The 135,252-nt window shown below is 47.0% G+C and overlaps 2 protein-coding genes across 2 annotated transcripts; both read right to left on the bottom strand.

The window, feature by feature from the left end:
• Window positions 1–10,753: 10,753 nt before the first annotated feature.
• Window positions 10,754–19,185, bottom strand: LOC308631639 (large neutral amino acids transporter small subunit 1-like; the record flags this gene model as incomplete). Its single annotated transcript, XM_081263021.1, has 9 exons — window positions 10,754–12,360; window positions 13,375–13,552; window positions 14,864–15,013; window positions 16,094–16,190; window positions 16,533–16,636; window positions 17,328–17,451; window positions 17,994–18,038; window positions 18,542–18,647; window positions 19,167–19,185. 9 exons carry the CDS (start codon window positions 19,183–19,185, stop codon window positions 12,305–12,307), a joined length of 879 nt encoding a protein of 292 aa, XP_081119147.1. The 3' UTR covers window positions 10,754–12,304.
• Window positions 19,186–25,824: 6,639 nt separating this feature from the next.
• On the bottom strand, window positions 25,825–71,560 carry LOC308631638 (junctophilin-3-like; the record flags this gene model as incomplete). Its single annotated transcript, XM_081263020.1, is given in 5 exon segments — window positions 25,825–25,970; window positions 56,766–57,521; window positions 57,524–57,736; window positions 61,491–61,615; window positions 71,469–71,560. Coding segments are annotated over 5 exon segments (1,332 nt in total).
• Window positions 71,561–135,252: the final 63,692 nt, after the last annotated feature.

Below are 135,252 nucleotides of genomic sequence, written 5' to 3'. Positions count from 1 at the left end.
AGGCCCAGGCCCCAGTCTGAGGCGCCAAGCCAGGCCCCGGCCCTGACCTTGACCCTGACGCGCCAGAGCGAGGCCCAGGCCCCAGCCCCAGCCCCAGCCCCAGCCCCAGCCCCGACTCTGAGGCGCCAAGCCAGGCCCTGGCCCCGGCCCTAACCCTAACCCTGACCCTGACCCTGACGCGCCGAGAGAGGCCCCGGCCTCAGCCCCGACGCCGCCGAGCCGAGCCAGGCCCCAGTCCCGGCCCCAACGCATCCCGAGCGAGGCCCTGGCCCCGACCCTGAGGCATAGAGCGAGGCCCCGACTCCGCCCTCGCCGAGCCGAGCCAGGCCCGGGTCGACCCTGACCCTAAAGCGCCGAGCGAGGTCCCCCGTCCTCAGCCCCGACGCCGCCCAGCCGAGCCGAGCCAGGTCCCGGCCCCGACCCTGAGGCACCGAGTGAGGCCCCGACCCGGCCCCGACCCTGCCCCGCCGAGCGAGGCCCGGAACTCCGGCCGCGGCACACGCCCAGAACGACGCTGCCCCTGCGAACCCAACACCACGCGGGGACAGAGCCGGTACCCAGGCGGCAGGGGAAGCCGCAGCAGCCGCCACGCGCTACCCGCTCGGGGCGGCCCAGCTCAACCTGAGGCGCCCGCTTCCCAGCGAGGAGCCTCGCCCTTAGCACCGCCTGCGCGAGGGACGCGCCCAGGGTCCTCGCTTCTGTCCCGAGGGAGCCCAGGACCAGCGGCGGGAGGGCGCCCCAGCGTCTGGGGCCCCCACTGCCTCCCGGCCACCACCTACCGTGGCTCCTCCCGGCCTGTCGTCTGGCTGCGGGCCCAGGGCCGGAACAGGACCTCGGAGCGTCGCGTGCTCCTGGTTCCACGTCGCCCAGGCCCTCCTTCCCCCGTCGCCGTCCCAGGTCTGGCACCTCAGCCACTGACCACAGGTTCCACAGCGCATCCTCTTTAATACCGACCGTTGACGCACGACGCACGACAGGGAGGCGTTCTGGGGGCGTGCGTGTGGGGGAGGGCGTGCGCGTGGGGGGGCGTGCGCCTGTGGGGGGACGTGCGCGTGGCGGGGCGTGCGCGTGGGGGGGGCGTGCACGTCTGAGGTGACAGGAGCAGACCCTGAAAGCTTGTTTGACCCCACTGCCTGGTGGCCATGTGCCACCCCCTCCAGGCTCCCGCCAAGGGGGCATTGGCTCTGTGATGGATTCGTTTGTCGGCGTTTTCCACCAGGCCAACCTCACCTACCTGTGAGGGGGAGGCCCCGGGTCTGGATGCATCCAAGGCTCTGTCCAGGGGCGTGGCTCTGCACCTGGAGCATCCCATCTTCTCAGTGGGTCGCGGCTCCCAGCTGTCATCTGTCCTGATCTGGCCCAGAGCAGAACACCGAGGAGGCAGCGTGAGGGGCCCCCTTGCCTCCGGGAGGCCGAGAGCTGCGTGTGCACGGGTGTCTGCTCCCCACCTGGTCCTGGCCCCTGGGATTCCACACCATGGGCCCAAGGCCATGCAAACTCCCCACAGACGGGACCCAGGAGGCTTCTCGCAGAAGCCAGGCTGGTTGCAGGGTCCTGAGCCTCACTGGCACTGGCCGGCACCTCCTCGTGCCCTGCAGGGGCCCTGCCCTCTCCAGCCGCGGCCCGCTGCTGCTGCAGAATGAATGCAGAGAAGCAGAGTCAGAGCCATGAGGCTGCCTCTGCTCCGGCTGGGCGGGGTCAGCAGCACAGTCCCCATGGTGCCCACTACACTGGAGCCCGGGGTCTCCTCCAGCAAAGTCGGGGGAGGTCCATCAGGGAACAGTGGTTCCCTCCAAGGCGCTGTCCTAGCCAGGCAGAGCCATCACAGAGGTCGCATGGGATCACGCTGACCCGGGGCCAGGCACTGTCCGGAGACAGGAAGCACCCTTAGCCAGGCCCCTCGGTCTCCCGCTGGGGAGCACCCCCAGGGTCACGGCGGGGCGACGGCTCTGCCGCCATTTTGAGACAGCAGAGAAGCAGCTGCCTGGCTCCTGCCGCGGCCCCTGGCTTCCTGCTCCCTGCCTGCACCCCAAGTCTGTTCTCTCCCCAGACTCTTGGTGCCGTGGAGGTCTCCAGCACCAAGGAATCCCTCGTCCACCCCGAGCGGGGCGGGAGCGTGGTTCGGGGGACAGCCCCCACACAAGACACACCATGTGCGCAGAGAAGCCCTGATAAAATGGAGTGGGGAGTCCATGACGGGAGCCTGCACTCACACACGTCTGTGTCAGGCCTCGTCACAGGACCTGGAGGCCACTGTGTTCAGATAAGCCATTTACACAAGGACGGTGGCGAGGGCTATGTCCACTGGTGACAGTGTCCATGTAGGGAGCTCCTGGAACAAAGGACTTGGCTCAGAGCCACTGGCATGGGCCCCTTCTCTCTGCGTCCCCTTGCCTGGCCCACAGCCAGGTGATGAGGCCACAGGGTGCTGATCTGCAGCAGGAGGGCAGGGGCCGGCCGGCCTGCAGACTCTTGCTGGTGGCCTTGCCAGACAGCTGGCCGAGGTGCGGGCAAGGGTGCAGGGTGCCGGGCACAGGGTGCCCCAGGGTGCAAAACCTAACGGGCTGAGGAGGCAGGACTGAAGGTGATGTGGTATCCTGTGTGGGGTTCTGGGACGGGGACTGGGTGCAAGGAGGAGCCAGAGAGGCCTGTACAAAGTGAGTTTGATTCCTATCATGAGCCCATGGGGCTCACGGTGTGACCATTGTCCCTTACAAACAAGGGTGGGTCACACGGGAGCGTCCTATTCACTCTCCAGTTTCCTGTAAATCTAAAGTGGTTCCAAAAAGTCAGGGAGGTGCCACTCTCGGGTGTCCATCCTGCACCATTGACCGCAGAGGAGCACCTCCTTAGATTTCCTCTCTCTTCTTGTGGTGCTGGAGAGGGGACCCAGGGCTTTGTCACTAAGCACGCCCAGCTGCCCCCTTGTCCCTGCACCACCCCCTCCTCCCCATCTGGAGGCCCTGATCTTCTCATCAGTGCCACAGAGGAAGGGAAGCAGGTACAGGGGTCAGAGGCGGGGAGGGGCCCTCTGGTGGCAAGGATGAAACCCAAGAGGCCGTGGGGAACTGGAACTGTGGTGGGCCCAGCTTCTGGTCTGGAGCTCTTTTCCATCTGTTCCTCCCGTTTGGGCCTTCTAGAATATTCTGTGGAAATCCCACAGATGCCCACAAGTGTACATGAGCTGGGCCTGGCCAGCACTGTCCATCGCTCTGGGAAGTGGGAGCTGGGCCCTGGCCCTGTGGGTGTGGCTCCCGGGGGTCATCTCCCTGAGCCTCAAGAGCAAGGCAGGGGTAGCCGTCTCCATTCCCTGCAGCTGACATGGATGGCCTGTTGCTGGGTCAGCAGGAGCCCCCAGGTCAGGGCCACCACTGAGATGGAGAATCAGTGCATGCCCACTCTGCAGGAGCCCCGCAGGAACTCACCTGGCCACCATGTGCCAGGTGAAAGAGCCTCCCCCCAGGGCAGGTCTGCCGGGACCTCGGACGTGACCTTATTTGGAAATAGGGTCTTGGCAGATGGGTTAGCATGAGGTTGCCCTGGACTGGCAGAAACGGGAGGGGCCGCTAGCCAGGGGGGCCTGGGGCTGCAGGAACTGGGGGCCGAAGAGCGTCCGCGCTCTGGCTGCTAGGGGCAGAGTGGCCCTGTGGACGCCTTGATCCTAGGCTGACCCCATCCTGACCAGGGTCTGGACTGAACCCCAGTGTCCACTCCAGGCCTCCAGGAGGGAATTGATGCAGCCCATCCCAGGACAGCCCAGGACTGCCTCTCTGCAAGGGGAGGTCAGCAAGGCCTCTTCACACTGCCACCCACGGCAGCTGAGCAGCGTTCTCGGCACGGAGTGCTCTGTCCCCAGGGGACTACTCAGCTCATTCATCTGCCTCTGTGACTTGTGGGCACTTCCCAGTGAGGGCTGATGTAGCCCCGTGCCCAGGAACGTCCCCACCTTGGCTTGGGCACCTGTGCCGTGCCTTTCACACACTGGGAGGCCACAGGGGGCATTGGCTCCAGAAACTCACTGTGCCCTTTCTGGGGGTGTGGAGTTAGCGGTTCGGCTCACCTGAGACCCCAGGCCTCCGCCTCAGCACTGAGCGTCCCTTGAAGCAAAGGAGACAAGGTGGAACTGAGACCCCAGGTGACTTCCAGGGGACTCGATGGCCAGGATTTTTGCCATCAGCAAGGGTCTGAAAAATATGTAAAGACCTGAGCTAAACCAGCCCAGATGGTGGGATCAACAGGCCTCTCCTCTTGGAGGATTAGATACCACGGGTCCACCCAGAACAGGTGTCAGGGTCAGCAGAGCTCGGGATTGAGCACAGGGCAGGGTGGGATTCTAGTCATGACCCCGAGCTGCCCCACGTGGGACGAGGCATGGATTTTCCTCTAGAGGAACCCAAAGAAAGGAAACAGAAGTGGGCAGGGTCTGAGGAGCCAGAGGACAATGTGACCCCATGAGGACTGGACTTGACACTGCATTTCCCCCTGCCGCTGAGGTGTGGAGGTTAGGGGCCTTGCCCAGGGAAGCAGGGCTGGGCCGAGTCTGCGAGGGCACGTGGTCACCAGCAGCCTCTGCTGATCCCCAGAAGCTCTGTGGCTGGCACCTCCCCACATTGCTCTGGCTTGGGGCACAGGGGTTCATGGCTGCATGTCCACCTGCCACTGGATGCTGGCAGCCCAAAAGGGCTTCGTGTGAATGGCCTCCCAGGTGGAAGACAAGTCGGGAGAACTCAGCCTAAGCCTGTGGAGACCCTGTGAAGTGTGGCCCACCCTGACCGGGGTCTGGGCTGAACCCAGTGTCCACTCCAGGCCTATCTCCCTGAGAGGTTCTTGGAGGGGATGGGCGCGGTCACCGTCACAGCAGGAACACAGCTCAGCTCACAGCTGTGGGGCACCCTGGACACCAGCCTCAGGTCCAAAGCAGTGTGGTCTTTGGGTCCCAAGGGACTCGCCCCGGAGCGGGGGCCTAAGTCACACGGGAACAGCAAGGACAGGCTGCCACGCAGGCCGGGGCAGGCGGCCTCCCTGCCTCCCTTCCCCAGGCTCTTGCTTCCGGAAGAGGAACTGTCCCTTCCAGCAGCTCCTGTTCCGAAGGCAGAGCTTCCAGAAGGTCCGGCAAGTCTCCCCCAGGCCACCCTGAAGCAAACCCCAGGACAGGGGCAATGCACCCCTGCAGCTGCCCACGGGCCTTGGCCTCCCAGAAGTCCCTGGACTCCAGAGGCTGGTGGACCCCAGACAGAGCAGGTGTCCTGGGAGAGGGGCCACTTCCCTGACCCCACCCGCCCTGCATGGGGGTCCTCTGGCCACCCCACTTCACAGGAGAGGGGGGACTTGGGAGGTGGAGCTGCCCGCTCAGCCCTCCCAGCTGGGACTCCACACAGAAAACCACCTCCGGGGTCCAACCGGGCAGTGCTCTGCCTGTTCTTCAGCTTCGGTTGAAAGAAGTTGGAGAATCTCCAGCCTCTAAAGTATTTTTTGTTTTTGTGCTGGGGGTTGAGCTCAAGGGAGCCTCACCACTGAGCCACACCCCAGCCCTTTTCAGTTATTTTTTAAATGTTGAGACAGAGTCTCACCAAGTCCCTCAGTCTGGCCTTGGACTTGTGATCCCCCGGCTCCTCCGGCCTCAGCCTCTGTCCGTGTTGGTGTGTGTCCCCAGCCCAGCTCCCAGCTGTTCTCACAGAAGGCACAGAGGAGCAAGGCCAGCAGATGGCCCTCCCATGGAGCTCAGCGGGCATCTGCACGGGGCCAGGGCCTGCAGGGAGCAGGGCATGTCCCCCGCGAGCCTTCTCGTGACACTCTCCTCCAAGTTGGCTCTCCCCTGACAGCTCATCCTCCACAGACCAGCTCCGGGGAATGAGCCAAGTTTAGCAATGACATGGGAGCAGCTTTCATGGAAGAGGCTGGCTCCGCGGCTCCGCTATGGCAGGGCTCCTTTCCCAGGAGGGCTACAGTCTTGGATAAAGTGTCACAACTGTGGGACAGTAAGCCCAGGGCTTTCTTGGACCCTTGTCCAGAAGGGCAAGCCCCCTGAAATGTTAGGAAATGTCACCAGCAAGCAAAGACAACTGCCCATGTGCACTGTGCCGAGGAGGACCTGCCTGGCGAAGCCTCCTTGGAGACCCGGAGGACCGGAGCCCGCGTGCCAGCCACCCAGCCAAAGTGATCTGTCGTGAGCTTCCCCAGCCCCTCCCCAACCTGAGTCAGGAGCTGCTGGGATTAAGGGATTCTGACAAGCTGGTGGGACTAACTGGAGCGTCCTACTGAGGACAGATGGCCTCGGGCTGCTAGGCTTCTTGTAGAGAGGGCGGCCCTGGGCTTTCACTGGAAGGGTAAAAGCCTTCCTGGGGGTGAGACCTGGGCCACCTGCCTGCTCACCTCCCACCCTTGCGAACGTCAGCAAGGGAGAGGGGACTTCTGGAACCTTCCATTACCCTATTTGACCCAGAGGATTTGCTCCCTAATGAACAGGTAGAGACGAGTTTGTGAAGGACCTGTTCACTGGGGGCACGTGTTTGAAGCAGCTGAGCCCCTACTTGCAGAATTTAGTCGCTCTTTGCTTCAAGGGAAAGAACTGGGTCTTGTTGGAACTGGACCTCAGGAAGTGAGCAGGGCGGGCCTCGGCACACGAGAGTCGGGGATTTCGGCTTGGCAGGAGGATGAAGCCTTGGACGGAGCCCAAGATACTTCTGGGGGGAGGATTTGCCTGTTCCCTGGAGACAGGACCAGATGCACGTGGGCTGCAAGATGGACGCTGAGGCCAGGCCCAGGAAGAGGGTGGGCTGGAGGTGGGGCAGGCCTGCGGGGTGCAGGGCCAGGCGCCTCTCCTGGGGCCGAGGTGTTCTGGTGCCAGGGTGTGGGGCTCCACACTGCATTCTGTGTCCAACACACATGGGTCCAATCCCACCTCTCAGTTCCTGTTTTCTCAGGTAGGCTAAGGGATGTCTAGGGGCCCCATTTTCTCCGTAGGGTGGGGCAACATCACCCATCTCCCCATGTACGACTGCAGGGTCAGTTCACTTTCTCAGGAGCGACCAGTGGGCCCCACAGGTTCTGGACGAGGTGCTAGAGGGTGGCCTCTGCTGCCCACCCAGCCAGCCGTAGACCTGGGGGAGCCCCTTGGAGGCTCTGCTGCGGCGCCTCAACCTGGAAGGGGCAGGGCTTGCGGGACTCTTCCCTGCAGTGCGCCTACAGGAGCTGGAGGGTGCTCTCCACTGTCACCACCCCTGCAGATGTTTTGGAAGCAGGTGGAGGGCTGACAGACTCTTCAGGGGGCTGGGAGGCCCTGCCCAAGGCCGGGAGGACCAGAGTAGGTGCTAGTTTCCCTCTCTGGGGTCCTGGGGACAGGGAGGTTCCTGAGTCTCCCCACTTGCTAGAGGTCAGCAGTCCACACTCTCAACCAGGACCTAGTCCTACTGCCCACCCCCAGCCTCATGCCTGCTGACAGCTCAGGCCTGTGCGGGCTTCGGACAGCGCCCCAGGTGGGGGCTCCCCATGCAGCCCTGCTACCTGCCCGATGGCTGTGTGAGCCTGGGGGTCCACAGGAGAGGCCCGCCCAGTGGCCCCATCTCCTGCTCTGCCCATGGGAGCTGAGAGTAGCCCTGAGGCCCTGGTGCAGCAGGCAGGCTCTCTCCACCCACCTCCATCAGCAGCGCTGCCTGGGGGGACAGGCCCAGCTTCTCCAGGTGGCTTTGTGGACAGTGTCCAGACCCTTCACATCAGTGACAGTCGGGGAGCTGGGCAGGGTGGTGCTGTTCCCGTGCTGTTCACACCTAGTCAGGGCTCTCACGCTTCTTGGTGCCTCTCCTGTCACGCTGGTCCTAGCAGCGGCTGGGCTTCCTGTGCACCTGGATTCCGTGGGCTGAGTCCTCAAAGAACAGGGCTGGCTGACACTTGCTGAGGGACGGGCAGGGCGGTGGGGGCCTAGGACACCCTGCTCTCATTTCAGGGGACGCCTGGTAGAAGCCTCATGGGGTACACCGCAAGTCCAGCCCCAAGCCCTGACCCCACTCTTTGGGGAGGAGAGCTGCCCCTGCCTGGCACCAAGGACTCACGTCCACCGTCTCCCAAATTCTTCTGGTATCAGGGAGCCAGCTGGAGCTGGGGGGCAGGAAGGACGGTGGAGTGCATGGGCAGGGGTCTACACAGACCCCCCCCTTCCACTCCTTTGTCTCATCAGTGACCAACGACACAATGCTTTTTTTTTTTTTTTTGTGGTACCAGGGATTGAGCTCAGGGACACTCAACCACTGAGCCACACCCCAGCCGACTACTGAGCCACACCCCAGCCGTATTTTGTATTCCATTTAGAGATGGGGCCTCACTGAGTGGCTCAGCACCTGGTAGTTGCAGAGGCTGGCTTTGAACTCACGCTCCTCCTGCCTCAGCCTCCTGCTGGGTTTACAGATGTGGCCACCACACCCAGTGAGACAAAATGCCATGAGCAAACTGGTTCAGTTCTTCTCCTTCCCCAGAGCCTGGAAGGAGCCTGAAGCCTCGGGACCCACCGGCCCCTCAGGAGAGGCCTCCCGAGGGCCCTTTACCACACCCCCATCCCTGGCCCCATTCCCTCCCCTCACCTGGAACTGGAGACCCTCCCAGGCCTGACAGTTTAGGGTGTGGACATGAGGTGTGCCCTAAAGCTCCAGTGTCCCTGCAGGGACATCCAGAGGTGTCTAGTCCCTGGGGCTCCTGAGCTCACCCAGGGTGACTGGACTGGCGGGTGGTCACTGTTGGCAGGTGGCCATGGCTGGAGCTGGTCGCTGGGGGCAGGCCCTGCGAGGGCACATGTGCCCCGCCGCCCCTTCCCGGGGCTTCCTGCAGAGAGCCGCTCTCCTCTCCTCCACCAGGCCCTTCCGCCACAAGGGCCCTGGCCGTACCTTGGGCAATGGAGTCGGCCATCTATGGACTGAGGCTCTGTTCTGTGAGCCCAAGTAAACTTTCCCTCCTTTAATTGTTCTTGCCGGGCATTTTGGTCACAGAGAGCTAACACGTGGCTGGAGCAGGGACCCCCAGTGAGACATCTCCATTCCTTGCGGTAGTTCTGCAGGAAGTCTCTCCTTCGTAAAACCCGCTGTTTCCCTTCTCAAAACCCCTGCCTCGGGCTGGGGATGTGGCTCAAGCGGTAGCGTGCTCGCCTGGCATGCATGCGGCCCGGGTTCGATCCTCCAGCACCACATACACATACAAACAAAGATGTTGTGTCCGCCAATAACTAATAAATAAATATTAAAAAAAAAAACAAACCCCTGCCTCGCGCCTACCCAAGCAGCCCGCCCTGCCCTGCCCCAGGAGGGGGCGACAAGTCCACCAGGCCAGCTCCCACCCAGTTCCTCCGGCCAGGCTGGCCTTCAGGGTCCCTCTCCAAGGTCAGCCCACTCCCTCCTGCAGGGTCCTGGGGGGGGGGTCCTCCCAGGGCCGAGGACTCTGCCCGTCCAGGGCTGGTGAAGCTCTTGAAGAGGAAGCCAGCACTGCCACCCAGCTCTGGGCCGCAGGGGCACCTGAGGGGTAGTGGGGGGCCAGTTACCAGTGCCAGGGAGCAGCCAGGCTGCTGGCCGGAGCCCATGTCCTGTCCTGCGAGTGGACAACATAGGCAGGGTGAGTGGCTACCTGCTGACCAGGCTGATGCCAGGCTGAGAGGAGCGGGGCGAGGGGAGGGGCAGGGCTGTGGGGCAGTGGGGGCTCTCCACTCCCACATGGTGCCTGAGGGAATAGCTTGAGGGTCTAGGACTGGTGTTGTCCCAGGGAGGGCCTGCCCCTCCCCTAGGTCACCTGGGAAAGGGGCTTTCTCCTAGCCAGCTGCTCCTGAGGACATGGGTGGGGATTGCTCAACCTGGGCCACTGTCCAGGCACACCGGGTGTTAAGCTCACAGTGGACGTCATCAGGAAGTGCCGCAGGGCAGGGGGTTTGGCAGCCCCTCAGGAGTGCCCAAGGCACCACCCCAGCAAGAGGGGTGTGGCCGCTGCTGGAGAATGGCCACCGCAGCTGGGGTAGCCAGTCGCCCACTGGGCTGTCACCCAGAGAAGCGGGGCTCGTGGCCAGTCTCCTGCCCCAGGTGGCGCCAGGGCTGGTGTCAGGGTGCCGAGCTGCTGTGTCACCAGCTGCCTGTTTCACTGTGTCAGGGCTGGGGGCCACATAAAAGGCGGACCAGGAACTGCCTGGAGGTGGGCAGCGGGACCGGCGTGGACAGGCCCACTTCTTCATTTCACAAAGTGGAGGGAGGGCACCTGCCCAAGGCCTCTCTGTGCCCATCCTCTCTGCATGGGAGGCACCTGCAAGTCCCGCTGCATGAGGAGGCAGCCAGCCCAGTTACCCTAATGGCAGATTGGGCCTGTGACCCAAGCCCTACACCCTCCCCACACCATTCTTGGACAAGGTCCCCAGGTCCCCAGAGCAGGTCCTGGCCCCACAGGTCGATACTGTGGTATGCCCCCTCCCTCCCCTTGCCTGGAATCCCCCATCTGGGTGCACCACACCAGCACTTTGGCCCCCCAGGCTGGGCCCCTCCACCTCAGGGCTCCCTCAGCTGCAGTCCCTGCCCTGGTCCTGCCCTGTCCCTGGCTGCCTTCCAGCCTGGCCACCCCAGGGTCCCACACTTGTAAGGTCGTGACATCCCCCGCACCTGTCCAGACCCTGATGACTGTGAGAGCGATATTGGGGGGGACCTGGAACATCCCAATACCCAGTGTGGCCCCAAAGAAGAACACAGAAGCACCAGCGATTTTTAGAATCTCAGTCGCATTTCTTTAAAAACAAAAAGACCCCACAAATAGAACTCCCCACCCCACCAGCCCAGTGTAACAGGTTAGCCATTAACACAGAATAGAAGATGTACCAGCCACGAGTCACTAGCTCTGTGGACGCCACAGTGGATGGCCAAGGTGGCCGATTCAGACGCGGTGCCAATACACCACGGCTCCAGCCGGCCACCTGAAATAAATAAACACGGTGCCAACCATACCTCCGCGTTAGTAAGTGTTAGGGGACAAACAGAGGCTGTCAGGCCAGGGTCTGCTATCCCAGGCCCTGCGGACTGTCGGCCATGCCTGGCTGGACAGCAGAGACTTCCCAGATGGGCCATGGTCCTACTATGCTCCTGGACACTAGCCGGCAAGTCAGAGTCAGCACCGTGGACACACGCCCCAGAACCAGACGGACCCCTCTGACCTGCCTCGCAGGTGGGGGTCCCACGACCTAGCCATACCGACCTAGCCATACCGCACCCCAGGAACACGCTGCACCCTGCCAAGTGGCTGGCACTGCCCTCCTCCTGGGGGGGGGGGTCAGTGGTCTGAAGCTGAGGTTGAGCTCCCAGTGCAAGACAGGAGCCTGCTGAGCTCTTCTCAGGCCTCAGAGTCCCTTCAGTCTGACCTGAAGAGAGGAACCGCTCTCTGCGGGTGACTTGCAGGGACTTCCTGACAGCTCAGCAAGAACAGTGTGGCCAGATGTGCTGGCCAGGCCTCAAGTGCCCCAGGGCACAACAAAGACAAGGCCCACCGGAGGCAGAGAGAGGAGAGCCCAGGAAGGCTTTGCTGTCTTCTGAGAGTGGGATGGGGCACGTGAGGGGAAGTCGAAACCCTGGCCACGGGGGAAGCGAGCCCAAGGGCTGAAGGGCTGCTGTGGTCAGTGGGAGGCAGAGGCCGGGGTCCCCAGCCGTGCCTTGCCTGCCTTCCTGGCTGTCCCTAGATGCACACAGCCCCATGGTCAACCCCAGGGACAGGCAGGGCTGGCTCTTGCTGCTGAAGGTTCGTTCTCCAGGGTTCGCAGGGCAGGAGCCATTTCGAGACTTTAAGGCAAAGACACAGCCAGGGCTCTTCTCTCTCAGCCCTACACCGGCGCTGGAGGGAAGAGGGCTGGAGCAGCTGGAGGTGCGCCCGCAGACAGGCACTGCCATGCCAGTGCAGGTCCTCAGTGCTCTGTGCAGCCACAGCATCGGGTCCCTTGGAGGCACAAGGCACTGTTGAGATGTCTCCCACCTCCTCCTGACCTCTCTAAACAGCAATCAGTTGGTGGCACTGACCTGACCCCAAATTTAAGTTGAATGCAGATGAATAGGGAAGGGAGAAGGCGGTGGGTCCCATGGGGGGGGCCACCAGGCCTGCCCCAGCTCACTGCTGGCACTGTGCCCGGGAGCCACCAGGGACATCCATCTTCCAGGACACCATTCGTACCAGAGTGTTCACAGCTGCTGTGGGTGCCGCCCTGGGCAGGGACGGTGAGGGGACGAGGGAGACCGGGAGCTGCTTTTCTGAGGGCGAGTTGTCTGCGCGTGGCCTTCGCGTGCTCCCTGCCAGCAGCGTCTGCCGCCAGCTAGGTCTCCTGCGGGACCACCTGCATGAGCTTCTGGCAAAGGATGGTCGTGGAGACTGCGGGAGAGGACACAGAGTGAGCGCGGCCAGGCCTCGGGCTGGGCCAGGCGTCCTTCTTGTGGAGACGAGGACCCACAAGCCCAGCTCCCACCTGACCTGTCCCCACACCGTGCCAAGCTGCAGGAGGACAGGAACTCCAAGTTTTGTGTGGCCCTCCAGACCGTGTGGTCAGCACTGGCGCCTCCCCAGGGCCTCCTGGCCAGCAGCACATTCTGCAACTCTCCGTCATGCCAGACTGCCCGGGCCAGCAGGCGAGGAGTGTGGGAGCAGGTGCAGCTGCCCACCCCAGAGCCCTGTGACTGCACAGCAACCTGGTGGCCTTGCCACTGTGCGTGTGCCCGGCCCACACTGCCCATGTCACCACTGTGCCCTGAGAACAGGCTGCCTGCGAAGGGCCCCAGGAACCGCCTGGCACTCTCTCTCCTTTTTCTTTGTGGTGCTGCCTGGCCAGCGCCCCCCCCCCCCAGCCACTTCCAGGGCCACCCTGGCACTTTCTACGCAGAACCTGCCTGGGGAGGGAGACGGGTGGTTTCAGAACAAGGTTTCTGTCTTAAGTCTGCTCTGGGTGTGACCCTGCGTGAGATTCCACAGGGACCCAGGCTGGAGGAGAGTCCTGCTCAAATGATGGGTGGCTCAGCCCTTGGTGTGGGTCTCCTCGCCTGCACAGGGGCCACCCTAGAATCTTAGCTGGCAAGGCCCGCCGGTGCGGACTCTCTCAAGCCTGGCCTTCCACACGGGTGAGGACAGGGCCCACTCTGATGTGGACCACCCCGGGCCTGGCGCCTTCTCCTGCTCTGCCCAGGAAGGTCAGGCAGTGTGTCAAGGCTGGTGAGTGACAGTGGGCACTTCTCTGGCAACAGCAGCCTGGTTCTTGGGAACCCCTCTTTCTGAGATGAGCTGCTGCCCAGCTCTTGAGCTGGGAGTAGGTGGGTGTCCTCACCACTGACACCCTGCAGTGGCCAAAGGCCTGGCTGATGCCAGCCCATCTCGGCCAGTAGCCTGGACACTCACAGATGCCCTGGAGGAGCCACTTGGGCTTGTTCTGCCACCAGACCCCGAGGAAATAGACAGGCAGCCCACTGAGGATGATGGCGAAGCCAATGCCACATTCCACAGGTGTCTTCCAGAAGGACACGGTGATGAGGAACAGGCAGGCCAGGATGAAGAAGACCGGCATGGCCAGGTTCACCTGGGGACAGCACAAAGCAGGGCGTCAGCATCCGGGCCTGGGCTCCTCCCGACCACCACACCCCGCCGAGTGACCTCCACCAGCCCACGGAGAGCTCCAGCCCATGTCCTGTGGCCAGCGGCGTGCCACCCTGGAGCCTCCCTGGGATCTGCGCCTGCCCCACCCACAGCCCCGGCCAGTGCCTGTGCTGACAGGGCAGGCGCTGACTTGCACCTTCCGCAGGGTCGGCCCCGGGGCACGAACTGAGCCCACGTCCGTAGCACTTCACCCCGGCCCTGGCACAGGCACCAGGCATGGAATGGCCCCAAGTCAGCAGAGGAATGAAAACAAGCAGCCGGGCTCCGGGGGTGGAGGGGGGCTGCTGGTTCCCACATCACAGACGCGGAGCCTCTGGGAAGGCCTGGCCACCCATCAGCAAGCAGAGTCCTGCCTGCTCAGAGGGCCCTTTGTGGGTGGACCAGGCACTCCTGCCCCAAACCCGCGGCCTGCAGACAGGCTGGGGCAGAAGCCGGGGCACAGGGAAGGCGGGGGCCGCAGAGGCCTGGGCAGCAGAGCCAGCTTCTCCCGGTCTGTCTGTGGGCGGTGCCGACAGGCCTGTTCTGAGAGCTCTGCTGTCCTGCACCCACAGGCGGCCAGGCTCAAGGGAACCGACTCCACGACAGTGCCCAGTCCCCTGGGAAAGCGTGCCCGCAGGACCTGGTGCCTGCACAAAGCCCTCCTGTGGACACCTGCCCCAGCTGTTGGGCTGGTCCCTGTGAAGGGTGGGGTGTCTAGCTGGCCACTCCTCCGACAGCCTTCCTGTGGGCCAGCCTTCCTATGGGCCCTCGTCAGGTGGAACATTAACCATATGTTAAAAGGTGCTACACTGGCTACCTGAGCTCCCAGGCTCAGGGCAAGGGGAGACCAGGGCGTCCTGGGCACTAAGTCACGGGGCTCCCTCCAGAGAGCCAGGCTCTTCCCCTCTCTAAAGACAGCTGGGGTGGGGTGGGGACAGGTCAAAGCCTGTGGTAGGAGCCAGTTATAATGACCTAGTACCAAAGGGAGCTGGCCGAGTGACAGGAGCTGCTGCCAGTGGCCACCTGTTGCTCCCAGGACTCCCGGTTGCCGTGCCCCCTCCACCGCTCATGCTCACGAAGCTGACTGCAGTTCCCAGAGCCCTCCAGAGGGCAGCAATGCCCTTTTGCTGGGGGGAGGTGGAGACTGGGAGGCCGCGCGGGTCCCACTCCTGCCTCAGGCTCCTTGGGACACTCCAGCCTGCTCTCTGCCTGTTCTCTGCCTGCGGCGCTGGCTGGACCCACCACCAGTACTCACCTTGATGGGCCGCTCCAGCTCAGGCTTCTTGAAGCGGAGCCAGACCATACCGATGATGGCCAGGGCCACGCAGAGCCAGTTGAAGAAGCTGAAGAAGTTGATGACGGAGAAGATGTCTTTGGAGAAGGCGTACAGCAGGGTCATGACGCACTGCCAGGAGAAAGGGGCTGGCTGAGCCCTGGGCAGGGCCATGCCCGATCCAGGGAGGATCGTGACCAGCCTCAGCCTCCAGCACATTGGGGTCGTGTGAGGTGCAGAGAGGCCAGGAGAGCGATGGGCTTCCAGGACAGTGGAGGTGCTGCCCACAGAGCAAGCACAGATGCCTGGACCCAACGCTTCTTGCACACCTTGCATCAAAGCAGCAACCTGGAACTAAACTATGCACCCACCAACTGGGGATCATAGTAAGTACAGAGTCCCCACGCTACACAGATGGCCGTTTCAAAACCAAGGTCAAGCTGGCCCTTTAAGCATGTCCAGAACTTCTGTGATACTTCTCTCTTTAAGAGGTGGAGCCTAACCCTGCTCCCCGAGGAATGGCACTTACGGACTCACTTTAACAACCAGGCCCAGGCAGCAAGGACAGCAGACCCGGCCGGGGCTAGGCCACAAAGCACACGGCCGTCTTGCTCTCTGGATCACATGTGCAGCGGGAGCCAGCGTCCCATCGCGAGGGTGTCCAAGCTCCCTGTGGAGAAGCCCGTGTGCCCACAACCTTTGGCCTCCTGTCCACAGCCCCTGCCATGCCCTTGGAGGGCAGCATGCCAATTGCAGTCATCAAGCTCTGAGACCAAGGTGGGCAGCCCCCGCTGGCGCTGCAGGATGTGGGAAGGTAAAGGCTTTGTGCTCTGGGCCCCGGGTTGGGTGGCTGTCACACAGAAGCAGAGAACTAACAAACAGGCTCAGAGAAGGAGAGAGAAAAGTGCACGGTGGATGCATGCCCAAGCCCCAGAGGTGCCCGGACAGCCTCGGCAGTGGGACTGTCTACACCAGCACGTGCTGCAGAGTTAAAGTGCCTTCTCGGTGCCCGGGGCCTGGCTGACTAGAGCTCCCAGCCCCTGCAGCATCCCAGTCATGATCCGCGGCTCAGGGACAGTGGCCCTTCCCTGGCTGTCCCAGTCCTGCTCACAAGGTGGCGCTCTGGCTGCTCCAGAGCCCAGAGCGCCACTGTGTACACCTGGACAACACAGGTGGCGGGGCGGAGGGTGCAGGGCTGTGTGGCAGGCTTACCGTGAACACAAGGGACGGCATGGGTGTCAGGAGCTGTGGGTGGATCATGGACAGGATCGAGGGCAGGTGGCCTTCCCTGGACCCCACGAAGAACAGCCTGTGGACAAAGCAGTGAGCAGTCAGGCCCACGACCCCACCCGTGGATGGAGGTGCCTACAGACAGCTGAAGGGTGGACCGCACCCAGCAAGTTGGGTCCCAGGAGCAGGGGCAGGAGCCCTGGTGGCCTCCCTCCAGCCCTCCTGGTGTTACTCCTGCAGTCCAGGAAGGGGCCTGCAGGACCCAGCAGTCCACCAGCTCCAGGGAGGGCGAAGGCAAAGGTCACACTTCCGGCCTCCCTGTCACCCGACCTCTACACACCAAACAGGACTCCAAGCACAGGCTGCAAAGCAGATGAGGCTGGCAGCCGGGCGACTCCCTCGACCCCAGGCGGGCACTCACCTGGAGGACGTGAACAGGGACCCGTTGACAGAGCCGAAGCAGGACAGGCCCACAAAGACGGGGATGATCCAGGACATGACTCCCAGGTGGTAGTTCCCAAAGTCCTGCAGGGACACAAGGACGTGAGCCCTGGGACCTCACCAGGGCCGACCCAGGACCCACTTGGCCTAATCCTGGCTTGTGCACACACAGCCATCCCTGGGATCAGTTCTGGACTATGGGGACAGCTCAGGACAGTGGCCCTTCCCTGGCTGTCCCAGTCCTGCTCACAAGGTGGCACTCTGGCTGCTCCTGATGGCAGGCCCTCTGGTGGGCCTCCCTGGGTTGCCTGGCCCTGCCCAGCTGGCCTCTCGCCTGACCAAGAGCAGGTGCGGGTCTGGGGACGAGGATCTGCCTGCCTCACTTGGGGACTCTCACAGGGCCTGGTGAGTGGGTCTCTGCAAGCGCGGGATCTGAACCAAGTGAGACTCAGCCACAGCAAGGACACCCTGCTCCTCCCGCATGGGAGGGCAAGGGGCAGGAGCCAGAGGCCAAGGACACAGCCCAGGGGCAGTCTGTCCACCTGACCAACCGCAGACACGCTGATCATGGTGGAGGCCGCCTGGCGTCTGTGGTTTCATCGCAGCCAAGGTTGAGGAGGACGCCACGCCCCGGCCAGCGGGGGAGCCCTCCTGTGACACCTTCCAAGGAGACTGAGGACAGCCGCACGGCCCTTCCAGGTAGGTGAGAGGCTGACATGCAGGGACAGCCTGGTCTCGGGCTCTTGGACCCCGGGGAGGCGGGCAGCTGTCTTACCACGGCCACAGCCTCGGATGTCAGCATCTGCTCAGTGGTCAGCGTGGTGAAGTAGGCCAGGTTCGTCAGCACGTACACCAGGGTGACGATGGGGAGGGAGATGATGATGGCCAGGGGCAGGTTCCTACAACAGGGAGGGGCTGGTTGTTGGAGCACAGCCCTGCGTGTCCCCACGTCTCAGCTGGCTTCTCGGGCAGGGGCCAGCTGCCTGGGCCTGGGGAGCCGGGCCACCTGGCTGGTGGCTCCATCTGCCTGCCTCGTTGCCCCTGATGGGGTCCTGTCTGAAGGCCCACAGCCCTGACCAGTCCCCACCCAGGACACCCTGGGGGCCAGGGCTGAGAGCCACCTCCGGGGGCAGGGGACCTTCATACACACGCTGGAGTGGTCCAGAGGACAGAGGGCCACCCTTTGTGTACCTGGGGCTGCCGAGGGCATCTAATGCAGGACAGGTGTCCCAGGGGCACATGTGGTCCACTCCCAGGGCACGGCTTATTCCAGTTCACACAGGTGGACAGGGGCCCAGAAGCCAGCCCCGCCCATCACCCTAATTGTGAGCACCTGGCACAGCTCCCCAGAGGCCGAGCCGAGCCCACCAAAGGGTTTTGGATGGAACAAGCTTGTCCCTGTGACTTGTCCCTGTGATGTCTCCTTCACCCCTCCACGTACCTGTAGGGGTTGATCATCTCCTCTGTGACAAAGTTCAGGTAATTCCTAGAAATCAGGTTTCATTATGTCACCCCACAACCATTAGGAAAAAGATACAAACTCAGCAGGGAGCCCCCATAACCCCTGCGCGCCCCCTCACTCCACCCATCAGAGCCAACCCCGGTGAGCAGGGAAGGCCAGGGCCTGGGTTCCAGGTGGGATCGCACTGCGTCTGCCCAGTGGGGCCTGGGCGCACCAGGGTGGTCACTCCCACCTGCTCCTGCTCTCCCGCATCCCTGCCCACTCACCTCCCTCTAGCACCTTCCCACCTGCTGGCCACAGAGCTGCAGGTCCCAGCTGGGGAGGCTTCAAGCCTCTACCTTGTGCCTGTTCCGAGGACACAGAGAGGGACACATGCTACGGAGGCCTCAGGGGTCCTCTCACGGCCCTTCAGGGCGGCCTGGGGTTGGGATGCCCTTGAGAGGGCTTCCAGTGTCTGTCCTGCCTGTCCCCAGCTGCACACTTGAGTGCTGTGAGACCGTGAAGCGGCCAGACATCCTGGAACCTACCATCCTCCGTAGGCAAAGAGGCCACTGTACAAGGCCAGCACGATGTTGCCCACATCCAGGTTGGTGCCTTGGAAGGAGAACTCTGGGTTCAGATTAGACACGCCACCTGGCAAAGACCACGAGGGAACGCTGGTCAAAGGATGCCAGGCAGGACCCTGCCGGGAGGAGCAGGGCAGGGGAACAAGCGGACGCGGGGGCCTTTCCCTGCCACCACCTGAACAGCCTGCTGAGCCCCGGCAGAAGAGAGCTGGGCCCCTCCCTGACATGGAGGGGCATGGCCTGGCCAGAGCCTGGGCCACTCCGAGAGAGGACAGGCAGCTCTGCAGACTTGGTCACTGCTGCCCATTTGGGTCAGGGTCACCACTTGGCTCAATGAGGGTGACCACCCCATTGGCCAAGGGACCCCAGTAGGATGACAGGAGAGAACACTGGGTGGACCCACGAAGGGTCCACTTGTCATTCACCCACCTGAAGCCTGTGCTTCAAACGCAGCACAGGACCTCCTACAGCAGACACTGCTGGGGCCCCTTGGAGGGTGGACAGCACTCCTGTTGGGGGTCCTTGTTCTTACAGCGCTCTGGACCTGGGAGTCTCCCGTAACTGGGCTGGGAGGCTGTGGACCCACCTGCCACCGGGACTGGCATCCTGAGAAAACCTCACCCAGCCCCGGGGGACAGCCTCCTGCTCTCCTGGTTATACTATGGTCAGCAAGCTGGCTGGACCCTGTGGGCTGGGGACAGGCATTCAGGACAGGCACTTTCAACAACGCCTCAGCTGAGCTGCCCACAGCCCCTCTAGGTTCTAACCCACCTGCTCTCCAGTGGAATATTCTGGAGTACCTTACTTCTGAGGAACCCAGCCACATTCCCAGCGCCTGGACCCAGACACTCTGCTGGGAGGGAGGGCATCTGTCCTACCAGTGGGGAAACTAAGGCATGGCCACGTGCCAGGGGTGTGAGGATCTGCCAGCCTGAGTAACACCCACCCACAGTGCTATGGCAGAGTAAGCCCCAGGGACTAGGGACACATGCCTGCCTGCTGGTGAGCAGCACTGGACCAAGCCAGCACACAGGACACTTCAGATCCCTGTTTTACCAACGGGTCACCACCACTGCCCTCCAGACTGGACAATAGCAGCCTCTTACCCACTAAGGACAAGACATGGGGCTGGGGACATGCTGAGGTCTCCTAGTCAGAGCCAGATACCTGCAGCCCAAGACCTTGGTGACCCCAGTGCCCATGTGGCACACCACTCTGGCCACCAGCTCAGGGGGCAATCATCACTCAAGATGGTCCAGAGTTCCTACTACAGGGCAGGACTTCCTGGGACTCGGCTCGACTTGGTGGCCTGAGACGGCCAAGCGCACGCTGGACCAGGTCCTCCCAACCAGCCATGTGGCTCTGTTCCTGGGACAGTGTGGCTCGGCCACCCTACCAGGACCTCCCCTGGAGGAGACGGCTGCCCAGGTGCAATGGGACAGTACCCCAGACCACCTAGCCTTGAGCACAGCTGGTCAGCTCCAGCTTCCCACCTGCCATCGGGTGGGAGATAGTGGGAGGGCAGGGTCAAGTCCCCCGGGAGGTGAAGCTCTGCCAAAGATTGTTGGCGTGGGCCCCCAACTGACACTGAGGCTCTGGAGGCTGGCTGTCCTGCCTGACCATGGACAGAGGGAGCATGGGGTGCAACAGGAGTCCAAGGACCTCAGCAAGCAGCAGAGCCCAGGAGTGTGGCCAGTCTCCGTCTACACTGGATACTGGCCCAGGAGGGAGGCCACAGCTCCACTGGCCACTTGACCAATCACAGGCTACCTTCTCTCCACAGGTGCCATGGGGTGGTACTAGGTCTGCTGGTCTGGACCCCGAGCTGTCCCTGGGCTGGGGCTGGCACGGCCTGATGTGGTTTGGGGGTGACTGTACAGAGCCAGGGCTCTACCTGCCCCAACTGTGCTGCTCAGCCACAGCTCTGCTCAGGGAGGCTGGTCCCTGCCCTCTCCAGGGCAGCCAGAGGCGGCAAGGCCACCCGCGCAGGGTGGCAGCGGTTCTGTGGGAGGCTGGTGCTGGCCCCAAGGAGAAATGGGAGACACGCACCCTCCTGAGAAGATGACCCCAGAATGGCAGTCCCACCCCACGATGCCTGGACACTTTCCAGGTCGCCACAACTGGGTGACACAGAAGGGTTCAGGTCAGAGTGGCTGCTCAATGTCTGAAACGCCTGGCGCAGCCCCAGGCTGGGTCACACTGGCCTGTCCCCCACTGCCCAGGCCAGGCAGAGGTGACTTCCACAGCCTGCCATGGATGGAAAGGACTGCGCTGCCAGCTCAGGGAACGGACAGAAAGGACAATGTGGACCCAGCAGAGCTGGGTGCAGGCCTGGTCCAGCACAAAGCAGCTCCTACCACACTGAGGTGCAGGGCCTCACTGCCTCCTCTCCTGCTCTGGCCGCCCAGGGGCAGTGACTCCGTCCCAGGCAGTTCCTGGCTGGCAGCCTGTAGCAGCCCCTGAAGTCCCTCCCCTGGGTGTCCCCATCCCCACCCATAAAGCGCGCCTTCCTGAGGGGCTGGAGGAAGCCGAGGCACAAGCAGCGCTGAGAGCCCAGCAAACCAGAGGCCGCGTGGCCCTGGGAGCTGGTGGGGCCTGAGAACTGGGGGAGGGTGGGCGTGTGCAGAGACCCAGGAGAGAGGTTTCAGGGAAAGAGTCCAAGTCCCTGTCACACCAGTGCAGCCATGGGAACCACCCACCCCGGGGGACAGGGAACTGCCCCTGCCCTCAGATTCCTCCCTGACAGATGCCGGGGAGGGAGGGTTCCCTTGATGGCCAAGTGCATAAGGGAATGGGACTGAGAGTCAAACTCTTCCCACCGGGGACGTGGCCAGCCCTGTGGCCCTGACTCAGGACAGAGGTTCCCCATGGCCACTGTGTCCCCCGAGATCTGCTTGGCCCTCGTGTTGAGGAAAGCCCTGGCTACAGCTTGCCAGGGCCCAGGCCTGGGAAACCCGTGATCTGGAGATGGCCAGCTCTGAGCTCACTCCTGTGCTCGGAGGTGGGGGGAGCCTCAGAACCCCACCAGCCAGGCACAGCCCAGGCACACTTGCTGCAGGGAGGGGACCTCCATCCCTGGCAGCAGGAAGGCCACGCTTCCACTGGGGACAGCTGCCATCCTGTCCCTCACTCTGCCTCTGGGCTCCAGCACAGCGGTCAGACAGAGGAAGGCGCTGAAGCGCGAGGCTTGCCGCCGGAGGGCAGGGGGAGCCCTATCTGAAGAGATGGTCTGAGCGGGCCAGTGAGGGCTGCAGTGGGACCCTCAGGAATTAGACAGGTGTCCCCACCATGTCTGGCAGAGAGACGGAGGCAGATCTGGGGCAAAGCAGCCATGGGCTCAGGGACGCCTGGAGCCCCCCAAGCTGGAACCCTAACCCTAACCCTCCCCAAGGACTCTGGTTTCAATTTTTTTTTCTTTTCTTCTATGTCCTCCCCTGGAGACTTGGGAAGGACGGTCCTGACAACACCTTGACTTTGGACTTGAGACCTCCAGGACTATAGCAGATGGGCATCTGAAGTCCATAGAAGCAGCCCTTTTGCCTTAAGATGAACATCGGCTGTCGCAGCCACCCAGTGCTGGGGGATCCTATGAGCCAACAGGCCAAGGTGCCCCCACTGTGTCTCGGACATGCCACCCTAGTTCTGGGCAATTCCCTATCTGGAAGATGGGCTGACCCTTGGCTGGTGCTGGGTGGACACTGGTGGGGCCTCAGACTCAGGGCCTCCATTGCTCTGTGTGGCTGCTGGCTCAGCGGGCTCAGGAGAAGGCGCAGTGCTGGCCACCCCAGGGCTCCCTCTGCCTGTCCCCTGGCCTGAGTGCAGGCCCATATTGCTCTGCCTTCGCCTTAAGTCTGGGAATGTGGACACGGCAGAAACCTGGTTCTGGGGATTACGGCTGGGACCAGATGGCATCTGTCCACCACGGTGAGTGGCATTGGCTTCTGGAAGTCTAGGAGCGGGCATCCTAGACTTGGCATCCGCGGCCCTGGCTTTGACTCCCAGCACCACACGTAGGTGGAACCAGCCCCTTCGCCTGGAGAGCAGCTCTGCCCAGCAACCCTGAGTAGGAAGGCCTTCCCAATCCACAGCCAAGGGCAGTAGAGGGCCCCTGTCAGGGCCATGGCAGTGACCGCCCCTCGTCCTGCTCGGGCTCCCCAGCCTCCATCCTGTGCTGACTGGCCCGGGGCACTGGAAGCCCATCTTCCTGCCCTCTGATCCCACCCTGCTGGCACAAGTGGTACATGTGACTTCCACATCTGTCATTCCTGTGGTGCAAGGACGCACTTCAGAGCTCTCGAGGAGCACCAGCGGGAGAGCGGCTCCCTGGGCAGTAGCTTCCTTAACCACAGAGCTTAAAGTGGCCACAGAGGCCCCATGAGGATGCCACATGGCCTGGCACTCCTGTCTCCAGGGCCTGGGTCACCCGCTGTGGAGGTCTGACCCTGAGTCTGGCATGAATCCAGAGGGTGCCTGGAGGCCCTGGGCAGGCCAACCCCATTCTAGAGTAACCCAAGTCCGCCAGAGCCCCCCTGTCAGACCGGCTCCCTGGACCCCTGTAAGGGGGGGCTGGCCTGGGGGGGGGTCCCTCTAAGTTTTGCTTTGGCAGCCTGAGGCTGAGCAGTGGCTGGCTTCTTCTCCGTGAAGCCCCTGGACTATTTAGGATTCACTTTGAGGATCCCACCCCCTGCTGGCAGGGGTGGCCCCGAGCGCAGGTCTGAGGAGGACCGAGTGGTGTCCCCAGCTCAGACGATAGAGCCCTGAGACTCCTGCAGCTGCGGTTGGAAGTGGGCTTGGGAGAAGTGACTGAAGGCAGAGAGGACAAAGGGAAGTGTCCTTATCTGTGGAGACCCCAGGAGGCTCGCTCTCTCCACCAGGTGAAGTGACTGTGGGCAGGTGCCTTCTACAAAGCTCAGGTGGCCCCTGGCTGGAACCCGCCCTGCAAGAAGCTGCTCTCAGCATCCAGGACGTAGGGTCCCACCCTGGCCACCCCAGCCGGACTCCCAGGTGCTCTGGCCCCAGTGGGAAGCCAGCAGGAGCCTCAGCGTCAGGTAGAAGGGCGGTGGTGGCTTCTGGCAACCTCTCAGGCCCTTTGGGAACAGACCTGGAGCTGGACTCTCCCAGTAAGGCCGAGGCCCCTGCACTGTCCCCAGCGGTACTCAAGGACAGGGCTCGTGACCCTGCATGCCACCGGACTGGGACACTGCACTTCTCGGAGCCTGGGGGACCTTGCCACCTAAGAGCGCTGTAGAACACTCACTCCACAGACCAGGAGTGCCACACAGACCCGCGTCCCAGCCCCCGGCAGGTGACGCAGTGGGAGTCGGGCCCTGGGTGGGCAGCACTCAACCTCCAGGACACCTGGCAGCGAGGGGGTCTAACCCAGACTGCTCCCGGGAGGCGCGTGGAGGAGGAGAAGGGCTCTAGGAATGCCTCTCTCAACACCGTCCACCCAGCCTAACTGCTGGAGAAAGATAAGCAGGTCCCGCCCTGGGTGTCAGCCACAATGGCCCCTTGTGCCTCCCCAGCAGCAGTGCGGGGAGCGGCCCTCCTTCCCACTCCCACCCTGGCCGCCCGCTCGTGTTTGGGAACAGCCTGACCCTGGGCCAAGGCCATCGGGCTGTGTCACGAGTGAGGGCCATCTGACAAGATGGCCGAAGGCAGGTGGCGCCCATGCCCCACACACTCGTCAGCCACCCCCTCCCTGACGTGGTGCCCTGGGCTAACCTGCCCAAGCGCGGACCCCATGCTGACTGCCTGCATCTGAAATGCCCATCTGAGCCGCGTGCATCCCGAAAGCACTGGACTAGACCCAGAGGCAGCACCCTGGCCCCGGCCCCCGCCCAGGGGCACCCTGGTCCTAACAGCCACAGATCAGCACTGGTCAGGACGACAGAGCCATGCAGCCGGTCACCTGGGGAGAAGGGACATTCCAAAGGGTGTTTCTGGGCGCCCCACCTGTGTCCAGAGCTCTCCTGCTCACAGGTCATGGGAACCCCAGCCCAGGGGGGCAGGGCCAGTGGGGAGGACAGGTGGCCAGGCCTTCCTGGGTTCGTGACCTTCCCCCAGAGCCAGGAACAGTCAGGACCCTCTGCCGCCAAGAACCCACAGAGGCCAACCTCAGCACTCGGTGTGTGTCCAGGGCCTGTGACCAACCGAAGGAGGACTGTCTGATAAGACCTTGCAGGTTCTTAGCTACGGAACATTCCACAGCCTGGAAAGGAAGGGGGCGGGCCCGCAGCAAAGGTGCAGGAGGTGGCAGGCGCGTCTGTGTGTCAGAGCACCCAGAAACAGGCCCAGCAAGGTGGCCCGTCCGTCAACACCTCCAGAGCACACCTGCACAGGACTCCCCTTCACTCCCCCCAGCCCCCGGAGAAGGTGGCCAGGGAAAGACTCCGACACCCAGTGACTCGCCTAGAGCCATAAGGTCACCACCAAACCTGGGTCTGTACTTCAACACAGGTGCTCCCAGCGCTGCTGACTTGGCCCCTGTCTGTTCATCTGGTCTTTTATTTCCATTAAACAGAGGAGGACTGTGCTCCTCACCTGCAGGCCCGGTCTCCACACCACTCAGAATATGCCCCCAGGTGGTTCCCCACCGAGGACAGGCACTAGGGTTTATGCTATCCCCCTGGGTGACACTCCCTCTCAAGGGGCTCAATAATCCTCCAGGGTTTTTTTTGAGGGGAGGGAACGGGGAGTACAGAGGACGGAACTCAGGGGCCCTGACCACTGAGCCACATCCCAGCCCTGTTTTGGATTCTATTTAGAGACAGGACCTCACTGAGTTGCTGAGGCTGGCTGGGAACTCAAGATCCTCCTGAGCAGCTGGGATTAAGGTGTGCGCTTAATCCAAAGCCACACAGCTGCAGGCCCAGGGACAAGGCCACTGCATTTGCCAAGGAACACCAACAAGAGCTCCCTGGAGGCCCTGTCCACAGCTGCCAATGACAGCCTGCGGTGTGACAGGAACCCAGCTCAGTCACAGGGCAGCAGGCCACTCACAGGACACAGTGTCCTGAAGGTGCCCTGATGGTGAGCACCCACAGCAGAGAACTGAACTCCCGCCCTGCTCCCGGGGCGCCGGGGGCCAGTCTGCGCACACACTTCCTGGGGTGTATGCAGGAGGGGCTCCCTGCCCACCTGGAAGGGCATCAACCTTCCCAGAGGACTCACCCCATGTGGGAGCATGGTGCCAGGGCAGGGCCCACCTGGCTGGGGCCACGCAGCAGGTGCCCAGCACCGCATCAGGCCAGCTGCCACTCACCCTTCCCGATCTGGATGAAGCCAAGCAGGATGATCAGGGCCAGGGCCAGGAGCTTGGCTGCCGCGAAGGCGTCCTGCACGCGGGTGGCAGCTTTCACGCTGTAGCAGTTCACGGCCGTGAGCAGCACTGCGGAGACAGGGCAGGCAAGGTCAGGGTGCCTCGGGCTGGGGGCAGATCCAACAGAAACAGTAGTGTCCCCACCAGCCCCCTCCCCCCAGTTTCAGATTATCTGGGACTTGTTTTGATCAACTTCCTGGTTGAAGGTCAAAGGTTGGAAACACCAAACTCTCAAAAGAGCTGGATCCCAGGTGCCCTAGGCTGGGGCAAAGGACTTCCTTTTACTGAGCCACTGCAGTGGCTCTAGAGGGCTATGAGGAGAACCGGACCCCGTGGCCAGGTGGTGCAGTGTGAATGCCAACGCCTGCTCCCTTGGTGGACAAACTCTGGCAAATAACTACACTTCTCTGTGTTCGGTTTTGTTATTTCTGAAATGGGAATCATAATAATCCCTACCTCACATGGCTACCGTGAGTTAATTTCTATAAAGTTCTTAGGCTAGATTCAGTGCTCAGTAAACTGTCGACTGTTACATTTTGACAATGGGTGTCTTTGGAGCCTCCAAGAGGTTAGTCTCTCCCTAAAACAAAGCTTCTGATGCTCTCTCTTTATTTTTGCAGTAAAATCCTGCATCCAGACACTAGTAATTAGAAATGGGTCTCATCTGCAATAAAAGCACAGCTGACTGATTTGTGCCCTGGCAGAAAAAATAAATAAATGTTTGACTAAGAAAATTTATAGCATAGGCCCAAAGAGGGGAAAGTCTGTGGCTTCAGGAACTTTTTTTGGGGGGGAGATAGAGTACTGGGGATTGAACTCAGGGGCACTTGACCACTGAGCCCCAGCCCCAGCCCTATTTTATATTTTATTTAGAGGCAGGGTCTTGCTGAGGCTGGCTTTGAACTCACGATCCTCTGATCCTCCTGCCTCAGCTTCTAGAGCCACTGGGATTACAGGTGTGCACCACCATGCCTGACTGGCTTTAGGAACTTGTGACTGGACCTTTACACTGAAATACTTGCTCCCTCCAACACCTCCTCCTAGTCCAGTCCCCTCTGTGGTGTTGTTGGGTATCACATGTTAACTTAGTTAGTCACTCTAAGTCCCTGGGGGGAAAATGACCCTTTAAAAAGAATCTAGGATGTAGGCTTTTAATTAATTCAAGATGGTAAGCCACAAATAAGGATGGACTCCCCAAGATTTCTTCTACCTAGTTGTTCCCTGGACAGTGCCTGGACATTGCACCACTCTGGCCACGGGGTCCGGTTCTCCCCATAGCCCTCTATAGCCACTGCAGTGGGCTGTCCCCAGAAATAGACAAGCCAACTCACAGCCCTAAGGGCAGAGCAGCTCAGATCAGAAGTTCCAGACCAGAGTTCCAGTCAAATGGAACTCTTTCCTCCAATCAATTTTAAGTTAATCTTAATATAATTTAAAAATACAAATATAAAATGTATTTGTTCCATATTTTAGAAGACAGTTGTGGGCTGGGGCTGGGGCTCACTGGTAGAGCACTTGTCCAACATGATCAAGGCCCGGGTTTGATCTTCAGCATGGCAAAAAAAAAAAGTCGTTTGAGAGAAATTTTATTTATTTTCCACTGGCGTGTTGGTGTCACATCATCAAGACAGGTGTCTCTGACGTGGACTGGAGATGAGGTAGTGCAGGTGCCCTGCTGAGGGCCATTGCCAAATAGGAATGACGCATCGAAATTTCCTTGCCAGCGTACCCCATGTTAAATGGACTTGCCTTGGAAATTTGCTGTGACATTGCATGTGTGTTTGAGAAAGGTGACCCTGCTCCAGGACGAGGGTGGATCCAGGTTTAGGGTGTATCCTGCAGGTTTTAGGAAGTATCCCGGTTTAAGACAATTTGGGATTAGGGCGTTCCTGGTTTAAGACAATCTGGGTTTAAGGCAGTTCCAGGTTTAAGGTTATTGCTGCTGGGAATAAGGCATATCCTGCTGCCTGAGTTCCCGTTGAGTTCTCGTGGAATTGAGAAAGTATTTTGGGAAGTGAATTGTGCGGCAGAACTTGGATTTCCCCAGAACGTGTGTAGAGGCCAGTGTGAGTTCGGGAATAAAGAATTGCTGTTTGAATCTACAAGGTGTGTGGTGGCTCGTGATTCTGTGCAGTGCCCCCTCATAGATGAAAAAACAGGCTGGGGTTGGGGGGTGGGTTGCAATTTACCCGGTTACTGTCCCCCACACTGTCCTGTGAGAGCACCTAGTGATGATCTGTGGGGATTTATTGATATGTTAGGTAATCAATTATGGTTTCTATTTGATTTTTATTCTCTATAGAAAAAGAAATCCCTCCTCCATTTTGTAATGTGCTAAAAATGTGTCTGTTTCAAAATTTTTTTTAATTAGTTGCACATGACAATACAATGATCTTGACATATCATACATTTGAATCAAATGGGGTATAATTTCTCTTTTTTCTGAGTGTACAAGGAAGGGCAGCAGAATAAAATAAATACTAGTATTGCTGTATGTATATATGTGTCTGTATAACAAATGTGAATCTGCAACCTGTTTCAAAATTTGATAACTTCTGATATTTCTTCTGCATAGAATAATAGAGATCATTTAGTGTCAGGGGAAGAAACCTTGAAGGTCATCTCCTTCCAAACTTCCTTTCACAGAGGAGGAGCCCAGGACGAGAGGGTGGCAAGGACTCACCCAGCATCTCAGGGGCGTGGGGATGGACCAGAATTAGCTTCCACAGCTGGGCCTGTTCCAGCAGGCAGCCTCTCTGGCCCAGCCCCTGCAGCCCTAAGGGCAGAGCGGCTCAGATCAGAAGTATCTGTCCACTCCTGCCTTGGCCCCAGGGAGTGGGGCCAAGGTGCCATGTTGGGGGCAGGTTCCATTGCTACCCCTGGCCAGCCTCTCTGGGGCTGCTTGACCTACCCTACAACCCAAGCCAGCTGCGATTGCCACAGAGCCACCCCTTCCCAGCAGGCAGGAGACCTTGGCTTCTCCCTCTAGGGACCGGAGCTCAGCTCCCTACCTTGCAGGGTTGAGCAAGGAGCTACTTATAGCTCTGTTATCATGTTCCTGTTTTAATACAAACAAACAGCTGTAGCCTGGGGAAGAGATTTATTAAGAGCCTCTGGCTTGCTTTCTGCTCTGGCAAGAGACAGTCATAAGCACCAAAGACCTGGCTGCTCTTCGGGGTTTGAGTGAAGTGACAGCTCTTCCCTCATCCTCTCCCCTTGGCCTTCTGCTTTCTTCTCTCCCTCCATCTCTGAGGCCCCTGGACATTTTTGAAGTCCTGTTCTATGGAACATTTGGGCTGGGAAGACCTTAGAGACTCCCTGCTCTTAGGACCTGGTGGTCAGAGACCAGTCCGACGGACCACCCTCTGCTGGAAAGGGCTGGAGCCAGAGCCAGCCCCCCACAGACTTGCTCCCCACACAGGGCCTCAGTCTCCCAGCCCCTGAAGGCCCTGAGGGGCTTCTCAGAGAACAGCTCCAATGAGAAGCAGGTGTCCTACCATGCTTAGGTCCTGAGCCACACACCAAAAGGCCTCAGGCCATTCGGTCTGCGTTGGTGAGGAGAGCTGGGCAGTTAGCTTTCTCAGCTCCCAACCTCCTACATGCCCTATGGTCACTTTGTCCGTCTTGCTTTGTTTCTGTCAAGGACTGGGCTAGGGTTGAAGCTGGAGGTAGAAGTTGAGCTTTAACTCATGTCTGGATCCATGGAGTAGAGACCAGAGACTGAAGGAGCAAGCAAAGCCTGAAGGTAGAGAGGCCAGCAAGGATAAGCCCTGGGGATTCTGAGAAGCCTTGGGGAGGGCTTCAGGGACAGGGAGACCCCAATTGATGTTTGTGTAATCATATTTACAAAGTTAAAACTACAAAAGCAAAGCTGGGATCATACATACATGCGTGCTCTTGTTGAACTTGCCTTTTTAAAAAATTTAACAGTAACATATCAAGAACATGTCCCATGACTGTCATATTTAATAGCTGCAGTGGGCACCAGTTGTCTCCCAGTTTTACAAATGTACGCCTTATGTTCTTATTAAGAGCCGTTTCTGTCTGGATGGTTGTGGGCATTGCAGGGTGAAGTGGGCAGGGTCACCCTAGCCTGCCATTGGTTAATGAAGCAGGAATTGAGAATGAGAAATGGACTCAGGGGCAAGCTCAGACTGGCAGGATCAGAAATGGGCAAGGACTGAGTTAGCACAAGCAGTTGGGGCAGGGAGCAGGCAGAGGGCTGGTGAACAGCCACACAGGGGGCTTGGGGGTCAGGGGGCAGAGAGGCCTCTGGTGGCAGAGTATCTCAGCTCAGAAGTCCTGTACTGCCTTTTAGTGGGAGACCTGAGCAACCAGGTCCTAGGAGGTTTGAGACAGGCCTCAAAGCTTAGCTCATCAGCTGGAATCTGGTTCTTTGCAGAAAGCCACTGCGTACCATCAGCAGTGTTGCTTGCTGAGTCGTAAGCCTCTAAAGTAGAACCTGGGATGGTGGTGGAGTCTCTAGGTCTACTTGAATACTTTCTGGTGGTAGGAAACTCACTACCTCCTGGTGAGGCAGGCATCCCATCTGGAGAGGGTTCTGTTGGATAACTTCAAAGCTTTTTCTAATGCTTCATACACTAGATCCTGGAGGCTGGGGGTATAACTCAGTTGGTAGAGTGCTTGCCTTGCATGCACAAGGCCCTGGGTTCACACCCCAGCACCAAAACTAGAAAACAAACATATATACTAGATCCTACCTACGATTCTGTGTTATTCTCCCAGGCTCTGAACAATGATGATACCACCTGGGCATGTGCTGGGGAAATAGTCGGTGGTGAAGCTTGAAAACCAGCAAGGGACAATCTGCTTGCATTTATGATCCATAACCTTTGAATAGACACAGGCCCAACATGAATTTGCCTTGTTCTGGGACTATACCGAGTCAGCAGGATCCCTCCTCTTCATGGCTGATTAGTGGTGGCTGACAGCTAGCACCCCACAGCTGACCACAGACACATGAGGGTTCCCAGCTCAGACCAACAGAACCACCCAGAGGAGAGCTGAGCCCCGCTCAAAGTGCCAACCCACAGAATCCAAGCTAAGTAAATGGTTCTTATTTTAAACCACCATGTTTTGGGATAGTTTGTTATGCAGCAAAAGCTAACTGCTCAGAATTCCCCAGAGGGCCCATTTCACTTCCCTTCACACCAGGCCGCATCCAATGCTGGCTGGCCACCGGGAAGAGGGAGCAAAGGACGCCAAGTGAGGGGGACCGGAGAACCTGTCAACCCCCTCACCACTGTTCCCATGGCAGCTGACAAGCAAGGCCCTTGGCTGATGGCACCAGTGTCATCTTAGCGTGTGCCAGACTGAAACCTCTGAGGACAGGTCCCTGAGCGTCTGTCTGGGAGAGCCAAATGTGTCCTAAGCCATGCAGAGCCCCTAGCCCCAAACCGAAATGTGAAACCACATCTTGATTTTCAGTAGAGGGCCTTTTTTTCTCCTGCTAAAACAGATACTCGATACCTTCAAGTATACAGTTCCCTTACTCACAGTTTCCACACCGCCCTTCTCTGCAGATGAGATTAGCAGAAATTGATTAGAATCCTGAGGCTGAACTGTGCTGTCGTTTTTAGAAATCAAATACAGGATCAACATCATTGGGCACCGCGGGCTAAGCACAGGGTGGCGGCAGCAGGAGTTAGTTGAGGTTGGGCTTGGCCACACAGAGGTCTCGGTGACCTTGACCAGGTTGGACTTGGTGGAGACGTGGGGAGAAGGAGCAGAGGGCGCGCCTGAGGCTGGGCGGGGAGGAGCATAGCAGCCGCGTGCAAAGTCCGCGAAGCCGGTGTGAGTGCACCGTGGGGGCGCGCCTCTTCCGGTTGCAACCGGGATCGTGAGGACAATAGGGGTGAGGGATCCGGTGGCAAAACTCCCTTGCTGAGAGCCACCTGCCGTCCCAAGGACTGCGCTTTGGAACTGGATTCTCTGGGCTTCTTTGTTGCTACTTAGGTACTGGGTGGCAAACAGCTTGGGAAGACGTCCCTGACCTCTGCACTCTAAAATGAAAGTCCCGCACCCCGGTGTGAAGGACCTTCTCCCACTATGATGGAGAAGGATCTGCTGCTTTCCTCCATATATGTGTCTAGTCACCTGAGGGCTGTAGCTTTACCAACCGCAGCTGTGGACCTCAGTTTGAGCTTGCATTTCATTGCTTAAGTTACTGTTTCTCTGGTTACCACACGAACCAGCCTGACTCCCTACTGAATTTTTTTTATTTCATTTTATTTTATTCCCTACTGAAATTTTTATTTCAGTCCTATAGCCAAACCTCTCTACTAACCTTCCTACTAACCTTCCCTTGAGTAAGTTATGAGCATAGAGAAGAATAAAACCCTTACTACACACACACACACACACACACACACACACACACACAGAAAATTCATTACCACTTCAACTACAAGTCAGTATCCCTCATGGGAAAGGGTCACCCACCTGGAGAATGAACCTTTAGAGAGAAATGCCTGAGATAAAGGGTCATGGAAAAATAAATGCCCTACAGATGGAGCCTTACATTGTTTCCTTTAAATGTATGTTCACACCTGCCATCTGTTCACCATATCACAGACTTGCATGTTGGGTATCATTTTTAAAGCTCATCTTAGTGGAGTAAATTTCCACTTCCCAGCAACAAAGAATGCTGTTATTGTCATGGAGAAAATTTGAAAAATAAAGTTTTGGCAAAGTTATCTTTTAAAGTGAGCATAAGGGGCTGGGGATGTGGCTCAAGTGGTAGCGCGCTCGCCTGGCATGCGTGCAGCCCGGGTTCGATCCTCAGCACCACATACAAACAAAGATGTGTCCGCCGAAAACTAAAAAATAAAATATTAAAATTCTCTCTCTCTTTCTCTCTCTCTCTCTCTCTCTCTCTCTCTCTCCCCCCCCCCCATCTCTCACTCTCTCTTTAAAAAAATAAATAAAGTGAGCATAAGGATTGTAATCCTTAACAGACAGGGCAAAACATGAAGTTACTGAGAGCTAACATACTATAATGAATACTAAGTAAGGGTTAATTCTGAAGTGAACTAAGGCACCCACCAGGTATGCAGGCTTTGGGGCTCAGAGTGGGGTCCCTGGTCACAGATCGGGTACACTCCATTTTTGTTCCCATCCTCTAGCAAGGGACCACAGACTCCTGGCTATTTCAGTGAGGAACTGATTCCCTCACCTTCCCACCGACCTCCCTCTGTCTGAGATCCTTCCTTGTGCCACTGGACACTGCTGGGCCCTCTCCTTATTATCAGTAAGGGGCAGCAGAGAGCAAGAGTCTGTATTTCAAAACTGGCTGCTCTACCAGCTCTGGCTCCTAGACTTCAATCAGAGAAGGCCGAGGTTTTGTATGGGGGATTTTACTTTGTTTGAGGGTTTTGTTTTATGTATGTATATGCATGTGCTGGGATTGAACCCAGGGATTCGCCTTGCTAGGCTAGTGCTCTACCACTGAGTTACCCTCCCAGCCCAGGCTGGGTTTTAAAGCATTCACTGATTTAAGACGGATAGAGAATATTTTTGCAACTAGCCCATGTAAAAGTACTGCTTTTCTCTCTGCCACTTGCCCTATTTTGTTTTCCTCCACAGCGTTTTTATCCCCATTACCTGACATTATTTATTTATGGTCTTCTCCTGTGCCCCACAGCATAAGTTCCAGGACACCAAGGACATGCTTTGTTCAGTGCAGTGACCTCAGCACCCACAACAGTGCCTGGCACATAATGAACACTCATATTTGCTGGTGGAATAAATCATTTTTATCCAAGTTGTATAAAGGGAGCCTTTGAATTCCCCAAGCAGAGATGCAGGGACATGCACAGATACACACACTAGTTTGAACCAAAAGAGTTCATTGCCTGAATTGCATTCACTCAGTGGCTCCCAACTCAGGGCACATCAGTATCATCAAGGGAGTTTTCACAGATTCCTGCCTTCCTTACTGTTCAGATTCTGCCTGTTCTTGTTTTTTATATTCTGTAAGTGATACTAATGGGCAGCCACAATTGAGAATCACTTGTCAAATGCTGCCAGGGTCACAAAAATAAGAGATCTAGCTCTTGCCCTCCAAAATGGTAACTAGTTTAAGGCACAAAGTCATAACCACAATTACCTGTTTACCAGTGAGTGACAGTTTATGACCAAGTAACTGAGAGCTGGCTAAAAGGTGCTAATGAGGATCATAGGTCATCAACAACTTTGTGCTTGGGATGGAGAGGTGGATGAAATAGACATTGTTGACAGATATGAGCCTTACTGAATGGGTACGATTTGTATTAGTAAAGAGAAAGGCACTGTAGATAAGGGCAAGGAGAGCTGAAGCAAATTTTGTCAAATAGACAAAATTGTATCAGGGGCCAATTAAAACAAAATCAGTATTGAGGATCCAAATTGGAAAAGGGCAGAAAAGAAGTACATAATGACTAAGGTTTCAAATTCAGACTCATGAGACAATCCTGAGTTAATGCATTTTGCAAATACCACCATACAAAATAAGAGTATGTACTTACAACTCCCCCATATAAATAGGCACAGTGTCAGCAGACAGTGGGAGTTCAATAAATATCTATTAGTTGAGAACTAAGTGAAGAGAAAGAATCAAGAGAACAAGAGTAGGCTAATAAATACTGTTTGTCCCCTGCAGAGTTGATGCTTTAGTCAGATTTCTGTCACTGTGATACAATACCTGAGAAAGATCAACTTATCAGAAGAAAATTTAATTTTGGCTCACAGTTCTGGAGATTCATGGTCATTTGGCTCCAATGTTTCTACTGTGGTGAGGCAGAAGATCATGGCAGGGAGCACATGGTAGAGGAAACTGCTCATCTCATGGCAGACAGCAAACAAGAAGAGAAGGGGTGGGGGTCCCAATATGCCCTTGAAGGGCATAGCCCCAATCACATACTTCCTCCAACCAGACCCCATCTCCTGAAGCTTCCACCACCTCCCAATAGAACCATGTCCCCCAAAAGTTCACCTGTGAGACAATGCAAAAACGTTCAGAAGTTAAATGGTTAAATTATGAGAGGTATAATCTAATCAGTGGGTGATTTCACTGATGCAAATTAACTGGATGATAACTGCAGGCTGTAGGGGATAGAGAAGGTCCATTATTTTGCTTCCTGTTGCCATATCCTGAGCCACTTTCCTCCACCAGCCCTTCCTCCACTTGGGCCCACAGCAACGGAGTCGGCCATCTGAAGACTGAGGCCTCTGAAACCATGAGCCCCAAGTAAACTTTCTCTCCTCTACATTGTTCTTGTCAAGTCTTCTGGTCACAGTGAGAAAAACTGACTAAAACATCTAGGGACCAAGCCTTCTATACATGAGTCTTCAGGGGACATTTAGGATCGAAATCATAACAGTGGAGAAATGCAGATAAGAGAGTTGATGGCCAAGGTCATGAGAGAAAGGGAAGGGACTTTGTCTTACTCACAGCTCTATCACTTATACATTGAATAATGACTAGCATGCCACAGGCAGTCTGGAAGTATATATCAAATGAATAAATAAAAGGCTAACATAGTAGGTGCCCTTTGAAGGTAATTACCCAGCTGCTGGACCAATGAATTCTCCCTTGTCTAGTTACTGAACTCTTTCTTTCTGACCTAAAAGCCAGGGAACCCAGTATCCAGGTCTTTACTATGCAATCCCACTTGCTCATCACAGCTATTTGGACCAGCAGTGATTCTTGGTTCAAGTTGTTTCACTAAGAATCTCTCTTCTAGGACCATCTCTGCATGTGGCTGACCTATAAACTACACTCTCCAGGTCTGTGGACAACCTTCTTCCTCTTACAGAGTAGACCAGGAGGCAGAGGAAGAATTTCTTCTGAAATAATTTGAAGCAGCTGTGGAGAAACCCACAGAGTCTCAACAGCTTTTGGATCCAGAGTCAAGTCCCCTCCTTGACCCCAACAGTGTTGGAATCTTTGGTTTAAATGAACCATCCCTTCATCATTGGGTAAATTACTTAGAATTAGTTATTCCTATTAACACAACAAAGGAGCACACAGAGAACCTATTTTGTCCTATAAGATAGAAGAACAAGTAAGATTAAAGAGACAAATTGCTCTTCACTTACAGATCACGCTGGGGCAGCAAGGTTTTAGATATCTCTGGCACCGTTGCAACAGATGCCACAATCCAGACCCAGAGAGGCTCGATCCCACAGAGGAAAGTCTCCATGGCAACATCAGGGCTGATGTGTTAAGATAAAACCTAGAAGTGGCTGAAAGGTGAATGGCTAAAGAAATAAGCACACCTGTTCTCCTCCATTCGGAGTTTCTGTTACAGTTGGAGAAAGAACAGAATGTTATGAAAGAGAGAGATGGTAGAGATCATGAATAAGAGAATGCATGAAGGAGCAGAGGAGAGTTTCTAACTGAGTTTCTAACTCAGACAGACAGTTCCAAAAGAGCCTATAACTAGCTCTATGCTCCTTAAGCAATGGAAAGAGAAGTAGAGGTAAAGTCAGACGTTGCTTGGATATTGTATAATAAAGAATTTCTCTGCTCCTTGTCCTGGGCTCCTGGGAGGAAATCTCTAATAAGCCCTTGAAATTTCTGGAGTCCCAGGAGCATCTTTGTCATTCCTGGTGGGCATCTTAGTCCCCACCTGAGTGCTGAGGGCCATTGCCAAGTAGGAATGACGCATCGAAATTTCCTTGCCAGCGTAGTCCATTGCCCAGAACTATCAACAAGCACATATATACTAGGAGCACTGCAGGCATTCATTTCCATTAAGAGCTAAAAGAAAAAAAAATCAAAATTAAATGATAGTATCCTGGAAGTCTAAGCCAACACACTAAAATAAAAAAAAAAAAATAAATAAATAAATGGGGAAGCTCGAAGATGGCGGCGGGAAGTGAGTAAGCCGCTCTGAGCCCCGCGCCACGGCGTCTGCAAAGATGAGGTAAAGATCATTAAAGGAGATCTGTCGACAAAAACCCAGCACCGTGTCATGATAGGGGCCTAGGTGGAGTGAATCAGCCACTAATCCAGCCAAGGTGAAGGGAGTACAGCAGGACTTCAGCGCGAGCAGTAAGGCTGCAGCCCGAGCCGCCCGGCTCCATCAACCCCGTCTCCTTCTCCCTCCCCTTCTCCTCTCCGCCTTTCCACCTTGCTTCTTTCTCCCCAGCCGTCTCTCCTCCCAAGCTCAGTCTCTAAATTTAGATCTCAACTTCTTTCCCCCACCCCGCCCGCTCTCCTGCGTGTCCGGTACCCGGACCGCGTGGCCTGAGGCGCCGCCTCCCCTCCCCCAACCCGCACCCCCTCCCCGGGGGTCCCGAAGGCCGCCGCCGCTGCCGCCGCCGCCGCCGCCGCCTCCCACAGAGCACCACAGAGCAGACGCTTCACCGCGCGATTGAGCTGCCGAATTATATGAAACAGCTGATAAGATGAGCGACAATTTAAAATCCAAGTGATCCGAGAACACGCACTGAGCTCTGGCCCGCTGAATTCAAACTCCCGGTCACCTGCTTCCCGCAGACAAACAGCTATGACTCGGCATTAATTCATCCCGCTGAAACAACGGGTCAGCCCTTCTCATCCTACGAAGGTAAATGCCTACCGAGCCTTCATAAGTAGTGGCCACAGGTTTGAAACGGGGCTTGGGAGAGAAGGACCCACCCGTAGAATTAGTCTCCCGGCAAAGGGAAACCGTGTCATCAGACTGCTGCGGAGATAACTTTGTTGAAACAGGTGTGTGATCCCATAGCCTTGCCTCTCCACACATCGGGAAAACTCTAAGAGCCCCTCCCAGCTCTCCCCTAAGGGCACCTCCCAGCTCTCTTGTGAGTGCTTCAGCCAGCCCGAGGGAATCAGAGGTGGTGCGGGTCTCGCAAGCGGAAATACCGCTCCCACCTGGGCTGATTGCTGAGGCCTCTTGCACCACCTACGGGAAGTGGATACCAGAGGGCAAGTAAAAGCCGCTGAGGATTCTCAGCCCCAAACTCTACAAGCTTAGGGTCTGAGGGAATGGCAAACTGGAAGAGTGTGCCCAGTCGTTCATGAAAACAGGGCTCCCGGGAGCAGCAGACTTGGCGTGTAGCCAGCATTGTGGTGAGAGGGGCCTGGCTAGAGAAAAAGTGGGAAGTGACTAGACACAAGAGGAGGCCCTAGACACTCAGGATTGGAGACTCGCCCAGTCTGGGAGGAGCTGCTGCACAGTGATTGGTTCCCGCGTATTGACAGGAGAAACTTGACCTGGTGGGCACAGCGCCATCTACTGGAGGGGAAGTTGATCAAACTCTAAGACTGCAGTTATTAGGTTTTTTTTTCTTTTTCTTTTCTCCTTTTTTTTTTTTTTTTGATTTGGGTTTTTCTTTCATTTTCATTTTTTTCTTTCTTGTTGTTTTATTAATTTTTTTTTACAAAATATTTTTTAAATTTTTTTTTCTACTAATTTTAACTTAAATTTTTTTAATTATTATTATTTTTTTTAGATCTTTTTCTTTTTTAGTTCCTGTTCTTTTTCTTCTTTAGTCTTCTCATTTTTCTTATCCCCCCTTTTTTCTTGAATTCTGCCTGCCTACTCTCATTCTCTTTAGAGACTTCTTCCCTTCCCTTCAAATACCTTTCCTCCCAAGCATCTAACTAATTTATAGGAGTAAACAGTAACTCAGCAGTCAAACAGAACAAGAAACAACATGAGCAGCTTCAAAAAACAAGGAAGAAAAGGAGTACAAACAACGCAGGACAGCCTAAATATTCAGGAGGACCTAGAGTCATCAGAAAAATGGTCATATAAAGAACTCAAGGAACACCTAAGACAGATGGAATGGAACCTTAAAGAGGATACAAGACAGCAAATTCAAGCAGCGAAAGAACACATTGAGAATGCATTTCACAAACAGATAAAAGAAGAAGTTAAGCATCTTTATCAGGAGATAGAGTCTATAAAAAATAATCAAACAATAATTCTAGAAATGAAGGAAACGATAAACCAAATTAAAAACTCAATTGAGAGTATCACTAACAGAGTGGAGCAAGTAGAAACCAGAACATCAGATAATGAAGACAAAATACACCATCTTGAAAAGAGTCTAGCCAACTCAGAAAGGCTGGTAAAAAATCACGAGTAAAACATCCAAGAATTATGGGATAACATTAAGAAACCGAACTTGCGAGTCATCGGGATAGAAGAAGGTACAGAGATTCAAACCAAGGGAATGAGAAACTTACTGAAGGAAATAATTACAGAAAACTTTCCAGAAATAAAAAAGGAAACAGATATACAAATTGAAGATGCATACAGGACACCGAGCACACAAAATCACAGTAGACCAACGCCAAGACACATTGTTATGAAGATATCCAATATACAGAACAAAGAGAAAATACTAAAAGCTACAAGAGAAAGGAGACAGATTACATTTAGGGGTAAACCAATACGGTTAACCACGGATTTTTCATCACAGACACTGAAAGCAAGAAGGTCATGGAACAATGTATTTCAAACACTGAAAGACAATGGATGCCAACCAAGAATTCTGTATCCAGCAAAATTAAGCTTCAGGTATGACAACGAAATAAAAATCTTTCATGATAAACAAAAGTTAAAAGAATTTGCAGCCAGAAAACCAGCATTGCAAAGCATTTTGAGCAAAACACTACACGAGGAAGAAATGAAAAACAATAACCAAAACCATCAGTGGGAAGTGCCGCAGTAAAGACAGAGGGCAAGGGGAAAGACAATCATGGAGAGACAAACTAAATTTTTTTTTTTTTTAAAAAAGGATAAACAATCAAACATGGATGGAAGTTCAAACCACATATCAATAGTAACCCTGAATGTTAATGGCTTAAACTCTCCAATAAAGCGACATAGGCTGGTATCATGGATTAAAAAAATAAATCCAACAATATGCTGCCTCCAGGAGACACATCTGATGGGAAAAGACATACACAGGCTGAAGGTGAAAGGATGGGAAAAAATATACCACGCACATGGTCCTCGTAAGCAAGCAGGGGTGGCCATCCTCATATCGAATAAAATCGACTTCAAGACTAAGTTAATCAAAAGGGATAAAGAAGGTCATTATATACTGTTAAAAGGAACCATTCACCAACAAGACATAACAATTATCAATATTTACGCACCAAACAATGGTGCTGCGACATTCACAAAACAAATTCTCCTCAAATTCAAGAATCAAATAGACCACAACACAATAATTATGGGAGACTTCAACACACCTCTCTCACCATTGGACAGATCCTCCAAACAAAAGTTAAATAAAGAAACTATAGAACTCAATACCACAATCAATAACCTAGACTTAACTGACTTATATAGAATATATCAACCATCATCAAATGGATATACTTTCTTCTCAGCAGCACATGGATCCTTCTCAAAAATAGACCATATATTATGCCATAGGGCAAACCTCAGTAAATATAAAGGGGTGGGGATAATACCATGCATTTTATCTGATCATAATGGAATGAAACTGGAAATCAAGGATAAAAGAAGGAAGGAAAAATCCTACATCACATGGAAAATGAACAATATGTTACTGAATGATCAATGGGTTACAGAAGACATAAAGGAGGAAATCAAAAAATTCTTAGAGATAAACGAAAATACAGACACAACATATCGGAATCTATGGGACACAATGAAAGCAGTTTTAAGAGGAAAGTTCATCGCCTGGTGGTCATTCCTCAAAAAAAGAAGAAACCAACAAATAAATGAGCTCACACTCCAACTCAAAGCCCTAGAAAAGGAAGAGCAAAACAACAGCAAATGTAGCAGAAGGCAAGAAATAATTAAAATCAGAGCGGAAATTAATGAAATTGAAACAAAAGAAACTATTGAAAAAATTAACAAAACTAAAAGTTGGTTCTTCGAAAAAATAAATAAGATAGACAGACCTTTAGCCATGCTAACGAAGAGAAGAAGAGAGAGAACTCAAATTACTAACATACGGGATGAAAAAGGCAATATTACAACAGATGCTACAGAAATACAGAAGACAATTAGAAATTATTTTGAAAATCTATATTCCAATAAAATAGAGGATAGTGAAGACATCGATAAATTTCTTAAGTCATATGATTTGCCCAGACTGAGTCAGGAGGATATAGACAATCTGAACAGACCAATATCAATAGATGAAATTGAAGAAGCCATCAAAAGACTACCAACCAAGAAAAGCCCAGGACCGGATGGGTATACAGCGGAGTTTTACAAAACCTTTAAAGAAGAATTAATACCAATACTTTTCAAGTTATTTCAGGAAATAGAAAAAGAGGGAGCTCTTCCAAATTCATTCTATGAGGCCAACATCACCCTGATCCCGAAACCAGACAAAGACACCTCAAAGAAAGAAAACTACAGACCAATATCTCTAATGAACCTAGATGCAAAAATCCTCAATAAAATTCTGGCGAATCGAATACAAAAACACATCAAAAAAATAGTGCACCATGATCAAGTAGGATTCATCCCTGGGATGCAAGGATGGTTCAACATACGGAAATCAATAAATGTTATTCACCACATCAATAGACTTAAAGATAAGAACCATATGATCATCTCGATAGATGCAGAGAAAGCATTCGACAAAGTACAGCATGCCTTTATGTTCAAAACATTAGAAAAACTAGGGATAACAGGAACTTACCTTGACATTGTAAAAGCTATCTATGCTAAGCCTCAGGCTAGCATCATTCTGAATGGACAAAAGTTGAAGGCATTCCCTCTAAAATCCGGAACAAGACAGGGATGCCCTCTATCTCCACTTCTATTCAATATAGTTCTCGAAACACTGGCCAGAGCAATTAGACAGACGAAAGAAATTAAAGGCATAAAAATTGGAAAAGAAGAACTTAAATTATCACTATTTGCAGATGACATGATTCTATACCTAGAAGACCCAAAAGGGTCTACAAAGAAACTACTAGAACTAATAAATGAATTCAGCAAAGTGGCAGGATATAAAATCAACACGCATAAATCAAAGGCATTTCTGTATATCAGCAACAAAACTTCTGAAATGGAAATGAGGAAAAACACTCCATTCACAATATCCTCAAAAAAAATAAGATACTTGGGAATCAACCTAACAAAAGAGGTGAAAGATTTATACAATGAAAACTACAGAACCCTAAAGAGAGAAGTAGAAGAAGATCTTAGAAGATGGAAAAATATACCCTGTTCATGGATAGGCAGAACAAACATCATCAAAATGGCGATATTACCAAAAGTTCTTTATAGATTTAATGCAATGCCAATCAAAATCCCAACGGCATTTCTTGTAGAAATAGATAAAGCAATCATGAAATTCATATGGAAAAATAAAAGACCCAGAATAGCAAAAGCAATTCTAAGCAGAAAGAGTGAATCAGGCGGTATAGCGATACCAGATTTCAAACTATATTACAGAGCAATAGTGACAAAAACAGCATGGTACTGGTACCAAAACAGGCGGGTGGACCAATGGTATAAAATAGAGGACACAGAGACTAACCCACAAAGTTACAACTATCTTATATTTGATAAAGGGGCTATAAGCATGCAATGGAGGAAGGATAGCATCTTCAACAAATGGTGTTGGGAAAACTGGAAATCCATATGCAACAAAATGAAACTGAATCCCTTTCTCTCGCCATGCACAAAAGTTAACTCAAAATGGATCAAGGAGCTTGATATCAAATCAGAAACTCTGCGTCTGATAGAAGATAAAGTTGGCTCAGATCTACAGATTGTGGGGTCGGGCTCCAAATTCCTTAATAGGACACCCATAGCACAAGAGTTAACAACTAGAATCAACAAATGGGACTTAATTAAACTTAAAAGTTTTTTTTCAGCAAAAGAAACAATAAGAGAGGTAAATAGGGAGCCTACATCCTGGGAACGAATTTTTACTCCTCACACTTCAGATAGAGCCCTAATATCCAGAGTATACAAAGAACTCAAAAAACTAGACAATAAGATAACAAATAACCCAATCAACAAATGGGCCAAGGACCTGAACAGACACTTCTCAGAGGAGGATATACAATCAATCAACAAGTACATGGAAAAATGCTCTCCATCTCTAGCAGTCAGAGAAATGCAAATCAAAACTACCCTAAGATACCATCTCACTCCAGTAAGATTGGCAGCCACTATGAATTCAAACAACAACAAGTGCTGGCGAGGATGTGGAGAAAAGGGTACACTTGTACATTGCTGGTGGGACTGCAAATTGGTGCGGCCAATTTGGAAAGCAGTTTGGAGATTCCTGGGAAAGCTGGGAATGGAACCACCATTTGACCCTGCTATTGCCCTTCTCGGACTATTCCCTGAAGACCTTAAAAGAGCATGCTACAGGGACACTGCCACATCGATGTTCATAGCAGCACAATTCACAATAGCTAGACTGTGGAACCAACCCAGATGCCCTTCAATAGACGAATGGATAAAAAAAATGTGGCATCTATACACAATGGAGTACTATGCAGCAATAAAAAATGACAAAATCATAGAATTTTCAGGGAAATGGATGGCATTAGAGCAGATTATGCTTAGTGAAGCTAGCCAAACCCTAAAAAACAGATACCAAATGTCTTCTTTGATATAATGAGAGCAAGTATGAACAGAGCAGGGAGGAAGAGTAGGAAGAAAAGATTAACATTAAACAGAGACATGAGATGGGAGGGAAAGGGAGAGAAAATGGAAATTGCATGGAAATGAAGGGAGACACTCATTGCTAAACAAAATTACATATAAGAGGTTGTGAGGGGAATGGGAAAATAAACAAAGAGAGAAATGAATTACAGTAGATGGGGTAGAGAGAGAAGATGGGAGGGGAGGGGAGGGGGGATAGTAGGGGATAGGAAAGGTAGCAGAATACAACAGTCACTAATATGGCATTATGTAAAATTGTGGATGTGTAACTGACGTGATTCTGCAATCTGCATTTGGGGTAAAATTGGGAGTTCATAACCCATGTCAATCTAATGTATGAAATATAATATGTCAAGAGCTTTGTAATGTTGTGAACAACCAATAAAAAAATGTAAAAAAAAAAAATAAAAAAAAATAAAATAAATGAGGAGCAATATCATAAAGATCAATAACAATAATCATACATTATATTGTTACATGGTTGTTTACCTTAAAACTTTAAGGAAATTAAAATATCATGGGGATATGGCCAAGGTCAAAATTTGTACTAAAAAATAATGCATCTTTGGACCCACCAAAAATTAGCATGTGACATATCACTAAATCACATCTATCTAAGGACCATTGCCTTAAATACTGCTTACAAGAATTAGCTTAGGCTGCCTGGTGGTATAGCAGAGCGCAAAAATGCTTAGGCTCTGGATTCAGATCTTAGCTCCCCAACAACTGCCTTTCATGGTCTTAGGCATTTATTTAAATTTTTATGCCTCAGCTTCCTCAAACAGAGATGTTACTGATCATACCTCATGCTTGTGTTTCTGATAACAATTAAATAGTTTCCTAAAGAGTTAAGTTCTCATTCTCAGAATATTGACTTGCAGATAATAAGCATTATTATTAATTATTAGTATTGGTCAGGGTTCTCCAGAGAAACAGCCAATAGGAGATACAAAGAGAGATTCATTATGAGTAATTGGCTTATATGATTTCAGAGGCCAAGAAATTCCACCACATATAGTCTATGAGCTGAGACCTAAGAGAGCCCATGGTGTGATTCCAAAGGCCTGAGAACAAGGGTAGCCAATGGTGTTGATACTAGTCTGAAGGGTAGGAAAAGACGACATTAATGGCCCAGCTCAACAGTGAGGCAGGGGAAAAGGGGAATAAATTTCTCCTTTCTCTGCCTTTTGTTCTACCCAGGCCCTTGATAGGTAGGGTGATATCCACCCAGACTGGGGAGGACAACCTATATTCCTGAGTCCAGTGATACAAATGTTAATCTTATCCAGAAACACTCTCACAGGCATACCCAGAAATGATGTTTAATAGAGGCATCCCATGGCCCAAGCTAGCCATCACAGCCATTGTTGTTAGAAGAACCACTTAGACTAGTATCTCTGTATGACTCAAGGAAGAAGTAGGTACCTTTTTTTCCTTTCCAATAACAGTGACTTTACAAATTAACTAAACATAATTATGCATTTATCTGTTAAAATTTAAAAATCCGACTACCTATTGTGCTGGTCAGCTTTCTGTTTTATAATAAATACCTGAGATATATCAACTTTTATAAAGAGAAAAGCTTCATTTGGGTTCACAGTTTTGGAAATTTCAGTCTATGCTTGGTTGGCCCATTGCTTTCAGCTTGTTATGACACATAATAGTGAAGTAAAACTGCTCTCCTCATGGCCAGGAGGTAGAAAGTGAGGAAGAGACTCATGATCCACTTCAAGGACATGTCTCCAGACCTGAAGATCTCTCACTAGGCCCTACCATTTAGATGGTTCTACTACTTCTCAACAATACCAACCTGGGGACCACACCATTAACACATGGGCTTTGGGGTCCAACCTACAGCACATGCGCCTGAGCATGTCTAATTCTAGGAATCTACTCCAGAGTCATGCATGCATGTTTGTAAAATTCATAGATACAAAGTTGCTTATAATCAAAAGCAACTTAAAATGACCACCAATAGTGAACCCCTTAGGTAAACCATAGCACAAGCATGATTCAAAAAAGAAAAATATTGATAAACTAGACTTTATCAAAATAAAATATTTTCTTGATTAAAGGACAATATTAAGAGAATAAAAAGATTAGAGAAAATAATTGCAAATTATATATCTGATTAAGGACTCTTACAGTTGATCAAGAAAATAAATACCAGCCAAGTGTGGTGGCACACACCTGTAATCTCAGTGGCTCTGGAGGCTGAGACAGGAGAATCCAAGTTCAAAGCCAGCCTCAGCAATTTAGCAAGGCCCTAAGCAACTCAATGAGACCCTGTCCCTAAATAAAATACTAAAAAGGGCTGGGGATGTTGCTCATTGGTCAAGTGCCCCTGAGTTCAATCCCTGATATGAAAGAAAGAAATAAAAGAAAGAAAGATACCTTAATTTAAAAAATGGTGGTCTATACATGTAGAGTTCATTTTTCTTTTCTTCTCATCTTGGAAAAAAATTATCAGGCAAATATAGCAGTAGAGTTTACATTTGTCCTACTTTGTTTTTTACTTCATTTTTTGCCACCTCTATCACTTAATACACTATGTAATATTAGTTTTTTTCTTTATGAATAAAATGAGTATATTAGTTTGCTAGGGCTACCATGAGAAAACATCACAGACTGTGTGGCTTAAAAAACAGAAATTCACTCTTTCAAATTCTGGAGTCTAGAAGTCTATATAAAATCAAGATGTCAGCAGGGTTGGTTTCTTCTGTGGCCTCTCTCCTTGGTTTGTAGGTGACTGCATCATGGTCTTCCCTCTTTGTCCTATATCCATATTTCTTATTCTTATTCTTATAAGGATACCAGTCATATTAGGAACTACATTAATAATTTAATTTTAGCTTATTTTTCTCTTTAAAGATCCTCTTTCCAAATGCAGTCCCATTCTAAAGTACTGAGGTAAGAAATTCAACATATGAATTTGGGGGAGGTGGAGACACAGTTCAGACTTAACCATGAATTTATTACATTTTGAGATGACAGGGCATAATGGTACAATTTTCTCCCATTCAGAATTCTTCAGAGTCGTATGAAGGTATAGAACATAACATACGTTCTCCTCGGTAGGAGATGATGGTAGGAACAGTGCTGTATGTTCTTTAAATTCATTTCATTTTTGCGCTGAGCAGGGAGAAGTACTATACTTTCTAGACTGAAGCTATATAAACTCCTTAGGGGCTAGCTCCTAAAACCTCTTGCATGATTCTATATATTTTTCTTTCCCAGAGATGTGTCTTGAAGGTGGAGGAATGTTCTTTAGCTTGGGTCTTTGACTTTATGCAGCAGAGAGATGCCCTCTTTCTACCTGCCTGCCAGCTTGCATTGGACTTTCTCATCAACAAGGAAAGCACTTCTTTTGGGTTAACCACTGAGATTTGCAGGGAGGATTCTGTAGAAGTTGTTTACCAGGATTATATTCAGATTAACTGAAGCTTTTAATGAACAAGTTGCAATGAATGAAATAACTTCAATTCATTAGCAGAGGAGGAAATTATTTCAAGCATATAAAACATTAAGATGATTTTATGGATTATTTTAATCCATACTTTAAAAACAGAAGATTTCTATAAAATTAGGCCCTGATATAAATAATGACATTGCAGTAGTGTAGGATCTTACGACATAAGAATGATAGGTACTGTTTTTACTTACATTTTAGAGATGAAGAAACTGAAGCATGGGGCAGTCTCACACAACCTCATCCTGCTGACCAGGACTGCAGAGGTGTCCCCTGCACACCCCACGTTGTGCTGCCTCCTATTGCCAGCTGACATGGTTTGGCAGTTGGTGAAATCTTAGAGCTGTTGACAAATCAACAACTGCATTCTTGTGGCTATTAAAACTCCCAGGCATCTTTTACAAGAAGTACAGATGATAAAAACTCGAACCCTGTGATGAATCACTTTGCATAAGCCATTCTAGCTTCAAATTTCTTTCCAATGATTCATTATGCATGAAGAACTGTGGTATATACTTTGAGTTTCAACACTTAAAATAACTTTCTTCCAGATTCATCTGGAGTAGCCAGCTCTTTTCCTGCAGATTGCTTCTCTGCTGCTTGCTCAGCATGACTTTGTATCTTTCCTTCACATTCAAAACAAATAGGTATTTTAGAATTACCATACAGAGACTGATCAGCAAAATTTAAGTAATTCCAGTGCAGGGGGGTGTCCCAGAGATAGGCCAAAAATAAAATTTATGAAGTTCATGTTAAAGTCTTGAATGAGATTTTTCTAATTCATTTGGATAAAATAACTAACCTGACACAGTTTGGATACAAACAAGACTTAGGAGCAGAGTACTATGCCAACTTTTATTTATTCATCAAATATTTCTTGTGTACCCATGCTGTGGTAGCTACTGCTTCTACTACTTGGCATATATTTGTGAAAAAAACAAACAAAAAGTCTCCAATCCTTAGGAATAAACTGTGATTGTTTGCCTCAGTGAGTGATCCATTGAAATGCCACTGGAAGAAATTTGAGCACACTGACTACTTTTTCTGCAAGGATGCTGAGCATGTGGTGTATATATATGCAATGGGATGTCGTAGGGAACATTATTTTAGTGTGTTCCAATTAGGCTCTTGGTAACCACCTGATGCTTTTGAGAAGATAAATCACCTATGAAGCACAAAAGAGAGGGGAAATGTCAAAAATCTTTGCTTCCTTAGAGATAATCAAAGTCTACTGTTCAGAAGGTTGTAGCAGTGGATAGGACGGGTAAATCAACCATTTAAGTCTGGTAGAAGTGGGAGCTCTAGAATGTTCTCTCAAAAACTAAATCTAGAAATATATGTTTTGGTTTTAAAGATCTGAACTGTATCAAAGGCAGTCTTTTATCAAAGGAAAGACAATAGAATAAGCCTGTGTTGTTGTTGTTATTTTTTTTTCCCAGATGGAAAAAATCACTAATACTGGTTTCCCTAGACTCAAAAGAGAGATAGTGGCCTTGGATCGATTACTCAAGGGTCAGATACTAGAGCAAACTGATTTCTGTGGCTCTAGGACATCAGGGCCTTGTATGTATAGGGCTTAAAGCACTGGACACTAATGTTTTAGTGTCCTAAGCCCAACATATGCTCTCTCAGGATGTGAGGTCATATACTGAGTCATTCTTCTTCCAAGTACCATGCCTGCCCATGCCAGAGCTGAGTCAAAGGAATACTATGAACTTACAACAGAGGCCAACAGATGGAGAATCAGTGTTTGTAAGTACCCTTGCAGTATATAGGAGCAATGAGAATAAATAGCAGCTGAACAGCAATAGATACCCAGAGAGGAACAATTTACTTGATTGTATGTGTCTCTTGGGTTCTCTGAAAACTCAGAGAGCAGATGAGGAGTGGAGAAGGTGGTGGTGTGTGAAATATAGCTCAGAAAGCTTTTACTGAACACCTGTCAATTTAAGAAAGAAAGTTAAGTGACTTTGTTTTGAAAAAGAGTCAAAGTAAACTAGACATCTAGAATCCAAGAATTGGTTGGCATTTAGATTTGTTAATCTTCTTTTAAAAGTAGGGAGAAATTTAGTTTTGTTGAACCAATTCAGATGCTGGGTGCTGTTCCAAGTAATTTTATCTACATCAATTTTTACCAAATTGATGATTTTTGACTGTGATTGCCTATTTTGTTTCATGTTTGCTCTCATTTATTTTAGACACTGGTCCAGGGTCTATCTATTCATTCATCTATCTATTTATCCATTTATTTATCTTCTTGTCTATCTACATATCTATCCCCATATAGGTATTAGTGTGTGTATGTCATGTAGAGTAGGTTGCTGTAGTTTGAATCTTTAATGTCCCTCCAGGCCCATGTGTTGAAGACTTAGTCCCTAGCCCATGGGAGGTAGTGTGACCTTCTGGAGGTAAGGCCTAGTGAAAGGAAGCTAGGTCAGTAGGGGGCATGCCCTTGGAGGGGATATTGGGTTCCTGGCCCCTCCTCTCTTTCTTTGCTTTTTGGCTGTCATAAAGTGAGCACTGTCCTCTGCTATGGGCTTCCATGATGTACTGTGCCACCACTGGCCCAAATCAATAGGATCAAATGATCATGCACCGAATCTCTAAAGCTGTGAGCAAACAAAAACAAAAACACCTTTTTCTTTTAATGAGTTGATCATCTCAGATATTTTGTTGCATTGAAAGAAAGTTGATTAATGCATCTATCATAAATGACTAGAATTGTAACTTTCTCTGCTTGATAATTAGACTTCTCACAACCCACAGCTTCCAGAACATGGTCATAGAGAAAAAATATGTGAAAATATTCCTTTAATTAGGGAAATACTTTACTTCCACAATCTTCATTAAATCCTATTACAATCCAGAGAGGTGAATCTTCCAAATAAACTAAAAAATAATTTTGGTGAGTCTGAAATTCTACGATATGTTTTCAACGTCATTGCTTTCAGTTAAGAACTTATGAGAGAGGTGGCATGAAATCTTAATCCTTTTTAAAATAAAAATTGCCTTCACTAACAAGGTCTTCATGATATGTCCTGTGTCCTTTGACCTCAGCTCACCCTGGTGAACAGTACTGACCTTCTCTCTGTCCCTCAAACAAGCCATGCTTATTACTTCCAAGGGTTTCTCCCTCTTTATCAGTGTCCTTTATCAAGCCCTATAAGGGACGGTTGGTTCTGTGTTTAAAAAATCAAATTTCCTATTGAAGCCTCCCTTTTTGGAGAGACCTTCTTTGAACACTGTCTTTATCCAATGGGGATGATATAACAGATAGCATAGAACAGGTGGCTTATATATAGCACAAATTTATTTCACACAGTTTGGAGCCTGGGAAGATCATGATCAAGGTGCCTGTAGATTTATTCTCTGGTGAAGGCCTGTTTCCTGGTTCATTCTGTGTTCTTACTTGGTTGTGGGGTGAGAGAGCTCTCTGGGGTTTCTTCCTGATAACACTAATTCCATTTGTGAGGACTCTATCCTCATGGCCTAATCAACTCCCAAAAGCTCCACTTCCAAATACCATAACATGAGAGATTATGTTTGAGCATATGAATATTAGGGGTGTATAAAATTTATTCTATGGCAATCTCTCTGACCAAGACACGGTATCTAACCCACTCTCATGCCCTTACTGAACAGTAGGTGCTTTTTAAATATTTGTTGATGTAAATATAAATGGACACTCAAAAAAAGATTGTGAATGATATAATTCTAAAGCAAATAAAACCAGTGTAAAAAATCTCCATTCTTTTCTAACTCAATAACTTTTCTTATTTTTAAACTATTCTGTGTTGGATGGCCTCATCAGAACTGTGTGTGTGTGTGTGTGTGTGTGTGTGTGTGTGTGTGTATGTTTGTGTGTATATGTGTGTGTGTGTGTGTGTGTGTGTGTGTGTGTGAGAGAGAGAGAGAGAGAGAGAGAGAGAGAGAGAGAGAGAGAGAGAGAGAGCGCTGTAGTGAGTCATAAGGGTGATCAGGGATAAAATTAGAGAAAGAAAAAATAGGCTATGGTGAGTTAAAATACATGGGAAGTGATTTTCAGTTTATATATATATTATAAGCACTAGATGAATATGTGGGGTTATTGTTAACCAGAAGCTATGTAGTAGCTTGTTCTACTAACTGCATTCTAAAGCTTTTTTCATTTGTGTGGTTTAGGGTGCTTTTGACCACTGGAAAACCACTCTTAGAATTTTTTTTTTAAAGAGTGAGAGAGGAGAGAGAGAATTTTTAATATTTATTTATTTTTTTAGTTCTCGGCGGACACAACATCTTTGTATGTGGTGCTGAGGATCGAACCCGGGCCGCACGCATGCCAGGCGAGCGCGCTACCACTTGAGCCACATCCCCAGCCCCCACTCTTAGAATTTTTAGGATGTGTTTATTTAACTTATACGTGCTTCAGAACTAATATTCCAATAAATACCATTCAAATTTTACATTCCATGGAGTATAAGCACTTAACAGATTCTTGTCCTGAAACCTTCTATCAATAGTCTGTATCTCAGTGCTCAACTGATGTATACAAGTAGTCCCATTAAACTGGCCTAGATGTCATTTTGTGAAATTGTATAAAAAACTATTGGGTGTCATGAAATATTAGTACTATATCTAGATACTTTTGAGATATCAAATCTTTTTCACATATATGAGAAGAAAATGAGCCTCAAAATCTTCCTCTGGAGAGAGATTTTGCTTTACTGAAAATCATGGAAAGGTAATCTAATGGTGTTCATTATAATACCTGCTATCAATAGCTGTGTACATCGTGGTAAGGAACTCTAGTAAGCAAGCAATTTGCACCTATTATTTCTAATCTTCCTGTGTCCTTGAGTTTTGGTAGAAAATAGAATTCCATTCAAATAGTTCTATGAAAATACTGTAACAAAGTTAGTGATAGGATTAAGGGGATCAAAAACATTGCTGAGGATCTTGGAGTTCAGCAACAGTGGCAAACCACTATGACTCAAGAGAGCATGCAGGGATAAGAAAAATGTCACCAAAGTCAGATGAAACCTGGAGCCATGGAGGAAGCTGGGCCTGACAAAAAGTTGAAGTCTGGTCATGTTCACCCACTGCCTGAACTTCCTGGTACAAAAGGGGAGATTTCAGGAGAGAAATAATCCAGTGTCTCTCTTTCCTGTCTTCTGATTCTCTATTAATGCTTTACAACAGGCCAATAGTGAGATGCTCTAGGGAATCAGTTTATTGGTGTCAGCCTACTGGACATAGTTTTGGGCAGAGAAAGAGGAAAAATGACCAGTCCATCTCAAGGGGATAAAAACTATGTGATAAATATGAAAACACTGGGCTAAGAGAAGTTCAGGAGCCTAACATACATAGATTATGTATGGTAAGGCCAGGACCTGAACTCATCGCTCTGTCTTTTCCAAGCTATCATTTGGATTAACTCTTGCTGATCAAGAATAGGCCTAGACACTCATGCCATAAAGATGGACAAGAGTGGATAGGTTCAATGAGTGACAAAAAGGTTGAAAGGAGGGGTGAAGATAAATTCCAGAAAAGAGATCAGATAACTAAAAAATTTATTCTGAGACAATGTCAGTCTTAAATTAGATCCCTATGATCCTACTATGGCTCACTGATAGAATGGTAAATTGAATTTGTAGGCAATAGAAGAAACTGATGTTGAGTAGGCAAAGGTTGAAGGTTTTCTTTAATCAGCAGATCTTAAGATGACCAATGTTTTGGTCTATGATCAGCCTAATCTTACAGTATACCCATTTCCACTATTAGACTTTGAACAACATGAATAACATAAATGTCTTTGTGCCCTCATTGTCTAGTATAGTCCCTGCTACATAGTAGTTGCTCAGTAAATAGTTGTGGAGTGAACGAAGACAAATATATTAAGAGCTAGAAGCATGAGCTTATTGAAAAAAAATGACTACATTGAAGTCAAGTTTGCAGTTTATTTAATAAAGAACAAGTTTATGAAGTTTAACATTGTTTATCCATAAGTTCAGCAAAAAATAGCACCTTCCTCACAGGGCTGTTAAGAATAACAAATAAACAGATACAAAAACACATCTTAAATAGTGCCTGGCATAAAGTAATCATTTAATATTTATCAGCTTTAATCATATATATTTTAAAAATATCTGTTTCTATGATAGTCCTTTGATTAAAAATTGTTAATTTATTTGAAATATGAATATTTGGGAAAAGTAAAGAAATGAGAAAACATTTAGAAGGGAGAGGAAAAATTGTCCTATAGTCATTGGAGAGAATAATTTAGGACTCAGAGAAAATGTGATCTTACACTGCTTAGTGATGGGTCGAACGTGGTGGTCAGGAATTTGTAGCAACAGTAGGCAAGGCAAGTGTGCTGCTTCCTTAGTGATGTTCAACTGCTTAGGCACAGGTGTGGAGACAGTGTGCAGTTTGGTTTATTCAATTTGGAGCTTTGCCAATCAGATATGATAAGAGAAAGGGGGTAAGGGATTGAGAATCAAGTGGTAAGAGATTATGACCAGAGAGATTATAATCAGAAATCCCGAGATTTCAGAGTTGATACTGTTTTCTCATGACTTACATCTCAGAGGTGGCTGTGGTATTAACCAAGAGGTGAAATGGTGGAAAAGGCCATTATAGAAATGGAAGATAATATCTGAGAGTCCAGGATGTTGGATAAATTAGGTATGTGGACATTAGGATAAAACTATAGACAAAAGTGCTAATATTTCTACTGAATGATGAGAAATGACCCAAGATCTATATATGATCCCAGGATTGGGATTAAGAGGGTATAGTAAGATCTTTTTAGCCAAATAGGAGCTTTTCCAAGAGATATAAAGAGGAAGAAATGCGAGTGTGTGTGTATATGTGTGTGTTTGTGTGTGTGTTTGTGCGTGTGCACGCACATGCGCATGCGCACACACACACAATCTTTTCTATATCTATTTAAAACTAAATTCACACAGATGCTTCCAATTGTAACCTACTGCCATATAGGATTTAGTTTACCCTTTCTTCTTTGCAAACTTATGAGATGTTTTCTCTAACAGTGAGAAACCTGGATCCTACTACCCATAATGAATTTACTCAATCTCTGAGCATGTATGTACTTCAGCTCCCTCCTGCACCAGGTGAAAACTTGGCCTGGGATTCTTTGTTGTGCCTCATCTCCTGCTAGACATGCTGGCTAAGGCCATGGGAGGAGTGGAGGAAGCAGATGGGAAGAAGAAAGTTCAGGAAGCTTGTCTGGAATACCCAGCCCTTCTTTTCCTTGGAACTGATAGTAGTACCATCTGCATACTTTTGTCCGGGATAAAAACAAAAACACCAACTCCCCTCCTGACCCCCACCTCTCACCATTTCATCCAATCCCTGTCCACAATAATTTGATTGCAAAGAAAGAAAATGTTTCCAACTAGGTAGGGAAATACCTGAAGTCTTTCAGGTATTCAGTCTACTCTTTAATTACTTAATGCTTTTTGGTTAAAAATCTTCAATTTATTAACCAGTACTACCGTTGCTGACTGAAACTAAATTTATGTTTCAGAACTGACTATTAATGAGTGCTTGCCTAACTGAGGCATTAATTTGATTAGATTTGATAACAGGTGGAAAACTCCCAAAGCGACATTGTCTTATGTAAGACAAAAGCTATTTTACTTTCTTGTAAAAGAAAACGGGAACTATTCGAACCAGAGCTTATTTGGTGGCAGCTCAGGTTCATGATGCAGTCCTTGGTTCTTTTCTTCCTCCCTCAGTGTCAGCACATGACCCATAACAGCTGGGGGAACTTCAGCCATCATGCCACTTCCACAGCAGGGAAAGGCATAAGGGATAATAATGAGCTCTAGGTGGCTGTGATGAGTCTTGTCAAGCAATTTTCCTGAAATTCTCCAAAATGCCTCTGAGGTCCTTTGGCCAGAATTTAGTCATAGGGTTCTCAGAAGCTATAAGGACTATTGGGCAATATATTCTTTTATCTCAGGTGACACTGTGCTCATATTAGAATCTATTCTGAGAAGGAAGGGTAATAAAATTAGGATGGGCATTAGCCAGTTTCTGCCAGCATTGGCCAAACCAGAGTTGGAGGGCTCTGCAACCCTTTGAAGGGCAAGGTGCATTCATTCAGTAGGAAGATTCAACAAGGAGAATACTACAACCTCCTAATCTGACTGACAGCTCCATGAAATTCCTGTCTGTTCTTAGTGTCAAGATGAATCCAAATATAAATATACTCTTACTTTCAAGTGATAAATGGTCCTCCATGAGCTCTCTGAGAAAGTAGTCTTCTTCCCAGAATACTACTCAGAGTAACAGCCATTAATGTGCTTTGCATTACCTATTAAGAAATGCAACAACCTAATATCAAAATCATTGTTACAAATTAATTTTAGCAAGTACTACCCCATGGATTTTTAAATGTTTGGCTTCCTCATTTAATGAATCTGATGCGTTACTCGATAGTATTCAGACTCTATATAACACAACTAATGCAAGTTTTAAATTCCATTTAACACTGAGCTGCAATAGCAGAAAGGAAAGAGCTGACAAGCTAATCATAGATTGGAATAAGAACTATTGTAAACATTTTAATATGATGATGTTTAAAGCAGTGCATGGCATTTGGAAGTGAGCACTCTTAAAGTGTTCAACTGCTGGCACGTCCTTGCTAAAGGCTGAATGGAATTGAAAAGTTGAATGGAATTGAAAAGTTGAATGGAATTGACAGGACAATAAGGATATTCCTTTAGATGATCTGTCCACTGTGCCCCCAGTAGTATTTCAGGTGCTTCTCAGGTAAGTGAGAGTATTACAGGTGGACCAAGGAAGCATTTCAAAGCTGTAGAAAGTAAAGACACTCACTGTAGTTCTTTTCTCTCTCCTCGCCCAGTTGTTGAACATTTCTGATAAGATACTTTTGCTTTAAAAAAGCCTTGAGAAACATTTTATACATTTAATTCACATGCACAATTAGGTGAATTAAAGGAGATTATCCTTGATAATATGGGTGGGCCTCATCCAATCATCTGAAACCATAAGAGCAAAACCCAGGTCACATATTTAATGTACTAAAAGCTATTGAATCACATGCTCTAAAATGGCTTATCTTATGTTCAGGTGCACGGACCTGCATATTAATTCACTGATGAGATTACAGCCCTCATGATCCAGTCATTGCCTAAAAACCCCATCTTTTAACTTTCCTGTATCGGGGACCATTTATTTCAACACATGAGCTTTTGTGGTGGGAACTTTCCAGATTCAAACCCTAACAATGAACATCTCTTGCTTATGGAAACCAATAGAGAACTAGCTTGTGTATTTCTGGGGCAGCATCTTGCTTGTCTCTGGATATTACATGATTTGCCAAGTCCCTTAAATTCATTCTCTGGAATGATTTTTTCTTGTGACAAAAAGATTTGCAATTCATTTTGTATGTTCAAGGTCTGAGGACAAAATGTGAAGACAACTAGAAAGTGTTTTTTTTTTTATTTTTTAAATTCTCTTCTATTTTAAATAAGCTTCTAAGAAATCAGACCTTGATTTTTATAAAGAAGCATGCTTTTCTAATGATTCATCTCTTGCTGTTTTGTATAGAATTTTTCTTTGGCAGAGAAGAGGGAGTGTGGAATGGAAAAGGGTGGGCTTAGCAGAGAGAACAGAATGCCACCCTGTTACGTATCTTCTTGCTTAGGGACTTTTCCTATGCATATATTTCATTCTTCTGCTTCTCTGTGCAGAGAAAAGCCCCAGCCTGCTCCAAGGCTTGGTGTGATCTACCTCTCTTGCTTTCTTTCCTGACCCCTGCAGAGATGAGTGGTTCCACCTTAATATAGTCAGCCTTTGCTGCATTTGGATTGGCATTTGTAATTATACACTGGGAAAAATCATCCCCGTTCTCCTCATCGGACTCCAGTGCGACAGGCAAAGACTTCTGGGGTGGGGAGAAGGTCAAGTCCCAGCGCAGCAGCCGGGGCTCAGGCCGGTCCCCCAGCCGCAGGCTCTCCAGCTTCTGCACGGTAGGCTCCACGCAGGAGGCCGGCCGCAGGTTCTCCTTGTTCTGGGACTTGGACCTCAGTCTCTGCAGCCCGAAGCCCCGGTCCTCGGAGCGCCGGTCGCCCCCCGCGCCCCGGCCGTGGCGTCTCCTCTGGGGGTGCGGCTCTGGTGTGCAGGAGTTCATCCTCAGCAGGGGCTTCATCTCCAGCTTGTAGTTGCTCAGCTGCTCCTCGTCGGGCTCCTGCAGCTTGGCACCCCCGGAGCCAGGGTTGCCCACCCGGTGGTGGGAAGTCCACGAGAATGTTGGGGGGGACTCCGTCCGCCGCTCCCGGGGCTTGGGGTTCCCGGGCTGCTTGTGGCCCGCACCCCGGGTGCGGAAGTCCTTGGTGCCTTGGCTGCTGCGCAGGGCGCTGCTGCGAACGCCCCTGCAGCCCCCTGCCTTCTCCTCACCCCAGCTGTTCCGGGTGTAGTCCCCTCCCCGGCCCTCCAGGAGCATCTGGATGTCCCCGCCTCTCTCCTCGTCCACTGAGACCTGTCTGAGAAGTGGGCCGCCCTGCTTCTGGAGGGGGCCGGCGGAGGCGTAGCTGCAGGGCTGGCGGCGAAGCTCTGCAGCGGGCTGTCATCCGGGGTCAGGTCTGAAGGGGTGGTGCCCTTGCGGTACAGCTCGGGGCTCTCCTGTTGCAGCGGTGTGCCGGTGGACAGCACCTCGATGTCATCGCAGGAGCCCTGGTGCTTCGGCCTCTGGTACTCCAGCCCTTGGTGAGGAGAAAGAGACACAGTGGGGGTCACCCTGAGCCTGCTACTCCAAGGCCCCGGCTCAGGAAGGTCCCGGGGCAGGGTGCTCCCTGCTCAGGGGAGGCGCAGGGGCAGAGGGAGAGACTGGTCACAGTGGCTCCCAGGGCCCTTTGGTGGGGCACGCTACCCAGTGTGCACTCTAAGGATGCCTGGGCGGCCCCAGGTCACAGCAATGGCAGTGGACAGCCCTCAGCCTGGTCCCTCATCACACACTGGCTGGCCTCCTACAGGTCCTGAGGCTTGGTGAGGCCAGGCGTGTCATGGCGTGACTACCAACCCCACCTGCCTCAGGCCTGTGCCTTCCCCTGGGATCAGGACCAGCATGGGGCCAGCATGAGGCCAGGTCCGGCCCCTCCCTGCATTGCTCAGGCCTCCATCGTGAACAGACATCTGCCTCAGTCGAGTCCCAGCCAGAGCCTGGAGGCTCAGACAACCAGGCACCCACACTTCTTTGGCCAGCAGACCTCCACAGGGCTGGCACCCCCGCCTCTGATCGCTGTCCTCAGCCCCGCACAGGCCAGGCCCCAGTGACCGTGGCACAGTCACTTCACATATCAACACAAGACTGTCCCTGATCTCATCTCAGGTGCCCAAGCAGCAGTGAGCAGGGCAGGGTGGTGACCCTGGCATGTGGCCCTGGGCCAGGGACAGCCCCCTAAATTGGTGTCCCCGTGAGTCATGGGGATGTGGGCCAGGCAGTCTCAGAGCCCCTTCCAGTGACTGGTCCTCTGTGGTCACAGGGCTGGGGCTACCATGGTATCCACACAGAGAGCCAGGCTGGGGATGGGTCCATGCAGAACCACACTAGACCCGTGTGTCCACCTCCCAGCCTGGGTTCCCACCTCGCCTGCTTCCCTTCAGGGCCCCACGCTCAGAGCCCCCATAATTGTGCCTCACCACGCCACCCCCTTGGTTGGGGTTGGGCTTCTGAGGGCCACGATCCTTTGCCCAAACACCAGGGGTCAGGCAAGCTGGGACACTGAGCCTGCAAGTGGCCCTGTGGCCTTTCCTGTGAGCCCTGGAGGAAGGCTGGCACCCCAACTGCCAGTACTGCCGTGTGGGGAGGCGGCGCTCAGCTCAACCTAATGGCCCAGAGCTGTGGCTCCTGGAGACGTCATGAAAGGATCGAGGCCAAACCTGGAGCATGTGCAGCTCAAGGCCAGAGCCTTCATCTTGTGTCCTGCTCTTGGGCTCTGGAGCATGGGCAGCATCACAGGAGTGTTGTGGGCACTGGACACTGCCCGGCAGAAAAGCAGGCTCCTGGTTTGGATGTCCCCACTTCCCCGGTGAAGGCTGCAGGTCCTCCAGGTGCAGGCGGCTTATACGGGGTGGCCCTCTCCCCGGCTGAAACTCTGGGATTTGCTGTCAGAGCAGGTGCAGCTCAGGGTGGGGAGTCAGGCCCTGCTCTGCCTCCTGGCTTCCGGGACCTCGGGCAAGCTACTGCTCCCAACCTTGGCTTCATCTGCCAAGAGGAGATGCAGCTTCTGGTTGTGAGGAGTAGCTGCAAGATGCCCAGTGGCCTCAGTGGCCCCCAGTCCCTGGTCTGGGCTCATTTGCCTGTAGTACTCTCTACACAGAAGGCTCAGCACTAATCAGAGACGCAGGATCCAACTCCTGGCAGGAGGCACAGCCAAGAACCCCAGAGGCTCCTGGAAGCAGGACCCGGTGGACAGGTCCCTGGGCCAAGGCTGGGCAGTGTCCAGTGCCCACAGTGCTCCTGTGATGCTGCCCATGCTCCAGAGCCCAAGAGCAGGACACAAGATGAAGGCTCTGGCCTTGAGCTGCACATGCTCCAAGTCTGGCCTCGATCCTTTCATGCTGTCTGCGTGGAGCCAGGCTCAAGCTGCCTCAGCAGCCCGAGCTTCAGTTCTGTCCTGAGGAAGAGGGATGCTCTAGGAGCCAGCTTCTGGACCGAAACAGCAGCCAAGGCCTGGCCAGCCGGACCCATGGTCCTGGGCCCAGCATCCGCCTCCCAGGGCTCCACGGGGCCACACACTAGGCATAAAACAGCAGACGTTCTCTCTTGGGGGTCCGAGGGGTGGGGTTCTGAAGCCAAGCTGTGGTGGGGCTCTGCCAGGGCTCTAGGGGAATCTGCTCCTGGCCTCTCTGCGGCTTCTGGTGAGCCCTCCTGGGCTGTGGCCACACCCTCCTGGCTTGGGTGTCTCTGGGCGGTATTTTAAGAAAACTCCAGGCTGGATTTAGAGCTTTACTGATCCAGGATCATCCCACCTCCCCATCTTGGCCTTAACTGCATCTAGGTAGCCCTTCCTCCCAACAAGCCGCAGGTGGACGATGCTCCTGGGCCATTCAGCGCACCCAGGAGCCTCAGACACTGTGGCCCTCCCTTTCCCTCACAGACGGAGAAACCGAGGCTCTGAGAGGCCAAGAACAGGCCCCAGCAGTGGAGTCAGCTCGCGACCTGTGCATGGGACCTGGGCAACCCATGGGTGGGGACTGTGCACTAAGTCCTCCAGGCTTCTTCGTGTGGCTGGTGTCACCAGGCGCCTAATGGTCTGAGCACAGGGCTGGTGGCCTGTGTCCACCTGGCTCACACACCTGGGCCCAGTGTGTCCAGAGAAGAGGCTGGGGTTGGAGGACGAGGGGTGGGCAACTCACAAGAATGCAGACCTGTCAGGACGCCACTTCCTAGCCCAAGGTCACAGCTGAGGTCCCATCAAGGACAAAGCAGAGTCCACCGACTCAGCCACAGGCAGTGGGGACCAGGGGTGCTCTGTGTTCCTGACTGTACCTCTAGCTAGGAGCAGCAGGCTCAGCCAGGACCCTGGACCCACCAGGGAAGAGTGCGGAAGGATGACGGCCACATTCCAGGTCTGGGCCGGGAACACCTGGGGGAGGCGCCCTGGGGCCAGTACAGGCAGGACACCAGAGAAAACAGATAGTGAGGACCAATTTGTCTGCTGGCCCAGCACTGACCCCTGGCTCCATCCCTGCCCCAAGGCCAGGAGGCAGCTCAGGGCTGCAGGGTTGGATCCATCCCCAGACGCCAGCAGCTTTCCACTCAGCCCTCCCGTGTGCTGGTCAGAGGTGCAGACAGGAGGGAGCCCTGTCCCCTGGGCTTCCCAAAGAGGCCAGGTTGGGAGCCAGTGGGCCATGACTCGGACCTCTGCCAGCACAGCCCCTCCACTACACTCCACAGCAGGCCTTCATGACCCTGGGGCCTGTCGTATGGAGTGCAGAAGAGAACACACGGTCCCCATGGGCCCCTGCAGGGAAGGCTGAGGTTCCTGAACCTGATGGGACATGGAAGGAGTTGCTGTCCAGTACTCAGAGCCTCACCTGCCAATGCAGCAGCCAGTGGCCACACAAGGCCATTTGCATCTAAAAGCAGACAAGTTAAGACTGAATGAAACTAGGGCCAGCTCCTTAGTCTCTCACCACGCAAGGCTAGTGGCTGCCACGTTACAGCAAACAGATGGAAATATCCATTATCACAGAGTGTTCTAGAAAGACGGCAGCATACAGGGAGAGGCAGCACACCTGGAAACAGACACATGGACCCTGGGGCCACCTGAAATTTTGAGGAGGCCCTGCCGGGACATGCAGCTCCAGTAAGAGCGGTGACCACCAGTAGGATGTCAGCTTCTGGGGCAGAACCCATGTGAGGCCAGCTGGCTTGTGGCACGGGGACACACCTGATGCCCTGACCACCCAGCAGGCACCCAGCCTTTGAAGCCTGGGGGGCAGCAGACTCACCGTTCTCCCTGTGCTGGAAGGAAGGAGAGAACTCTTTGGCAGTGATCCTGGCGATCCGGGCTTCCTCCTGCGCTTTCTGAGCCGCGGTGAGGGCGGCCTCGGCCTTGGCCCGCGAGTGGGAGGTCCTGGGGGAATACGGGAGGAATGAGAAGGGGGACGGGAAGCAGAGGTGGTGGGGTTGAGGCCTCGTGCCCACGATCCTGCACACCCAGTAAGACCAAGAGCGGAGGCTGGTGCACTGTGGCTGCCTTCGGCCCTCCGGACCTTTCTCATTCATTCAACAAACATCACTGGTACCCATCCCCCAGCCCCGGCGTGTCAGATGTGCTGCAGAATGTGTGTGTTCTCGTTATCGACCAGCGTCCTGCATGTGTGCACAGGGAGCCCAGGCCAGGGTGGTGCCACACCCCAGGGGTGCCATGACAGGGGACACCAATGAGTCCTGCGGCAGGAGTGCCCTGATGCCCTCCTGTCAGCACCCCCCATCAACTCTGGCCCAGGACGACCCTAGGTGTGGGTGGGCGGGCTCCCCGCTGACAGAAGGAGACGCCAGTGCCCATGTGACGGCAAGCGAGCTGGGCGGCTGTGGGCTGCCCCCAGCTCTGCTCTGGTGGCCTCGTCCCACTCATTCCTGCAGGCTGGCCAAGGCCACAGTGGCCAAGGCACCCCGGCCCCAGTCTGGGGACTGCAGGTCTAAGATCCAGGTGCCAGCAGGGAGAACCCGCTTTCTAGCGCACGGATGACACCTTCCCACTGTGTCCTTGCATGGAGAAAGGGGCAGGGACCTCTCTGGGGCCTCCTCTTAGAAGGCGCTGATCCCATTGTGGGGTCTGCACCCTCGTGACCTGGTCACCTGCCAAAGGCCCTGCCCCTGACACCAGCATGCTCAGGACTGGGTTGGACGCCTGTTGGGGACACTCTGAGTCCTCTGTAGCCCTAAGCTGCCTGATCCCTCTCCCTGCAGCACCTGTCACTAGGGGTCCACGGGCTAAGCCTGGAAACCCTCGAACCTCGGGAGGAACCGGGTTTGGTCTCTTCAAAATCCCTCGGTGCTAACAGGAACAACTTTCCCGGAGAAGGTGACTCTGTCATGGATGCAGACACAGAAATATAAACCGCCACCAGACATGCTTCCAGGAAGTGAAGCAAGGCAGAGGAGCCCGTGGCTCCCAGGCTCCTGCCCTGGCTCTGCCATACTGCTGGGAGGAAGCCCCAGAGACCCGGGAGGAAGCCCTGGGCCGGAATTTAGCGTTGGCAAGATTCTGTCCTCGCATAGTTTTATTTCTTGGAAATGGGAGAATCTGTAATTTCTCAACATAGTTATGGCTGCATGTCCCATGGAATATGAGGACCACCTTCTAGAAGATTCCTTGAGAATCTGGTGTTTGTAATCACACAAAATGGGGGCAGGGAGTCAGAGATAAACCTGTTAATAAAGCACTCATCAATACCTGACTTACTCTCTCTGACGAGCCGGTGGCAGCCGTTGCTGCAGGCCGCTGGGCGCAGATGCTCAGCTTGTGTGCTGATCCTGGGGCTCTCTGCTGCAGTCCCCACCTGGGGACTTTGCGGGACATCTACACTCACCCTAGTCTGGCAGCCTCAGGGTGGCCACCCCTGCCTGCCGCTGCTCAGTGCCTCCTCTGATGCCCAGATGGACAGCCCCACTAACCAGCAAGAGCAGTGGGGTGCCCTGAGGTCTGCAAGGTTGCAAAGTTGACAACGCATTGGTCCAACATGGCCTGCCCTTGTGGAGACACCAGGCCTGGCTGCAGCCTCAGGGAGCCTGGGTGGCCAAGGACCCAAGGCAAGCGACGCACCCCCCAGTTCACTGACCGCCCAGCCGGGCAGCCTCTCCCTGCCATGGTCCCTGGGTCTCCTTAGCCACAGTGGTTTCACTGAGAAATAACCCACAGGCCTGCACCCGCCTCAGGGTGGCTCCCAGGCACGCAGAGCTGTGCCACCGTCCAAGGTGCTCCTGCCCCAAGGGGACCTGTGGCCTCTATCGGTCACCCCCTCCCAGCCAACAGTCCATTTTGTCTCCACTCATTCTGGAAACCTCATGCCAAACAGACTTTTTAAGGTTTTCTTTCTTTTTACTTTTCCCTCACCAAGTGGAAGTCACATGACATGGAGGGACACCACCCACTGGCCTTCAGCGTGGGTGCAGCCATCACCTCCAACATTGCATCACCCCCAAGGGAGACCCTGTGCCCTTACCTTTCCCTCCAGTCCCACCAGTGACCTGTGAGGTTCTAAGCCACCATTCAATGCGGACAAAACACCTGCCACTGTCTCAGGACCCAGCCCCTTTACTTCGGGTGAAATGCTGGCACTGGGCCAGGGCTGACCTCAGGCTGCACCACACGGCTGCTGGGCAGCTGGGCCCGGTCCCCTCCAATCCCGGGTTCTTGCTGGGAACTCCTGCCTCACAGGGTTGTTAGTTGGTAAGGGAGACTTGAATCTGCCCAGGCGAGTGTTCCTGAGGCCTCCACCCAGAGACTGAGCGTCTCAACTTCCCCCAGGAAGCTCCCGGTCACCTTTGTCCCCGGGTCTGGGGTAGGCCCCGAGCAGGAGGCACACAGTGATCAAGAGATTGAGTCCTGGGGAGGTGAGGCTGGGGACTCCGAGCCCAGGCTGGAGAGCAGAGGAGGCCCTTCTGGAAGAGCCAGGGCTCGCTGTCCTCGGGCTGCTCACCCTGCACTTGGCTCAGAAGAGGGGGCAGCCCAGGCTCTGACCTGGAGGAATCTTCCCCCCCCCCCAGGACTCCGGGGCTTCCTCACTGTTACTAATGCACACTCACTGTACAAACGACGGGCTCTGGGGGTTTCTGCGAAGACCCTGATGGGGGCTGCTGCGGCCACAGAAAGTGAGTGCAGCAGAGTCCACGCAGCAGGGCCCAGTGTGGCTCACGGCGGCCCTTTCCCAGGTGGACCTGGATGGTGTGGGGCAGGTGGCGTCCAGCGTCTTCTCTGACAAGAGGCAGGGCGAGCCACTCCATGTGGCTGTGTTGACAACTCTTCCTGCTCTTCGCGCCCTGCACACAGGCTGATCATCTGCGCCCAGCAGGTCCTATGGGTGTGGCCCCCAGGACCAGCTCTGCAACGTGGAGCAGAGGTGGCCGCCAAAAACTTGGATGAGCTCCATGACCCGGCTCTCTCTGAGCCACACTCTGGGAGGAGATGTGCCTGGGACAGGTCTCCCTGCCCAGCTGGGATGGTGTGGGCTGACGTCCACAGCCAGGAGGAGGCACTTTACTGGCAGAGGCCAGCTGGGACCAGGCACCCAGTGGGCAAAGGCAGCTGGGTCCTCCTGCAGGGCACTGCACACACAGGCCAGAACAGGGAGTTCCCAGGCACAGGCCGGCCAGCCGGGAGGCCATGCAACCGAAGTAAGCCGAGGATGGACGATCGGAATGGTGCCCAGCTCGGACCAGAGCCAGGGGACCTGCACCCCAGGAAGAAGGCGTGTGTCTGCACAGCGGGTGTCAGTGAGTGCCAGCACGTCCTGCGCCTGCACTGGGTGCCCTGTGCACACAGGCACGAGGCGTGTGACCACGGACGCGGGCACCATGAGGAGAACCTCTCTAGGACAGTGACAGAAACAGCCACGCAGCCCCAGAAAGGTGCCAGGGCACCAACGTCCGTCAGACACAGACTCGATAAAACTGCTGCTGGAGACGCGGGTGCCCCGGCAGGTGAGGGACGGTCGACCCCAGAGCTGGGCTGCGTGCACCCGGGGTCGCCTGCCGTCTGCAGATCTTGCTTGTTCCTGAGGGGTGCCTGTTGGGAGGCTGGAAGGAAAGGAGCCCCCAAGAGGGAGCAACCCTGCCTCCACCCTGCTGATAGTCCAGAGAGACAGTTTTGACTCTTGTGCATGTGGTGCTGGGGACGGAACCCAAGGCCTTGCGCCCATGAGGCAGGCACCCTACCGTAGCTACACCCAGCCCTTTTTATTGTGGGAGTTTGCTAAGTTGCCTAGGCTCAGAGAACCCAGGATTCCCCTCCTCGGCCTCCCAAGTAGCTGGATGACAGGCTGTGCCGCTGTGCCCTACAGAACACGGGAGAACAAGTGTGAGCCCAGCCCTTGGTAAGTGGCCGTCTGTCAGCACCCAGGAAACTTGGGCGCCCGGCACCTTGGCTCTGCCTGGCTCTCCTCCTGGGGCCAGGCTCGCTGTGGAGGCTCAGGCTGGACTCCAGGACACCCGCCCAGGCCTTTAGGATGGGCAGAGGGGCTTCTGCCTCCAGTGCCTGCCAGGACGGGGAGCAGGTACTACTCGGGGGCCAGGGCAGGACCTGGGGGTCTCTGGCAGAGGAAGCCCCGGAGCCACAGCGAGGCTCCAGAGGCAGGAAGTCTGCTCCAGGTGCCTTCAGAATGCCCTTTTCACCTCCGGCCCGTCTCCTGAGCCTGCAGGGAAGGGGCTTCCTGGTGGGAGAGGAAGGCATTCTGCCATGTCTGTTTGCACCTCTGACTCTGATGCCACGGGCAGCACCGGCAGCTGAGCCTGGGTTCAGGACACGGGTCCACTGGCTCTTTTCCACAACAGCTTTACCCCCGGGACTTTAGAGGAGGGCACACCGTGGCAGGTGTGTGGCCACGTCCTGCCTTCCTCTGACCACGGCAGGCATTGCTAGTCAACCGCAGCACTTGGGAGCCCACAGACCCCCGAGTCACGCTCCAGGGACAGATGCCTTTGTCCTCATAGATTTGGCCCAGGCCTCCCGCCGAGGGCTGGCTTTGTCACACAGCACGTGTACCCTGCAGGCCGGTGGCTCTTCCTGGACCCACTGCTCTCTCCCCCTCTCTGTCCCCCTCACCTGACCTGACTCAGCTCTCCCTAAGACCCCAGGTGCCACGGCCCCACCCCAAAGCCTTCCTGCGTGCACCTGCAGTTGAGGTGAGATCCCTGCCCAGAGCTTCGAGAAGCCTCAGATCTGCCTTGAGACAGAACCGTCCTCTCCGTCAACTGCTGGCGTGCCGAGCCATCTCCTGCTAACCCTGAGTCCCAGGAAAGCAGGGCCACCCTGTCTGCGTCCCCATCATCTAGACAGTGGAGGGACAAAGCATCTCTGGGCAGCATAGATACGCCTTTCCCTTGAAGAAAAGCTGGCGGGCGAGAGCCAGATCCAGGTGAGACAAGGCAGGGGCCAGTCCCTGAGCAGGGTCCTCTGCACGGCACTGGCGGAGCCACCCACCCTCTCGCGGGCTTTAGTCAACACCGAGGAGCTGCTTCCAGCTAAAGAGACTCGCGTGGCCATCGAGGGCGCTAAGTGGAGGGGGAGCAGCGCGAGGCCAGCGCCACTGCCTCCCAGACCCGCTCCACCCAGGCTCCACCCAGGCTCCCGCCGAGGCCCAAGGAAACCAGTTAACAAACACCAGCATCCCTCACTCTCCTCATGTCACTGTCCTGCTTCAACCTCCTGGCCAAGGACTGCAGGGGACACTCGGGGAACCCCTTCCCTGAGGCTGCGGGGGGGCCACCTGCCCGGCTCAGCCCCTCCCACGCAGCCCCCCATGGGCTCAGGAAGGCCCGCATTTTGCAGATGAGGTTAAGCTGCTTGCTGGGGGCCCAGGAAGAGTCCAGGACACAGGGCAGGTGAGGGGCCACAGCTGGACAGTAACGGGGCCACCTGGAGGCCAGGCAGGGAGCCTCTGACAGACCTCTGGATCCGGGTTCTCCTTCCCTCCCCATCCCCCGCATCTGTCCCCCTCATCCGCACCCATCTGGATGAACACTTGCCGTGACATCAGAGACAGGGCTGGTGGGGGACGGCCGTGGACAGAGCATCATGGGCTGACTGGGAGCCCAGCTACGAGGGCACACCAGGAACAGGGCCACGGGGCACAGGCAGGGAGTGGAGTCCCCACAGCTCCCCGGGTGAGGAAACCGAGGCCCGTGGAAGTGAAGAGACGCAGCGGGTAGGCAGGAGGTCAGGCTGCAAGCAGAGGGACTCGTGCCCGTCACTGCAGGCCCCGCTCACCCCGGGAGGACGGGCTCCCTCGGCCTGCCTGTGGCTGCTCTCAGGTGGTACGAAGGCGGGCGAGAATCCCAGGGGTTGAACTGTGCCCTGCGACAGACACCCTGGGGCCCAAGCCCACGTCCCCACATGGGGACCTGGCTCCGGGGTCGCGCGGCTATAGGGCAGATGCTGACCCTGCGTGACTGGCGTCCTCATGGAAAGGGGGGTTTGGACCCAGGGTCAGACCTGATCGGGCAGGCAGAGGACACGGAGCCAGCCGCCACCTGGGAGGAAGGTCAGAGGTGGGGACAGGCTCTCCCCGGCCACTTATTTCCTGTTTGGTTCTGGCCGGGGATGGGCTGTGTGAGCCTGCAGGGGCTCACCAGCCGTGGCAGCAAGACTGAGGTGCTAGACACTGGCCCGAAGCAGAAATCCTGGGCAGCCCATACGAGTGGCCCCAGGCCCTTAGCACAGCAGCCAGGTCCCAGCCCTCCAGAGCCAACGCCCCTCACGGGCAACCCACAGCACATGTGCCCTCACCCTGGATGGCACCTCATGGCCCACCACAGTGGGCCCTTCCCACCCCTGCCCAGCTGGTCCACAAGGACAGGCGGTGGGGGGGGATTGTGGTGGAGGGACTGAGGATGAGGCCAGGTGCGCCTTGCACCAGACCTTTTCATGTCTATTTCGACACAGGACCAAACCAACTTGTCCTGGCTGGCCTGGAACTGCCCCTGCTGCCTCAGCTCCCAGCTGGTAGGGGTCACAGGCGTGGCCACCTCATACAGTGACGGGCAGGATTTTCAGAATATTAGGAAAGTAGAACCTGTCTCAGAGAAAAAGGGGCAGAACAGAAACACAGGTCCCTGTGCCATTACTGTGACAGCATTTCCCCATGCGCATCCCGCGGCTCCTGTGTCCATCGCTGAGGGTCTCCTGTGTCCATCCCCGAGGGGCTCCTGTGTCCATCCCGAGGGGCTCCTGTGTCCATCCCTAGGGGCTCCTGTGTCCATCGCTGAGGGTCTCCTGTGTCCATCCCGAGGGGCTCCTGTGTCCATCCCCGAGGGGCTCCTGTGTCCATCCCTAGGGGCTCCTGTGTGCATCCCCGAGGGGCTCCTGTGTCCATCCCTAGGGGCTCCTGTGTCCATTGCTGAGGGGCTCCTGTGTCCATCGCTGAGGGGCTCCTGTGTCCATCCCTAGGGGCTCCTGTGTCCATTGCTGAGGGGCTCTTGTGTCCATCGCTGAGGGGTCCCACTTGACACCAGCCCGAATGCTCCTGGTGCTCTGTGCCTGCCCTGGGCGAGCTGAGCTCCCAGTCTAACAACCTGGAGCCCAGAACCTGCTGTCTGAGTGCTGGCCGGCTGGTGGATCAGCACAGGGGGAATAATCCACACTACACTCACGTGTCGCGTGGCTGTGACGACATGGGCTCCTAAGACTCTAGGAGACTCCCTTCAGGCCACGTGAAGGTGCGCGGGTCACAGAGGAGCTGCGTATTTCAATTGCCTTATCTCCAGAGCATCTCATTGTGCCGTGTGAATATTTAAAAATCTGACAGAATCTGAATGAGTGCGGTCAAGGACCTCGGGATGAGGAAGCTCAGCCTCCCCCACCCCAGGTCTCCCGCCCCCAAATAGCTGAGGAACTTGGGGCACGAACGCCACCCACCGTCATGTGCTCTGTCTCGGGTTTGTTTCCAGGACCTCGTGCTGTACCTTGGAGACGGTTCCATGCCAGCCATCGCAGGCCACCTCTGGGGTGCCTCAGGTCCTGGATTCTGCCCGAGCTGAGAGGGAGCAGCTCTGCCATTTCCTGCCACCTGCAGTCATGGCCTGGTAACCTCAAGGTTTGACCTTTGGCACAAATCTGTCTTCAGGATGAGTTCCCAGAAGGGCGACTGTGAGTCTGAGATGGACCGAGATGTCCCTCGGCCTACCCTTTGCTGGAGATGCCAGTGTTCTGCTGGAGACTGTGCCCATTTCCGTCCCCGGAGGGCTGTCCCCCACACTGTATCCAGTTCGGTGGACTGCGACCTTGTCTCCATCTTCCAGCGCTCCCAGGGGGACAGGAGAGTCCACCGTGGCTGCGGCTGGCCGTCCTGCGGTCCGGACGCGGTGGATTCCCTCCTGCTGACTTGCAGGTTTTCACAGTAAGGAGCCAGTCTGTGCCCTGCTTCCTGTTTAGGCACATGGTCTCTGGCGTCTGTTCCAGTGTGAGGCATGAGGTAGGGATCCGACGTCCTTTCCCCTCAGTGGGTCCCAGTCGGCCTGACACCACCTCCTGAATGTCACCCTCCTGGAGGGGCCTCTCCTGCTCCTCTCAGCCCCTTCTCCTGCAGTGCCCTCTCGCGCCCACACAGAGCCTTCCCTGCTCCACAGCCCCTGGTCAGGGACACCCAGGGCAGACTCGGGAGGCCACGGCAACTCTAAGAAAGCCACTTCTGCCACAGACAGATGTCACTGAGGGTCAGGCTCCCTCTGCCTGCCGGCTCTGCTCAGCATCCTGTCCCCGGACGTGAGGCTCACGGCCATCCTCCCCCATGCCACAGGTGGGACGCCAGGCCTCAGGAGACGGAGCCCTTGCCGACGGCTGATCACCTCTGGCTGGGAGCCCAGCAGCCCAGAGAGGAGGCCCTATTAGGGCCAGCTGCACTCTAGGGGTTGGGAGTGGGGGAGAGGGATGCATCCCAGTCGCCATGACAACCCCAGGGCTCCTGGTGCCAACACTAGTTGGTTTTCAAACAGCCTCCACCCTCCTCCCCGGGCCTCCCCTCCCTCAGCCTGCCTGGACCTAGCACCCCACTTCTCCCTCACCCCACAGCACCCCATGCACCAGGGATTGCAGGCATACTGCAGCTGCAAGGAGCCCAGGGACCCACTCAGCAAGGGGCTGTGTCCCCACTCGCCAGGCTGGACCCAGGCCACAGGAGGGCAGGGTCAGCTGAGGTCTTGGGCTCGAAAGGGGAGGCTTCCCACTCACGGTAGAGCACAGGTTCACCTAAGACAGCCCTGTTGGCCTGCCTCTCTAACGCCCGCCTGAAGCCTGAGGTTGTATGCAGAAAGAAGGGACGAGTCCCCACGGGGCCTGCAGAGGGTTCAGGGCCGTCCGGGAGGGACAGCTGTCCCACTGCCAGAACCTCTCACCAATGGCGCCCCTCAGGCACAGTCAGACCCAGGCTTCTATCCACATCTGTGTTCCTGGGTGAGCACGTCACACCTGACAGATCGCACACACGCGCTGTGGGGAGCCATTCTGACACGTGATTGGGTGACTCCCGTTAAGGGCCTGAGGCACTCTGGCTGTGTCGGAGTTATCCCGACCCTTTCCTGATGAGAGAGCCCATCCGTGTGGGGGTGTGCGTGACCACTGACCCCGGAGACCCAATCACTGACCCTGACCTTGGAGTGCAGCCCCCCCTCAACCTTCATTGGATGGAATTCTCCCCTGAATCTCTTGTTCCCCCAAATAAAAGGCTGCTCCCTGGCGTGTTCGCTCTCTCTCTCTCCTGCTAGCCCAGAGTAATCCTCGCTGCCCTGCTGGGCGGCTGGAGGCGGGGAAACAGGGAGGCGAGCCGTCTCGGACCTAGCAATATAAAATAAGGTACTGTCTGTGTGTTTTATTTTGATCTCTTCTAACTAACTTAATGCCAGAACCTCATTAATGAAACCACTGCGCAGGCCGCGTGGTAGAACGCGCCAAGCGCGGGCCTGGCCGGGACGGCCCCACGGAGGTTTCCACCGAGGCTGCCTCCTCTGATGGCTTGAGACCAAGCCCTGAGGGGCTCAGCGTCCTGTCAGCAGTGCCGGACGCACAGTGGGACCCCAGCGGCCCTGTCTGGCCAGCCTGCGAACCAGACAAGGCTCAGAAGGAGGACCAACAAGGCTGACCTGGGAAGGGCCCCAGGTCAAGAGCCAGCTACTCCCTGGATGGCCAGGCTGGCTGCAGGGGCCTGGGACAGCAGGGACCTGGGACAGCAGGGACAGCAGTGAGAACCTCCCTGCCAGCCTAGAACTCTGACCTGCAGTTTGCTTCTTGGAGGGTCTCGAGCCCAGGGCAAATGGAGGTCTCCAGGTGGGCATCATCCTTCATGCCAGAATGATGCTCCACCATGCTGGTGGCCTTGAGGAGTACCCCCGGCCACTCCTTGCTGCCCCACCCTGTCTGCTCTCAGAGGTCTAGGAAACAGTGCCCGAGGTGGACTCCAGGGAAAGATACCCACCACGTCTCCATGCCTGGGCGGCCAGACGCGAGGAGCAAGCCTGGGCCTGGACCCAGCCCTTGGACAGCAGGCAACACGGTGCCCACACCTGGGGCTCCAGACAGCCTGGCCTGGGCTCCACCTGCTGCTCAGACACTCGCTGCGAGGCAGGCAGGGGACCCCAGCCTGGCTGGGCCCCAGCTCCCCAGACAGAGCAGCAGGTCCCCAGGGCCCCCGCCCAGGTCACCCACAGGTGGCAGCTGACTTTGTCTCACCACTGTGCCCTGCTACTCTGCTTCCTGCCCTGAGCAGGTGGCTCTCCCACTCCTCATGCTGCCCACCACCCCTCAGTCCAGGCCTCCTCCTCCCCCTGTGGAAAAGGTACCCAGCAGAGAGCGAGCTGGGCACACTCCTCACGCCTCCACATGTGCCACCTGTGGGTCACCCTGCCTGGCAGAAGAGCTCTGGGAGGCCCAGGAGGCCAGCACTCTCCCAGGGCGCAGCCCGGGGGCCCGCAGGGGACGGGCCTCAGGCTCAAGCCCCAGGCCCTGCTCCTCCCAGCTGTGGCAGGGCTGGGCGTAAAGGTACCAAGGCCCTCTTAGGCCTGGCGTGGAGGAGAGCAGCGTGGCTCCCAGCCGGGGCCCCGGGCAGCACCCTACCCCCCACCCTGCAGGCAGACACCTTGAGTCTCAAATCCCACTGACGTGACAGAAGGTCCTGCTGGAGGGGAGGGGCACCAGGGGCTGGAGACCACCCCCAGCCCATGCTGAGGGCCATTACCAAGTAGGAATGACAAATCAAAATTTCCTTGCTAGCGTACCCCATGTTAATGATTTCGCTGTTGACATTGCATGTAAGGTGACCTTGCTCAAAGACCAAGGCGGATCCGGGTTTAGAGCTGATCAGGTTTGAGGAAGTATCCCGGTCCTTGGGTTTTAGGCGTTCCCAGTGGAAGACAATAGGGGTTTTAGGGAAGTTGGAGGTTGAAGATTATTGCTGCCGGGATTAGGGCGTTCCTGCTGCCTGAGCTCCCGTTGAGCTCTCGTGAGATTCTGAAAGTATATGGGAAAAAAAGCCTCGTGGAGTAGGTGAATTGGGTGGCAGCAGAACTGGGATTGCCCGGGAGCGTGTGTGGAGGCCGGTGTGAGTTCGGGAATAAAGAATTGCTGTTTGGATCTACAAAGCTGTGTGGTGGCTCGTGATTCTGTGCCCAGCCAAGACTGCGGCAAGCCCAGACACAGCCGTCGCCAGGCCCCAGGCCACTGAGGCCCGAGACGGGAGCAGGAGCCGGGACAGCGAGGAGCAGCTGGGAGCCGTTCCCGGCCGGCCTTCAGTCCCCAGAGGCAGCATCGCAGCAGGCCTGAGGACTGAGGAGGGTTGTCACTGTCCGCAGCTCCCTGGGGACAGACCTCAGCTCGTGCCAGGAGCCAGCCAGAGCCTCGAGGGAACATCCCCGGGGCTCTGCCTCCCCTGGGGCCTAAGAGCAGGAGTAAACACCAACCGAAGCCAGCAGGAAGGGGCTCTGTCACCCAAGAGGCTGCGGCACCCGTCAGCTCAGAGGCCCCAGTGGTACCCAGAGCAGCTGTCCCCTGAGAAAGAAGGTTAGCCACTCTGCAGGACAGGCTGGGTTCGTCCCCACAGGCAGAGGCCCTGGCTCCTCCCTCCCCAAGTCAGAGGAGCGGCTGAGGCTGGGAAGGGCGTGGGCAGCTGGTGCTGGGTTCCCCATGCAGGGAGCAGCCACCAAGTGCCAGCTGTTTGCCAGGAACGAGATAGATGGGCCAGGAAGGGGATGGTTTCTGCAGGCTAGATGCCCTGGCTCTCGGCGGTGGAGGTTTGGGGCAGGGGTCACCCTGGATACACAGCAGCAGTGGCCTGGGCCCTGAGATGCTTATGCAGGCACCAAGACGGGTCCAGCTCTGTCACTAAGCCTCTGGTTAGGTCCCACATGTACCCTGCGCCTTGGCTTCCCCACACGTGGCCGCAGTACCATGAGCACAGGAGGGAGAGCCACCAGCACTCAGGGTGCCACCCAGGGCTCCCGTACACCACTGGCCGGCTGGCACAGACATCTCTCCAGTGACGGCGCGCACTGGGAGCCCCCAGGACAATCCTGTCCAGCTGCCACGATGTCCTCAGAGCATGGACCCATCCCCACTCCTCAGCCAGCCTCCAGGAAAGGATCTGTGTGGGCATGCAGAGGCCGCACCGGGCTCACACCTGGGTCAGGAGGTGGACGGCAGCCTTGGCTCTGGTGCCTGAGGCCCAAGCTGCCAGGGCACACCAGCCGTGTGGCAGGATGGCCGCGTCACACAGGGACAGCAGGGGCAGGGTGAGGTGCCTTGAGACGGTTCTGCAGGTGCTGGAGGACACCACGGTCCACTCTCCCCAGCCTGGGGCCAGGCGAGGCTCTTCAGCAGGGCTGAGGAGAGACGGATGCGCGGGAGCCAAGGGCTGCGCCTGGGACAGGGGTCTCCACCCTGCAGCAGGAGGTGGAGGCCCCGAGTCTCTGAGTCACGGTGAGAGAGCACAGCTGACATGCAGTCCAGAACCAGGGCCCAGGGCCTCTCTGTGCCGTGGTATCGGAGGCGGGGTCCTGGAGCCCTCCTCAGGTGACTGTGAGGACGCAAGTGCCCGGGGTTACGAGAGAAACTGGTCATGTTGAGATACTAAGTACTGAAAGTCACATTTTCCAGGTGCAGTTGTGCACCCGATGACCCCAGAGACTCAGGAGGCTGAGGCAGGAGGACCACAGGCTACAGGCCAGCCTAGACGGTCAGCCAGGCCCACCCGGTCTCGGTGGCACAGCATCCCTGGGCTCAGTCCTCAGTGGGGGTAGTGTGGCATTTGTGAGTTGGACACCTGCATCCTGAGTGGCACATGAAGTAACAGCAAGGATGGGGGCTGGCAGTGTAGGACACAGCACAGAGGTGGCCCTGCCTTCCCAACAGGGAATGGCTAGCCCAGGCTCAGAGACCCTGCAGGAGGCCCAGGGAGCTGCCCAGGGTGCTGACCCCGCAGGCTCTCCTGAGCCTCTCCACCAGGAGCAGGCGCCCCGCCCTCAGCTCCTCCGCTCCCCGGCCCTCTACCCCAGTTCTGCAAGATGCAGAGAATTCTGCATCGGATGGTGACAGCTGCACGATGCATCAGACACCATGGAACTACACGCAGATGGCTCAGGTGACGATTTCATGTCACATGGATTTACTGCAATTCCAAAAATTGGAAAAAAATTCAGACAACCAGGGCCAGAGTACATGAGAGACTCACTTTCTAGAACTTCAAATCAACAGGCTGGTCTGCTGCCCTGGGAACCGCCTGAGAGTGGCAGGATGAACACCACCAGGTGGACACACAGGGTGGACGACACGCAGTCTCTCCGGCACTCACACCCATCTATGGCCATGACAGACAGCACTGATCAATGGAGGCCTGCCCCCAGCCCAGATCGACCTCAGAATCCTTCCCAACCCAGTGCACAGGCAGCCACCACCAATCAATCTGAGATGGCCGTGAGCCGGTCGCCTGGGGCCAGGCTGCTGGGGCTGCTCCTCCCAACAAGTGCAGACACAGGGTGGGGCCGTCTGGGACCTTGCGTGGGTGCTTCAGCCGAGCTGCGCTAAGTGGTAACCGAGGTCGCTGTGACTGGCACCCCGCCAGCAGTCGCTCCCCGTTCAGCACTTCACGTAATTACTCCTCAGGCACCAGCCCGCCACCCCACCGGGCCAGTCACTGAGGGGTCGGGAAGGGGAGGACGTGGCTGTGGCAGCCTGGCTGCGGCAAGAGGCCCGACTCCCCAGGTGGGGAAGCGCAGCTGCTCCCACCACCACGCCACCCGCAGGGGCCCGCCCTCCACGACCCGTGACATGGCTGTACCCTGGACGGCAGGCCAGCCATCCCAGGCACATCCTGGGGACCCGGGAGGGGGAGGGAGGAGGGCAGGGCAGAAAGGTGAGGAGGAGGGAAAGAGGCAGGAGTGCGAGGGAGACAGCGCGAGGGCAGACGGCAGGGCGAGGCGGGCAGGAGGGGAGCCAGGGACGGGCGAGTCCCCCACGCTGACCCTGACCTGGCAGGAGGGAGACAGGAGCCAGCTGTGGCCTGGCACAGCTCTGGCATGATCACTCAGCAGCTCTGCGGCCCACGATCCCCACGTGCTGCTCTCACCTACCCACTCAGTCTGCCAAGCGACCCCTGAGGCCAGTTTGGTGTCTGGCACCTGAGCCCCAGTGACACAGGGAAGGTCTCCCCGCTCACAGGAGCGGTCTGGAGCAGGTGAGAGGCCCTGCCAGGCTGGGCAGCAGGGCAGCCGCAGCCCCAGGGTGCTCAGGGCAGACTCTGCAGAGGAGGGGCCACTGAGGTCCTGAAGAACGGCCCTCCTGGGAGCCACGGTACTGAAGCCACTTCCACCCCCGGTACTGAAGTCACCGGTGGTCACTTGGGCCCATGTGCCCAGGTTACTGACGCCTCCCAGGTCCCGATTGTCCTCACGGCAGGCTGCGCCCACCCTCTCTCTTCCTCCCTGGGGGACACTTCCTCCCTGGTGACTGGTCCCAGCCCGGGGACGGGGCTGCTCAGACAGAGGGGCCTGAGCACCAGTGCCCTCAGGGCGCCTTTAGAACCGGCTTCTACCTCAAGTCAGTGCTACCTGTTTAAACACTGTTTAATGTCACAGTGTTTGATGTGACACAAGGCTGCCTTTCTATTTTAAAGTACAGGGTTCAGGACGTGGGGTCCATTCCCTCCCAGTACTGAGCCATGCGAGGTCCTTCCAGCACGTTCTTCACCTGGACAGAAACCTGCCCCCGGGCACTCACGGCCATGCTGCCTGCCTGGACACCCTGCTCCTCATCTCCCTGGGGCTGTGGCTCTCTGGGTCACACAGGGCCAGCCTTTTGTGCTGTCCTCCTTCCCTGGGCCCCATGTCCTCAGGGCTCACTGTGCAGATGCCGTGACCTGGGCTCTGGTCAGTCTGCAGGTGCTGCAGGCTGACCCCGTCCCCCACACTCCAGGGGAAGAGCCAGCCGTGCCAGCTGCGTTCGGGGACTGGGCCCCTCAGCAGGTTGCAGGAGGGCCTGGGTGGCGTGTGCCCAGACAGGACGGCTGGGCCTCTAGGAGGCAGGGGAGGAAAGGCCACGGGAGGACCTGGAGCTGAGGAGACCCTGACCCTGTGTGCGCTTGGACTCCCAACTTGGGAGCCAGGAGGGAGGCGTGTCCTGTGGAATGGCCCTGGCCTGGCTTTTGTTTCCACACGGGAGTGAGTCAGATGGCAGCAGAGAGGGTACACGGGTGGGAGGGACGGAACTCCAGGCCCGGGCAGGGAAGTCCTGCAGCCCTCTCTCTGCCGTCCCCGACTGCGCAGCACAGACCGCAAGCCCTCCTGAGGCCCAGTATGGTGTGCAGGGAGGGGACCCAGCAAAGTCCCCTCTCCCCTGGGATGGCTGTCCATCAGGCCCTGCATCCGTCAGCTACCCCCACAGCAGTGCCGAATGGCCGCACCCCCCAACTGAAAGAGACCCTCGTGGTGCCCCACACACCGCAGCCTCCCCAAGGTTGCCCACCTGCCCTCCCTGGGGACATTCTCGTGAAATGCAAGGGGTGAGCTGAATCGCACCTGGCCTCCGGGGCCCGGGCCACGCCCAGCTTGGGACCCCCACCCCACCAACCACACCAACCACGTGTCCAAATGGGAGGAGCCACGGGCAGGTGGCCAAGGGCAGACTGGACACAGGAAGCAGACAGCCAGGAAGAGAAAGCAGCCTCCCCCAGCGCTGGCTAGACCCCAGGCTGGACGGGACCTCACATGAAGTTCAGCCCTCAGACCCCCAAGGGGGGTGAGCTGCACCGCGGCCAGCGCACCCCACCTCACTGTGGGAAACGGAGGCTGCTCTGGTACATCCACCACAGGGGAGGACAGCGAGGGCCCCTGCACTGGGTCTCCTACAGGACAGGGACGGGGTGGGTGTTCTGGCAGGCTGCACCTGGGGCACTGGGGGGAGCCGCGAGACGCCATCTAACTCGGGTTAGAACTGACCCACAGGGACAGCAGCCGGAGACCCAACTGCCCCAGGCAGGAAGTGGGGCTCCAGTACCCAGCAAGCAGGGCAGGACCCTGGCTACGAAGGCCAGACGCCCTGCTCTATCAGGACCATCCCACACCCAAGTCAGTTTCCTTCCTGCGTCCCGGTTGCCCCTGGAGAAGCCCTTGGGTGCTTAGGATTGGTGGTCTCATCAGCTGGACACCAAGTCCTGGAGCTTCCGCACACAGCCCAGAGGGAGCACAGCACTTAGCACCTTCTAAGCACTATCTGTGGCCAGCAATGAAACTGGAGCCATAGCCATAGACTCAGCAGTGACTCCTGACTGGCCACAAGCTGAGCCCTGATCCTGGCTTAACACATTGAGTACTGCACCCAGATCCTGGTTCACGTTGGAACCTTAGTCCTGGTCACACACTGAACCCTAATCCTATGGCAGCTTTATACACAGGCCTCTGGTCCCAAGACTGTGTAGACTCTAAGGTAGCCTCAAAGGATGGGGATCAGAGAAGCATGAGGGGAGCACTGGGAGGCAGGCCTCAGAGCCCCATGTATTTCCAACCATCTTCACTTAGGACTCTCTCATTCTTAGGGAGGAGGGTTTTGTAAGGTCCTAGGGGAGCATGGTTAGAGCCAAGTTCGCTGACTCCCAGTCTGGTGGTCCACCCCTTGCATTTAGGAACCCTCGGGTGGGTAGGGGCCCTTTCAGGACTGGGGTCCCACAGTAAATGGGCAGGAGGGGGGCAGGCGGGGATTCTGGTGCCTACGCGTAGGATGGCTGTGCCACCGGCTCCTGGGCCCTCACCGGTGAGGGCAGGTCCTGCCGCTGGTGCTCAGGGCCAAGCTGGAGGCACCCCTTCCTTGGGGAGGAGTGTGGGGTAGACCAGCTGCAGTCTGCTCCACCTCTGGGAAGTGGAACATCTGGACTCTGGATCAGAGACTGGGGTGGGGGGGGCAAGTCAGGGGGAGCAAGCAAGGAGTCCCCACATGGAAAGGAATGATGTGCCTCCCAGAAGCCCCAGTGTGGGAGGGAGACTGCCCTGCCCTGGATGACCCAGTGTGTGGGGGTCCCAGTCTCAAGCCAGATGCCAAAGCCTGCCCAGGGACGGCTGCTGCCCTCCCCCACCAGCCAGGGAAGGGCCTTTCTGAGATCCTGTCTCAGAGCCCTGCTCCTGCTGCCTCTTGGCCTGATGTCAGAGGCCCTCTGGTGGCCACTGGCTGCTACTGCAGCAAGGAGAAGGAGACAAGGGCAGCTCAGCCAGGACACTGCCTCTTTCTGTCATTGTCAGATACTGGGGAAGAAGGCCCTTTTCCTGGAAGAGGAGGCGAGTGTGGTGCTGCCCAAGGGCTTGGACTGGGACGGGGGCCCTCCCTGCCCTTCCCTGACTGCCACCTGGTTTGGATCTCTGTGGCCCTCTGACCAGTCCCTCAGGACACCCTTGGAGCTCAGGACTCTGGTTGGCCTTACAGGGGAAACTGGTGTGGACAGAGCTGTGGGGTGAGATGTGCAATCTGCCAGGGTGCCCAGTTGATGTGTGTTGCCCTCCTCCTCTGGAGATCAGTGGAGGACGATGCTGGCTGTGAGGCTGCTGGAGAGGGTTAGTTGGAGGTTAGTGGCCATGGGATGACAGTGTGGAGTGGATGCCAAAACTCAGGTTGAAAGTGGTGATGGTGGTTGTGTGTATTGGTGCCACAGGGGTGGTACCCTAAGGGAAGCTGAGAGATGCAAGCAGCTGAGTCAGATGCTGGATTTGGGCAGCAATGCACAGGTGGCCTGCTAAGAGGGTAAGTGTGGAAAATACTGGACACTGGGTCTGCATCCAGAGTGAGGCGGGAGCAAGGACCTTGGGGCAGAAGCATTCTGGTGAGAAACACCTTGAAGCAACTTCCCTGAAGCTCTTGCTTCAAGACTCAGGTTTTCATTCTAGAGGGGCCCCCTGAGGGTGGCGGGTCAAAGGTCTCAGAAGCCGGAGAGGGACCAGGGATGGCTTAAAATGGGAGAAAAAATAGCTAAAGGCACTTAACTCCATCAGCTGAGAGAAACAAAATCTGGGATGTCCCCACTGTTACCAAGTCAAAGAAAGGGAGGGAGTGCCTGGGGACAGCCACACGGGGCCACTTACTTCCAACTCTACCTCCTTCTGGCTCTGTCCCCAGCCCCCTCACAGCTCTGAGCACTCCTTCAGGGGCAGGAGTCCCCCTGAAGGGTGATGGGATCCCCCCAGCCTAAGCAGTCCAAGGGGCCTCCCCCACCTGCTCCTCTCCACAGGTCCTGAGCCTGTGCCTCTGACTCTCCCCTGCCCATCACTCCTCCACCTATTCATACATCATGGGTCCACCGACACTACCCGTCTATGCAGCCCAGCCATTTATCCCCAATCCTGTTCCAACCCCCTCCCTGCCCCATGCATTCTGTCCTCCCTTCTATCCACCCTCCACCCTTCCATCCGTAATTCCACAGGATTCCCCAGTCGCCGGTCCCACTGTCCATTCATCCATCCATTCCATCCATCCATCCATCCTCTTATTCACCCTTTCTCCATCCCTCCACCCACGCACCTATATTGTTTGTGCACAACCCCTAACTTCCTTCTCTCCATTCTTCCGTCTGTCCATCCATCACCCATCATCCATCCGTTCAGACGGCAGCCACTCCTGCTCCTGGAAGAGGCCGAGGGCTGAGACCCAACTCCTGGCATTCCTGCTGCATGGGGCAGGAGCCCGCCTTCCTAGGTGTGCGCGCCTGTGTGCGTTTCACCCCCCACACCCGTTACCCTGCTCCCCTCCCCCACACCCTGCCCCCCGCTCGCGCTCCCCCTCTAATGTGTGATCTGGAAGCTCTATAAAGCCTGATGTAATCCGTAATGCAGTCTCTGGCTCCCGATTCGGGATCCAGTTTCAGAGAGCGAGAGATTGGGGAGCGCCGGCAGCCGGGCGGGGGAGCAGCTCTCGCCTCTCTCCTCCTCCTTCTCCGGGTCCTCGGCCTCCTCCTCCTCCTCCCCGCGCCGCCCCGCCCCCGGCTCGGCTCGGCTCCCCCCCTTAGGAAGGGGAAAAAAGGCGAGAAGAGCGGGGCAAGCGAGAGGAGCGGAGCGGCGGCGCGGCCGGAGAGGGAGCGGCGGGCGCAGGCGGCGGCGGCGGGCGCGGCGTTGGCGGCGGCCCCGGCCGAGCGAGCGGAGCGGGCGAGCCGGCGGCACAGGCTGCCGCGCCGAGTCCTGGCCCGGCCCCGGCCCGCGCGCCCCGCATCGCCCGCAGAGCGGGCATCCGGACCCTCTCGGCGCCCCGGGGGCTCTGGCAGGTGGGGGGACGGGGAGGGGCCTGCGTGCGCCCGCGGGTGCGCTCCAGGGGGCGTCTCGGCGAGGCCGGGAGCGGGCCGGGGGCGGCAGCGGCTGTAGGAGCCCCCGCTCGGTCGGGCGCCGGGCTCGGCCGCGGAGCGCTCCCAGGGATTTGCAACTCGCCGGATCAAGTCCTCACCGGCGGGGACGCTGCTGCTGGGGAAGGTAAGGAAGGCTTTGGCGGGGGGCTGGGGGTGCGGCGGGAGGGGGCGCAGCGCTGGTGGGAGGGGATCGAGAGAGGGGGGCGCCCGGACTTCCCAACTTCGCGGTTTGGGGCTTCGTAGATCCCTGGTTTGCGCTCGGATCTCGGGAGTTTGGACCCCCCTCCCCCCATCTCCTGCCTCCTCCAGCGGCGGCGACAGAATCTGGCAGGTCCCTGCGCGCCCGCATTGGGCAGGCTGAGGAGGGGGCGACCCTGGACGTGGGAGAGGCTCCTCCGTGCTGCTTAACAACCCCCCCCCCATCCACACATACAGCCCGGCCAGACTGGCAGGCTGAGCTGGGGAAAGCACCCCCTCCCCATCACATGCACAGACCCTGGGAAGGCTGGGGAAGGCGTTCCCGTGGTGCCCCTCACACACTGACGCTAGCAGGGGTCTAAGGGAGCCCTATCTGGCCCCCGCAGCCACACAAGGATCGGGGATTCTCGGAAGAGACACCCCAAGGGTGGCCCTCCTTTCCTAATCACTCAGAGCCCCCTGCATACATTACATGGGCCGACACATCCCCCCCCCCGCCCCGCACTGAGCCAGAGGAAGGCAGAGAAGCCCCCAATCTCCTCCTCACAGCCCTCACCCACAGACCCGGCTTTGGCGGTGGAGAGCCCCGGGAGGTTGCCCCCACCCCAGTTCAAATACAGGGCTATCCTCGTGCCCCCCACCATCACAAACACACACGCGAACGCCCTCGCTCGTTCCCTCCTTGTCTTGCTTTCCACTCGGTCGGACTGGCGGCACGGATAAGCCGCTCTGAACTTTGGGTCGGCCTTGCGCCCTCTCCGCGAGAAGCCGCTGGGCTGGGCGCCTAACACTCCCGGGTCCGCGTCCCCCGCAGGGAGAGGCCGCCCGGCCCTCCGCGGTCGCCTCGCCGGTTTGGAGCAGTGCGCCGCTGCCTCGAGGAACTAGCACGCCCCCCGCCCCCTCCCCGGGAGGCTGGGGGCTCGAGCTCTGGCCTGGAACCCTCTCCCCTGATCGGCTAGACGAGGCAGAGAACGCCTCCGGCCTCGGGAGGGGGCGGCGGAGCTGAGAGTCGCCGGGAAGCTAGGTGGCCGGGAGGGCTTGTCGGAGGCTGTGGCTCTGAGCACTGGTCTCTCCGCCTGGCCGCCGCAGCTCCTGCTTGGTCACTCCCGGGCGACCCGGAGGGAGACTCCAGCCTGACACCTCAGACTTGGGTCTGCTAGGCACCTTACCCTTTCCACTTTAATTTTAGGCTTCCAAGTTTCTTGGCGCGCACAGACCCGGGCTGGAGAGCAGCCTTAACCCACTCCTCCTTTAGCACGCCTTCCTTCCCCGAGGTCCCATCACGTCCCATTCCGCCGGGTCTGGGGCGAAGATTCCTTAGCGGCAACTCCCAGGGAGTTGAAAAACATGAAGGCGTGTGGGTGGGCAGGGGGCGCGCACTCCCGCCCCAGAGGAGCCTCAAGGCATAAGTGTTGCGGAGGGGGCTGAGAGGTCTGCGTTTCTGCCCTACCCTGGGGACCCAAGAAGACCCTCAGTGCCCTCTCTCATAGACACAAACACACGCCCCCCTCCGAGCGAGAGCCGCGCAGGCGGAGGCGGAGGGAGAACCGGGGGCTGGGGTCCTTTCTCACATCTAAGAGCCTGTATCAGGGGCTTGGGGTCTGGAAAGCGGATATAACGTCTCTCCTAACCCTCGGACCTTAATTTCCTCTGCGACCCTAGTAGCGGAGGAGGCAGCAAGGGAGGTCGAGGCGGGAGCCATTTCCTCCCGGACCGCGCCAGGGTGCCGCCCGGTCGGGCTTTGAGTACCCCCACAAGGTCAAGCAGGCGAAGGAGGGGGCGGGGGCAAATTGTAGAATTCAGGAAAGTGTCAACAATAACTGGGGCAATTAAACAATGATGACACTCTTCAGATTCCTGAAAATAACTCAGAAAGTTTACTTAAGCTCAAACACATGAGCATGAAGAAAATGGTCAATAACTAGTCTGGTCTTTGGTTTTTAATTTAGCAATGACAACTTGGGCAGGAATTTCAATCACTTTAGTAATAAGCACTAGATGAATGAGTTTTGCCTTATGAAGCCAGGAGTTAAAGATTTGGGAAGTGGTGCTAATTGCTAAAAAACAAAACAAAACAAAACAAAACAAAAAAAACCAAAAACTTGTTTACAGACCCTAACATGTTCTGTGATTTGTCTTCCCATTTTCCTGATGTTCTTTCACAGTACAGAGGTTCTTAATAAAGTCCTGTTTATGAGTTATTTCTTTCATAGATAGTGCTTTTGATGTTTTAAGTAAAAAGTTACTGTTCTTCTTAATACCTAAGGTCATTGAGTTATCTTCTAGGAATTTTATAGATTTTAATTTTACATTTAATTCTTTGAGTTAATTTTTAAAATGTTATAATTTTTATGTCTAGGTTTTGTTTTCTTTTTTCTTTTTGTTTGTGGATGTCTGATCTGGGCACCATTTGTTGAAAAGATTGTCTGTTCCATTGTATTGTTTTAGCTCCTTTGTTGGAGATCAATAAACCTTATTTATATGGATCTCTTTCAGGGCTTGTCTTTCTATTCCATTGGTTTATTTATTTTATCTTTTGCCAATACCACACTGTTGTTTACTGTAGCTGTACAGTAAGTCTTGAAGTGGCATAGTGTCAGTTTTCCAACTTTGTCTCAGTGTTGACTTGCCTATTCTGAGATTTTTGCTTTTCTGCATAAATTTTGAAATCAGTTTATCATTTGCAAAACAAGTTGCTGAGATTATTGATTAGCATTTTGTTGAATCCATACATCAGGTTGGGAAGTACTACCATCTTTTTTTTTTTTAATGTTTATTTTTTATGTGGTGCTGAGGATCAAGCCCCAGTCCCTCACACATGCCAGGTGAGCACTCTACCTCTGAGCCACAACCCCAGCCCAGTTACTGCCATCTTTACAATATTGATTCGTCTTGTTCACAAACATGGAATATCTCCATGTATTTAGTTCTTTGGCAGCTTTCATAAGAATTTCATAGTTTTCCTTAGCATAGATCTTGTATATACATTGTTAGATTTATACTTAAGTATTTCATTTTTAAGGTGCTAAAGTATAGTATTCCACTTGTTCCACTTGTTCATTGTTGGTCTATAGGCAAGCAGTTGACTTTTGGTGTATTAATCTTGTATCCTGCAGTCTTTTACTATATCACTTGTTTGTTTTAGGAACTTTTTGTTTCTTTTGGCTTTTCCACTTAGATGCTCTCATCATCTGTGAACAGATATAGTTTTATTTTTATTTAATTCTTTCCAATCTGTATACCTTTTGTTTCTTTTTCTTGTTGCATTACATCAGCTAGGACTTCAGCATGATGTTGAAAAGTACAGTGGTGAGAGGAGACATTCTTGTATTGTTTTTTATCTTAATAGGACTACTTTGAGTTTGTTACCCTTAATATAATGTTTGCAGGTACCTTGTAGATGTTCTCCATTAAGTTGAGGAAGATTCCCATCTATTTCTATTTTGCTGAGTATTTTTGTTAAATCCTTGCATTTTTAAAAATAGCTTTATTTTATTCATATATATCATTTATTTTATATATATATATATATATATATATATATATATATATATAGAGAGAGAGAGAGAGAGAGAGAGAGAGCGAGAGCTGAGAATCGAACCCAGGGCCTCACACCCCAGCTACTCATAGATTTTCAAATGTTGAATCAGCCTTGTATACCTGGGCTAATCCCACTTGATCATAGTGTGTGACTCTTCATACATTGTTGGAATCAGTTTACATATATTTGGAAGATTTTTGCCTCTGTGTTCATGAGAGACATTGATCTAGTTTTCTTATAAAGTCTTTGATTTTGATGTTAGGAAAATACTGGCTTCACTGAATAAATTAGGAAGTATTCCTTCCATTCCTGTCTTTTAAAAGAAATTGCAGAGAATTAGTATCATTTTCCCTTAAATGCTTAGTAGATTTCATGAATGAATCAGTCTGGGCCTGATGCTTTGTTTTGGAAAATTGTTGACTCAATTGGAAAAAACTGGATCTCCACATTCAGAAGAAAGAAATTGGACCTTTATCTGATACCGTATATTTAAAAAAACAAGTCAAAAAATTTAAATGTAAGACTTGAAACTATAAAACTACTAGAAGAAAACAAGAAGCTCTATAACATTGATCCTGGTAATGAGTTTTTGAATTTGACCCCAAAGGCTTAGGCAACGAAAGTAAAAATACACACATGATTACCTCAAGCTAAAAAGCTGTACAGCAAAGGAAACAACTGAGTGAAGAGATAACCTGAGAGAAATATTTGCAGTCCATACATCTAATAAGGAAGGGGTTAATATCCAAAATACATAAGGAACTCAAATCAATAACAACAAAAAAAAAACAATAAAAAAATCAACAAAGGACCTGAACAGACAGGTCTTTTTTTTTATTTGTTCAAATTAGTTATATATGACAGAATGCATTTTGACACATCATACATAAATGGAGTATAACTTTTCATTCTTATAGTTGTACATGATATAAAATTACACTGGTCATATAATCATATATGCACATAGGGTAATAAAGTCAGATTCATTCTACTATCCTTCCTCTTTCCATATCTGTCCCCTCTATCTAATCCAAAGTACCTCTATTCTTCCCTAGTCCCTGCTCCCTTATTGTGAATTAGCATCCACATATCAGAGAAAATGTTCAGCCTTTGGTTCTTTGGTATTGGCTTATTTCATTTAGCATAATATAGTCCAATTCCATCCATTTATCAGCAAATGCCATAATTTTATTCTTTTAGGCTGAGTAATATTCCATTGTGTGTGTGTGTGTGTGTGTATGTGTGTATATATATATATATATATATATATATATATATATATATATCACATTTTCTTTATCCATTGATCTGTTGAAGGACACCTAGCTTGGTTCTGCAGTTTAGCTATTGTGAATTGAACACTGATGTGGCTGTGTCATTGTAGTATGCTGTTTAAGTCCTTTTGGTATAAATCAAGAAGTGGGATAATTGGTCAAATGGTGGTTCCATTTCAAGTTTTATCAGGACTCTTCATACTGCTTTCCATAGCGGTTTTACCAATTTTCAGTACCACCAGCAATGTATGAGTGTACCTTTTTCCCCACTTCTTTGCCAACGTTTATTGTTGATTGTATTTTTTCTTTTTAAAAAATATTTTTTAGTTATCAATGGACCTTTATTTTTTTTATTATGTGGTGCTGAAAATCGAACCCAGTGCCTCACACATGCTAGGTAAGCCCTGTTCCACTGAGCCACAACCCAGCCCTCTTTTTAAATATTTTTTTTAAATATGTTTTCTAGTTGTTGATGGACCTTTATTTTATTCATTTATTTATATGTGGTGCTGAGAATTGAACCCAGTGCCTCACACATATGAGGCAAGTGCTCTACCATAAACCACAATCCCAGTCCTGACAGATCTTTTTCTAAAGAAGGCTTACAAGTGGCCAGCAGAAAAAAAAAATACTTAATGTCACTAATCATTAGAGAAATGCAACTTAAAACCACAAGGAGATAACACATCTATTAGAATGGCTATTATCAGAGTTGATAAGGATGTGGAGAAAAGGGAACCCCTGTACCCTGGTAGTGGGAAGGTAAATTGGTATAGCCATGGAAAATAATAAGAAGTTTCCTAAAAAAAAAAAAAAAAAACTAACTAAAAATAGACAATATATTCCAGCAATTCCACTTCTGGGTATATAGCCAAAGGATTTGAAATCAGCATAATTGAAGAGATGTCTGCATTGTCATGTTTGCAGCATTATTTACAGCCAAGATGTTGAATCACCGTAAGTGTTCATCAACTGATGAATGGTTAAAGAATACACACACACACACACACACACACACACACAGGAATACTATTTCACCTTTAAAAAAGAAGGAAATCACTGGGGGTAGTGGTGCATACCTATAATCCCCATGACTGGGGCTGAGGCAGGAATATCGCAGCTTCAAAGCCAGCCTCAGCAACTTAGCAAAGTTCTAAACAACTTAGTGAGACCCTGTCTCAAAAAGGGCTGGGGAGGTGGCTCAGTGGTTAAGCACCCTGAGTTCAATCCCTGGTGCCAAGGAAAAAAATGATCCTGTCATTTGTGATAATGTGGTTGAACCTAGAGGACATTATACTAAGTGATATAACCCAGTCACAGAAAGACAAATAATACATGATCTCACTTATATGTGGAATGTAAAACAAACAGAAGTAGAATGGTGGTTACCAGAGGCTAAGGGGTAGGAAGAATGGGGAAATGTTGGCCAAAGGGTACAAAGTTTTGTTCTGAAGGGAATGGTGAAGTTTTTTGAGATCTGTTGTACAAAACAGTGACTATAGTTAATGTGTTGTTATGTTTCAAAATTATTAAGAGTAAATTTCAAACATTCTCATCACAAAAGCTAGTATTTGATATATGTTAATTAGCTTGATTTAATTATTCCACATTATATACACATTATATCACTTGTACTCTTCGTGTGTGTGTAAATGTATATATATACACATCCATGTACAGTAAAAAATTATACTTTAGCAGGGAAAAAATCAGTAGTTATACTCCTTTGCCACATGAGGTCATTATATACTTGATTCTTTACTGTGCTCTGGCAATAATCTAAGCATCATTATCTTAATGATGATTGGTTGGCAAAAGATAGGAGCTGATGAGAGGACTTTGTGTTGCCAGACTAAAAGCCTTACTGATTAATAAATACTTCATTGAGTATGATTTTATGTGTATATATGTTCTAACTTGAGCTTTTAGATTAAACATGGGCAGACAAAAACATAGTCTACTACAAAACTCCCAGCTGCTTCTCTAGGTATTAGATTGAATAATATTAATTGTAGGGGTTTTATGGAATAGTTCTAGATTAGGTAATTATGCTTAGCAGGTTGCCAGGAAATTTAATGTTCTAATGGTCACTCATTGAAGACTGAATATTAAGAACTGTCTTATAAGACTTCACCATTTGCTTAATAATCATGTATGAAAAGAATCTTGTTATTTCTGTTATTCTATGAAACTAGGATAGATAATTATATTTTAGGAAAAAAGACTTACTTAAAGCTGTTGTCTAGAAAGCCAGTAACAGAGGTAGGAAAAAATTTGATCTTTCATGGACCCAAGAATATCTTCTGAAATAACCTGAACAGTAATTCCCTGGTGTTACTTCAAAATGTTGGTGGTGAGGAATCAATTTGTGTTAAAAACAATAAATCTGATCCCAGTTACCTGATCAGGAGGCTGAGGTAGGGGTTCTTATATTTGAGGCCAACATCAGTCCCTGTTTCAAAATAAAAAATAAAAAAGACTGCATATGTAGCTTAGTGGTTAAGCACCCCTGGGTTCAATCCTTGGTACCAAAAAAAAAAAAAAAAAGATAAATTTGAAAGTTATCTAGTATTATAATTTATGATCTTGGATCTGTAACACTTGATATGTCATGTAGTACTTATCAAATTAACAGTTTTGGAACAGAATAGTCAAAATGGGCATAAGTTATTTTGTTGATGGTTGATATGGACTAGTAAATTGTCTTATCCCATTTTATACTACTTTAACAGAATACTACAGACTGCGTAATTTATAGAGAACAGGCATTTTTTTTCTTCATAGTTCTGGAGGTTTTGAAGTCTAAAATCCAGGTCTTGGAAGGTTTGGTGTTTGGAAAGAGCCAATATCTGCTTTTGAACTCTGTCCTCCATAAAGGAAGAACACTTTTTTCACATGGCAGAAAAGGGGGAAAAGAACAAACCCAGTCCATTAAGCACTTTTTTGTAGCAGCACTAATCCATTTGTAAGGGTGGAGTCTTCAAGATACAATACCTCTCATTACACCCCACCTCCCAACACTGTCACATAAGGATTAAGTTTCAGCATGAGATTTGGAGGGTACAGAAACTTCAAACCATGACATAAATGAAATAAACTTGTAAAGTATGGTAGTTGACTTTTACCAGACAGACATTAAACTGCCAATTGAACATTATCCTTTTCAGAATAGTTACTTTCATTTACTGTATGTGTATTTCAAACATTGTATCATTAGTTAAAACACTATTGGATCTGAATTTATTTAGAGTCTACATCATATTTTTTTACTTATTTATTTATTTATTTTTAGTTTTCGGTGGACACAATATATTTATTTTATTTTTATGTGGTGTTGAGGATTGAACCCAGCGCCTCACTCATGCCAGGTGAACGCGCTACCGCTTGAGCCACATCCCCAGCCCTATGTCATATATTTTTAAAGAGTCGGGGGGGGGGCGTTAGATTTTTAAAAATGGTCATAAATCACTTAGTGACAAGTAAATGGATAAGATATGTGTCAAAGTTGAAAAAAAAACTGCTTTAGGTTCTAAAAAAGGTATAATAAGGCACTTAGATCTATTTTCTGGTTCAGTATATGTGAAGGAAATTCATACTTGTTTTACTAATTCAAATGTTTTTGACTATGGCAGATTCTTAAATTGAATATATAACCTCTCTGTATGCTGACTTTGAAGCCACTTTGAAGTATAGACGATTCTGGGAGAGTTTTGTTTTTTGTTTTGGTACTGGAGATTAAACACTGAGGTGCTCAAATAAGCTACATCCTGATCCTTTTTAAATCCCCAGCTCTTTTTTATTTTTTATACAGAATCTCTCTAAATTGCTGAGGCTGGCCTTAAACTTGGAATTCTTCTATCTCAGCTTCCCAAGTCACTGGGATTTAGGATGGAATGGGCACCACCATACCCTGAGAGTTTTTTTTTTTTTTTTAAATTCTATTATGTTTACAGTTGGTATATACCAGCAGTCATTGTTAAATGAAAATTTACCTATAATACTTTTAACATCACAGAGGCAGCAGTAATTTTTTTTTTTAATGGTACTGGGGATTGAACCCAGGGCCTTGTACATACAAGGAAAGCACTCTACCAACTGAGCTATATCCCCAGCCCAAGGGAGTAATAATTTTGAACGTAGGCTACCAAGACAAAATGGTGACTACAAATCTTGATCTTGCTACTTCTGTCTTAACCTTAGGCAAGAATGTCTTCCAATTTCTTTATCTGTAAGAGAGCCATAAATAAGTACCTACCTGTAAATAATGGAGCTCAACAGGGCTGGGGATGTGGCTCAAGTGGTAGCATGCTCGCCTCGCATGCGCGAGGCCCTGGGTTTGATCCTCAACACTACATAAAAATGAAATAAAGATATTGTGTCCACCTAAAACTAAAAAATAAATATTAAAAAAACCCTGCTCAATAGGCAACAACTTTCTCAATGTGACACTTAAAGCTCAGTAATAATGCCAAGAGTTAATAAATGTGATGGCATCATATTAAAGAGCTTATGCACAGCAAAGGAAATGTGAAGAGAGAACCTACAGAATGGGAGAAAATCTTTGGTAGCTACTCTTCTAACAGGATTAATATCTAGATATATAGAAAATTCAAAATACTTAAGACCAAAAAACAAATAACCCAATTAATAAATCGGCAAATGAATTAAACAGACACTTGTCAAAAAAAGAAATACAAATGACCAACAAATATATGAAAAAATATTCAATATTATTAGCAATTAGAGAAGTGCAATCAAAACCACACTGAGATTTCATTTAACACCAGTCAAAATGGCAGGCACCAACAATACAAATGATAATAAATGCTGGCGACAATGAAGAAAAAAAAAGGAACAGTTTTATACTGTTGATGGGATTGCAAATTAGTACAACCACTATGGAAATTAATATGGAGGTTTCTCCAAAGACTAGACATGGAACCATCATATGACCCAGCTATACTACTCCTTGGTATTTATCCCACAGAATTTTTTAAAGCCATTATACTATAGTGATATATGCATACCTATGTTTATAGCAGCACAATTCACAATAGCCAAACTATGGAACCATCTAGGTGTCCATTGATGGATGAATGGATAAAGAAAATGTGTTATATACACAATGGAGTTTTATTCAGCCATAAGGAAAAATGAAATTATGTCATTTGCAGGAAAATGGATGGAACTAGAGAGCTTTATGTTAAGGGAAATAAGCCAAACTCAGAAAGTCAAGGTCTTTTGTTTTTCCTCATCTATGGAAGCTAGAGAGAAAAATGAAAAACAAAGGTGTGGGAGGCAGGGATCTCATGAAAATCGGAGGGAGATCAGTAGAGAACAGAGACCAGGGGGAAGTGGGGACGTGCTGGGGAGTGATATTGGCCATATTATATTGTTATATTGTGTGCATGTGTGAATATGTAACAACAAATCCCATCATTATGTACAACTATAATGCACCAATAAAAATGTGGAAAGAGAAAAATAAAATAGTGCTAGCCATTATTATTAGTATCATTATTTCTCTTCACTTAATATCTTGGATAATACAGGTATCTGGATGATTTGTAAGTTTTGACAGTTAAATAACTGTGTTAATAAGAGTTAATAAGATAGAAGTGTAGTAAAGTATCCCAATCTATTTTAATGTGGAAATTGCTATAGTATGATGTCATTTTTCTTCCTCAATCCCTCCCTCCCTTTCTTTTTCACGTGGATGCTGATCTATGATAGGGGTGGGGAGCATGGGAAGAATGGAGGATCTTTGGATTGGGCAAAGGGGAGGGTCGGGAGGAGTTATGTGGGTAGGAAAGATGGTGGAATGAGATGGACATCATTACCTTATGTATGATTGCACGAATGGTGCATCTGTACACTGTGCACAACCAAAGAATAGAAATATTGCACTCCATTTGTGTACAATAAATTGAAATCCATTCTGCTGTCATGTACAACTAAGCAGAACAAGTAAAAATCAGTCAATAAATAAAACATACATGTAGAGAGGTTCATTCAACTATTTTGGTTACCCTTGGGGAGTGAGAATATTGTGGTTGAGTATCTTGGGAGAATGTCTTTGGTATAAAAATTAAACATTAGGCAGTTCATTTAATATTAAATTCATTCATTTGGCAAATATTGAGCTCCTACGGCATAGTAGGGACTGATAAAAGAAAAACTGTTGTTAGTAATTATACTTCCTCTGAAGGATGTTTAAAGCTACATAAAGAAGATTAGATTGCTTTTTTAACATTTTCCTTTATTTTCATTTTCTGTGCTTTTATGCTTCAAATGGTGCTGAATATAACTTTTTTGTAGTTTTATTAATGTTTCAGAAAATTATAATTTTTCCTATGTGAATGTAAAATTTCTAATTTTTAAATATAAAAATATTTTATTGTTTTCAGATTATAAAAATTATAAATATTTGTTGTGAAAAACTCAGAATTTAATACTACATAATTCCAATGCTAAGAAATCTTCCTTATCTTGGAAAGCACATGGGTTTAATAGGCTATGATTTTTATCTATTTTTAAGCAAGGTACATAAAGATCTTTCTGTCTCTTTCTAGAAGATAGGTAGCAACAAAAAGAACACTCCGTATCTATAAATTATCTTAAAATTATATTTGCTTAGAAATTTATTACTCTGTTTTTGAAAAAAAAAAGCCCATTAAAGAATATGGTCTTTGGTGGAATAGTGCAGGTAATACCTGGGTAATACTTCGATAAGGGCTAAGAAGAGAGAGTGAGACCTTAGATTGCTCTGTTTCTTGGTTTCCTCCAGTTTTTATCTTATTATAAAGAAACAAAGGTGAAGAAGAGAAGGGAGGCATTCCTAAATTAATGGGTCCTAAAGCAATATTTAATATGGAACATTAAATAATTTGGAAAATCACAAAGAAAAAAGTACCGTCTTCTAGAAATTCTACTATATCCTTGCATTTTCTTGTGCATACATACTACCAAAATATATATACCTATTTTCTGTGTATTTAGAAATCTTTATCCTCAGAAACCAAAATCCTGAATTCTGTATTAGAAATGAAATAAAATGATTTTTATACTGAGATTTGATTATCAGCAAAATTTATTGAAGCTTAACTTTTACACTAAATGAGAGATATCTCTACCTAACTTAATAGACAAACTGGAAGTTTAATATATTAGAATATGGGTATATTAACATTTTCCATTGATTTGTAATTTGCGATCATCTTCTTTCTTCCATTTAATCTCCAGTTGGCAATAACAATAAAAGTAAGTATTTTTTGGTTTAAAAAAATACAATATGCCCTTTTAAAACAATCTGGAGATTGCAAAAATTTTCAAATATGAAAATGGCTCCCTGGATTCCATAATGCAGACAGAATATTATTCTAGCCAACTATTGCCTTCCAGATTTATGTATTTACATTTACAAAGAAACATTTTTCCATTTTACCAAGTTGAAATTATGCTATAGATTCAATTCTATGTCCTGCTTTTCCCCTTTAGTTTACTGTGAAAACTTCTTATATCTAAGTTACTCAAATGCATTTGACTCTATAATTTTTCATTTCATAAAGTTTAACAAATACAGAAAATATGAGAAGGAAAAAAAAACACTTACACATTACTATTTTTTTTCCAAGTTGTGTTTCTTTGCTACTATCCTTCAAACAAAACTTAAGTGTTGGTAGCAACTCCTTACTTAATTCTTTTCACCTAATGAATAATAATCTTGAAAAATGAATCTCTTTAAATAAATTTTCATTATTTAATTACTATGATTAGGAAATTCATATTTTTTACATTTTGTATGACTTTTTTCTTCTTTCTTTCTGTCTCTTTCTCTTTCTTTCTTTCATTTAACATTAGGGTCTTTTACTACTTGTCTTAGGCTGGTCTTGAACTCCTGGGCTCAGGTGGTCCTCCTGAAGCCTTTCAAGAAATGGACCTACAAACATATGTCATCATGACCAGATTTGTAGAACTTTTGCATTTGCAAAGGACCACTAATCTAAGAAAATTTATTGTAATATTTTTACTATAAAATATATTTGTGAATGTTAGCATGTGTCTATTAGGTGAGCCCTAGCTCATAGTTTTTTTTTCAATATGTTTTTAGTTGTAGATGGATACAATATCTTTATTTATTTTTATGTGGTGCTGAGGATCAAACTCAGTGCCTCACATGTGTGAGGTGAGTGCTCTACCACTGAGCTACAGCCCCAGCCCCAGCCTCATAGAAATAATCTGTGAGGTGAACAGAAAGCCTACATCCTGGGAGCAAATTTTTACCCCTCACACATCAGAGCACTAATCTCTAGGGTATATAAAGAACTCAAAAAGCTAATCACCAAAAAACAAAAACAAAAACAAAAACAAATAACCCAATCAACAAATGGGCCAACGATCTGAACAGACACTTCTTAGAAGAGAATATACAATCAATCAACAAATATATGAAAAAAGGTTCATCATCTCTAGCAATTAGAGAAATGCAAATCAAAACTACTCTGAGATATCATCTCACTCCAGTCAGAATGGCAGCTATTATGAAGACAAACAACAATAAGTATTGGCTAGGATGTGGGGTAAAAGGTACACTCATACATTGCTGGTAGGACTGCAAATTGGTTCAGCCAACATGGAAAGCAGTATGAAATGAAAACTCCTTGGAAATCTGGAAATGGAGCCACCATTTGACCCAGTTATCCCTCTCCTTGGTCTATACCCAAAAGACTTAAAAACAGCATACTACAGAGCCACAGCCACATCAATGTTTATAGCAGCACAGTTTACAATAGCTAAATTGTGGAGCCAACCTAGATGCCCTTCAGTGGATGAATGGATAAAAAAAATGTGGCATATATACACAATGGAATTTTACTCAGTAATCAAAGAGAACAAAATCATGGCATGTGCAGGTAAATGGATGGCCTTGGAGAAGATAATGCTAAGTGAAGTTAGCCAATCCCCCCAAAAAAAACAAATGCCAAATGTTTTCTCTGATACAGGGAGGCTGACTAATAGTGGGGTAGGGAGAGGGAACATGGGAGGAATAGATAAATTCTAGATAGGGCAGAGGGGTGGGAGGGAAGGAGAGGGGGAGGGGATTATCAAGAATGGTGGAATGTAATAAACATCATTATCCAAAGTACATGTATGAAGACACAAATTCGTGTCAACATACTTTATATACAACCAGAAACATGAAAAATTGTGCTGTATATGTGTAATAAGAATTGTAATGCATTCCGCTGTCATTTAGTTTAAAAAAAATCAATAAAAAAATTTTTTATTTTATTTAGCTCACAGTTTTTGATGGCTTGTTTCCATGTAGAGTATCATGACTTAATCGTGGCATAGGCCTGAATCATTCTTGAATTTGACATTCCACTTTTTTATTATTATTATTTTTAGTTGTAGATTAGACATGATGCCTTTATTTTATTTGTTTATTTTTATGTGGTGCTGAGGATCGAACCCAGTGCCTCACACATGCTAGGCAAGAGCTCTGCCACTAAGCCACAACGCCAGCCCTTCACTTTTTTTTTTTTTAACCCATAAACTTTATTTTCTAGCTTATTTATTTATTGTGGTGCTAGGGTTTAAAACGAGGGGTACTTTATCACTGCATTATGTCCTTAGCTCTTTTTAAAATTTTATTTTGAGACAGGGTCCTGATAAGTTTCCCAGACTGGCCTTGAATTTACCATCCCTTTGCCTCAGCCTCCTGCTTTAGCATCCTGGGATTACAGGCATGTGTCACCATCACACCTGATTTTTACTTACTTTTTGTTCTTTGATCACCAGCTGAAGCATTTAGCTTTTATTCTGAATTATGACTGCTTAAGGACATTTTCATTATTTTTAAAGTTACCCAATATAAGATTAGCTGATAGCGTTTTTTATATGCAGAAGCTGTGCTAAGCATACTCTGTAAATTACTTGCTCCCTCACCTTACCCTTACAAAATTTGTGCTTTGGCAAAATCACAATTTTTTGCATATTAAGGGCTTTATAGGTTGCCATCCAATTGCAGAACCTTTAAATGTTAGATCCTTAAATGCCTGTTTATGTTGGAATCTTTAGTGATATAATTATGAGACAGGGTGGGGAAGAAGGGAGAGAGAAAGAGAAAGGTGGAATTTGAAGATCTGCCTCTATTTAACTGGGCCTTGGATAAGCTTTTAACTTTGGTGCACCTCAGTTTCCTCATTTTTCAAATTGTAATGCCAGCACCTTTCCAAGGCACAGGTTTGTTATAAGGAACAAATAGCATAAGATCTGTAAAAGGACTTTGTAAATTATGACACGTACACCTTAATAATTATTATTCAAAGAGCTCCAGGAAAGATAAATGAAAGGCAAAGTCAACTTGATTTTCGTGTTATGGTCAGTTCTTTTTTCAGGACTAATGGAAGTTGGGCATGGTAATCTTCCTATAAGAAATGCGGAAATAACTATGTCTGGGCTTTCACATCTTCTGTAGTCTAATGAAAATTTTTCTGACCACCTTTTTAGATCTTAGGGCACAGGGAATATAATTCTTTTTGTATTGTGTTAATTTTGAACAAGAGGTGTACCTAATTCTTAGGAGGAAAAAAAAAGAGCAAGGGAAAGATGGTATATCTGGCCACTACCACCTGCTATTTTTAGATTGGCTAGGAAGCCCTATTTGGCTGCCTTTACCCATCTTATTTGGCAACTCTTGAGCCTGCATCTTTCAGAAAATATAAGAAGCTTAGAAGGTGGAAAAGTGGATTTCTTTGATTTTCCAGAAGCCATTGCTGAAAAAACATCACCACAGACAATTTGAAGGACATTGACTGTAAGTAAAATAGTAAGTGTTTTCATTTAGTGGAGTGGGCATACGCAACACAAAAGAAATGATGTGATTCTACCTTTCTGCGTTCAGAGTGGGTAAGAGGCAATGAACCTTCTGTGCTAATTTGATTTTCATCCATTATCAAGAGAAATATTAATTTAGAGAAAGAAGCAAATACTGTGCATACATACAGAAACTCATACATTTTTATGGCTTTTTACAATAAAATCCTTAGGAAAAACGGTAACAATGTGAATGCCAAAGAAGAACACAGAAACCATCATGGAAATAACAGATCTTAAGATTAATGTATTAAATTCAATAAATTTAAAAGATAAAGAATTAGAAGATAAATTGAAAATTTTAATTGTCCATTTACTTAGATAAAGGACATACATAAATGGATCAGTTTTAAATGAGCATATATGTGGGCATTTTACAAATAATAAAATTTAAAAATTTTATTTGTAGTTTATACAAAGTTCTAAAATATTTTGTTATTTGGTATAGTAATGTACCAAAATCTCTCTTTTTAGGTTTTATGTGCCTTGAAATGGAGTTTCTTTTTACCTATATTATTATTTTATTAGCTTCCTACACTAATTTTGCTTTTTGTTAAATCATTTTTCTATAACTGAAGAATTTTATTAAATGAGTTAAATGCTAAGTGCTCAATAAATATTACTATAAAGTTTTCTATGATAATTGGTTGTACCTGGTATTTTTAACATGTGCAGAAATTTTAATAAGATTATATTTGAAAATCCATTTAAAGCCAGTCCTAGTCTAAGTCATATAATTATTTTACATAATTGTATTTAAGATAAAATTTACTTTTTCATAGCAGTCCAAAATTGATAATTTTCCTTCTTTTCCCAAGGAGTTTGAGAAAAACTTTCATTGTAAACTGAGTTTTATGTGTAGTAGTAATGTAAAATAATTTTGCCTACTAGGACAGGTTATGGATATATTGCTCTATTTGAATTTGTGACTATGACATCAGTGATATGTAACAGAGTATCTACTTAGAATGACTTAAATTCAAAGACCAATTTTGTTTTACAGACTACCTTGCTTGTAAAAAAAAAAGTTCAGGGAATATTTGTAAAGTCTTTTATTGTTGACAACGGACGTTTACATCCTTTAATATTTAGTCTTCACAATAACCCTGGGAGGTAAATAGTAGTATTTTTCTCTTATAAGTAAGAAAACTGAAGTTTGGAGGTCACATTTGTATCTGACAAGGTTTTTAACAAGAGACTGGATCACTAGAAAGAATTCTATAGAACTGATGTCTTCACAGAGAAGGATAAAAAAAAAAAATCCTAGGTGGTCTTTTGAAATCCACGTGTCTGTGATTCTCAGAGTTTTAGAAAGGCAGTATGGTTCATAGAAAGCCTACCAGAAGACCTGTATTTACTATATCCTGACCTTGAGCAAGTAATTCAGTCTCTGAACCTTAATTCTTTATCTGTAAAACAGGGATGATTTTTTAAATAACTTGAATATTACTGAAAAGATGAAATGAGATAATATAGAAAAGGGCATGCTCTAACTGCTTAGCAGTAAAGCTATTGTTCATAAGAACAATTCCAAATACAGTAGTCCTTCCAATATCCCTGAGTTACTGCATAAACCATTAGAGCCATGTCTTTGAAGGGGAGTATAATGCTACTAATTAACACATTTTTGGTGAATTAGATAAAATGAATGGTGCATTTGTTGAAGATTTTAAGTATAGAGGAGGGAATTGGATAAAATAGAACTTGTGGATATATTTTGAAATGGAAACAAAAATCACAATTAAAAGGAGTAAGAAATAAGCCAGAACCTAGCTTGGAAGCAAAGAATGTGAGAACCATTTGGCTAAATCCTGGGCACACAGTTTTAGGACCAACTACATATCAGGGATGCTTCCAATAATCTGGTGGTTTGTGGACATGGACAGTTTCAGCAGTGGTGTGGAATGGCTCACATTGAACATGGGCTTTACAGTCTAACTGTCCTAGGTTACATTTTGGCTGCGTCACTTGTTAGCTTTCTTGGACAAGTTACAAGTTAGCATTCGTATGTCTATTCTGCAGAATGAAAATGATAAATCCTATCTTATGGATTTGTTTTGAAGATTTAATATGATACACATACAAAGTGTTAACTTGTATTTTCTGCATATTACCTCCTTTGCTAACAAAAATATATGAGGTGTATAGGCAGGACCTTGGTTTTGTCTCTGCACCTGGTATATGATAGTAGACCCTCAACTATTTGTTGAATGACTCAACAAATGAAATTTATCAAGAATATCTGTATATCCATAGACCTCGCTGAACAATGTGAGAAAAATACTCCTAATGTACAGTGGCATATATAAGATCTTTATCATGATCCCTTGTTTAAATTTCTATTTCATCTATTGTCTAATCATTTAAGTAACACTTAAATGTTTTATGTCATTAGAGTAGACAGTGGTATTTATCCATTATCATCCAGTCCAATGCTATGCTTGTAGCAGCACTTGACTGGAATAAGAATGTATTCTATGATTTACTGAACAACATAATCAGGAACATGTATTAGATAATGGTGATTGGTGAATGAAATTTATACTTGGTAATAGTAGAATTTTGGCTAAAGATGTTGGCTAAAGATGAGAGGTTAGTTTCTTCAATTAATATTTATCAAATGAAAGCCTGAAAAACATACTAATAGTCAAGGAAAAGAAAGATCTATATGAGAATATGATCTATTCATAGAACAAAGGGTACATGTTGGTAGATATTTTGAAGTAATCTTTGATAGAAATGACATCTCTTGATTCTGATCTTTGCACTTACCTTTGTCTGGAGAATTTCCCTTTCCCTTACTCCATTTTTTTTTCCATTTGCCATATCTTATTCTTCTCTCAGTTTTCAGCTCAATGTCACTTTCTCCAAGAAACCTCTGTGACCACCTTGAGTCTCTCCCCTAGGTCCCATAGTGCCATATACTTTCTCTGTTAAAATACATATGAAAATATGCTCTAATTGTCTGTTTAATTTTTTTGTGTCCCCTACCAAGTGATAAGTGCATGAGCACAGGAGTTATATATGTTTTATTCATCATTATACTCTAATACAGTGCTTGGTACTCAATACGCTTTGAATAAGTGAATGAAAAATGATGAATGAGAAAGCAAAAAACCTTCAAAATAATAGTTGTCATTTACTGGATATCTTTTAAGTGACTAGGCCTTAAAAGATGTTAATATTTAATCCTTGCAACAATTCAGATGGGGTAAATGAGGTTGAAAGGATTTAATACGGTCAAAGCACTGCTTAGATTTGAGCCAGGATCTCTCTGTATATCTATGATCTTTTCCATTTGGTGATAATGCCTTTCTCATACTTTACATCAATATAAGTAATTAAAGATTGCAAAACTTCTTTACTCCTTATAACAGTCTTGAGAAGCCAGTATTACTTCCCCGACCCCCCACCCCCATCCATTTTTATATCTAGTGAAGCGAAAGCCATGGCTTTCCAATTAGATATTCTGGATGTGGATGATTTCCCTTTCCATGATAGCACAGCTGTCTCATTCTAAAGGATTCAAAGGTCTAAGGCCTTTAAAAAATGGTGAGGTGGTGAACGTTTAAAAGATAATTTTAAATTCATAAACAAGTGAAATCATTCCAGATAGAAATGTTTTAGCAGGGATGAAATAATTTCTGTATTTTATCATTTTTTCCCCAAGAGACAAATTAATGAAGTTGGGAATAATTGCTATTAGTACTATCAAGTTCTTTGTTCTCTTTGATACCTGGTTGTTTCTTGGTTTCATATTGCTATAAGCTCAAAATATACTGAGTTCTTACAGAAGAGACTACTGCTTATGGAGGAAATGGTGCTCTGGGTGAATTTGATGCAGCACCTTCCTAATTGGCTCTCCTTGCATCAGTTTGTTTTGCAATTACTCTGCTAATCCCATACTCCTCAAATTGCCGCTTCTGGCAAGAGGAGGCTTAATGGGAATGCCCAAGAGGTCATTGACTTTGGCCACCCTTGGCCTATGACTTGGCTTTGCTTTTTAACCTTCCACCAAAATTACTTCTGTTTAGAGGAAAGGGAGTAGGAGTGAGGTCAGTGAGGAGAGTGGTATTTTTGACTGAAAGAAGAGGAGGCCTAAATCTAAGGGAAGCAATTTTCTATTTCTTCCCCCAAATGGAGAAGTCCCTTACACATACAGAGAAAAGAAAATTAAGAGTGAAAAGAAAAACAAACCTATATTCTTGGTGTTGTCATAGTGTTTGGCAGCTGCTTTACCACATAGATCACTGGACTGTAGGACAATAAAAATACCAAGTATCAAAAGTAAAGAGTATTTTTTAAAATTTCAAAACCCATTTTGAAAGCAGATGATAGTTTTCTAAAACTACAATTAACCAGAATTATAGTATAATCTCTTAAGAAAACGTTAGATTTAAATAAGAGCCTTACAGACAATTGTGATTTGAAAATACATTGCTCTAAAACAAATATAATCTTAACATATATCTTGATTATTATATATTTTGTTCTGCCTTTTACTGTTCTGTAAATATTTGATGAAGCCACAGTTCATTATTTACTTTTCTTTGACCTCCCCACCAGCTAAAAATATTTGTGTTTCTGTTTTCCTTGTGACTTTGCGTTTGTGCTATCTGGCATTGGAATTTTGTTGAATCTGTGTATATCTGTGGAGGAAAAAGAGAGGAAAGTGGATAATGTAGGCCCAAATAGGTTGTGGTTGAATAGAAGGAAATCCAAGGCTAGGCTGAAAGAATTGAGGTACAGGGCTGGGGTTGTAGCTCAGTGGTAGAGTGCTTGCCTCACATGTGTGAGGCCCTGGGTTTGGTCCCCAGCACCAAATAAAAATAAAATACAGATATTGTGTCAATCTACAACTAAAATTTTTTTTTAAATTGAGGTACAATTTATATAAATTCTATAAATCTAAAACATCTAAATATACATATACATCTAACCACTATCCAGATTAAAATACAGAACAGTTTCAATACCATAGAGGTTTTTGGTGCGTCTTCCTGGGCATTACCTACTCCCAAGGATAACCACCCTTCAAATTTCCATTACCATAACTTAGTTTTGTCAGAACAACCATTTTTAAAAAATATGTATATTTTTTAGTTGTAGTGGACACAATACCTTTATTTCACTTACTTATTTTTATGTGGTGCTGAGGATCAAACCCAGGGTCTCACACAGGCAAGGGGAGCGCTCTGCCGATGAGCCCCAGCCCCAGCCATTTTTAATGGTTTTCATGCAAGACATCATGAAATGGGAAGGACTGATATAAAGTTTAGGAATAGAGAATAAGTTCAAATCCCTTGGCATGACATTGGATGAAAGTTGTGGTGTGTCTGCTTTATTTCCAAAGAACAGATATTCCCAAGGTTCTATCAGTTCCACATTGTTCAGAGGGGCAGGGTTTGTCTTTTTATTTTGTTTTGTTTTTCCTCAAATGTCCACCTCCACACAGGAAGTCCAAAAGCTGCACACTGAGTTTCCTCCTCTCTTCAAGGGATACTTTATAAGGGTGTCCAGTTTTACTGGATGACTAATGTCCACAAGCAAAGCCTCATTCCACACTTGAGAAAAACTCACCACTGAACCCTTTTATTTCTACTCTTGGACCTTCTTCCCCTTCCCAGTTTGCAGGGGCCCCCAGTCCTGAAGCCTAGCCTGTGTGTTTTCCATTCTTCTTGTCTTTTATCTCGGCTCCAGGCTTTTTCACTCTTTGGAAATAACAAAAGCTGAAAACATCCATCCATTCTTATTTTTATTTATTTATTTATTTGTTTGTTTGTTTATTTATTTATTTTGTGCTTCTGCTTTTGGAGGTAGGGAAATATAACAGGAGAGGAGGAAAGAAATCTATACATAAGAATATAGAAATTTTTTTTTAAAAGAATGCAGAAATAAATACTTTGAGATTCAGTTCCACCATATACATAAAATCACTTATGATGTGAGCCTCAACTCTCCACCTTCTTTTTTTTTTTTTTTAAGTTTTTTTTTTGAGAGAGAGAGAGAGAGAGAGAGAGAGAGAGAGAGAGAGAGAGAATATTTAATATTTATTTATTTATTTTTAGTTCTCGGCGGACACAACATCTTTGTTGGTATGTGGTGCTGAGGATCGAACCCGGGCCGCACGCATGCCAGGCGAGCGCGCTACCGCTGAGCCACATCCCCAGCCCTCCACCTTCTTTCCAATCATTTTCCTGCTTCATTTTAAGAGATATTTCAAAATTCTTTCCTAGATGAAGTTTTTCCCTATGTCCACAGGCTGTTGGTTGCTCTCTTCATTATTACAGCAAAATATTTGTTCACATATCTGCCATAGCCATTATCACTTAACTTTAAATTATTTGTTCATATATTTCTTTTTAAAGCTATATCATGAATTTTTGAAAATATGAACCTAATTTTAGTGCTGTCATCCTCAAAGTCTAGCCAAACTGTTTTGATTTGTGAGTGCATCAGCTGTGTTGTGTTTGGACAAATAGGTTGAGTTACTAACAAGAGGACTATATATTTTTGAATACCCCTTTTACTTACTTAAAAATAAAAGATGCTTTTGAATAATAAACTTAGACTCAAAACCACACAGTAGAAAATAAATCTGTATATTTGGTGCTATTTACCTCTCTTAAATGTTATCATTCTTTGCAGTTTCATCCTTTGCTATTGCTTTTTGTATTTAACACATGCTGTCCATGACTATATTCATTCCTGTGATTTCAATTACTTTTCTATTCTGATAATGCCTTTGGCTGACTCAGCAGTGGCCTTCACAAATACCAATACTCTCTTTTTTCTTACTAAAAAAAAAAACATTATTTCTGTTAGGGCAGGCATGTTGATAGTTAAATTTTCACCTCCCCAAATGTCATTACAAATAAAAGTAGTCATGTGACCAGTTCTGGTTAATAAAAGGGGAAATATCAGAGAGAGAAGCCTTTCCAAACAAGAGCAACAACAACAACAACAAAAACCTCACAAGAATCAGATTTTTACCTTCTTGCTTTTCTATATGGACCATGAATGCAGTGTGCAAAGGTACATTATTAATTGTGTGACCCTGGGGACAAAAGCAAACAAAAAACTACATATTAAATATGACAGAACAGGGGCAGAACAGGGGCTGGGGTTGTGGCTCAGTGGCAGAGCGCTTGTCTAGCATGTGTGAGGCACTGGGTTTGATTCTCAGTACCACATATAAATAAATGAATAAAATAAAGGTTTATCAGTATCTAAAAAATATTTTTTAAAAATGACAGAACAGGGCTGGGGTTATGGCTCAGTTGTAAAGCACTTGCATAGCACGTGTGAGGCACTGGGTTTGATTCTCAGCCCACACAAAAAATAAAAATAGTGTGTTCATCTACAACTAAAATAAATGTATATTTTTTTAAAATGACAAAACAGGTTAAAAAAATCATTTCCTTGATAACACTCCTGACAAGGTGCATTGGCTTTGGTCCACCTATTTCTGGGTTTCTTGCCACATGAGGAAATTAACTCTTGTTAAGTTACTGTTTATGGGTTTTTCTGTTATTCACAACTGATTGCATTTCTACCATATATCTCCCAAATCCAGGGCTTGATTGGGACTTTTAGAGACTACGGACACTGAAAAGATTTTTCTTATTGAAATCAATTTTTCTCAGCATCTTCATTATTTATTTCACATAGTGACTTAAACCCCAAAAATGTGGATTGAAAAATATTTAACTTCTATTCCTGCTTTGAAAATTTACAACTGATTTAAACTAGAACAGTGATTGTTAACATCTCTAAGTACTCACACATCTATTAGTTTCTGAACACTTCTGCAAAAAGTTAAAACATTTAATTTGATTTCTTAATTAATAAAATTAATTTTATTTTTAAAAATTGATATAATCTTTTTCAAATATCTAGATGGGGATGCTGAAGGAATAGAAATGGGAACCAATTCCTTTAAGGATTTTTGTTCTCACAGATAACCCTTATGAACCTGTCATTAGATAAAGCTTCAGACTAAAGAAATCAGAAAATTTTGTTTTTTATGTTTCTGTTTATCTCCCCCTTTGCTTTTGTTTCTTTAGAGTCTAGAGAATTAAATGGTGCATAGAAAATACTTAATGAATGAATGATGAATTTACTCATATATAATGTAGTAGATGTCTCTGTATCAGTTAGTATAGGTTATATTAACAAACTACAAAATCTATTTCTGAATTACATGCCTTAGTAATGTGGTTCACTTTGGGGAATTCTGTTTAACAGAGTTACTTAGAGACTCAAGGTGAAAGAACCTTTACTTTGTCAGATGTGTTTATAATTGCCATAGGTGGTAGGGGGAGATTGGGATTTATACATTGACTTTTTTTCCTGCCCCCACTTGGTTCTGGGGATTGAAGCCAGGGTCGCTCTACCACTGAGCTCCATCCCCAGCCTTTTTAAAAGTTTGAGACAGGGTCTCGTCAAACTAGTCTCAAACTTGCCAAGGCTGGCCTTAAATTTGTGATCCTCCTGCCTCAGCCTCTCAAATCGCTGGGATTATAGGCCCACACCATCTTGCCCAGATATGAATTAGCTCTTAAAGTGTTCTCCCTGAAATAACAAATAACACTTTCACATTTTATTTGCCAAAGTAAGCCTGATGGTCAATCCCAGGTCATAGAGAAGTAAAATAACAACTCTGAGCCTAGATAGATGAGAATTGGAACATTTAAACAGCTCTAATAATTGGGTGTGATTAATACAAAATTAGGGATACTCATTTTTAAGTTTGGTTTCTAGAGTGGGCAAGGTGTCTGGTTGCTCATCATTCTAATTAAAAGCAAATAAAAAATCTGACCTGAGTTGGGCATGGTGGTACATTCCTGCAATCCCAGTGACTCAGGAGGTTGAGACTGGAGGATCACAAGTTTGTGGTCAGTCTCAGCAATTCAGTGAGACCCTCAGCAACTTTGCAAGACCCTGTCTGAAAATAAAAATGACTGGGGATATAGCTCAGTGGTAAAACACCCCTGGATTCAATCTCTGCAAAAAATAAATAAATAAATAAAAATTTAAAAAAGAATTCTGACTTGAATGTAAAACAACTCCTGAATGCTTCCACAAGCAAAAAATAAAGAATTTTAAAAGTCAAGATGAATGAAGATGGAACTTCAAGATTAACCTGCAAAGAAAACTGCCTTTTGAACTTGGGTGCTAAGTAGGGTAGGAGGCTGAGGGCAGAAGTTCTGTAGGAGGACTCAGCAATCTGTATTAAAAAAAAAAAAAAAAAAGACTATCCAGTATTCAGGTTTGCAAACAGCTATAATCCATTGCTTCAGTTTCTCAGTTTCAGAAATCCAATAGCTAGATAAAGCATGGAAAGGTTTGACCTTTAAAAAATAAGTTGTTTTTGTTCTAAAATTCAGTAGAAAATATAAGACCAGAATCTAGATTTCCTTGTTCCTGTCTAGCAAATTAGGAAATATGTTTCCTTTATTTCCATAGTTTGGTGGCCATTAATACAGATTTTCAATAAACATATTTATTAATTTTAATATTAAAGTATTAACATGTTATTATTTTACTTGTTGTGCTGCAGGGGATCAAATCCAGGACCTTGTACATGCTTGGTCAGCATGCTACCATTGAGCTACAGACCTAGCCCAAAATGTTATTTATTCACTGTTTTGAATGGACACTATATGTGTATAATATAAATTCAAAATATAAAATATATTAAGGAACGTAATTGAAATTAATTTTTTTAAAATTATCTGGTCCTAGTTCCCTTCTTAGAAGCAATCATTCCAGCCAGCTTAAGTTACCCTTCCAGAGATGCATGAATTTGTGTGTGTATATAAACCATACACACACACATACATATACACACAGACACAAATGGTAGCACACTAAGTTCACTGTTTCTTCATTTAACTCTATTATCCTGGATATCATTCAATTTTAAACCATATAGATTTGCCTTACTATTGGAAGTTGGCACATGATTCAATAATATGTCTCCCATTTATTCTAATATTTTGATATTTCAAATACTGCTACATAAATATCCTTTTATATGGCATTTCTCAGGTGTCAATAAATATATGGAGTAGATTCCTACAGTGGAGTTTATGAGTCAAGGATATACACATTTAAAATTTTAACTTTGGTCTGTGGTTGTGGCTCAGTGGTAGAATGCTCACCTAGCATGCATGCGGTACTGGTTCAATCCTCAGCACCATATAAATATAAAAAAAATATATTGTGTCCACCTAAAACTAAAAAAAAATAAATATTTTTTAAAAAAATTAACTTTAATAGTGTTTAATTGCTCTTAACAAAGCTGGTACCAATTTATACTTCCACTAGAAATGTATGAATATTCCTTTGTATCCTTGTTGAAAAATTCCTTTAAAAATTTTTCCTTTTCACCATGTGGAAATTTTTAATTATTACACATTTGAATTCATCATTTAAAAAAATATTTCATTAGTTATTGATGGACCTTTATTTGTTTACATATGGTGCTGTGAATCAAACCTAGTGCCTCCCACAGGCAAGGCAAGTGCTCTACCACTGAGCCACAACCCCAGCCCTAAATTCATCATTTTTTCATGGTTTCAGTGTTTTATGTAATTCTTAGAAAAGCCCTTCTTACTCTATGTCCCTTAAAAAATTCTTGTTTCAAGTGCTTTATGTTTTGTTTTAATTTTTATTGTTAAAAACTTGTATATTCTAAAAATCTACCCAGCAGCTCCAATTGGGCCATGCACCCCAGTGCCTGGCTGTGGCTGTAGCCACAGTGGGCACAAGGCCAAGTTCCTCCCCTTTTTTCCCCACTGATGGGGGCTTCCACTTGTCTCCTTGGGAGAAGCAAAAGGGTCAACAATACACAGATGTCATCCCACTATGTCCTCTGCAGCCCACAGTGGCCAGTTGAAGATGCTGGCCTTCCGTGACACTCATGTTTTGGCACGAAGGAGCGACATAAACATTTTTTATAGATGGCCAATATAATTGTCCCAAAACTATTTTCTTAATAAATCATCATTTCTCCCATTGATATGCAATGTCATCTTTAATAATATACTAAATTCCTTAATATAATTTTTTCTATTGCTAGATCTTCTATTCTGTCATTCATCAGTTCTTCACTCATTGACTAGTACCATATTGTTTTAATTGGTGAAGTTTCAAAATAAAATAAACATAGGGTTTATTCTGACCATTAATTTCATTTTTTAGAGTTTTCAGTCTTTTTTCTTCTTTTTTTCATATGCATTTAAAATACTTTGCTATTTCTCTAACAAAAATTGTGTTGTTATAATTATTGAGATTGCATTGAATTTATAGATTTCAGTTAAGTAGAAAGGATGTCTTCATGATATTGAGTCTTCCTACCCATGAACCAAATTTTCATTTTCATGTGTTTAAGGTTATTTTTCATATTCCTTAATTGTTTCAAAAATTTATTTATAATTCTTGCTATTGCTTGTCAATTTGCCTTTTTTTGTTTGCTGATAGTATAAATGAGGTTTTTACCTTCCTTTATATTTTTGACTGTTGCTTTTGCTAATATATATGATGGTAATTAATGTCTGTATATTAATTAATTTTATAGTTGGTCACATTGCTGAGTTCTCTTTTAGTAGCAATTGTTTTTTCCCCTTAAGTTGAAACAATTGTAGATATTCTACAAATTATGAAGCATATTTCCTCCTTTGTTATTTTTTATGTACCTAATTTCATTTATTGACTAATTTCATTGGCTACTATCTCCTTCAGGATATTTTTAGATGATAATGGTTAGAACACAGTCATCTTTTGAGCTAGCATAATTATTTTTGTGTAATGTGATCAAGAAGGCTATAAAATATGCTTCCTTAAACTTGCAAAGCCTCCCACCAGAAAATATGTTTTGAGAAAGGAAATGAAATCAAAATGCTTCCTGGAAGCATGTTTTTTACATTTGGGTCTTTCACATATTTGTTCAAATGTACCTTTTCAGTGGGATTTTCCCTGCTCCTTAAATAAAACTGTATCCTCTTCTCCCTACCCAGCTCTTTTTTCCCCCTCTGTAGAATTTACCACTATTTCACAAATTGTATATTTACTTTTTTTTTAAAAAAAAGTATGTTTTTCTCCCCTGGAATGTAAACTTCATTAGAGCAGAGATTTTTTTTACCCTTTTTTGGATACTACTGTATTTTTAGCACCTGTAAATGTATCTTGCACATAAAAAAATGCTCAATAAATACTTGATGGATAGAATTTCCTAAGATAATCCAGGGAAGGTGTTATAAGGACTGACTTGACGCCAGTTAAATGTCAGTATATAGTAGGATTTAAATACCTGAGCACTTGGTGGGTTTAAGGTACCATCATCACATTTTCAAATTTCTGTTACCTTATCTACTTCTCCATAGAGATGAACCATATACAAGACTCCAAATCTCATCATACTGGGAACATAAGGATCCAAGCAGTAGTAGCCATGGAGAGGGGAAAAGCCCCAGATTCAGGGTTTACTCCACAGCTCTCCACTGGCATCTGTTTTAAAGAATAAATTTTTTTTTTCATCTGTTTTGCAGAAATAACCACAAAAATATTTCACTAGAAAGAGAATTCACAAGAATTGGAGCTCTGTAGAACAACCTTCATAGTGTTCAAAACAGATGTTCTTTGTACCTAATTTACCATTAAAAATAAACACAGCAAAGGCCTTTCATGAAAGCAGTGAGGAACTTTATATCCAAAGGACTTGGGCCTAGGATACCACAATTATTATTAAGAAAAAAGAAAGGAATAGAGAGAAGGAAGGGAAGAAGGGAGTGGGGAGGGAAAGGGAGAGAGAGAGAGAAAGAGAGGGATTGAAAGTCAGAGAAAGGGGTAAATTTTGAGATTTAAGCAAAGTAGTTGGTGAAATTGTGTGAAAATTCTGTTGGGAAAATTATTCTGGTAGCCTGGATATGAGGAAATGAATTGCCAGCAGGGACTGCTAAAAATACAGCAACGAGAAAGAAGTTACTTCATGCCAGCACATTGCCCTGCTAGTGCTTGGTATTTCTTTGTTCTAAATTCTTGTTCTGGTACAGGGTCAGTGCCTCTCCTTAAAGTGTGCTCACCTCAGATAGGGATTAATCTAAACCTGAAGGGTATGAAACAAAGCTTAATTCAGAAGCAAAAACTAGGAATCTCTAGCTCAGAGACACTCTTCATGTTTATGCTATTATTAGCACCATGATTAGGCTGAATTTAGACTAGCATTCCTATTTCACCTGAAGGGAAAATAGGAGGTTACTGCATTTAGACCGAAGGAAATCACGAACGTCAGCCTGCTATTAACAATGTTTTCAGATAAAAATTGTAAGAACCACATGTTATGAACTCAAAGTGGACTTCAGGCTGTTGTTCATCAGGACCAGTCTCTTCCTTCCTAGGTATTAAGACTCCTGTTAATGGATTCCTTTCCTTCCTTCACTTCATCCCAAAAGTAAATTAAGGACTGCCTTCTTCAGTTGAGCAAAAGAAATGTAATTTCACCTTTTGCCTTTTATTTCAATCAGAGAAAAGACAAAAGACCTTACTTACAATACCCTATAAGGTATTTCAGGATCCCAAGGTCACTTCCTCCTTGCTCCCTTCACACCAGGCAGGCCAGCCTCCCCTGTGCAATAAGTAATATGCCCAGCTCACTGGGTCCCAGGAACTTTCCCTTGCTGTCCCCTCAACCCGGGCTCCTTTCTCCCAGATTTCTCATGGCTCACTCCATCACTTCTTCCCAGTCTCTACTGGGAGAAAGTGAATATCTTCTCGTTAAATAGGCCTCATCTGACCATCCAGTCTAAAACAGCACCCCCACCTGCCTCATCTGCCCTATTTTCTGTTTGCTTACTGCTTTTATCATCACCTGATAAATTACATATTTATTTACTATACTCCATAAACTTTATAGAATGTAAACTCACAAGGGAAGTGTTTGCTGTTTGCTTCTGTGTGTAGGATGGTATCAGGAAAATGATGATATTTGATAAATTTCAGTTCAATGAATAATTTACTTTATTCTTGGCACTTTATAACATATAGGTTTATTTGTTTTATTTTCTGTATCATACTTAATATCTTCTGTGGCACATAGGAATGTATTTGTCCTTTGGCATCAGCAGTCATTTATTTTTGTAAAATGGTTCATCGATATTAACAAAATATAGGATATTATAAAAGTTCTGTATGAAGCTGGTTAATGAAAAATGGTTTTGGATTTCTCAGGCTACATATTTTAATTTTGATTTCTATCTTCTACTTATCACACTTCATGTTAGTTACTTAGGCTTAATGATGCCTTAGCATTTGAAAGCAAGAATTACTATGGATCACTCGCCTCCAGTGTTTCCTCCTTCTGCACTCCTCTTGTGTCGTCCAACAAAAGTAGATTATTGAATTTTCTGTACATTAATAGGCAAAAGAATTTCCATCCAGCAACTATACTTAATGAGAAAATGTGTCATTTAGTAAAATCAGTACAAATATATTTTAATCAAGTATGAGGCTCAGCAAAATGTGTGGTCAGATACAGTAGGTCCTTTTTTTCATTTCAAAATCTTAATGAAATTCTACAAACAATAAGAAAAAATGTGTTCCAAGTAGAAAATATAGCACAAGAAAAGAGTTGGATATAGAAATATTAGTATTAGGATCTCATGAACTGATTCTGGAGATAACTAATGTATTGTGGGACCCTCAAAACTATCACCAAACTATCTTTGAAAGTACGATGAGAATTCATTTGTTCATTCATTCATTCATATACTTTTTATCTATTTTTATTTTAAACTAATTAATTAGTTTGGGGATTCAACCCAGGGCTTTCAGTCCCTTTTTAAATTTTCAATTGAAACACAATAATTGGACCCATTTATCTAGTACAGTATGGCAATTTGATACTTGTATGTAATGTGAAACAATCAAATCAGGATAATGAGTTTTTCCATCTTCTTGAACCTTTATAATTTCTTTATATTGATAATCTTCAAACTCCCTTTTTCTAGTTCTTTAAATAAAATATATAATAAATTGTTTTAAATGATACTCACCCTACTGTGCCACAGAACATGAGAAGTTACTATCTAACTGTATTTTGGTACCCATTGTTATCTGACCTCTCTCTACCCTCCCTGCCCTTTTACCCTTCTTACCTCCTAGTGATCAACAAGTAATATGCCTAGCTCACTGTGTAAAAAATTTTTAACATTATTAATCATCATAGAAATGCAAATCAAACCCAGAATGAGATATCATATTACCCAAATTAGAATAGCTATAACCAAAAAGATTAAAGATAAACAAATGCTTGTAAGGATGGAGAGAAAGGGAAACCATCATACCCTATTGGGGGGAATATAAATTAGTATGGTATTTGTGGAAATCAATATAGAGTTTCCTTAAAAAACTAAAAACAGAACTACTGCATAATCTAGTTATTCCACTACTGGGCATAAATCCAAAGGAAATAAAATCAGTTTACTAAAAAGATATCTACACTTTCATGTTTATTGCAGCAATACTCACAATATATAAGGTGACCATCAAAAATTGAATGGGTAAAGAAAATGTGGCATGTATACAAAATAGAACATTACTTAAAAAAATGAAATTCTTCCATATGTGGCAACACGTATGGAACTGGAGGTCATTATGTTAAGTGAAATAAACCAGACACAAAGACAAATACCACATGTTCTAACTCATTCATTTATTACCAGACATTAGCTACATGCTCACTGTGGAAGCCTCATTCATTTATTTACCAGACTTTAGTTGCATGCCCATCATGTGCCAGAAGTTTTTTGTATTGCTTTTAAGAATACAAAGTTTAATAACAGGTCCCTACTCTGATGTTGTGGGAGGTGATAGATTTGGCTGAGAGAAGGAAATTATCAATTCCAGCTGGTTAGGATTTTCTGAGGAGAGCATGGGGTATTGGAGTCTTGGAAAGGTTTAGATACTTTGAATAAATAAGCAAGAATTGGAATAATCTTTTAAAAATTGATCAAAAGACATATACACACACACACAAATGCTGATGAGTTCTGTCTGTGTAATATATATTGTAATATATATATATATATATATTCTTTGTAGATCATCAAAATTAAAAAGTTTGTGTTTTGAAGGGCACACAGGCATTCTTCATTTAATTCATACTCATTCTAGCTCCCATGAATCTTTGCGTGCTAGGGATTCTTTGAGAGTAAAGTCTCAAGGAGATGTTTTCATGAAAATCTCTGGCACCTTAATACACCAAAGCATTGCTGCTTTTAGGATCCATAAATAATTTAACATTGAGGTCATGAAGAGCCACTTTGGTGGAATTGTGACATGATATTTGTTCTTTGATAGTCATGGCAAGGCTGAGAGTCTCTGAGGCCTAGGCAGCCATCTCAGGGAGCTAGGAAAGCAGGAAATGGTGAGCAGAGAGCTGTGATCATCATTACTTGAGGGACACTCCTAGGGAGGAGATAAGGCATTTGAAGATTTGCCCTGGGTCAGCCATTCCTACCTCAAGCCTACTATTTGTTGGAGACAGGGGAAACTTGGGACCCATACACAATAGTTTGAAGACACTTTTGGCTGTAGAAGGGACACGATCTTTTCTGTTTCAAATCTCAAGTATGATATTTCATTCAAAGTTTTGTAGTCAGAATGATCTCCAAGTGTCATCAAACTCTCAAGTCCTATAATAGGATTTCAATCACCAAAAGGAAGTGCTGCAATTTGCTTTAGGATCACTTTTCATGAAGGCCAGGCTGTCATCAAGTTATCATATGTCACTATGTGGATACAGATTCCTCTGTGAGAATGAAGTGTTTGTTGGAAGCAGTAAGAAGATGTGAAGTATGACTATGGACTGTATCCCCCACAAGAGACAAATGCTGATAAGGAGTTCTGCCAGTGTGCTGCCAGCAACACCCCTCTTCCTGGGGGATTAATACATTGACTGGCCCTCTGGAGGGCCATGACTCCCCCAGTGGGAGAAATCTGGTTAATCCCTTAGTTTCTCTGAGGGCAGGCCCAGAAGGATCTTGTTGCCAGGAATCGAAAGTAATTGTTACCTTGACAGCAACAGTGCAGCATGCGTGCGTCTTTCCTGGTCCCCACGTGATCCCTCACTGTGATTCTTGTGTGTTTACACCTGTGCATGACTCAGGAAGGTAGAGACAGCCCACGTGTCCCCTTGTCCTCTTCAGGAGGCAGGGCTGGGCCTGCTGAGATCAGCATGCATTTTCCCTCTGCTGCTCTCCCAAAGGTGAACTGATGGAACCGCCTAAGCCAGAGGGGTTATCTCAAGGAAGACAGCATGATTCCTGATAAGGACAAAGTTCTGGGTAAGTAGGAGTGGCTGCACCATCAATGATCCAGTTGCTAAAATGCTTCTCAGTGCAGGGCACATGTAAGAGGATGGGTATTTTCTCTTTCCTGGTGGCCGCTTGCAAGTGTTCAGGGGTGAGTTGGTGGCAGTTTGAGATTTGAGGCAAATTCTCTCATCAACTGCTTTTGCTCTGCTCCTCCTCATTTCACCTGAATCTATGTGTTCAGTAGTCCCTGCTTTGGAGATGTGGTCATCTCTCCTCTGGCACTTTCAATTTGTAGAACGAAGCTCTAGTTACTACACAAAGCTCCACTTACAACAGGCTTAAGTATTACACATTTGTCATTATTTACAAATGAAGATATTGTCATTGTAGCATATGGATAAATGGGTATATTTGATTATTTGCAGTTTCTCCCATCCCTACCCCCTCAACCCTTTCTTAATTGAAAGTTCTGTTAGATTCAATATCTTGAAATGATTCAAATATATTGGGGAGAATCATCTAATTCAAACTTGCTTGATTTTCTTCTGTTTTTTTTTTTTTTCCTCTGAAGAACAAAGTCTTTCATAAAAATGCCATCTTTTATAGCAGTAAGTTACGGGACTTGCACATCTTGGCTCTTCCCACCTGGGAGCACAAAAGGACTCAGATTTCAGTGGCTCTGCCCCCCTATTCATTATGGTTCTTTGTGGAATTTCCCCAACAGATGGCTTTTCATTGATCCACAAAGAACCTGGGCCAGAGCTCACCACTGGTGCTTCCTAATCTAAGTTGCCACAGCTGCCAAAATGAGAACTCTGCAGTCTAGCTGCTGATCCCAGAGAAAGGCTTGGTAGTGCTGCCAAACTGAATCCAACTGCTGCTGCATCCTTGTAGGCATCCTAAAAAATAGCTGCCTTGGTGCAGTGCTTGCCTCTGGCACCTCAACCAGTGATGCTTTTGCAAAGTGAGAAAAAGGATGCCTCCTTGCCCTATGTTCCAATAACAATAAAGGAGTCTAGAGCAGGTATGTTTAAGCTTAAAGCATGACTTAGATTACAGAAAGCTTTCTTTTGACCTAAGCTGCATTGCTCCAGCTGGAACTAATCTAGTTGGAACTCTGATGTTGCAGCTGCTTTTGAGCTTAGTACACCATGACTTTGCTACCACCAGCACCTTCTCATTTGGGATCCCTGCTAATATCTTGGCCAATTTTTGTTTTTGAGAATAAAACAAAAATTGTTTGTTTTTGTTTTGGAAGTGGTGGGAAGGCTTCTATCCCAGAGCTTCTAAGTTGTGAGACAGCTGGAATGCGAGTTTGGGGTTCTGCTATCATTTGCTAACCCTGTTGTCTCCAATCCGTAGGTCTTTTTGCTGAATTTATTATACCAGACACTTTGCTCCTTTTGGTAAATTTTCTGTTGTTTCTCCTTGTACCTTACTTATTTGGGATTCCTCCAATTAATGACACACACACATATATATAACCTAATATGGGTCAAGATTTAATTATTTCCCCAGGAGGATCTGAAGTCTCAAGTAATTCCAATTCTATGTCTATAGCAGGGATGAGGGTTTGCTTATTCTCCCCAACTTGGATATATCTGAGTCTTAGCTCCACCCCAGCCCAGCCATGACACTATGCATTTGCAGTCAGTTATAACTCAAGTTTCAAAATTCTTTACAAAAAGCACGCAACCCCCCACCCATAGGACACTATATCCTTTCACCCTCTCCCTTTCTCCTCCTATACTCTGTGTGATCGTTACTTTGACATCTTTCTCCTCCCTAACCTGACTGCTAAGAATAGCCACCAAACATCAAACATTCATAATGTTTAGTGGACGGTGGTTATCATGGGGGAACTCATCTATCAGTTTTTTCCCATGGCCTTCTTTCTTTTTCCTTTGACAGTCCCTCTGTTTGTCTCTTCCTCTTTCAACAATGCATGTGGAAAATTATGTTAAAGGAAACTATTTCAAACATTCGCAAAACTATAGACTAATAAAACAAATACTATGTAGTCACCACCTACATTGAACAAAGGTTAACATTTTGCTAACTTTGCTTCAGATTTTTAAGTTACTGTAATATTACCTATATAATCAGCCTTCTAATTTACTTCTACCCAGCCCATAACTCCCTAAGTTCCACAGAAGTAACATTCTTTCCTTAGGTGGGGTTTCGCCTTCTCACAAGTGTTTTTGTGCATTTTGTCTACATGTGTATATTTATCTACATTATTTTATGGATTTAAAAATTAAATGCACGATATTATTCAGTACATGATATAACTTTATTTCTCCACTCAAAGGTTTTTCAGATTTTCCCATGTTCACACATTAAATATAATTCATTAATTTTACAAATACTATCAGACTATATTTGAGACAATACTACAAGTGATATACCCAGTGCTCCATTGATAGGACAAATAACTACTTTAAGTTCTTTTTTTCCTACTCTTCCAACTTTTGCTTTATAACCTCTGAAAGATTTCATTATTGGTTCCTTATTCTGATGATCCATTTGTTTCTAGAAATCTTACCTTATTTAACTTCTATGTTGAAGGAAATAAATTAGTATCTGAACTAAAAGGCATGGAAGCTTAAGGACAAGAATGGAGTACAAAGCTATGAGCTCTGAAATGACAATGGAAGATTTTCTGAGATTTTTATTAAATGAAATTGGAAAAAATGCTGTGACTGGGACAGCAAGAGCATGGGGCTCAGGGACAAGACAACCTGAACTTGAATTCCAGGTCCAATCCCTTATAGATGTATGAATTTCTCTCTAAATTTCTTAAAACTTCTCTAAGCCTAAAATTCCTAATGGAGAGCTTACAGAGTTTTGAGTGTTCAGTAAAATAATTCATATCAAGCTTGTAGCGAAGTGCCTGGCACCTGGGAACGATTCTGTTCATCTTCATTTTGAGTAATGGTGGATAGCTTAGTTGAAGGTGCACACCTCTATTTTGGTAATGGGGTCTATGTTGGGACCCACTTCTGTCCCTTGGTTTCAGCTGTGTGTGCGACTGTATTTGTGTGTTCAAGAAGGAATGGGAAGGCAGTGGCTGTAAAGCTCTTATAACCTCAAGACCCCCTTGCTCCTGCTTCAAAGACAAGTTGCCCTTTTTGATGTGTTGAGAATTCTATATTAATTCAAGGGAATTCTACATTAATGTAGAATTAGCTAACAACTTCTAAAAGCATTTTTAATAATGGGATATAAGGATTGCTTTGAAATACACAAAAATAACTTAATATAAGGATTGCCTTGAAATACATAAAAATAACTTAAATAATTCCACTGCATTAAATATAACTAAGAGTGGTCTTGGGGGGGGTGCTGGGGTTGTGGCTCAGCAGTAGAGTAATTGTCTAGCACGTTCGAGGCACTGGGTTCAATCCTCTGTACCACATAAAAATAAGTAAATAAAATAAAGGTATTGTGGACTGGAGTTGTGGCTCAGTGGTAGAGCATTTGCACAGCACATGTGAGGCACTGGGTTCGATTCTTGGCACCACGTAAAAATAAAATAAAGGTTATTAAAAAAAAAGGCATTGTGTCCAACTACAACTAAAAAATAAACATTAAAAAAACGGTCTTTTCATATGTACAATTTAACTTATCAGAGGCCTCTATGAACTATTTAAGCCTACACCTAAATAAAACTTTTTATTAGGAAATAAAATGTACATATGCAAATTAAGGTGAGAGGTCATTAGTTAGGGTGGGGAACTTTGTGACCTGAGGGATTTTAGTGACTTCACCTTTGTTCTTACAAAACTGTTTTTGCATTCTGCTCTTTGTAAACAAACCTGAAAGAGACAAGGTTTGTTTTTGCTGGGAAAAATTCTAGGGCTAAAGGCAGAGCGGTAGGGCTAAAGATTGAACCTCTTCAGAGTGACCCCTCCAGTCTGAAATAATTAGTAACTATTGGTCAACGATTGAGTATTTTAAATGGCTCTGCTAAGACAAAATAATCCTCCTTCTGTGAGGATTATAGCCAGAGATATATAGAAGGAAGTGGGGCCCAATAGGGATGTTGGACACCAGGAAAATTCACACAGAAGACTGTTCATGTTGAGGGAATATTTTAAAATACTAAGGCACTAATCCTGTGAATGAATGGAGAGGGCTGTGTTGGTTAAGTCCCAAATTGCTCCCAGTCAGTCGGTCATTATTTCTTTATTCTATGGGCATTCTGAAAATTTCATTTCTTTTACGGAACAGAAAATAAAAAAATTGCCAGGCATGGTGGCTCACACCTGTAATCCCAGCAGTTTGGGAGGTTGAGGCAGGGGGATCTCGAGTTCAAAGCACCCTCAGCAACAGGGAGGCGCTAAGCAACTTAGTGAAACCCTGTCTCTAAATAAAATACAAAAAAAGATATGGGGATGTGGCTCAATGGTTGAGTGCCCCTGAGTTCAATCCCCAGCACAAAAAAAAAAAAAAAAAAAAAAAAAAGAAAATAAAAAAAGATATAGGCTTTGGGAAATACACAATTTCTATTCTAAGACTCATTTTAAGTACATTTTTTTCTTAAGGAATCAAAATCCTCGTGGTTGATGGATTTCAATTTTTCAATCAGTTAATGTTTTTGTTACAATTTTATAGGAAAATTTTTCTTTTGACAAACAAATAAAATAGTTATTTGTGTTTTTTCAAATACAAATAGATTAGTAGATAACCTTTATGGATTTTAAATTTTGGGGGGTACTGGGATTGAACCCAGGGGTGCTTTACCATTGAGCCAAGTTGCTGAGGTAAGCTAAGTTGCTGAGGATGGCCTCCACTAGACTTTCTTAAGGGGGCATTTACTGAGACAAATTTCCTACACATTTTCTAAAAAGAAATTTTCAATTATAAGTATTTTATCAGTTAATGGGTATTTGAACATTATGTTGCATCAGTGATAATAGTACAGAAATCTAAAAGCAGGATGCTGAGAGTAGAATCTGAAAGAGGGGCAAGAAGAAAGATTCTTATGTGGATTCAAGTATCACAAGTATCATAGTATCATCACTTTTAAAAAAATGTTATTTGAGATTCAATAGATAATTGTTATTTTCTTTTTACAGATACCAACGCTTATTTTATAATCTCTTCTGCCTGTAAACCTGAGCACGGATGCTTGACCTTTTGTAAGTCAAAAAGTCATGTGTGGAAAAGAAACAGTCTTGTATTTTAACCTCTTTTCTGTTTTACTTTTTTAAAAAAAGATTTTAATTATAAAATGGTTAGGAACAGAAAAGACTTTTTGTTTCTGTAAGCAAATGTTCTGACCTTGTTCTAAATTGATGAACTGCCTAAGTCTAGCTTTACTAATTTAAATTCTCAGAGTTCCTCTTGTAATACCTGGTGGGTACTCAATAAATCATTGCTATTGCTGCTGCTGATATATATAGGTAATAAAAGAATGTGGAGATGCATTTTTCTCCTCTGTGGCTCGATATAAAAAATGTCCTTTTCAAATCATTATGGGGAGGTATCTACTTGTTGGTCTTACAATGGTTTGTCATTTATGCATCTTATTGTAATTTGGTCCAAATACAATAGTTTTTATCTTCAAATAGAAACAAATTAGAAGTAATGAGACACCATTTGGGATTGCTGGCAACTTGAAATGTTCAAAAAAACGAAATCACACAAGCAAGAGAACAAAAAGCTTCATCCTGGCTTATTAGATGATTTAACCAGCAGTTGGTATTGGCACCAAATTATCAGCCAGACTGGTTAAAAAAAAAATCTCAGGGCTGGTAACTCTGTCCTCTGTGGGGAAAAATCTAAAATGCACTGCTCATCATATCTTTTGGTACATTGGTATCCCTCATGAATTTCTGACAGGTAGAAATAGATGAAGAGATGGCATTGTAAGGGGAGCCAAGAGTGGGACACACAGTAATAAGATGCTGTGGCCACTCTGTAAGTGTCTATCCCTTTGCAGTTTGGAAGACAGTTGGAGTATTAAGTTTTGCATTATCAAGATGTCTCCTTCTGCCTGGATCTAAGCATTTGTGCTTTACGTCTTGATGTATATAGGGAAAGACTCTAGGAAAAATGGAGTGGAAAAGAATTTGCATTTATTGCAAGAGCCTGTGTAGTGTAGGGTGGCATATACAGATCCTCTCCAAACATTAAGCAGTGTCTGTCTGTTTTTGGCATCACATCATAAATAGGGCTCAGGCTTATTATTATACAGAAAAAAAAGCTTTCAAAGAGATTTACATTCATCTTTAGCATGTTATAACATTGAAGGCTGCAGTATATTTTTATAGGCAATATTAAATTGCTAGTGAGGTTTATTAGCTTTGCAAGTTTCAGCTCTTAGTTCATGTAAGGATATGTGGTCAGGGGAAGCTCTCTGATGAATTCCAATATGTTAATAGAGATTGTTAACTATATACACACTATGTTTAATGAAGTTCTCTATTCCCTGTTTTGTTTTTAGTTTCTTATTTCACACTTTTAGGGGACTATAAGAAGCTGGATGTTTTGTGCTAAAGTATGTGTCCAGTTCATGTGAGAATCCACCTTCTCCCAGGACAGGAAAGGCTTCTTTCTTTTCCTAAGTTTTCAACAAAGTCCTTCAGAGCCATGCTATATATTTATCAACTTGATTCTGTTGACTTTTGTTTTATATATTCCCCACCAGTTTTCCATAGAGAGGTTAAATGGCAAATTTTTTAAATTCACGGAATTGGACGTTTCAAATTATTGACCAGTAAATCCATATGTGCTAGTTTTATATATATACGAGCATTCCATTTTTTCAACATAAACTTTTCAGAGAGTGCTATGAACCTATGTTGGGGATGGATTCTAAACTCTTTTAACATTTTTTTTTTAGTTGTCAATGGACCTCTATTTTGCTTATTTATATGTGGTGCTGAGGATCGAATCTGGTGCCTCACACATGCTAGGCAAGCACTCTACCACTGAGCTACAACCCCAGCCCCTCTAAGCTCTTTATGATGGATTTTGAGATCTAGAAAACTTGAATTTCTTCCCTACTGCTGGGCAAAGCCATTCCATACTTGTCTTTGGTGAGATGCAGTTGCCAGCAAACAGCAAGTAAAATCTTGCATCCTGGAAAAGATCAATGGGCAGAGAATTTGATAACAGAAGAGAAGAAATGAGTTTCAGGAGGGATGCTAAAGGCCAGATGGCCCTGCAGGGTCTGCCAAGAAGTTCAGAGGCCCCAGGATAATGAAGCCAGAAAATGGGCTGTGCTCTGCCTGTTAATATGAACAGCCCTAGGTTGGGAGTTCTGGTTATTTAGCAAAAGAGGTGAGTTCAGGATTAAGAAAAAGTGGGACTTTCTAAGTAGCTACTTCCTATCTGTGGTTGGACTTTGTGATCTCTGCATCTGTTGCCTTTCACTTACTTGTTCAGTTGCTCATTGACTGTATAGGTTCTCTTTGGATGGTATTTGATCTTCATTGACTGCCCCTTCTCTTACATAATTACTTACTCAGTGTGTCTGGTAAGTATTAGGCACTGTGGTAAGCCTGGATATAGAATAGTGAACAAAATGGACCTGGTACCTGTTCTCATAGAGCTTATGATCTAGTGAGAAAAATAAAGAATGGAAAATAGTTATAATACAAATAATCAGGGATATAAAAGAGAAGAAGGTATGGAATTCTATAGCAGGGGATCCTAATGTCATCTAGAGGTCAGAGAAGGTCTCTCTGGGACAAATATGTGGACTAAGACCTGAAGGGTGAGTAGATGTTTTCTGGAAAGTATGGAAATATTCCATGCAGACAGGAAAATGCATAAGGAGTTGTACAATTGAGAGAGATTTTGGAATATTTTGCAACTGGAGAGTAAAGGGCGGGGAGGGGGAGAGAGAGAGGGGGGGGGTTTGGGTGAGTGCAGAGACTTAAATTTTGGCAAGATAAAATACTTCATTGGAAGTGAGCAGTATTTCTCTGGAATTGCATCACAGGAACAGGAATTGACTGATGCACAAAAGTAGAGAGTTGGGGTCTGAGGGTTAAGTTTTCCTTCTAGTGTGGTTGGAGGGTAAAGTGAAGAGGAAGCAATTTGGAAACCAATAGAATATAGAAGCAAGTGAGATAACCCAGGTGGCATGTGTAAATAAAGGAGAGAAGTCCTAAAACAGAACTTGGAAAAACTGACATTCAGTTGACCAACTCTGGAAGAGGTGCCAAGAAGACTGAGGAGAATCTAGGAAGTGAGAAGAAAAACCAGTAAATTATGGTATCACAAAAATGAAAGGAAGAGAATCTTTCAGGTCTTTTTGCTTTGACACAAAATTTAAGGTAGTGCCGAGAACTCAGTAATAAATAACACTTAATGCAATATTTTAAAAAGCCAAAGTTAATGCCCAAAACCCATGAAGAACAAAATATCAAAATTTTAAATGAAGATGGGATTGGAATTCTTGAAATTTTTTTTTGCCTAAACCTCCAATATGGCCAACAAGACATTATCACACTGTATATTTAGAAGTTTGATAATAATGTTCATATAGAAAACAAACAAATAATAGTGTTAAATGTGGCTGAGAGGTTTGGGGATATAGCTCAGCTGGTAGAGTGTATGGCTTGCATATGCAAAGCCCTGGGTTTAATCCCAAGCATCACAAAAACAAAAAATAATGTGGCTGAGAAGTCAACTCAAGATGAGGGCTGAAATGAGTCCACTGGATTTAGGAATAAGCAACTCTTTGGGTCTTTTCTCTACTTGATTTTAATAAATCAATAGTTATCTTATTGATTCTGCAAACATAATTATTACTTCCAAAAAAACAAGTTTTTTTCTTACTTAGAAGATTGAATAAAAACAAATAATTTAAATGTTCTGAATAAAAACATTTTTATTTTTTCAAAATTTTAATTGTGACAAAATACACATAACATAAAATTTGCCATATTTACCTTTTTTTAACTCTACAGTTCAATTATATTAAATATATTTTTGCATTATTTTAAATTTGTTCTTTTTAGATATATATGACAGTACAAAGTATTTTGACATGTTATACATACATAAAGTATGATTTTTTTCTAATTAGGATCCCATTCTTGCAGTTGTACATGATGTGGAGTTTCACTGGTCTTGAATTCATGTATGAACTTAGGAAAGTTTGTCCGATTAGATTTTGTATTATTGTGCAGAGATCACCACCATCCATCTCAGAATTCTTTTCATCTTAGAAAATAGAAAGTCTATTTAAGAGTCATTTTTGATATAAAATCTATTTTGTTTTATAATACTATAGCCACTCTGCTGTCTATTGGTTACTGTTTGCATGGAAAATGCTTTTTTATCCTTTAACTTTGCTCACCGGATCTGAAGTGAGTGTCTGGTAGAGAGCACGTGGCTGGATCATATGTTTTTATCCATTCAGTCAATCTATCTTTGGCTGGAGAATTTAACCCATTCATATTTAAAGGACTTACTAATAATTTTGCTATTTGTTTTCTTCATATACTATGGCTTTTTGTTCTTAATTTCTGTTTACTTCCATTTTGGAGTAAAACATTTAGTTCTCTTCTTATTTCCTTTTGTGTATATTGTATAGCTACTTTCTTTATGGTTATCACAGGAATTACTTTTAACATATAAAAACTATAACACTTGAATTTATAGTGCCTTAAATTTAATAGCATACAAATACTATTCCTTACAGCTCATTTCTACCCTTTCTACAAAACACAAACTGATGACTGCTTTTAAAAGATGATTTTTTTTCTTTCTTAAATTATGTAGAACACAAAATGTACTGTAATCGAAGTTACAATAATACTAGCTTTTACAGCAGCCAAGCATTTAACCTTTATGGTGATCTCTATTTCTTCATGTGGCTTTGAGTTACTGTCAAATGTCTTTTTCAACCTGAATGTCTCCCTTAAACATTTCTCGCAGGGAAGTTCTAGTGGTAACAAATACCTTAGTTTTAATTTCAAAATGTTTTAATTTCTCCCTCATTTTTGGAAGACAGTTTTATCACATGTAGGATTCTTGGTTAACATTTTTTTTCTTTAAGTACTTAAAATATATTGTTCCACTGCCTTCTAGTCTTCAAAATATCTGATGAGAAATATGATGCTAATCTTATTGAGGATTCCTTATATGTGATGAGTTGCTTCTCTTTTGTTGCTCTCAAGAGACTTTTTTTTCTTTTTCTTTTGATTATAATGTGTCTCAGTGTGAGTCTCTTGGAAGTTCATTGTACTTGAAATTTGTTGAGCTATTTGAATGTTTATATTCAGTTATTTCATCAAATTTGGGAATTTTCAGCCATTATTTCTTCACATGTTATGTCTGTTCCCTTTTCTCTCTTCCCCTTTTGGAACTCCTATAATGTAGATGTTGGTCAGCTTGATGATGTTCTACAAGATCATTGGGTTCTGTTCACTTTTCTTTAGTCATCCTTATTTCTGCTTAGACTTGATCATTTCAATTGTCCTATTTTCATCTTTATTGATTTTTTTCTTCCCGCTCAAATCTGTCTTTAAATCCCTTGTGTGAATTTTTCATTTTAGTTATTTTACTTTCAGTTCCAAGATTTCCTTTGGGTATCTTAAGTTTTCTATCTCTTTATTGATATTTCCATTTTGTTCATACATTATTTTCTTGACTTTATCCATGTCTTCCTTTAAGCATCATTAAGTTGGTTTTGTGTCTCAGTAGGGATCTGTTCAGGGCCTGGTAACTGCTACACCAGTGTTTTCTCACTGAGCTATATCCATGTTTTCCAACACAGTTTAAAAAATATCTTTGTCTAATAGACCTACCATCAGATCTTTCTTGAGGCCAACTTTTCTTGGTTTACCTTTTTTCTTTCAGTGGATGATACTTTTCTATTTCATTGTATGCCTTGCATTTATTTGGTCAAGATCTGGATATTTTAATTAATAATGATTCTCCCCTTGTTCAGAGTGGCCTGTTCTTTGCTTGATTTTGTTTTGGATTGCTGTAGGCTAAGAATCAGCCCGAGGTGTAAACTTGAGGTTTTTCAAAATCTTTTCTAAACCTACATTTTCTCCAGGAATGCATGATGACATTCTAATTTTCTCTATCAATACAGTTCTAGTCTTTAATGTCTGACTCCCAAAAGAGGAAAAAGAGAAAAATGAATGGAGAAAAATGCATCAGTCCTTTATATTCCTTGGGAATCTCTCTAGCCAGAAGGGAAGGGGCTTAAAACAAGGAGAGGAGATACAACAACAATGGCTACTGTCTCTTTGTTGCACCCCTGAGACCCGAAGCAGAAATCAGTGATCAGAGTACAGAGCCCTGATATTTTGAGGACAGGGCACTTTGCCTACCCTGGTTCCCACAAGCTGTGCATAAGCTGCTCCAGAAATACACTGTACAGCTCTCTGCTCCAGGATAGTGGTAGGAGGAGAATAGGAGGAGCTGAAATTGACCAGAATAAATTGCAATTTATCATCCAAGCCTTCCCTTGGATATTGTGACCTTCAGTAGACTAGAGTTCCAAAATAATTGCATCAGACACATTATTCTAGTGTAATCACCCATTTTCCCAGAATCCTCTCCCACCAAATATTTATTTTTAACCTCATGTCACCTTTCATATTAATGTTAAGGCAAATTGAAATAATTTCTTAATTTTAAGAATTTATTTTTAGAGGTTCTCTGGGTGGATCTTTGTTCTTACTTAAGTTCATGGGTCAGTCATATATGAGGGTCAGAAATATAGGCTACAAAGTCAGGTAACTAGGTATGATTGCTAAGCAAATCCATGAAAGAAGTCAGTTGGTGTTTTGATCACAGGTCTTTGTATGTATTTAGGGAGGCACTAGATTCTTTTTGAATAATTTGCTTCCTGATGGGAAGTTTGAAGTACTATATATAATTTAATTCTATGTACAATAAAACCCTCAGGTTCCTCTCCATCTAATAAAAATGTTTATCTACATTTCTCTTTATGTGCTCTATTGCCGTGGATTCAGCTTATATCTGAATTTAAAAGGCCAGATCCTTTTCCTCTCAGATGGTTGGAAAGTTCAGAAGTTTGGAAGTGACTTGTCATGTCCCAGCCACCTGTCCAAAATCTAGGAATTCCAGCTTTACCTCTTAGTGTCAAAAAGTTAACTATATTTACAGGGTTAAAAAAAATCATTTATATTTCACAAACTCAACCTCAGGCCCTAGGATGACCAGACATCCTAGTTTTACTCAGACTGTCCAGGATTTAGCTCTGAAAATCCTCTGTCCTGGAAAATTCGTCAGTACTGAGAAAACCTTGATAACTAGTCACCCTATTTGGCCTAGAAACATTTCCTGCTCTCCTTTATTAAAGCCACCTGATTCTTCGAGGTATGAAGATAGCAGGCAACTTTGCTAATTTTGCATGTTCGTTACTGCTACATTTCTTAACATTTATGAACTGCTGGGGTTTTGAGCAAGAAGGAAGTTGAGAGATCTTACTCTACAACATCTCATTTTACAGATGAATAAAATCTCAATTGCATTGGCAAGATTAAGCCATCTTCGTTCCACTCTGGCTGCTGTGGTCCCAGATTTCTGTAATGTCTTCAAATATCTCCTTTCCCACTAATTAAAAACAAACCATTATGTTGGAACATCAACTACAGTAACAGAAAAAAGTAGCAGTCAGTTAGTTTTAAATTGTTCAATAATCTTTTTCTAACGCCTCTATTTGCGTCATAGGCATTTTAACTTCCCTCGTGTCTAAAGTTCAATGTCTCTCATGGATTACTCATATTATCTGAGTGTGAAAATAAATATGGTCAGGTTAATTAGCATCAATTTTAATAAGATCCCAAAGTAATTTTACACCATGCTTCCTGGGGAAAAAAAGAAATTAAACTTGATAACTGGGATGATGGCATCTAAAATAGAAACTCTGCATGAAAGAAAGAAAATAAACATAGTAAAGGAAGGAAGATATTGGGTGTATTATATATGATTTATAGATAAGGCTTTCTTTTCAGCATTGTTGCAATAGGGCTTTGTAATTTGCTTGCAGAGGAAGTCAGAGTCTTGGTTCCCTAAAACAGACCAACTTTGAGGGCTTGTTGAAACATCAAATACCTGGCTCCTATACTTGCTCATTTCTGATTCAGTAGATCAGGGCTAGAACCTGGGGAATATGTATTTTTAATAAGTTTCAAAGACTATTTAGATGCATTTGGCCAATGAAATTATGTCTAGGAACCATTTAACTAGGCTATTTGAAAAGCCTTCCATATTTTTCACTTAAGGAAAAAATATATAGTGATCATTTCTCAGACTTTTTTGAGATGGCAGGTATCATGGATCATCCTTCAAAAAGGGGAAAATTGAAATCAGAGTCATATTTTAATGTAAAAATATAAGAAATGAGAATATTAAAAAAATTTTTAGTTATAAATTACAGTAGAAGCCATTTTGATATATTTATATAAGTTTGGAGCATATCTTATTCTAATTAGGATCCCAGTATTGTGGATGTACATGATGGGGAGATTCACTATAGTGTTTTCATATACATACATAGGAAAATTATGTCAGATTCACTTCACTGTCTTTTCTACTCCTATATCCCCTGACTTCCCTCCTTTCCCCTTTGTCTACTCCACTGAACTTCTTTCCCTCCCCACCCCCTTGTTGTAGGTTAGCATTCACATTTCAGAGAGAATATTTTACCTTTGGTTTTTTTAGATTGGCTTATTTCTCTTAGTATGATAATCTCCAGTTTTATCCATTTACCAGTAAATGTCATAAAAGCCATTCTTATTTATGGCTGAGTAACATTCCATTGTGTATATATACATCATAATTTCTTTATCCATTCATCTGTTGATGGACATCTGGGTTGATTCCATAGCTTAGCTATTGTGAATTTTGCTGCTATAAACATTGATGTGGTTGTGTCACTGTAGTATGCTGATTTTAATTCCTTTGGGTATAGACTGAGGAGTGGAATAGCTGGATCAATGGTGGTTCCATTCCTATTTTTTTGAGGAATCTTCATACTGGTTTCCAGAGTGGTTGCACTAATTTGCAGAACCACCAACAATGTATGAATATACCCTTTTCCCCACATCCTCACCAACATTTATTGTTACTTGTATTTTTGATAATTGCCACTCTGGTTGGAGGGAGGTGAAATCTCAGTGTAGTTTTAATTTGCATTTCTCTAATTGATGTTGAATATTTTTTCATATATTTGTTGATAATTTGTATTTCTTCTTCTGTGAAGTGCCTGTTCTGTTCCTTTGCCCCTTTATTTGTTTTTTTCGTTGTTAAGCTTTTTGAGTTCTTTAGTATATTCTAGAAATTAATACCTTATCTGAGATGCAGGAAGCAAAGATTTCTCCCATTCTGTAGGTTTTTTCTTCACATTCTTGATTGTTTTCTTTGCTGTGAATCTTTTTAGTTTGATATTACCCCGTTTATTGATTTTTGCTTTTACTTCTTGAGCTTTAGGAGTCTTGTTAACGAAGTTGATTCCTAAACTGACATGTTGGAGTGTTGGGGCCTACCCTTTCTTCTGGCAGGTGCCTGCACCTGATCTGATCTTCTTGGAGTTGAGTTTTGTGCAGGGTGGGAAATAGGGATTAAATTTCATTTTACTACATATGGATTTCCAGTTTTCCCAGAACCATTTGTTGAAGAAATGATCTTTTTCTCCAATGTATGTTTTTGGTGCCTTTGTCTAGTATGAGATAACTGTATTTGTTTGGATTAGTCTCTGTATTTTCTATTCTATTCCATTGGTGAGAAGTTAGAATCTTTACACTGCACTTAATTTTTTTTGGTAGTTTTAGATGGACACAATGCCTTTATTTTATTTGTTTATTTTTATGTGGTACTGAGGATCAAACCCAGTGCCTCATGCATGCTAGGCAAGTGCTCTGCTGCTGAGTCCCAGCCCTACCCACCCTGCATTTTTACCTCTAAGAATACTTTAAGATCCTGAAACTAGACCTGCTATAAAGTATGAGGATGTAATCCACCAGAGGGCATATATTCGGCACTGTGAACAACGATTTGTACATTTTGCACTTGACCATAATAAAGAGAGAGTAGAGATAACTCTTAGAAACTTCCCAGAGTCCAGCATTTTTCAACCTTGTCTGTCTTGTGCTATAGAGATTGTCCAATCACAGTCACGTGGAGAAATAATGGCTGGAATCTTTAATTCACTCTCTGTTATGGAAGTACTTCTTCTAAAGTGTATGTTTACATGGCCAGGTGCATATACCCACATACCCTGAAAAGTCCTTTGGGAAACAAACACAGGGCCCAAAGTTCTTAATTAGTAGAGTGGATTCCCCAGCTCTGTCACCTAATGATGGAGCAGAAGATGTGATTGGTAATTAATTGGGTGAACTGTAAAACTGGAATCCTGACCACTTGTTGTCATTAAAGATCTCAGGGTACTTTCTTTATGGCAGGTGGAGTTCTGGACAAATTCCAACTCTAATAATTAAATTACATTCTGCCCAGCTTCCTTGTACACATTCAATTGGACTCTGTTCCTTTTCTGTCCTTAATTGTAGTGGACTTGTATATTAGTAGAGAAACCCTGAATGCCTGCAGTATACTAACAGAATCCCCTAATTTATGGAGTGGGATTCACTGGGTTAGCGATCAAGAAGCACATTTTTGGGGGCTGGGATTGTGGCTCAGCGGTAGAGCACTTGCCTAGCACGGGCGGGACCCGGGTTTGATCCTCAGCACCACATAAAAATAAAGGCATTGTGTTGTGTCCATCTACACCTAAAAAATAAATATTTTTTAAAAAAGAAGCACATTTTTGTCTAAAGGGGGGGAATTGTTGAATTGGTATCCAAAGACATGGTACCACTCCTGAAAAATTAAACCTATTAAACATTTCAGGATATAATAGGTCATAACCTATTAGCTTTTAGAGGCCATTTTTAGCCTGTTCCTTTTATAGAAGATGTTGTTCTATAAATCAAATAATTAATAGACACACTTTATTAACAGACCAAGTCCGCATGTTTAACAACAACAAAAAAATCACAAAACTAAAATGATACCAGTCACTAGAATAGAAGTAGAGATAAGAACACTGAGATAAACTGAGAATCAATTGATGATTTGAAATTTGTTGATGCTGAATTTGTCCTCTTGTGTTTCATTAAAAATAATTAGTCTGCTTCTAATCTATTATGTTTTTCCAAAGTGAGGAAGTTTGGAAGGCAAATGTGTTTTCTTTTGACAGTCATATTTTGTTGTTGTTGCCAGTTGATTTTACAAATAAAAATGCTTTTTTCTTTTTTTAAGTAAATTTTATTATATATATAATATATATAATATAAATATAAAAATAATATATATCTCCATCATAAGGTACACATATAGTGAAATGATTACTGTATTGGAATAAATTAACAATCTCATATAGTTATCCACCCCTGCCATAAGAAGAGCAGCTATAATCTCCTCATTTCATAAAAATCCAGAATAAACCAGACTATTTTAAAAAATAATTTTTTAGTTGTAAATGGATGCATTACCTTTATTTTATTTATTTATTTTTATGTGATGCTGAGGATCAAACCCAGTGCCCCACATGTGCTAGGCAAGTACTCTACCACCAAGCCACAACCCCAGCCCTGAACTACACTATTTTTATTAAAGATATCTTTTTTTTATCTTTTATTTGTTCTTTTTAGATATACATGACAGAAGAGGGTATTTTGACGTATTATATATACATGGAGTGTAACTTATTGTAATTAGAATCCCACTCTTGCCGTTGTGGAGTTTCACTGGTGATATATTCATATTTGAACATAAAAAATATGAAACGCTTCATGAATTTGTGTGTCATTCTTGTGCAGGGGCCATGCTAATCTTCTCTGTATCATTCCAATTTTAGTATATGTGCTGCTGAAGCAAGCACCAGAATGAACCACACTATTAATTATAGTCCCATATTATACATTAGACTTTTTGACTTATTTTGATCTACTTTGTTCCTTTTGATCTAAATCTCCCCTAACCCTCTCCCTAACACTAATTCTGTTAACTAGTGTTTTATTATCTATCTCCATATATTCAACTTTAAAAAAAGATTTCATTTATAAGTGTGATAACTTTCTTTCTATGTCTGGCTTCGTTCACTTAGCATAATGTCCTCCAGATCCATCCAATGTCATGGAAATGGCAGGATTTCTTCCTTTAAGAAAAAAAAAGATGAATAATAATTCTCTCTCTCTCTCTCTCTCCCCCCCTCCTTCTCTCTCTCCCTCTCTCTCTCTCTCTCTCTCTCTCTCTCTCACACACACACACACACACACACACACACACACACATTCTCCCCCCCACCCTCCAATTTCTTTACCCATTTATCCATTGTGAATAATACTGCAATGAACTTGGAAGTACAGATGTCTTCAGTAAGTGGCGATTTCATTTCAATTGGATATGTACCTAGAAAGGGGATTGCTATTGTATGGTAATTCTCTTTCTAATTTTTTCAGAGTCTCCATATGGTTTTCCACAATGGCTGTACCAATCCATATTACCACCAACACTGTACAAGGGTTCCCTTTTCTCTACATCCTCACTAACATTTGTTATCCCTTGTCTTTTTGATAGTAGCCACTCTAACAGGTATGAGGTGGTAACTCATTGTGGTTTTGATTTGTGTCTCTCTGATGATAGATACTGGTGAAGACCTTTTCATGTACCATAGGTCCATTTTTATGACATTTTTGGAGAAATGTCTGTTTAGTTCCTTTGCCTATTTTTAAATCAGGTTATATGTTTTCTTGCTCTTGAGTTGCATGAGTTCTTTATAAATCTTGGGCATTAATCTCTGATATGTAATGTGCAAATACTTTTTCCCAGTGTGCAGGTTGCCTTTTCATTTTGTCGATAGTTTCCTTTGCTGTGCAAAAGCTTTTGAGTTTGGAGTAGTCTCATTTATTTTTATTTTCTTTTGTAGTTTGAGCTTTTGGTTTTTTTTTTTTTTTATTGGTTGTTCACAACATTACAAAGCTCTTGACATAGGTTGTTTTTTTTTTTAAAGAGAGAGAGAGAGAGAGAGAATTTTTTAATGTTTATTTTTCAGTTTTCGGTGGACACGACATCTTTGTTTGTATGTGGTGCTGAGGATCGAACCCGGGCCGCATGCATGCCAGGCGAGCGCACTACCGCTTGAGCCACATCCCCAGCCCCTGAGCTTTTGGTTTTATACAAAATAAATCATTGCCAAAGTCAATGTCAAGGAACAGCAATAAATTTAGCCAACAAGGTGAAAGATCTCTACACTGAAAACTGTAGAACATTGATGAAAGAAATTGAATAAGAAAAAAATACATAAATGGAAAAAGTATTCATATTTATGGGTCAGAAGAATTAATATTATTTAGATGTTCATACCACTTTAAATAATATATAAATTCAATGCAATCCCTATCAAAATCCCAATGAAAATTTTCACAGAAATAGATTAACAATCTTAATTTGTATGGAGCCACAAAAGATCCCAACAGCCAAAGAAATTCTGATGAGAAAAACAAAAACATATTTTGTCACTTCTTGACTTAAAATTATATTACAAACCTATAGCAATCGAAACAGTATCGTACTAGCATAAAAACAGGCATACAGACCAGTGGAACAGAACAGAGAGCCAGATGTAAATCCAAATATATATGGTTAACAAATTTTCCACAAGGGTGCCAAAACAGTGGGAACAATTCCTTCAATAAATTATAATGGGAAACTGGATTTACTCATAGGAAAAAAAACCACTATACACAAAAAACTAACTTAAAATGGATTTAAACCCTAAATGTAAAACTTGAAACCCATAAAACTCTAACAGAAAAAAAATCTTTTTAAACAAACAAGAAAGCAGTAAGACTTGTATATTTACTGAAAAGAGAGTACTATTATGTGGTGAACAACCTCCCTTATTATTTAGCAGGGAATCAAAATTCTCTCAAAAATATTTTAAACATATGAGTGAAATATTATATTCTCATTGCTGATTCCATTTAATATGTACTTAATGTACACTCTGGGCCAAAAAAAGCCCTTTATTTGGAATACTGAGTAACTCATACATATTCAGAAAAGCAAAATGTACTTCCCAGTTTATGTGGTTTGTCAACATGTTTGAGAATAAATCCAGTTGGAGATGGTTTTTGTTTGCTTTTGTTTCTGTTGTTAAACTAATTTTTGTTTTAGATAATATACCTAGCTCAAAATTTTCCAACCTTTAACACAAAAACAAATCAACACACACTACCTCCCCATGCTTAAATTTGAGAATTTTGTAATCATTTTCTGTGCATCTTCTCTCTGAACCACAGTAAATATTGCTTTATTATACTAGATTAATGAAGGAAAAAAGAGATGGGAATCAGAAAGTAGACAACAGCTGGTTTTCATTGTAAGGAAAGTGGTTTTATTACCTGGGTTAATGTGAAAAAAAATTTTGAAACTAAATTAAGAATGCTTATGAAAATGTTCTAAGTATAAATGTATTCCTGTAATGGAAAGAGATAAATTTTTAGCCTTAGAAGGTCTTTAAATAGGGAAGTTCTCAGAAATATGACTTGTAAATGATTTCCTGTGCTTGAAACAGAATATATGTAGTAGGGATTATTTGTTTGTTTTAATGGAACTTAAAAATGCATACAGAAAGGGGGGGGGAAGGAAGAAATAATATATCAGATTATGCTATTTCTGTTAGCTTTTGTGGAACTGGGAATTGAAACGAGGGATACTCTACCCCTGAGCTACATTTCCAGCAATGTACCCCCACCTATTTCTGAGACAGGGTTTCCAAATAGCTGAGGCTATCTTTAAACTTTCGATCCTCCTGCCTCTGCTTTCCTAGTAGCTGAGATTACAGGAGTTCTGTGCTGTTTCTTATAAAGGTTTAAAATGACTTAATGGAAGTGTGTGTGTGTGTGTGTGTGTGTGTGTGTGTGTGTGTAATTCTGTAGTTTAAAATGTTTTCTGATTTTCATTATTTTTCTTCTTTGACTCATGTGAAATTCAGAAGTTTATTTCTTAATTTTAAAATATATTTTCTAGTTATCTTTTTATTATTAATTCCAGCCTAAATTGTGTTTGGATATCATATACTGTATTTCTTTTCCTTTGGTGGTTTCCCTAGAAATTGCAACATGAATAATTTATCAAGGTCTAAAGTAAGTTGGTACCTTTATCTCTTTCTTGGACAACTTAAAGTCCTTAGGTACCTTAACCTTGTTACTTCACTCCTGTCTTACATCATATTGTTGTCATGAATTAATTAATTACAGAATATTACCATTATTGTTATTATAAAGATATTGTTTATTTCATTTTATCTGCATACTTAACCCTTAATTTTGCTCTGCATTTGTTTCCACTTTTGCATTCTATCTGGGAATACTTTCCTTTTGACCAAAACATATCTTTTAGAATGTTTTTTACTGAAAATCTGTTTGTGATGAAGTATATTTATTATTGCTCATGTGAAAAGATCTTTATTTGTCTTTGTGAAACATTACTGAAACATTACATCTTTATTTGTCTTTGTGAAACATTGTACCATTCTAATTGTCAAATATTTTCTTTGGCATACTAAAGATATTATTTCATGAGGCTGTGGATGTAGCTCAGTGGTAGAGCATCTTGCCTGGCATGCATGAGGCCCTGGGTTTGATCCCCAGCACTACAAGAAGAAAATATTATTCCATAAATTCCGATTTCTTTTCATTTAAAAAGTGCTGATCACTTTTTAATCACACTGTAACTACACAGGACTTCAGAGGAAGGAGATAGGAGAAGGCTTTACAGACCAATTAGGATTTGATTTTGTTACAGAAGGATAGGCAAGGTATGTTTGGAAGAGCAAAGAGTGAATTTCAGAGAAGTGGAATGATGTGTCAAAAATAATTGTAGAGCACAGAGGATTTTGAGGTTAGTGAAACCATTCTGTATGATACAATAATGGTAGATACATATCATTATACATTCATCTAAACCCATGGAAAGTACAC

The sequence above is a fragment of the Spermophilus citellus genome (assembly GCF_964194105.1).
Source record: "Spermophilus citellus genome assembly, chromosome: 12".
NCBI classification, from domain to species: domain Eukaryota; kingdom Metazoa; phylum Chordata; class Mammalia; order Rodentia; family Sciuridae; genus Spermophilus; species Spermophilus citellus.
The sequence above is the reverse complement of the archived record's forward strand: the minus strand, read 5'-3'. Positions and strand labels throughout refer to the sequence as shown.